General features: G+C 37.6%; 2 protein-coding genes and 1 long non-coding RNA gene across 21 annotated transcripts; all 3 read right to left on the bottom strand.

The window, feature by feature from the left end:
- Window positions 1-28,072: 28,072 nt before the first annotated feature.
- eef1a2 (eukaryotic translation elongation factor 1 alpha 2) lies at window positions 28,073-77,679 on the bottom strand. 15 transcript variants are annotated; one of them, XM_087305500.1, is made up of 14 exons: window positions 77,283-77,604; window positions 76,211-76,241; window positions 75,783-75,997; window positions 62,572-62,632; window positions 56,690-56,876; window positions 56,482-56,568; window positions 55,898-56,027; window positions 49,567-49,758; window positions 39,382-39,561; window positions 38,404-38,700; window positions 38,131-38,281; window positions 31,357-31,613; window positions 31,042-31,276; window positions 28,073-28,693 (listed from the first exon to the last, which is right to left on the bottom strand). In XM_087305500.1, the coding sequence occupies exons 8-14, from the start codon at window positions 49,708-49,710 to the stop codon at window positions 28,566-28,568; spliced, it is 1,392 nt and encodes a 463-aa protein (XP_087161626.1). In that variant the 5' UTR covers window positions 49,711-49,758; window positions 55,898-56,027; window positions 56,482-56,568; window positions 56,690-56,876; window positions 62,572-62,632; window positions 75,783-75,997; window positions 76,211-76,241; window positions 77,283-77,604; the 3' UTR covers window positions 28,073-28,565. The 15 variants fall into 15 exon arrangements, with proteins under 15 accessions (XP_087161626.1, XP_087161620.1, XP_087161625.1 ...); XM_087305494.1 differs by having other exon boundaries at window positions 55,898-56,051; XM_087305499.1 differs by lacking the exon at window positions 62,572-62,632 and having other exon boundaries at window positions 77,283-77,553.
- mrgbp (MRG/MORF4L binding protein) lies at window positions 76,920-93,528 on the bottom strand. 5 transcript variants are annotated; one of them, XM_087305396.1, is made up of 6 exons: window positions 93,371-93,528; window positions 92,730-92,851; window positions 88,909-88,990; window positions 88,755-88,829; window positions 88,502-88,538; window positions 76,920-77,746 (listed from the first exon to the last, which is right to left on the bottom strand). In XM_087305396.1, the coding sequence occupies exons 1-6, from the start codon at window positions 93,504-93,506 to the stop codon at window positions 77,548-77,550; spliced, it is 651 nt and encodes a 216-aa protein (XP_087161522.1). In that variant the 5' UTR covers window positions 93,507-93,528; the 3' UTR covers window positions 76,920-77,547.
- Window positions 93,529-138,586: 45,058 nt separating this feature from the next.
- Window positions 138,587-141,045, bottom strand: LOC137489107 (uncharacterized). The gene is made up of 5 exons (XR_015524208.1): window positions 140,939-141,045; window positions 139,875-139,967; window positions 139,615-139,700; window positions 139,227-139,269; window positions 138,587-139,129 (listed from the first exon to the last, which is right to left on the bottom strand). It is a non-coding gene; the product is annotated as an uncharacterized LOC137489107 (long non-coding RNA).
- Window positions 141,046-144,179: the final 3,134 nt, after the last annotated feature.

Genomic DNA, 144,179 nt, shown 5'->3' on the forward strand with positions numbered 1-144,179 from the left:
TAATCATATTTCTGTTTTATGGTGTAGCCTAAATAGATTACAGCTGCTGATACGCCATCAATATAGCATCATTTTTGTAACACCAAAACAATAATAAATATTTTTACAGTACTGATGGTTGGGTTTAGGGTTTGGGAAGATGTTAATGAAATACAATAAATGGGAAATTGAATGAATAATATAACAAATCTTTGATACCTTCTGTCCACAACTATGTCTGATCTAGCAATAACCATTTTAATACCAAAACAAGACATATTTATTCACAAAGTGTTTATTCGGATGTCAGACCAATGTTGAAACAAAACGAAACAAGAACAAAGCATTACCAACTGGTATTAAAGCATTTCAAAATAGCTGTGTCAGCTTCGAACCCACTATCCCACATGGAAGTCAGAAACCTTAACTGCTCCACTAAATCTCTTGAATATATACTGTACTTTTACAAAGTGGGGTTTAATACCTCAATTTGCTAAAATGTTCTTGCTGAAGCTGTTTCGATGCAATACATTAAAAAATGACCACTAGGTGTCACTGTAGAGTGGGGCTTCGAAATGTTTCGAAGCTTCGACTCATTTGCTTAGATTGTTTCAGTGTTTCATGAAGCCTCACTTTGCCCACCACTATTTATAAGTTGCTCTCAGATTCTCATTTACACTGTACTCTATTTGTAGCTTTCGAGAACCGTTTAGTAAACCATAGTAGACCTCATACATTTATTTAAAAAAACAACAAAAAAAACAAAAGTTCTTGATTTTGATAAGGAAGGCAGGACTGAAATGATTAAATGGATGGAAGAAAGAAAGAGAATAAGAGACAGCAAGACATTCTTGATATTTCTGATTTTTTGTGCTTTTTATTTATTTATTTATTTAATTTCTATCATTTACTGTTATTCAACAAAAACTGCAATGGGAACAGTGGGAACTAATGCCAAGTTTAGACTGCATGATTTTCAAAGATGTTTTAAAACTGCATGACTATCTGGGCTAGGGCTTTGTCGATGCTTTTTTTACACTGCAAGATGGATTTACAATAGGAAACTTTGTCCAATCTATGTAGTATATCTTTTGTTTTTAACTACATAAAGAGAAAGAAGCCTTTAATGGAGTAGAAAATGTTGTTCTGGGTTTGAAGGAAATTAGCAATTTATCTCAAACTTTTTTCATTTTTGACCCAGTTGTGGTTTTGCTCAAATGTCGTCTATGTTATTTTCAGTCAAAACTCATTTCACACAGCATAATTTGAATCGTAGACAGTGCCAGATATTAAGCATGCCAAATATCTCTTGGGCATTGGCAACTTATTGATGATTCTCTAAGATCGCGTCTTTAATAGTTCACATTGTGTGATTGTTACTCGCACGAACGAGCACCAATTTGCCTGTAAAATCATGCAGTCTGAACTCGGCATCATTGTTTGCAATGACAAAGGTGAGAGAGAGTGAGTGAGAATGACACTTATATAGGTGCCGTAGCAGTAAATGACTAAAGATAAGAACTGCTCTTTGGAACAAATAAGCACACAGGTAAGGAACTCCATATAGGGGCCATAATTGCCACCAACTTGCCACCATGGGTGGAAAAGTACCTGCGAAGCCATCCAGTACTAGAGAGTGTTTCCCATTTGAAGCCGGTCTTCTGAATGAGGCTTTGTCTCAACTGCTACAGTCAATGCTTCGCTTTCACTTTTCCACATCAGTAACTCAATGTCAGAAAGGTCTCACTGGGGAGGAAATGTCTCTTTCGGCATCTGTTAAGAGAAGAGTTAAGAAGCAAGACAACCTCTGACAAGCCTCGAAATAAGAAAGTTTCCTTAACTGGGTAAACTGGATGATTTTCAGAATTTGCAACATAACTGTTACACTTCAGTCATTTAATCAGTCAGTCAAATTTAGAATTTATGTCCCACTTTTCTAAATAAACAAATGCAGTTCAAAGTGCCAAATACAAAACAAGAACGATTGGATTCACCAAATACCAAGGCTATCTCACACAGATTTCTAACTTTTTGATTCAGTGGCTAATTTGCATTAATTTGTATGAACTCATTCTTACATTTTTGTACAATTTGCTCATCTGATTGATGGTTGGGTTCAGGGTTAGTGTTTGGTGCCACGTCACCTTTTAAAAATCCTATATTTTCATACAACTGTACTCAACGTACATGTAATGAACTACAAATTAGCCACTAAACTGACAAAACGTTAAATTGTTACGTTTCCTTCTGAGATCAGGCTGCAAATACATTACATTACATGTATACTCTTTAAAAATACACAAATTATAAAAAATGTTGGGCTTAAATATGAAGTTTAAAATAAAACATAAAAATTAAGGAAAAACACAAGACATATTAAATAAAAAATAATAATTTACAGCAGCATTGTCACATTTATTTAGTTGTATGACACACTTATTAAATTATTTATTAAATAAACTAAATTCATGAATCCAAGTACTTCAAGCATTAAAAAAAAAAAAAAGTCTGTAGCAAACATGCGCAATGCCTTACAAATATTGTCAGCAAACAATTTTGTGTTAATAGATGTCTAATAGACATCTAAACTAAGCTTGGCTAAAACTGGCTAAAAAGTCTATAGTTTTGGCCTATTCTTAGATGTCTATTAGATTTTCACTGACAGCCCAAATTTAGCCTTGTTTTAGCCAAGAGGACTGTTTAGACATCTATTAGACATCTATCAGACATCCTTTAAAAACAAAAAATGCTTGCTAGGTAAAAGCTTACTCTGTTTTGTTTGTGTGTGTGTGTGTGTGTGTGTGTGTGCGTGTGTGTGTGTGTGTGTGTGTGTGTGTGTGTGTGTGTGTGTGTGTGTTGTGTGTGTGTGTGATGTTGATCTCTATAATTAGAAATACGTGTCCTTGCACTTTTCAAACTCTAATCGAACTAAGACGAAGTTAATAATTTTTTCTTATTTGGTCTGGAGCAAACAAGCCACGTGAACATGTAAACACACCAAAAGTTGCAGTTACATTATGTAATTAACATTTTGTACAAATTGATGAACAACAAACTTATTGGCCTATCAACATTTGAGAATAAACGTGAACACATATTCATCATTTTATAGTTTTCACATTGGTCATCTGCCATATTAGAATGGTCAAAGGTTGTTGGTGTATATTCAAATCAAGATGACTATAGTAATATGCATGCCATGAATATGTAAATCAGCAATTGATTTTAGTAGACGAATGCGCTAAACTAAGACAACACAAAGGAGTTAGATAACACAACATAAAAAAGTACAGATTTCTCAGAAGAAGAAAAAATCTATGGTATGCGACGAGATATTTGTGCATATCGTGTTTATTGGTTTCATATTAGATTATAGTCAGTACCAAAACCAAAACTGAAACTATTCTAACAAAACAATTTAAGATTGTGGTGAAAAAAACAAGCATACCCGATGAAAGCGTTTGATAAAACACACAATAAAACATTACTTTGTTCATTACTACTACCTGTTTTAGTTTAACGGTGGCTACTACACTGCACATCATGTATACATCTAAACAAAATATCTTTTCTGCTTTTTTTTTTTTTTTTGTAAAAGTTGTTAAAAATTTTAAGCTGCAAAAGTAGCCAAGCAACATCAGTATACAATTATATCCAACAACACTGCTAGAAAAGTTTCCCTGTGTGTCATCACCTGGACACAAAACTGCATACGCCTGCTAAGAACAACAGCTGTCATACTCGTTCATATACTCTAAAACATAATGTTGTAGGCATTTTAGCCTATAAATGTCTTCAATTTAACACTTTCATTTTGTCCAAAACATATTTCAGTTTTTTTCCATTGATAAAATGAAAAAAAAAATAAAAATAAAAATGTTGTCTTGGCAGTATGCTTTGAAGAAAATAATTATTTATTCTTCAATCACTGGCACAGATTTGGCTTCATTGAATTGCAATTGGTGGAGTGAATGTTTTTGTCAGCCTAATTGTTGCTAAAACTTAACATGTGACATGAAACATGTACTTACCCATTCATTAATCAGAGTCTCTTGTTAGTTAACAAAATAAATAGATTGTTATTATTGCTTTAACTAATGAGGGAACATTATACGTAACCATATAACAGTATGTTGTCCTCTGATTTACCTGCAGTTAATCATTAGTGAACATATAATAACATCCATGAAGTGTGCACTTTTTTAATATAGTCTTATTTTCAAATGAAACAAAGTCTAAAGAAAAAGGGTGTTAATGCAGCAAGTGGATGACAGCACTATGATCAGTCATTGTGAGCGCTGCTGCCTCACAAAGACCTCTGACATTTGTCATAATTGCTTTATATTGATCTGCTGTTTTGCAGTCACATTTTCCCTCTCAGGCTATTAAGCTATTTTTTTTTTCATTCAGCTCACATCCAGACTGCCAGAAGAACAAAATCAGACAAGGATCAGAACTTTAAAACAACAAAAAGTATTGTTTAAGCCTCAAATCCAGGCTCATTTTATTTTAAATCAGTGGCAATCATTTTAGTATAAATCACAAAACCTCTTCTCTAAAACAAAAGGAAAGTTTGTGTATGGTTTAATCCTTTCCTATGACCATTTCTAGCTAATTTAATTGCTCAGCTTGTGAGATATAAATATGAACAAGATTCCCTTGCTTAATCTGACTAAGAAAACAGCATATTATTATCAACAAAATTCTAAATAATGAGGTTCTCAACCTAAAGTTCAGAATAGGCTCAGCAAAAATCAGTATACAATACAGCATGGCTGTAAGAAAACATGGTGCCTTCATTTATGATTTATCGTTGATGAAAGTGATTTTCATTTAATTGAATGCCGCATTTCCGTCAGAAATTTACGATGAAACATCAGTGATCAAGAGAGAGAAGTCATGCTGAATTAATTTTCCCAAATTGCCTGTTGAAGTAATTGAAGCTGTGGGGTACAACCGTGATTACAGCAGAGGAAATGAAACCAAAATATCTACCTATTTTTATCAAATCTGGCAAGCACTTTTATGACTCATTATAAGGTATAAACAGTGGTGTAGTCCTAAAAAAAGGTGGTGTATTACCAACACAATCCATATTTTAAATAAAAGTAGTCAAAGAAACGATGAAAGTCAATGTTTCTTTGATTTGTTAGCAATATATATTTATTTAACACCAGTTACCTGTAGCTATTAACTTCTACAGAAGGAAAATCAAATATTATGGAAGTCAATGGTTACAGGTTTCCAGCATTCTTCAAAAAATGTCCTTTTGTGTTCAATTTAAAAAGGAAAAATATTTAAACAAGTGTGTAGATTTTAAAGCGAGATGCTAATAGTCTAAGGATTTATGCTTAGTTGATAGTGCCCCCAACAGACCGGGAGATTGGCTGACTATATTAAGCTGGTGGTAAAGTGGTAATATCCAACTGTTTAACTCTAGGGGACTTGTAAAATGTTTCTACTTCAAAAAAAAAAAAAAAAGTTTTAATTTATTTTAATACTGTACAAAAAATTGTGCTTCAAGACTATATCAAGCATTGTATGTTTTTAACTTAAACTGCAAATTTTAAAGGAAAAAAATTGAAAAACAAAAGCAAAACACTTGTTCATAACTTAAAATACTAAGTACATTATTTCCATGTATTAAAAAAAAACAAAAAAAAAAACCACAAATACTTTGTCTGCTGCCATTTTGATATCAAAATTAAAGGGGACTGAGGGGATAATGTAGTGTAGAGTTCATGAGCAAATCGCAAAAATTTAAGGGGCTGAATAGAAATATATAGGGGCTTAAGTGATGCCCATGCTGTTTTATAATTTTACCTGAATGTTTCAGCAAGACATCATTCAGTTGACTTGTCCTCATCTTCAAAAAACTTTCACAAAATTTTCTCACAGCTGCTTTGGTCGTCAGGGGGTGGGAAATGGTGCAAGTAAAAACAAAAATTCACCAATTGCAACAAATTAAGATGCGAGTTAAAAAAGCATTTGGTATACAGTTAAAGGGGACACGAATACACATAAATTAGGGAAGTCTAATCAGCAAAACAAGTAAGTATACCGAGGGTATATGCAATTATTGATCCTCAGAAGTCGTAATACTCAAACAGCTCATGGAAAAAAGTAGGTATATGAAGTATATGTGCGTATGTGCGTAGTGACTACACCCCTGGGTATATGGATATATTCATTTATTCTTTCATTTTATTTTCAGCTTAGTCCCTTTATTAATCCAGGGTCGCCACAGCAGAATGAATCGCCAACTTATCCAGCACGTTTTTACGCAGTGGATGCCCTTCCGCATGTCTTTGGACTGTGGGGGAAACCGGAGCACCCGGAGGAAACCCACGTGAACCCAGGGAGAACATGAAAACTCCACACAGAAACGCCAACTGACACAGCTGAGGCTCAAACCAGCGACCTTCTTGCTGTGAGGCGACAGCACTACCTACTGCGCCACTGCATCGCCTTTTATGAATATATTGACAAGATATCATGTGCCAGAAAATATCTTGTAATCCTGCATGCACCTCCACGTCAGCAGATGGAAGCAGTCTTTATTCATTTTACAGAATGTAGGACTGTGGAAAATACTAACTTTGAATATAAATTACCTCAATCTCTTTCTTTCTTAAATATGGCCATGATCACATGAAACTATTTAAGCATTGGAATGTTCAGGTAAGATGAAAGTTTGTGTGTGCACAGTTTACTTACTTTCATTTTAATCATTTACTAATTCACTAAGCTGAACTGCCAATCACTAACATTGATGACTCCAATGAGGGTGCTTTTACATCTGTGAATCGATTAAGTTGTTCCGAAACAGGGATTAAAATTGTTACATTGTTGCTCTTTGCTCTTGGTGCGGTTCGCTTTTACACTGCAAAGTTTCTAATTGGACCAAAAGAGCTAAAAGAAGCCACGTGTGAGTAAACTCCTCACATTGGTCAGAGTGCAGAGTCCCGCTCAGCTGTCAGGAGAGGTGGTGGTTTGGTGGTGTTTAACAAAGTGCGCGCGACGTATCTAAAGAGTGAGGAGAGATGCTGTGGGGAGGGGTAAGAAGCGTCCGCGACGTAGCCTATTTGAGCACCGGGAGGGAGACGCGAGATTACCGGGAGATTATCACTCGTTTGCGGGCATCCGGAGACTTGCAAAACATCCTGCCCTACTCATAAATCTCTCTTCATATAGTCGTATGCCTATTCCATATTCATAAAACACTGTGATATAACCACGCTCGGACCGTATCGTTTTCTCACTGCAATCGATCGCTCCAGAGTTTGTTTCAATCGAGCCGAGACCACCTCATTCAAGCGATCTCGGAGCAATTGATTTGGCGTGGATCCGAGAGTGATTAGTGGTTTCACATATGCCAAAAGAACCGTGCTAACTGAGCAAACGAGACAGGTTCCGAAACAAAAGTGTAGGTGTGAAAGCACCCTGAGATTCTAATACTAAATCATTCAAAAAAATTAGCAACATGGTTCAAATGGTTTCCAATAGACAGAACATACTGCAGAAACGAAACAGATGAAGATGCCTTTCTGTTGGCCAGCACGGAAAATCCATGTGACCATTTTCACTCATAAGTCATGTTTCCACTGTCACTTCTGGGGCCTAATCAAGCCAAAGCGGGGTTTTCTTTGGGCCAGTGGCCGGCTTTTTTCGGCCCGCCGAATACCTTGGGCCAAACAGGGCTAGCTGGGACTGTCACGGTTGGTGTTAGGGAAAAAGGAGCGAGGACTCAGGTGCAGCAAATAATGGGTGTTTATTAACAATAAAATAAAAACAAAAAGGCAAAACAAACAACCCCGAGGGGGGAAAACTCTAATAAAACAAATAAACGAACAAACAAACTTGACTGGACTGGCAGGACAAGGCAGGGCTGGACACAACAGGACAGGGAACTATCCACGACGAACTGGCAAAGGACTGAAAACATGAGGGGGATTATAAAGCAAAAAGTAAATAGACACACAGGTGAACATGACAAACTAATAATGAGTTCACAAGGAGGGTGGGACTAGACAATAGACGAGAGAGTGCATGACACAGAGAGACAACACAAGCCATGCGCTCACATAAAACAGGACAAGAACATGCAGCCAATGAGAGAAATCATTAACCGCATGTTCATGACAAGACAAGCACAACACTGAAGCACACGACAAAAGCACGTGACCACGATGTAAACACATAGCCACGTGCTTTAACAATAGACCCAAGACACAAGCACACGATGAATGAAAACACTCACCGTGCGCTCACACACGCAGCGTGCATGCTTTATCCCAGCGCCGACCAAAACCGAAACCAACTAGACTGAGATGCTGGGAATGAAACACCACGCTGCAGACAGACAAAAACATAAACATGAGTACAAGAGCGCGCGCGCGCGCGTCGGAGGGACGCAGAGCCCGCACGGCCGCATCAAGCGGGAGCATGCACGCTCTGCGCACACCCACGAAGGCGTGCGCACACACAGAGACACACACAATGACAGAAACAAGTGCTCGACCCAAGAAAACTTGAGCCGAGGACAACAGGACAAGAATAGACATGACTAGTGTCCGGATTCTGCCACCAAAACAAAAATTTACATGACTAGAGTGGCAGAACCCTAACAGGGACTTCGTGGCGGAATGAAAGGAGAGGCGGACACTAGTTTTCCGATCGCACACGAGTACATGCGCAAAACAAATAAAAAAATAAATAAATAGAGGAAGGAAAACATCTAGCCTTATAGGCTGTGTGCTTTTTGCGTAAAATCACCATTATGTTTCTGTTTTAAATATAAGGCTGTTGCATAAAATAATAAAGTTTTAATTTCTAAGTGACTTTGCTGCATCCTCCTTGATGTATCAATAACGCATAATAATATTTAAACCATATTAATAACACAGCAAACAGTAAAGGTTTGTCGAGAGTTTTTGTCAAGTTTAAAAGGTGTGTTTGTCCGCGTTTAGATGCATGTATGTGAATGTGAGACAAACCAAAAAAGAGCTCCCTTCACAGCTCTGTTGATGCTGCGAGCAACTTCTGTTTTTACTTATTTAAGAGATAATACACAATATGAATGCAACAGAAATACATAAAACTTTACAAATTTTGTGTCCACTTTTGTAGACTCAACACAAGTGTCATATCTTTATAAAATAGCCTAAGCTATATAGAAATAATTTAAATAATTACAAATTTCGGATATAATAAAATTACATAAAAAATAAACCAATATAAAACAAATAAAATCTAGCTATAATAATTTAGGTAGCCTATAAAAATACATAAATCAAACCATTTTAAAGCCATTTTAAACTTTCATTTTACAAAGGCCTACCTGAAAAAATTTTTTTTAGATATTTTCTAAAAACAGTAAGCACTGGAGAAGGTTTGAAATATTATTTAAAGTATTTGGATACAATGGTGTTAATCAAATTGTGCAAACAGAGCATTTATGCGTGAGTGAAAGCAGAAACTAGGCTGCCTACTAGAAACTGGCTCCCGTGATGCCCTGGGGCATTCGTTCAAATAGAAAAAACCCTAGAAGACATAAAAACGTGGTTTTCTCTTTATCCTCCTCGGTCATGGTATCTGATCATATCCACTTCTTAAATCCAGAACAGAAAACCATTTACTTCTTACCAAGCAGTCCAACGCATCCTCTACCCTAGGAGTGACAAACTGATAAAGAATTGTCCGGCTATTTAGGGTACGGTAGTCCACACACACATCCCCATTTTTCTTTTCTGCAATCACTATGGGTGAGGCGTATGGACTCCGAGAGTCCTTAACAATCCCTGCTGCCATCAAGTTTTTAAGTGACATCGAACATCCTCAAGGTCAGCTGGATCTAGCCTTCGAGAACACTCACAGAATTGGTTGTCATCACGCAGCCTTATGTGATGCTCAACTACCTTTGCTAAACCCACATCACAGTCAGAGAGTGAAAACACATTAACTCTCTGTGACAACTTCTGCCTTAACCGGACTTTCCATTCTGGCGGTACTGGAGAATTACCAAAATCAAATAACTCGAAGTCAATTTCCTTTACAGCATTTTTGGCCTCTCTAACGGTGTTGGTGGCATAGACTCTAGCAAGCATGGTACCCGTTGGTATAAACTTTTCTTTCAATGTGTCATCTCACTAGTATACGAAAATGGTTAGCATCAATGGCGAAAAAAGGTACAACCACTGGAGGAACTAGCACACCTGCTGAGAGAACATTATCCTCTGGAGCTTCTACTAAATAAATATCTTTGCCCAAAGAATCTTGCTCAACCAACTGACCAGATACGCATGTCTCAGTCTGCGGGGGACTAGTAAGAGGATTGGGGTCTACCCACTTCACTTCTCCAACCGGCCTGTCTTCAGTTAACCAACAAGTAGGTGGAGAAGCTCCTCCCTCCATCACAATTGAGTCTGAATCTGAATTCTCATTGCATGAGTGAACTGAGCACTAAAATTTTCCTGTCAGATACCGGCCAGTCACTGGAAAAGGCTGGCATTAGTTCTAATTATTACCGGTACCTGCTCTGGTCCCTTGGGTTCAGGACATACCAAAGCAAGTACGGAGATGGTCTCTGGAACAACCATAAGAGAAACGGGAAACTCCATATCCACTACAATATAACCCCTGTAAGGGTAACTAGATTGACTTAAACCCCAAATAGCTATAGGCTGCAGTGGAACCTGAGGTAGATAGGTCAAATACCACTTTTTAAATCCAATGGTTACTTGGGACCCACTATCCATCAGGGCAACACACGATGTCCATTTACCGTTACATTTAATGTAAGAGAGGGACTTACAAGCCATTTGGGTAAGTAACTTGACTCTGAAGATTCAACTTGACTTTTCTAAGAGAAACATTCTTCTTTCTCTATGTGACCAGTGTTGGGGTTCAGTGTAGGGGGTGTATCTGTTGGTTTTAGGACCAGCTTGAGTAATTTCTGGATCACAAGAACATGATTTTCTGCTGATCTACCTTTGGGAGCAATATGCTCATCTTCCTCACAGTGATAGCAGAAAAACCCTTCACTGCTCTTGCCCTGTGGTCCGCCTGTAGCCAGAGAAAGAGATTCGGTTATTGGATGGATATTCTTTCCCACTAGAGACATAGGGGCCTACCCTCAACGAAGACAACTGCTCTTGTAGTTATAGCACCTCGGCTCTCAAAGCTTTTACTTCTGAAGTTAAAGGTAATGCAGTTCCCTTTTACACACACTCCTTCTGAAAGTCACGTTGGTTTTTGTTCCCCTGACTGAAGTCTCAATTCCTTTACACCAACTTTTGAGGTTTCACGGCTAACTTGACTGCTTTTTAATCAATCTTTTGAGTGGGCCTCCCTTACATTAACTGTAAATCTACGTCTAATGGCCTCAGTCTCCTCCTCTTCTCTAATTTCATTTAAGAGCCTCAGAAAAGTAGGTGGATTGTCTTTTTTTTCACGTAGCCGCAATTTTAAAATCATTATATCGCACTCCACCGCACTCCTCAACAGTTGCTCAATTCGAAATCTGTCAGGGGGAAGGGGGAGTACGCATATGAATATGAGATGGTTAGAGGTGAGGGAAGACACAGGTCCGCCTGTGAGGGGACACTGGACCGTGGCTGAATAAGCATATGGGATCACCAGTGGGGATCGCACATAGCGGGCACCTATACCCAAAATGTGGGCTGACCAGCAGGCAGACCTGCAATGCAACGGGTCAGCGACTGACTTCTCCGCTGAGTCAGATAACCAGTAAAATTCACAGCAATATGGAAAGGCGCCACCTAAAATCCTGAAAGTGGTACGGCATGGTTCAGTTTAGTATGCTTTTATGGCTGTTTCCACTGTCAAATAATACCAAAAAGCGAACCGTACTAGAACGCGTTTTTGGTTACTCTTTTGAGAGGGTACCTAGCACAAGAAGCTGAACAGCTGAACACTATTGATTTACAGATGCGTCACTAGCTCGTGCACAAGCCAGGAAAATGAAAACAAAGGAATCGCTATTTTTAAATACACAATCAGGACATTACATCATTGTAATATATACATATAATAACGAGCCATGGTCGACCCAAGCTCAAACAAACCTTGTCGTCATCTTGATGAGCAGCATAAGCAGAAAGACCATAATCTACCCTGTGCCTCGTAGTTGTTTAAAAGGCCGCCTAAAGCACGAGTGGTTTTTACTTTCTCGAGACATGTCTATATTTGAAATAACGAACTTCTTGAGCTGATAATAATAATGTGTGTTTGATTATTAAAGTGCTTCTGACATCCGATCTTTTCAGAAACAAACACGAGAGAACCCATTAACCCATATAAGACTTAACTGTATGCTGTGTGTAGTTTTTCTGTAATTGGTGATATATCAGAGACTGTAAGTGTCAGTATGTATTCATATATGTTGCATTTAATTTATTATTTCATATAATCCCAGAAGTTACAGTAGGCTATCATTGATTTGCAGTTATAAACATCAAATCATGTTCATAGAAAAATTAGTAATGAACATTTATTACCCCTCAGTTATACTACCCCTCTTAGACCAGAACCTGAATCAGAGTTTCTGATATGTGAGGCAAACGTGCTAACAAGAACACTTAAGACCATGGCTTCTAGTGATACCATTATGACCTTTCAGATTTTATTTGCCTTTCTGGGGCTGGACTTGAACCAGTCTTTCTAGCATGGATAGCAGGGGGACACATTACAGTTTTTCTTATTTGTTAACACACAATTACTTGTACTTCAGACACAATGACAACAACATGTAGCTGATGCACCAACCCCCTGAACCAATTCTACTAAACTACAAGCACAATTCCTGCTTTACACTCAAGTTGAAGACTGCTGACTACAGATTACAGACTGCTATAATGTCAAGCATGATGTTGTGCCCCTTTTGAGGCCTGGGGAGTGAGATTTACTCACACAACTGCTAATTGCTGGTCATCAGTAAACTCACCCCTCTAAATTTCACTCTCATCCGGTCATGGCACCAATGTGACACATTGTACTGTATCCCCCCACTTGGATCAGGATTTGATACTGTGTATTTGGCATGGGAGAAAACACACTGTCTATGTACAACCAAACAATCAATTTGTAATAGGATTTGTATGATTCAATCATATCGATAAGACATTCATGTATTCACATAAATCAATCCAACTGAGCTCAATCCAAATTACATTTCAAACTGTATGGGGTAGTTTATTCCATTTGTAATCTGATCCAACAATAAAAATGACCATGTAAACACTTCTTAATCGTACTCTGAAGTCTCTGGGGCAGTGCTCAGTGAAATGTGGACATTAATTTTTGGGGATAAATGTAAAAATATACATTTAAAAATATTATAAAAATGATGTCAGTTCAAAAGATGACGACTACTGCTGCTGGTTTTTTAAAGTCATAAACAGTATAGGAAGGCACTCCTTTTTAACCCTAAACCCAACCTCAAAATGATTTATTGCACGGATAGCCTATTTGTCTATTTTTAAACATTGTATAAACTTTTATTTTATGGCTCTGTTGGTGCACTGTAAAAATTGTAAGCCAGTACAACAAAAACATCATTCTTATTTTCTTTTTTGTGTACTCAACTTTTGAAAACAAAAGGGTTAACATACAATTATTAGTTTTCTGGAGAGGTGAACTAGGGCGAGACAGTGGCGCAGTAGGTAGTGCTGTCGCCTCACAGCAAGAAGGTCGCTGGTTCAAACCTCGGCTCAGTTGGCGTTTCTGTGTGGAGTTTGCATGTTCTCCCTGCCTTCACGTGGATTTCCTCCGGGTGCTCTGGTTTCCCCCAAAGACATGCGGTAAATTGTCCATAGTTTGTGTGAATGTGTGTGAGATGGGTTGCGGCTGGAAGGGCATCTGCTGTGTAAAAACTTGCTGGATAAGTTGGTGGTTCATTCTGCTGTGGCAACCCCAGATTAATAAAGGGACTAAGCCGACAAGGAAGTGAATTAATGAATAAATGGAGAGGTGAACTATTCTGTAACAAAACGTTTTAAGTTGTGCCAACTGAATTTTTTTGCCTGAAGTTGAGAGAACAAGAAAAAAATTTATTAAAAACTTATTTCCTTTTATTTTTTCTTGTTTAACTTTTGAAAACATCAGCTGCACTGACCTAAAATGTCTGAAATTGAGTGAACAAAAAAGTCTTTTGGAAATAGTAGAAATAATACATTATCAGAACAAACAAACATAGTTCAATTGAAAAAAAAAAAACTAAAACAGACACAAATGTTAACAAAACAATTATTAGACACAGAATTAGAAACAGGACAGGAGGTAATACAACACAACGATAAACAAAACAAGGATCAAGATGTGGCAGGGCAAACAGGGAAAATGCTTTTTATAATGCTTCACAGGGAAAAACAAGACTTAGTAAAGAGTCTGTGTGAATGAGCTGTCTTTATAGTCCTCTGAAATCAGTCTATCATGAGTTTCCAGCCAGTGTATGTGTGAAAACCAGAAACTAGTTTCTCCATTTGAATTATAGTTTCAGTATTTGATTTTTCATTAAATTATTACAGGATTTTACTGAGTTGTTCATGAAAATTAAATATTAACTACATTTGATATCTCTTTTGAGAAAGTATTTCGATTTATGACTTGATCGTTTGAGCATTTGATAATTCGATTTATTATTTGATTTTTTAGGCATTTGAGGTTTCATTTTAATTTTGTTAGGAAAAAACTTCCATACATACATACATAATTTAGGGGTGTAGCGGTTCACAAAAATCATGGTTCGGTTCCATATGACAAAGGGGTGTCACGGTTTGGTACGTTTTCGATACAGAAAAAAAAAGAAAAAAGCCACAGGACTTCTCTGAATTTCATTTTTTTAATGTATTAAAACTAACATCATAAAAGTTTGATCCTGTTTTTTTTCTTTTACTTTAAACAGTGATAGAGCTATACTTCCGGGCTTTCTGCTAGCAAATAAAACAAATCTTTCTTTATACTCAAAACCAAAAAGCTTCCTATAAAAAATAAATGTAATAATGTAGCAGTAAAACAAATTAAAATAAAAGAACAATTTAGTTTTTCCATGGAATTTCAATTTTTAAGTTTTTTTTTTTTTTTTCAGAAAAATGAGTGTCCACATTTTCTTCAGACAGCACAGATCTGCTGGATTTGACTGTCATCTGCCATTTTAGTGGACAAAAAAGTGTCCTAAATCAAATCAGCAGGATGCCTGACTATAACTGCAGTTCGGCAGTTTTACTTTAACTCATGAACATTTCATTTATGCCCATGTGACATTAGGTATTAAACGCAAATAAAGAGGAAGGACAGGTGAGAGTGAGAAGTTTACTAACGCACGCTAATTAAAATAAATTTCCGCATTTTGCAATGCGTGTGTGTGTGTGTGTGTGTGTGTGTGTGCTCTGTCTATTACTGACAGCCGTGTGTGTGGATCTTGTCTGAAAATATGGCTAAGTCCTACATGACGGTAATAGTTTTATTGCTGTGTTTACTTTAATAATGCCACTAATATCTGCATACTCCACATCTTAATTCTATTTTTGTTTAGTTCAGTTATGACTTTAGTCAGATTAAGGTGATCAAAAATCGCTGTTGCAAGCTTATGTAGGCCTACAGTTCAAATTCATGTTTAACTGAATAAATAGTTAGTAAACACAAGTATATATTATTGATGAACAAAATTTATTTTCATCTCCAATTATCCTAGTAGAACAGTTTCTCAAGCAGTTTGTAATGCATTTTGGAAACAGGAGATTAGCCCCTGGTCTAATGCGCCACCTGGCCTGAGAAACCAGCTCTCAAAGACTTATTATTTGGGTAGCACAAATATTCTGAATGCCTTCGACATAATTCAAATGAGCCATATTAATCTAGATTAATCTAGATTAATTCCAAGATTACCAAGAGATTAATCTAGTTAAAATAAATCTATGCCCACCTATAATATATATAACGGTTAAATACAAATTAACAGTCTACATGTGCTAAGAATTTCTTTTTGAAGAGCGAACTAGTTAAATGTGAGATGAAAATTTACATTAAAAACATACATAAAATACATAAAAAACTTGCAAAGTTTTGCTCACAAAACTAATCTTTTTAACTTGATGAAGAAAATTTTGATTTACGTTAATGAACGTCTTAAATTGTACAGACTTTTTTCAAGTTGGAATTTTTACAGTGTGTCACGTCTACGCAGAATGTGTGGGCAAAGGTTTTAATCATAACGTGTATAGAAGACACATATAAACAAATATCTGGTTTAGAGCACATGTAAACAGATCTGCGATTAAATTCAATTCAATTGGATTTATAATTATTTTGTATATGTAAAAGAAAAAATGCTAACCTCTCGTAGCAAGCAGATTTAGGTTTACTCATATCGTTGCCTCTAGATGACCTGCATTACATATAATCTGCATAGAGAGTTTATTTGCTTTGGTAAAATTACTAATAATTTGAAGGATAGTCTTTGTGTCAGAACATCCAAACTGTACAGGAAGAATTATTTTTTCATTGACAGGAAACCGGCATGGGTCTCAAAGCTCAGCGCTGACCTGTAACTCCAGATCCATCGAGCCTCTGTCATCCGTCGCTATTCTTAGTAGACTGAGTGATGACCACTGTGTTATTGTAACTGGGCTGAAAACTAGGCTAGCTCCAATACGACTTCCTCAACTCCACCGGAGGCTCACGGCACATTCATTTCTGACCTCTTCATAGTTAGGACAACATAAAGATGACAAGTTCTTGCAAAAGTTGTAGGCAGAATGAGGAACATCAAATGTAGGAGGAAAAGAAAAAGTTTTGCCACTTTAAGGATTTCTTCTAACATATGCAAATGAGATCTGTCATTGAGCAGAAAGGCCAGAATGTGTCCTGCCAAATATCCCTGTGCCTCTACAGGCACAAATTCAGGCCCTCTTTTTCTCTTACTAAACATTTATCTCTTTTACATCCACTCGCCAAAACCATCCTAGCAACCAGACTTTAACATGTCTGCTAAATTATTCAAAGCTTATGCTCAATTATGTATCAGTCTGGTATATTTGGATCGTCTGTTAAAAGTCTGCTGGATGGGATAGTGGGCCATACATGAACTCCATGCAGAAGATGCAAGTCTGTAGCTCTTCAGACTAGCCTTTCTAAGAAATTGTTTACACAAATAATATGCTGGCACAGGACTTGGCACAAAGCTCTGCCACCCTTAACAAAGCGATAGCTTTTAGCTCCCAGTTAGAGATTTGCACGCTCGCCTCAATCTATTTCACTGATTTAGAAGAAAAAAACATCTGCAGATTCCATCTGCGAGCAAATAGACTGTGTAACACTGTCGATTCTGGCTGCAAGTCAGGCTGAGCTGTGACAGTGCATATCCATTAGCGATAATGCAAGTTTTCACCTCTTCGATGCAACTGTCCATGTGTGATGAATCTAATAATGGAGTCAGATAGTTAGTATATACGCCACCTAGTTTATGGGAAAATGTGTCCTGATGAAATTAATCACACAAAATGAGGCTAAAGAGCTGATCTTAGAGGCTTTTTTGGAGCTGTTCACATATTTACCAAGCAGAAGGCTCTTGTTATAGGTTGTTCTCTCTGGCCTCCCCGAGGACAAAGTGTGTCCACAAAAGCGAAGGATTCTTTAGGTCAACAAGGTCTCTGTGCTCCCCACAGCCAATTACTTCCTGTAAATGTCAGTGCCAAGCAGAAGACCACTGAATACTGATAAGGTCACAGGCTCCGTTATCAGATTCCCTCACTGTAAGTGTGTAAACACACACCTGAGATTGGCATATAGTCTTAATCGTACATCTACTTATTATGTGTTCCTTTAAGCCAAAAGTTTGTCGTTTTTTGTGCATTCAATAAAGTCTTAAAGGGATAGTTCAGCCAAAAATGGAAATCCTACATTGTTTACTCACCCTAAAATGGTCCCAATCCAAACTTTCTTCAGTTTATTAGAAAGTAAAAATCTTAAAATGTGTTGATAAAAATATATACTATGAATGTCATTGGCTACTGGTTTCCAGCCTTCTTCCTAAATCTTGTTTCGTGTTCAACAGTAAAAGAAACTCAAACATGTTTGAAGCAAGAGGAGAGTAAATGAGGCCTTGAGACGAAGAACCATATCATAATTTAGAGTGATAAGATTATTTTATTTGGATCTTACACATTATATTATATATTTTTATTTTACTTGAATATAGACAACAAAAGCTTCTCAATTCTAAAGAGATAATATTTTTCAGTGTCAGTTTTAAAAATCAAAAGTTATTTTGATTTATATTTTTTTATAACCACCAGAGATTTGATTCCTAGTTTTAGAATCAGAAAGAGCTTTATTTTATAGGAAAAAAACAGAAATATATTTTTAAAAATAGTATTGAATGCAAATAGACAAATTGACAAGTGTATGTACAGGTATATCACTTTATACAACGTTATGATGACAAGATGGCTGCGCGTACACATCGCAAGGCTTGGCGTCTCTCCAGTTTCTGCAGTTTGGCAGTATTATTCCTGCTCATTTCAAGTCTGTTCGTGCAGAATAGTAGTGCCTTAACATCATTCACCCGACAGGAGATCTTGGATATTGGTTTGTGCATTCTGGACAGTTTTATTAGCAATCTTCGACTCATCCTAGAGTTCGCCAGAACACCCTGTCCGGCCGTTCAGAAGTGCTCGAAGGCAGCATTGAGACCGTAAATAAAGACGGGGGAAGCGCGGCGGGCTAAGAGCTAAAGGTAACACCACACCTGCTCTCTTTACCCAGCATCTTTCTCACCAATGTACAGTTACTGATGAACAAATGGATAAGATTCGACTGCGCATCAACCACAGCAGAAGATTATGAAACTGTAATGTCAAGATTTTCACAAAAACATGGCTAAACAGCGGGATACCAGACAATGCTGTAACTTTAACTGAGCATGACACATTCCGAGTGGCGGAATGGCAGATGACTCTGGTAAGACCAGAGACAGAGGATTATGTATTTATATTAACAAAGCTTGGTGCACAAAGTCTATCATCGTTGGGAAACATTGCTCTGTTAACCTGGAATTTCTAATGGTTAAATGTAGACCGTTTTATCTGCCAAGGAAGTTCACCTCCACCATGATAACTGCTGCTTATATTCCTCCCTATGCTGATGCCAAGCTTGCTAAGAATGAACTTCATGCACCCATCAGCAAACAACAGACTGCTCACCTGGAGGCTGCTTTTATTGTTGCAGGGGATTTTAATCACTCAAACTTAAAGACAGTGCTTCATAAATTCCATCAAAACATTTTCTGCCTCACAAGGGGAAACAAAACCTCAGACCATGTTTACACAAACATGGCTGAAGCATACTATGTGACCCCCTCCTCCACTTGGGTCAATCAGATCACTTTTATTTGTTCCTCACCATAGATATATAAATTAGATGTCACCTATCCTGTTGTTGTCTAAGGAATGTGTCAGTTGAGCCGCCATTTTGGAACAGGGTAGCGCTCCATTGAAATGAATGCGGGACCAAGGTACAGTGGGGGACTGTGGCCATCCAAAGCCAGATATATACACATATACACATATATCTGTGATCAGGAGTTTTCCTGGATGTTAGAATTCAAATTTTTTTTTAATTACAAAAATTATAATTTTACATCACTTTTCCACATTGATGGATCAGTGATTGCACAGTGAAACTTTGCAGCCTGTGTTGACTCATATTTAACATTCCCTGTCTTTTTTTTTTCTGGTTAAATGCTGAGTTACAGACCAACGTAAAGGTATATACTGCCAACTACGATCATGATGTGTGTAAAATCATGGCTTAGCAAGAGCTGTTTGCGTCCACATGTTGATTATTTTGGGTCAATCCGTGTCAGAAATTAACGGATAAAGTCTAATTTAGTTTCAATTAGATAATTTAGTCTTATTTAAAATAATATAGTTTAAGTCTAAATTATTAGCCCCCCTTTTACTTCTTTTTTTCTCTTAGAAATATTTCCCAAATAATGTTTAACTGAGCAAGGAAATTTTCACTGTATATCTGATATTTTTCTTCTGGAGAAAGTCTTATTTGTTTTATTATGGCTGGAATAAAAGCAGTTTTTAATTTATTATGAACCATTTTAGAGTCAAAATTATTAGCACCTTTAGGGCTAAAATAGTAAACAACCAGCTAAGGCCAATCTGACCAGCTTGAACCATTTAAGACTAGCTAAAAACCAGCTAAGACCAGCATGACTATCTTAAACCAGCTAAGAATTGCTAAAAACCCCCAAGGGGCCGATCACATCGAATGCGATTTTTTCGTTGAGAGGAGCCTTTTTTGAATGATTTACTAACGGTAGTGAGCATTTTGCATGCTGCTAATGCACCCTGCGCGACTCACTTTTTTGTCCTTGCACACTGTGCGCTCGCAGTTGTAAAAAGTCAACTCTGAGCGGAAAAAGCACGTCATGTCACTCGTGTCTTTTTCATTCTCCAATCACATGAAAGCAAAGGCGGGGTTTCTGTTGAGGCACCTGCAGTGTTTATGTTGTCATGACAACAACAGAAACTTTTGACAAAGACTATGGCTGCGTCCGAAACCGCCTACAACTCAGTATGTACTGCATTTCAATTTAAACGTACTACACGGCCGTTAGAAAAGTACGCTCTATACAGTATGAATGTGAAAAGTATGAATGGAATTCGGACGTACTACATCCGCCATTTTGTCATGGTCACATGACCTACCTGCATCAGTTGCATCGCTTTACTTCCATTCACGAATTCGCTCGCGGGGCATCATGGGATAGTGCAGCATGCATGGGATGCGCACTCCGGAATCTCGCCGGAAGTAGTAAGTCATCCGGGTACTTCTCGCATACTGATTTTTGAATTCTATGAATTCGGACATACTACTAGGCTCGCATACTGATTTTGGCGTACTATATAGTATGGAAGTATGCGATTTCGGACGCAGCCTATAGAATACACAAGACTTATCACTTGTATACTTTTGAATGGGAAACGTGTAACTGTCAATATGGCAAATTAAGCTCCGCCTTCTAGTACAGGAGCCAATCAGCGGTCGCTATATGGCGATTAAAGTCCGCCTTCTACTACAGGAGCTTATCAGCAATTGCTATAGACCTTTTTCTTGGAATGCAAAATTACCCATTATGCTTTGCGTGTATGCATGTATTTTACCTGCTTTTATCCTCTTTGAACTAATACTGTTGTCCATCAGCACAATTCCCTGGACTAATCATTTAAAGAAATGCGATCTAATAGGAAGGAAAACAGCTGCTGTGAGGCATTTTCCCCTCGTTGTCAGACGGCATCTTCTGCAGTTTAAATGAAGCCTTGTCATCGCTAAAGTCAACATTTTCTCTTTATTTCAAATATATAACCAGCCCAAACAAATGTAATTCACCAAAATGTTTGACACACACACGTAGCCTGTACTGTGCCACTGACACACTGATTTAAAAACTGTGACAAAGTGAAAATATAGGCTAGTGTCATTTCGAAATGACAGAAAAACACAAACCGTGGTAAAAACAACACACAAAATAAAACACAAACGGCTCGTGATTAGAATGAACAGCAAATCAGCCAGCAGAGTATCAATAACAGACTTTTATTGGTCGTTTTTGTAAATTGCACGACTTTCATACCTGTTAAGTTTTATGCCAGTACTCTGGTTTGCTCTCTCTCTCTGTGTGTGTGTGTGTGCATGCGTGTGTGTGTGTGTTTGTGTTAAGGAGCCGCTGAGCTAACAGCTGACAGGCCGGGAACGCACACACACACTGTATTTCTGACGGCAGACATGTGAACTAGGAGAATGTTTTTCAAGTATTTCTGACACGCTTGAACCACATGTGACAGATTATAACGGCTTTAACAGACACATTTCTAAGTTGTGTGTTACAAAAACACTCTGTTATCCATTAAAAACGTAATTGAAACCCATTTTTCGGAGAGCAAATTACCAGTTGTACACACTGTAAACTGAAGTTTTTTAGCATTCTACCGGAAGACGCTGGTCGCTATGGCGTCCTCCGTGCAGCAGCCATGAAAAAGGTCTATAGAATGACAGTTTTCCGGGGGAGGGGCTCGGATCAGATGTGAGTTTCTGCATATTTTGTGTGACATGAACATTTAAAAATTAAACTAAATAGACAGTTGTTGTTTTAATTTATTAATTATTCGTAATATGAAATGTAATCATAAGCTTGGCAAGTAATTTTGGAGAATTTGATGTTTCCCCATTCAGACGGAATGCCCAAGCATACTGCTTGAGAGGCGTTTCAAAGATGGCCGCCGAGTAAAATGACTTGCCTCAAAGGGACTTTGCTTTTAAAGATGGAGGAGAGACTTGTGGTTTCTGTTTTGCTCTATCCAGAGATATATGACTTCACAAATCTTGAATATCACAATATGATTAAATCTAAAATTTATATTAATATCAACAGCAACAGCAAGGCACAATAACCAGCTGATTTAGTCGTTGCCTAGTGACATATAAAAGCACACCATGTTCTTTTTTTCTTGTCAACAAAAAATCAGTTTGGTGCGCCTTGCGTTTTTGGAACATAAATGCGCGTTCGATGTGATCGGCTCCTAAGACCAGCTTGACAAGTTTGACCAGCTCAAACCAACTTAGACCAGCTTGATCCACTTAAACTATCTACAGCCTCATTTACACTACGAGGGACTCACAGCAGGAAAGTGACCAGCGTCCGTTCATATCAACGGAGAGTGAGCAACTTTCAGCTACCTCCGTCTACGTGAGTGACTGTTGGCGACAGGGTGGTCGTGTCGAGCGATGTGACAAAGTTAAGAATCCTTCAACTTTATGCAAATAAAGACAGACTTTCTTGAGCGACAGCCAATAAGCACACCAGTGGAGCTCACGTGATCTTTTCTAGGTTGTATTCTCTGTGCTGTAGACCTACACAGACCTGTGTTTGCAGCAGGTCGATAGACATCTACAAAGTCCCTGCTAGTGTTAATGAGGCATCAGAACAACTTAACCAGCCAATACTAACTAAAGCAGACTTATCAGCTAAAAAGTGGTCAAAACACCTTTAAAACCAGCTATAACCCTTTGTAGGTTATCATGAGGACATCCATTTCTTAATCCCTTAAAATATTGTCTTGCTAGGCACCTAATTGTAGCCAATGAAATAGAGTGTATTTACTCATCAGCCACTTAATCAGACAAATATAACAGTATAACATGACATGTCACAGCTCATATCATGTCAGACTGGTTTCTTGAACATGACACTAAGTTCACTAAACCAAAATGATCTCCACTATCAGCAAATCTAAGCTAATAAAATTGAGATGTGATGAAAAAAGATTAACATTTAGGATATGCATTCACCAAATCTAATACAAGATGCTATGATATTAACATTGGTCAAACTTTCTGGGGAATGTAGTCAAATCTTGACTACGCCACAAAGGATTTTAACCCAAATATGAGCAAAGGTACCTAATAAACTAGCCAGCGAGTGTTGAAGTTAGTTAGTATTCCAGTCATTTCCAAAGTCTGTTTTTGTGGACACAACAGGGGTATGATTCATGTCCCTCGGCTGAAAGGCTTGACAAAAAGGCCTGACGATTTAATTTATCGGACCAAACACAACACCCTGACCCCAAGGCCTTTCTGCGGGCATTTCTACTCACTCACCGTAATTATTTCACTTATCATTTCAAAAGACTGCTTCTGGCCTCCATCACCATTCATACCACAACAGGGGAAAAGAGCCAACTGCCATTAACTGCTGTGATTCAGCCTCCGATTCATTTAAAACTCCATTTAGCAGTGAGTGGAATTCTGAAGAAGCAATGGTGACACGAAAAAGAGGAGAGAGTGCTTTCATTGCATAAAACCCTGTCACTAAAATCATTATGCTGCACTCTGTGATTTTCTCCAAACAACCTGCCACTCGAAAGTGTAGTTTTGCTTATTATAAGTGTTTTTTCTCCAAAGTTTTATCGCATTGGACTTATTTAACCGAGAAGTTAAGAGACAACAATTTGTAGGAGGGAGAAAGGTAAAGAAATCATGTCAATAGATCTCGGGTCACCTTCAGGCAAGTACACTAGTGACCTCTTGTGGTTATGCTGAGATATGCAACAAACTATCCGACTGACACAAAGTGAAACATTTTAATATTATGACTATATCTCAATTGAAATCTTTTATAAGAAATCTACTCATTTTACATCAACCTTATAACTAAAAACAAGGCATGTCTTGATGATCTTATGATGTACTCAAAATGTAGAAATGTGAATTCTTCTGATGAAGCTATAATTAATACTAGCCTATATTGATGTCAATGGCTATCCAACATTCTTCGAAATATCTTTTTTTTTTTTTTTTTTGGGGGGGGGGGGGGTGGTGGGGGATGGGGGGACCTCATAAATGCTTGGAATGACTTTAGGTTGAGTAAACTATATCAATAAACTTTTCTTTTAAAAACCAAGAGACCAAAATAAGTATCGGCAGCCTACACAGATTTTTAAAGGACTTTTCCTCCAACTTGTGTAATCACTGTAAAGCCACACATATAACAAACTTCTCTATAACTAATGATACATTTTACCTCTGCATTTGTTGTATTCAAGAGTTTAAAATACTGGAGTAGTTTTGATGACTTCAAAAGACTATTCCTTGCTGGGGAAAAAAGAGCTTAAACAAGCCTAGGTTGACTGGTATTAACTGGTTGACCAAGTAGGCTTTCAGGCTGATCTTAGCTAGTCAGGCATGGTATATATATATATATATATATATATATATATATATATATATATATATATATATATATATATATATATATATATATATATATACAGTTGAAGTCTAAATTATATCTAAATAATTAGCCCCCCTTTGATTTTTTTTCCTTTTTGAAATATTTCCCAAATTACATTTAACTGAGCAAGAAAATTTTCATAGTATGTCTGATAATATTTTTCTTCTGGAGAAAGTCTTATTTGTTTTATTATGGCTAGAATGAAAGCAGTTTTTAATTTATTATGAACCATTTTAGGGTCAAATTATTAGCCCCTTTAAGCTATTTATTTTTAGATAGTCTGCAAAATATACCATCTTTATGCAATTGCCTAATTACCCTAACCTGCCTAGTTAACCTAATTAACCTTAAGCTTTAAATGTCGCTTTAAACTGTATAGAAAAGTCTTGAAAAATATCTAGTAAAATAATATTTATTGTCATCATGGCAAAGATAAAATAAATTAGTTAGATGAGTTAATTCAAAATTTATTTAAGATAAAAATCAAATAAAAAAATCAAAGGGGGGCTAATAATTCTGACTTCAACTCAACTATTTCCCAAATTATGTTTAACACAGCAAGGAAATTTACACAGTATGTCACATATTATTTATTTATTTTTTCTTGTGGAGAAAGTCTTATTTGCTTTATTTTGGCTAGAATAAAAGCAGTTATTATTTTTTTAAACACCATTTTAAAGACAAAATGATTAGCCCCTTTAATCTAAGTTAACTTAATTACCACTCTTCGCTGGACCACTCTTCGCTGAGGCCAGCTTCCAGCCTCCACCGCAGAGACTCTGCACAAGACTTTTGGCCAGCGGAGAAATTTAAATGGTCGTGCCAAACTGAGCCTGGTTTCTCTCAAGGTTTTTTTTTCTTCATTCTCCTATCGTTGAAGTTTTTTTCCCTCTCCGCTGTCGCCACTGGCTTGCATGGTTCAGGATCGGTAGAGCTACTCATCTATGAATTTGCTCTTCAGTATTTGGACTCTCAGTAATGATTTTAAACCACACTGAACTGAGCTAAATTGAACTGAACTTGAACACTAAAAACTGAACTACCCTGATCCAGTTACTATGACCATTTATGTAAAGCTGCTTTGATACAATCGACATTGTAAAAGCGCTATAAAAATAAAGCTGAATTGAATAAACAAAAAAAAATAAAAATTAAATCAAAAAATAAAAATTTTAGAGTGTGGTCCACAACTGGGTCAGAGGCTTTGTTTGTATCGCTTTTCAGTGTCTGGGCTAGATATGGGCCATATAAAACACAAAGTCATTTTACAGGGTCTTGGCTAAAACTGGGCCAGAGTTTACAGTTTGTGCCTATTTTCAGTGTAACGGCCAGTTTTGGCCCGGGGACCCAACCAGAAGTAACCCAGCCGGGGACCCAGCCAGAAGTAAGCCCAGAGGTGGGCCAGACAGATTTTGCTATCTATGGATGCGCATACATTTTGAAAATGCACATAAAAACATGCACATAAATGAGTAGGATAAACTTTATTCCATAAGAAAAGATGAGCATGAACTACAATAGAAACACTTTTATCGGACAAATTCTAGTATGCACAATAAAAAAGTCAAGTGATTTTGTTATAAGAGATCATATGATAATAAAAATGTGTGTGAATGGACAAACCAGCAGGCTAAGCACATTGTAAAACATCTGAAATGTTGTTTTGGTCATTCTAAAACACCTTAACCATTTCAGTATACTCATATTATTAATGACCTCCAGAAATGTCAAGAGCATCTGTGCTCCAAGTCTCAAGCCTTCAAACATCATTGCATCTTCTGAGGTGCATGTAAGCCTTTATTTTTTCTTAAATAAGTAAAAGATTCATGCAGCATCTCCTACCGCAGCAAATTCCATTTTTACTGTTGATATTTGGTGCCAGTTAATCAAGTGACAATTTTGTTCTATTTGACTACTTATATTATACATGTACTAGGCTGAAACTAGCAAAAGAAAACCAGCAATGAGTTGATTTGGCTTGAGATGACTCATTTAAAGTAAGTTTTTTTTTTAAGTGTAGTGTGTAATTTCAGATGCAGACATAATCTATATTTCAAGAGTTCACACTTAGCTGATGATTGATTATAAAGCTCATTGGCATGCTGTCCCGGGAGAGAGCCCTGAGCTAATAAGCTCTTAGAGCCCGGGGCTCCCGCCCATTTGCATGGCGTGAGGGGAGTTTGAGCTCAGGTAGATCTCCAGAACTCCCCTGCTGTAGTAGTTAATGAACAGATAGTGATTGCTCTAAGTAGATAACTACTTACTAGGAGAATGTGTGTGGTGCTGATTTGGATTGGGATCTGGATGAGGAGAACGTGTAAACTCCACTCAGAAACGTTGGCTGGCTTGGTAAGGACAAGAACCAGTGACGTCCTTGCTGTGAGGCAACAGTGCAATATGAATGAGGCCTCTCTGGTGTACACTAGCTCTCTTTGCTTTTGCGTGCTCTCGCTCTCCCTGTGAATAGCTGTTTCCATCCAAAAATACAAATTAACTTTATGTGCAAAACTGGATTATCACATAAAAGATGTGCAAATAGAGCAGCGTTTCCATCCAACGAGTCAAAGCGTACAAAATTGTCACTTCCTGATTATCTGCCATCAAATATCAACAGTAACAAAATTTGCTGCGATAAGAGAAGCTGCGTCAATCTTTTCTTAATTTAGTAAATGACTTGCACCTGAGAAGACAATCCTGACACGCAGTGAATGCGCAGTTTGAAGGCGTGAGATGCGGAGCATAGATGCTCTTGATTCTGGAGGTCATTAATAATATAACAACACTAATACTAAGATGATTAAGGCAATTTAGAATGAGCAAAATAACATTTCAGCTGTTTTACAATACGATGAGCCTGCTGGTTTGTCCATTCCACAATTTTTTTTATCACATGATCTCTTACAACAAAGTCACGTGACCTTTTTTGATGGAAAACATTAATTTTAAATTAACAGGAGAGCAAAAAAATGTCTCCAACTGCATCTGTTAAAGTCTACAGGTGCGAAAATGTGCCTTTATGTACATTAATGCTAAAAATATGTTATCCTACTACGATACAAAGTTACTTCTCAAATAAAGTAACATGAAAGACTGTTTCAAGTTAAAGTTATTTAATTATTTTGTTTATGAAAACTGCAGAGTGATGCATGAAAAAAATGGCTGAATAATTGTTTAAGTAGTGTGTGATCTATGTTAAAGTGTGCCACTGGATCTAACATTAAATTAAATTTGTCTTTCCCTCAGAAGCAATAAAAACACCTTCAATTTGTAAACTCGTGGTTTTGGACAACAGTTTCTTTATTTGTCACAGGTTTGAGCAGCAAGGGTCCGAAAGGAGACAAATGGTGCTTTGGATCGAATAGCCTTTCATCATCAGTGCTCATTTATAAATCATACAAAATTATCATCAGCAGTTTGCTTTCCAGTTTGGTCAAAGTGCAGTTTCTTCTTTCAACATGCGCGCACACACGCACGCACGCACGCACGCACGCACACACACAGCAATACCAGCTACATTCATTTAACAGATGTCGTGCAAACATCCATGCAACGTGTGTACCGGTCTGCTATTAAAAGTGAATATACAGTGCAACCAGTCAAAATGTGATAATGCTAGTTTTTCAATATTTTCCTTCAGTCTATCAAACTCCAGTTGGTTCGAGTATATATTTCAAGCACACAGGGAAGGAACTGACTGAGCATGCCTAAATGAGAGAGGCATGTAAGCTGGGACAGGGCCTAAGGTGACTGTCTTGGAGATTCAGATTCATTTGCTAGATTTTTGAGCTTTCTGAGCTGATTTGGTCACTCTCCCGCTGCCGCCAATCTTCTTCTCCACATTTTTGATCACACCGACTGCAACGGTCTGTCTCATATCTCGGACAGCAAAGCGTCCTAGGAAACACACATAAACATATTTGCCGTATATTTGCCTTTCTAGGTATACTTAAATTTCCAGTTGGAAGTTGTTAAGTTGAAGCTAAACTGAGCAGGACACCACCAGTACCGAGTTTGGACATCCTGGCTTAGAGCGAGCTTCCTGAAATGTTAAACCCATTCAGATTCATTTGTCAGAATTATCCCTTACAGAAACAGAACTTTCTTGATGAAAACCAATTTGATTTTATATGAAAGCGTAATGAGAACAAGATGCAATAAAAATGATATGTTGTAGTCAGTCAGGGGGTCAAATATGATGAGAAATGGCTAAATGAAACAGTCCTAATAAGCATTTTCATCGAATTAGCAATCAAGAGGAATATAAAAATGTGCAGGTTGACATCTCTGATGAGTCCAACCTTTAACCTGACAACGACTGCAGTAAAAATCTAATTAATCATAAGACCGGGTGACCAACGGAAATGTAAGCCTGAGACGCCAATTAGAAATAAGGATGGCAAACCGAACTATGGGTTGCTTGGTTCTTGTAATTTGACAACAAACATGAATCATCATGTCTTTAGCCACTGTTACTGTTTAAGAGAACATAAATATCTCAAAAATATTAAGTAACTAATTAGCAAAGCTTTGAACAAGGTTTCATTATATCTCCTTCTGATTACGTGTGGGCTTGACACAAATTGCTACAGCCATTTTAAGTGATTTCTTTTTATTCTCTTCCTTTTAATGGCTTTTATTTTTTACCTGTTAGATGAATCTGTTCATTTCTATGTTAACAAAAAACAAATAAAACATAACAATATAACCAGACAAGCAAATATAAACACACAAAATAAAGAAAAACCAAGCATAAGAAGAAACAAGCCCAAACTGTAAAAGCAACAAAGAACTCAGCCAAACAAAACATAAAAAAGCAAGGTGAAAGAAAACATAAAGACATAAAATAAAGTAAAACATTAAAAAAGCAAAGTAAAACAAGTGAATGAAAATCCAAGTTAAAAGGCAACAAAACAAAAGTTACAACTGAAACTTAAAAGAAACCGAAAAAAAAAACTTAAAGGAAAGCAAAACAACCTAAAGAAAATAAAGCAAAGCATCAGAGCAAATCAAAGTGAAAACAAATTCAAGCTAACTAAAGGCAGTGAAAAGGTACTTTATTTAAAATAATTTATATGAAAAACACAAAACAAAAAAGAAAGCAGCTAAATGAGATATAGACTGTTTCTCAATTACAAAAACGCAGAGAACGGACTTGCGTTCTTGTAGAGATGAAAACGTATCCTGTGAAAAATGAGATGCTGCGTTCTTCCTGGTGGTCACGTGACCTTCACGTGTTTTTAATGGAATATTATTTAAACATTGCATTCAAACAACAATTTACTGTTTACTGCAAAATATATACTATGCATAAAAACATTATAAATATACGTTGCACAATACAAATAAAATAGATTTTTATACGAATTTCAGCAAACAAACGAGAGAAGAGCATCTCTGAACAAACAACACATCCAACCTTAAGTCAGATGGGCTACAGTAGCAGAAGACCATACCGGGTGACACTCCTGTCAGCTAAGGACAGGAGGCAAAACTGGACAATAGAAGATTAGAAAAATGTTACCTGGTCTGATAAGTCTTGATTTTTGCTGCAACATTCGGATGGTAGGGTCAGAATTTGGCGTCAACAACAAGACAGCATGGATCCATTCTGACTTTACAGTATCAACAGTTCAGGCTGCTGCTGGTGGTGTAATGGTGTGGGGGGATATTATCTTGGCACAGTTTGGGCCCATTAGTACCAATTGAGCATTGTGTCAACACAACAGCCTACCTGAGTATTGTTGCAGACCATGTCCAGCCCTTTATGCCCACAGTGTACCCATCTTCTGATGGCTACTTAATCTCAGACTGGTTTCTTGCACATAACAATGAGTTCACTGTACTTAAATTGCTTCCACAGTCATCAGATCTCAATCCAATATAGCACCTTTGGGATGGGGTGGAATGGGAAGTTTGCATCATGGATGTGCAGCTGAAAAATCAGCAGCAACTCCATGATTCTATCATGTCAATGTGAACCGAAATATTTTTAGTACCTTGATAAATCTATGACGAAGTATTAAGGCAGTTCTGAAAGCAAAAGGGAATAAAACCCAGTACTTGTAAGGTGTACTTAATAAAGTGGCCGGTGAGAGTAGGTAAGCAAAAAAAAAAAAAAGCCAACAAAAATTTAACGCAAAGCTAAAAAGAAAAGAAAGCAAAAAAAAAAAAAACACAAAAGAAAATCTATGTGAAAATACCAAAAAAAAAAAAAGAATTATTCATGGAAGATGGACACATACCCAGTGGAGGATACTGAGAGAAGCTCTCCACACACATTGGTTTTCCTGGGATCATGTCCACTATGGCGGCATCTCCAGACTTCAGGCTTTTGGGATTGTCTTCTAGCTTCTTGCCTGAGCGGCGATCAATCTTCTCCTTGAGTTCAGCAAACTTGCAGGCGATATGAGCAGTGTGACAGTCTATGACAGGAGAGTAACCTGAACTGATCTGTCCTGGGTGATTCAAAATGATGACCTGATAACAAAAAAAAAAACATAAAACAAAAATCCTGATAGGGGTTGATGTAAGATAATGCAATAAGCTAGCTGTCCCACCTGTGCTGTAAACCCTGATGCTTCCTGAGGCGGGTCGGACTTACTGTCTCCACAAACGTTACCTCTTCGAATGTCTTTTACGGACACGTTCTTCACATTAAAGCCCACATTGTCTCCTGGAAGAGCTTCACTTAGAGACTCGTGATGCATCTCCACGGACTTCACTTCTGTAGTGATGTTGACTGGGGCAAAGGTCACCACCATACTGGGCCGGAGAACACCCGTCTCTACCCTGCCCACTGGCACAGTCCCGATTCCTTTTTTGTGAACAAATAATTTTATTAATGAACAGTCAGTTCAACATAGAAAATATACAACATTTTCAGTTATATTGCAGCTATACTTCAGTATCAACAACGTCATCACAACAATACATCATATGGCTTAAATAGTTGTCAAGAACCAATAGACCAATTACCAACCTACGTCACACATGACGTCACACGGGTCCCTGGTTGCAAAAAACAGACAGGCTGCAATGGGAAAGATATCCTGTTTTGCAGTAGGATGCCGATTTTGAGTCCAAAAATAGAAAACTTAACTTTTACCATACACCACACACTGCTTTAATACCGACTGCAGACTTCTTTGGCTAAATGGGAGCTGAATGAAGTAAGGAGCTAATTAGAAATGCTGGACTCTGCAGTTCTCATGTCATGTCAGGTAAGTTCACGCTATGCTGAATCATACACATCACTCGTTTTTGATTGCATAAATGATTTCAGCAAAAAAAGTTACATGTGGTTAATTAAACTGCTGACACTGAATGCTAAGAATGAAACATGAAAGTTACGTTTGTTAAGGTAAACTTAGTTTTATATTCACAAATTCATTCAGTGACAACTTGTGACACACTCCCTATATTGTTTACCACGGCACTTTGAATACTCGGTCTGAAATAACCTGCAAGTGTGACTTGAAAACAACATTAACACTGTTTACTTGACTGTGAACAATGTTGTATATTGAGTCATTGGCTGCTGCTAATATGATTTCGCTATTTAGAGTTTGCAAATAATATTTTTATGAAATTATATTATTAAGGAGAAAGTCCGAATGTGCAAATATAAAACCAACTTTACCTCTATGTGTAGGTTCTCCCTGCTGTACAGGTGCAGTTCAGTGTCAGAATGCAGTTGTTTTGCGTGTTGATGATTAATTACCCAGGCCTTGTATAACGTTAGCTCCGTCTTGTTTCTTTGTCTTTGGCTAGGTGGAATCTCGGTGTTTAGCTCTTGAATCTGGTCATCATGGAGCATTATTTCTTGCACATGACCACAAAGAACAAAATTGTTGGCATCTAAAGAATTGTAGACCTTTAGCTTCTCTCTTGTAAATTCATTCGGAGCTTCTAAGAGATTGTATATTTCGGGCTGGATGCTTGGTCACTTCGTCTTATCGAATATCCATTGGGAGGGAGCTATCGCAAATGGAGCTGTCAGATGAACGCCGTTCACTTTAACGTTAATTTTGCTGAATCACTGTGCTTGTCACTGGGTGACGAGCTGTTATAATGTGCTGTAAGCATTATGTAAATAATTTATATAACATGTAAGTATTATATCTTATTTCTAAGACAACAACAAACTCTGCACCGCATCTGATGTCATTCCCTCGCTGTAAATGCTAGGGCTCCCGGTTGCTTTCTGCCACCTCCCTGCGCGCGCATCCTGAATGTTTACAAACATGGTAATTGGTCAATAAATAGCCAGACCGACACCCAGATTATTACAAACACACATTATCCCAATACAACACATCACCTTCCCCCTTAAGATGATCATTACATAAAGCAAACATCAGAAAAATACAATTCAACATTACTTTGTTTCAACTTATTCTCTGAAATGTTGTGGTAATTTAATAGTTCGTTTAGACCGACGTGGTCCCACTGGGCTTGTAGCCCCAGATACAGGGGGTTCAGCTGAAAGTCCAGTCTCTCCACACCACCGCCAGTGTGCAGCATCCACTTGGATGATGCGACGGCAGCCACAGGACAACGGCGCCAGTGCGCTCACCACACACCAGCTATTGGTGGAGTAGAAAGTGATAGAGCCAATTCAGTAGAAGGGGATGATTGGGAGGCCATGATCGTAAGGGCAGATAGAGGGACTTTGGTCAGGACACCGGGGTTACACCCCTGCTCTTTCATGAGAAGTGCCATGGGATTTTTAAGGACCACAGAGAGTCAGGACCTCGGTTTAACGTCTCATCCGAAAGACGGCGCCCACGGACAGTGTAGTGTCCCCTTCACATTTACTGGGGCATTAGGACTCACGCAGACCACAGGTTGAGCGCCCCCTGCTGGCCTCATTAACACCACTTCCAACAGTAACCTAGTGTTCCCTAGTGGTCTCCTATCCAGGTACTGACCAGGCTCAGCCCTGCTTAGCTTCATTGAGTAACTGGTCTTGGGCTGCAGGGTGATATGGCTGTGGCTGCAATCACCTCAGTCTGGTAATTGTAGCTTAAGATGTAATGTGTGACATTCGGAAGACTTCTAACCACATTGAATAAGCATCCACTACAATCATAAACATATTGTTCAGGAAAGGGCCAACAAAATCTATGTGCAGACGTTTCCAAGACTCACCCAGAAACTCACATGGATGAAGAGGAACTTGACTGGGCACTCGTTGTTCTTGTTGACAAATTTCACACTCTTTGCAACATCTTTCCACATCCATATTAATTTTTGGCCACCACACATACTTGCGAGCCAGGGCTTTCATTTTAACAATGCCAGGGTGTGCTGCATGAAGTTCATACAACACTGATTTCCAAAGTTTAAAAGGTACAATCACCCTTGTTCCCCATAGCACACAACTCTGTTCCATTGATAACTCATCTCTTTTAGTCTGAAACACCTCCAACTCTTCTGCCACTTCATTTGACAACCATTCTGTTACATACTGGGCAACTTCAGACAGATGTTGATCTCTTCTAGTTGCTCTAGAAATATGTGATGCATTTATAGGGGCCTCATGTAGATGATTAGTTAGCAGGGTATTAATATGTGCTGACATGGCTTCTGTGCCAACTAGGGATGTAACGGTATCAGAATTTCACGGTAAGATAATACCTCGGTATGAATGACATGGTACGGTATTTATTGAATAATTTACAGGAAAAACATAACTAATGAAAAGACTCGAAAAAAGTGCCAAAAGTGTTTATTTACCTTAGTACTGAACATATCAATGACATACAAATTAGCCATCTATCTGTAAGTTTCGAAGCAGGAACTTTAATTTTTCAATTTTAATAACAAAAAACTATAAAACCATATTAAAAAAAATAAAGTTTCAATTTAGTATTGTTGAAAACTCATCACATTCAACATTTAATCATTCACTCACTTAGATAGAGATGTTTTTTTTTTAAAGGAAAATAATCATATAACTAATCTGGTAAAAGCTGGGATCTCTGGGCATGTCCCCTGCAACAGAAAAAAAATATTTAAAAAAAACTCTCATTTGGGACTGAGGTTTCTGGAACAGAGAGATATGATTTAGCCAAGGTTGACAGCAGTGGGTAACGTTGCGCATTGTCTTTCCACCACTTGAGAGGACAAGCCATGAGTGAGATAGAGGTCTCTTTGCAGTACAAGTCAATGTCTGCATCAATCTAACAAGTGTGCTGTGCTAATAAGTGTGCTGTGTTCTGCAGTCCCCATTACTGTTTTTAGTCGTATTCCCCGACTTATATTTCACCACAGTCTGGCAGAGCCGCAATACTGTTTTTTTTTCTTTTCTTTGTCTGTCACCTTTTCTCCTTTTTCGTATCTTTTTAGAAAGAAACCGAAATGCTTCCACACATCTGATTTAAAACTCGCTTTAGGTTCGATCATTTCCAGCTCTTTTTCTTCCCCGCTACAGGCAACACACTCCATTTCCGCATTACTGGATCTGTAGTGACAACAGACTGCAAATGATGATGGCCACGCCAAGGCTGATGGGAATTGTAGTTCCCGCTACCTACCGTTCGTTTCATTCGCCTAAGCAAACTTTTCTCAGAAATATAGTTTTATTGAGTCATGCGCCTACGGTAATATGGAAAAAAAAATTACTATTGTGGTATGACAGTATTTACAATATTGTTACATCCCTAGTGCCTACATCTGTAATTTCAGACAATGGAACTCGTGACAATCCATCAGCATTTCCATGCATCTCTGCCTTGCGGTAACAAATGTGATAATCATAGGCTGCTAAAATTATTGCCCACCTTTGGATATGGACAGCAGCCATCATTGGGAAGTGTTTATGCTCCCGAAATAAAGTCATAAGAGGTCTGTGATCAGTCATCAACTTAAATGATTATCCTCACAGATATTGATAAAAAAAAAATTTACTCCAAAAATAATGCTCAATGCTTCTTTCTCAATCTGAGAATATTTCTTATCTGCAGGTGACAAAGTATGTGAAGCATAAGCAATAGGGCGTTCCTCACCATTTAGCATTGTATGCTGCAACACTGCTCCGATTCCATAAGCTGAAGCATCACATGCTAGTGTCACAGGTAACTCTGGATTATAGTGTACAAACACTTTATCGCTAGTCAACAGCTCTTTGCACTTCTCAAATGCATTTTGTTCTTTCTTCCCCCAATACCAGACCACTTGCTCTTTTAAAAGTCTATACATACAGTGCTCCGATTTGGTACAAAACGTCCATAATAATTAATCAAGCCTAAAAAAGCTCGCAATTCTTTTACATTTAAAGGTGCTGGAGCATCCTGGACAGCCTTCACCTTGTCCTTCGTTGGATACACTCCTTCATCCGTCACATGACCCAGGTATTCAATTTGAGTCTGGCCCCACTCACATTAATAATTTTTTACTCGTAATCCAGAGTCTTGTAACCGCTGGAGAACTTGGCAAAGAATTCACTTTTATTCCTTTTTTCCTTTTATATCCTTTATATGACCAAATTTTCCACACTGATGGCATTTAGAACTCTTAAAATAGCATTCCTGTGCAATATGATTGCTACATTTAAATCGATAACTTGCATACTGAGAGCAATTTCAAATGCTCGTGCAAACGTAAGCGCATCCTCTGAAAGCAATCTTCGTTGGCATGCATCGCTCTGTATTCCGCTAACAAAACGGTAACAAAACGCTTCATCCAGACTTGCACCAAAATCATTTTGACGCACATTGTTTGAGTTCGGCAACAAACTAAGACACAGTTTCATGAGGCTTTTATATGCAGTGCTAAAATCAGAAGCGCTCAGCTAATATTAGTGGTTTGGGTTCAAAGTGTGGTTGCAGGATCTCAACAGTTTCTCTAAATGTCTTATCCTTTGGCTTTAAAGGTTGAACCACGTTTCGCAATAGCCCATAAGTGGAAGCACCAACAGCACTTAGTAATGTCACCACTTTCTTTGTATTATCCACATCATTAGCAATCATGAATAACTCCACTCGCTCAATATATGCTGACCAGGACTCATTTTCTGGTTTATACACATCTAATCTTCCGATTTGGGCCATATCCACACAATTTTCCTCGTTGCCAGTTTGTTATATACTTACGAGGCAAATACCAAGAAATACCATCAAGCGTGCTTTACTTCAGTATCAACAACGTCATCACAACAACACATCACATGGCTTGAATAGATGTCAAGAACCAATGAATAGCCAGACCGACACCCAAATTATTACAAACACACATTCAAGAGTTCCCACTTAGATATGCTTAGCATTTATAGCAGGTTTGGCATGCTGTCCAGGAAGAGAACCCTGAGCTCAGAGATATTTGAGCCCAGGGGTCCTGGCCGGTCAATAAGCATTTCAGGGGATCCGAGATCAGGTAGGTCTCGACAGCTCCCCTTTTAGAAAAGACAGGAAAAGGAGGAGATGGGGTGGAAGAGGGGATTCTTCTAACACAAAGATAGAGCAGTAAGGAGAAAATGATCCATAAGCTAGGATCACTCTGATTGAACTATTACTGATTACAGATGAGTGGCCAGCAGTGCTCAATCCTATCACGTGCTCCTCTCGAAATTAGTTTATGAAACTTCACTTATCTCAATACACAACAGAGACCAAGCTAAAGGAAAATGAATGATTGAATGTAATTGTCTTCCAAATTTAGACAGAAAATAAGGTTGGTATACATCTTCAAACCACAAATTGACACATTTTAGATTAAATCTGAGAGCCCTCTCAGATCATGTTTTTGGTTCCTTATCTGGACTTTGAACTTCTTGAGACCATTGCTGTCTTTGGAGGGTAAGAGAGCTCTTGGATTTCATCCAAAACAGTGTTTCTCATCCGCGTTACCGGACGACCTCCAGCTCTGAACATTTTTCCATGGCTGTTTTAATATATGTTCTTCAGCATTTTTGCGTCCTTGTGTTCTCGTGTAAAATCATCAACTGTAAAAGTTCAGTTCTAAAACTCAAGACCGTAAGAACAGAGGAAGCGGTAAAGTTGTCTGATGTGTTCTTAATATCAAAGATGTGTGGATGCGGACTTTAGCTCAAAACTCGCTCAAAAAGTCTCAGAAATCATTGCAGCTGAATAAAGGAGAATTGATTTGGTTGTAAGGAGAAATTTTCTCTTCAAATTTGGTCAGAAAAATAAATTAACATGTTTTAAATGAAATTTGAGAGCTCTCTTAGTTTGTTTTGGTTGAGACCACTTGAATTTTATCTAAAATATATTTGTGTTCGGAAGATGAACAAAAGGTAATAACAATATGAGGGTGAGTAATTATTAACAAATTTTGGGTGAACTAATTCTTTAAATAACATTAGATCTCACCTCCAATCTTGTAGACATCTTGTAGTGGAAGACGTAAGGGTTTATCAGTGGGCCGTGTTGGAGGCATGATGGTATCAAGAGCTTCCAATAGAGTAACACCACCGGCATGGTGCTCCTTCCTGTCCAGCTTCCAGCCTTTAAACCATGGCATCTACCAAGCGCAAGTGAGACCATAGTATTAATCAAAACTGCCAACTCTTTAATTAGAAACTGGTAAATGGTATGAGGTCATTGCAAAAAATAAACAACCAGACAAACCCCAAGGAGACTCACATTGGAAGACGGTTCCAGCATGTTGTCGCCATGCCAGCCTGAAATAGGGACAAAGGGTACGGAAGCTGGACTATAACCAATCTTTTTGATGTAGGCGCTCACTTCTTTGACGATCTCATCATAGCGTTTCTCACTGTAGGAAGGCTCGGTGGAGTCCATCTTGTTGACGGCTACGATCAGTTGCTTGACACCAAGTGTGTAGGCCAGCAGGGCGTGTTCCCTTGTTTGGCCATTTTTGGAAATGCCTGCCTCAAATTCACCCACTCCAGCCGCTACAATTAAGACAGCACAATCCGCCTGGGAGATAAAGGAGGAAAGTAATATTGTATACCTACAAATGAAAATGTTGTTTTTAAGTCAAGTGCCATCATTGTTTTTTGTTTGGAATTTAAAAAAATATTTGACAAATATATAAGGCTGTTATGGTTGCTCTATACCACGATGTCCATCCGTGTTCGTGGAGATCTACCTTGCAGCAGAGTTTAGTTGCAACCTTGATCAAACACACCTGTCATTAATTACCAAGTGCACTTTCAGATCCTTCTTAGTGAGGGTGAACTCTGACCTGAAGGGTCCCTCTGAAGGGATAAGGGCATAAGAATGAGCCCTTCTGAACTGAGTGCACTGTGTGATACCAAACAACTTCCTTGCTCAAAGGTACCATCAGAACGTGTCCATCAGTTGTATTTTTTAAACTCCATCCCAAAGGGCCCTTCGAAGTGGCCAGTTTATAAGACTTCGGTTTAGAATGACACTTCAATATGGCGGCCATGACTGTTTTACTCTAATGTGCCCTCCAGAGAGCAATATATCTTGTTTGGAATGTACCGTTAGTTTAGTTGTGCTTGATCAGGGTTGGAGCTGAAGTCTAAAAGAATGTAGATCTCCAGGAACAGGGTAAAGCACACCTGCGTTATACCAGTCTCCCAGGCACAAGTTTTTGTACATTTTTATATTAAGTTTTTTAAAAGTCATTACCTGAGATGTCCCAGTGATCATGTTTTTGATAAAGTCTCTATGTCCTGGAGCATCTATTATGGTTATGTAGTATTTAGTGGTCTCAAACTTCCAGAGTGAGATGTCTATGGTGATGCCTCTCTCCCTCTCAGCCTTCAACTTATCCAGGACCCAGGCATACTTAAAAGAACCTTTTCCCATCTGCCAAAAAAAAATGGTGTCAGTGTATAAAAGTAAATGCCTTAAAGGGATTGTTCACGCAAAAATAAAGGTGCTGCTAGATTCATAGGTAAGAGTAAGGCAAAAGCAAATCTATGCCCTTTATTTATAGGACCGGGCCTACCTAGAATCTCTAGCGGAATTCCTCTCAATTGGTCATTCTATCTCTATAAAAGCACTATGGGAACTTTAGGCTTTTCATACTGTTCTTTATCTCACTTTTAACCTCAAGCAGAGAAACATATCACACAAGAGTGAGAACTATAGAACTACTATAAAATATAAATAGTAACAACTATAGAAGAGGGCTAAAATCTCTTTCTACCAGGGTTATAAAACACTGATTTAGATTAATTCCACACTGTGGTGCTAGATATGTACAGTGTGGAACAATGCGATGAAAAATTTGCTAATACAGAACCATGAGCTGGTAATTGGAAGTTAAAATCAGATAAATCAAGTTTAGACCCATGTGGTGTATCCAAAATCACATACTTCCCTACTATATAGTATGTGAAAACAATATGTGAGCAGAGTAATATGTACAAATTCTTAGTGTTCGAAAAATGTAGGTAAGAATTACCTGGATGACCTACTACTTTCTGCAAGATTCTGAAGTGCGCATCCACTGGACGCTACCCTATCCCACACCAGAGAGTTCATAAATGGGAGTAAAGCGATGCAACTAATGTGGGTAGGTCATGTGGTAATGACACAACATGGTGGACTTAGTATGTTCAAATTCTATTTATACTTCTCACATTCATACTGTAGAAAACAAACTGTTCTAATGGTTATGAAGTACGTTCTAATACAAATGTAGTACTTACTCAAGTAGTATGCAATATCGAACACAGCTATTGTACACAGGGGCATGTTTAGCATTTCGGGGGCCCTAAGAAAATCTTTCAGTTGAGTCATCTCTGGAGAAATCACTTTCAGAGGCTTCTTTATCTCTGCAGACAACTTATTTTGGTGTCCCCCTTACCAGAAATCACTTCAACATAAAGAATGCCCTCCTGGGGCCTGTTTCAGAAAGGAGGTTAAGTAAAAACTCAGAGTATTTTAACCCTGAAATGAGAGAAACTCTGGGTTTTCCATTTCAAAATGGCAGGTTTGTTAAACTCGAGAAAGTAAGGGTAAGTCAAGCCTGTTTCTAAAAGAAAGGTAACTTTAACTCAGAGTCAGTTACTGTGGTAACTTACCCTGTGAACCTAACCTGGGGCCTGTTTCAGAAAGGAGGTTAAGTAAAAACTCAGAGTATTTTAACCCTGAAATGAGAGAAACTCTGGGTTTTCCATTTCAAAATGGCAGGTTTGTTAAACTCGAGAAAGTAAGGGTAAGTCAAGCCTGTTTCTAAAAGAAAGGTAACTTTAACTCAGAGTCAGTTACTGTGGTAACTTACTCTGTGAATCTAACCTGGTCCGGAGCAGGTTTTATTCTCTAAACTCTGAGTTTCTGTTGGTCTCCTCCCCTTTTTTTAAAGATGAAGCGTATTTCTCGCATTAGCTTACATTTCCACACACCTTTTAGAGCTCATTTTGGAGATGCCCATAAAAACGATTGATGGAAACGTCATGATTCACATAACTTTTGAAAATATGCATAATAAAACATGTGCATAACAGAGTAGGTTAAACTTTTATTTGATAAGAAAAGATGTGCATAAAGTGCACTTAACAAATTACAGTATGTACATTAAAAAATGGTTTGTTAGAGATGATGATGAAAATGTGTGTGAATGGACAAACCAGCAGACTGAGCAAACTGTAGAACATCTTAAATGTTGTTTAAGTCATTCTAAAATGCCTGAACTGTTTCAGTATTAGTGTATATTATTAATTACCTCCGAGCGTCTGGAGCGTGTCAAAAGGTCAAGAGTCTCCGCGTCTGGCTTCAAACGCCCCCACGTGTTCATTGTGTGTCAATTGTCTTCTGAGGCGCAAGTATTAAATAAAAAAGTCATTGACGCAGCTTGTTCTACTGCAGTAAATTGTTTTTACTGTTATATTTGGCGCAAGTTAATCAGGAAGTGACCATTGTGTTCTCTTTGACTCGTTGGATAAAAACGCTGCTTTATTCACATCTTTTAGGCGTTATTCCAGTTTTGCACAAATTTATGTAATAGCCTGTATTTTGATGGAAACACAGCTATAGCCTACATTTTTGTCACACATGGAACAAAGTCACGTACGAGGCTTGTCCTTTTTTCCATAAATATTTAGCTTAACCTTCGACATGAACTGTTACTAGATTAATGGGATTAATCGTAAGCACTGCTTACGTTCTTAATGTTATATCAACCTCTATTACTTGATCAGTAAAAAGGCAGACACAAGTGCACTGTTAAATCTATTAAAACTGATAAACGTGTTTAAAAGTTTAGAAAAAAGTATAAACGTCACACATTTCATTACTTATTTTATTATACTTAAATGTTTAAATACTTTAAATTAAACATTACGCATTAACTTGAGCAGCTGTTTTCCCATGCTGTCTCTGTTTCACTGATGGTTGCTTCTCAAATATATACACTCATATTTGCTATTACTTTGCATGAGCACATCAAGTTCAGCTGGAGAAAGAAATGCTGATCTGTTTTTTTAAGATGTTGCCATAGTCACTAATAATATCTGCGCTCCATTGATAATGCCTTTTTATAGTCACGGTGTGCGCGCTTAACTCTGAGTTGGTCTACTCAAAGTTGATTGACCCAACTCAGATCAGCTATTCTCAGAGTTTTTAATCTCTCTGTAAATCAACTCAGAGTTCAAGTTTCAACTCCGAGTTGTTTGAACCTCCTTACTGAAACAGGCCCCTGGTCAGGAGCAATTTTTATTCTCTAAACTCAGTTTCTGTCGGTCTCCTCCCCTTTTTTAAAGACTAAGCGGTATTTCTCGTCTTAGCCTTATGTTTCCACCCACCTATTTTAATGCTCATTTTGGATATGTGCATACAAACGATTGATAGAAATGTCATGATGCACATAACTTTTTAAAATATGCATAAAAAACATGCGCATAACTGAGTAGGATAAACATTTATTTGATAGAAAATGTGCGCATAAACTATGATGGAAACACTTTTACTGAACAAATTACAGTATGTACATTAAAAAAAGGTCAGGCTGAGCACACTGTAACATGTCTTAAATATTGTTTTAGCCATTCTAAAATGCCTTAACTGTTTCAGTATTAGTGTATATTATTAATTACCTCCGAGCATCTGGAGCGTGTCAAGAGTTTCCGCGTCTCATGGCTTCAAACGCCCCCGCGTGTTCATTGTGTTTCAGCATTGTCTTCTGACATGGAGGCGCAGGTACAGTAATTAAATAAAGAAATAATTGACGCAGCTTCTTCTACTCTCTGTTTCACTAATGGCTGCTTCTTTTCAAATATATACGCTCATATTTGCCATTACTTTGCATGAACACATCAAGTTCAGCTGGAGAAAGAAATGGTGATCTGTTTTATAAGATATTGCCATAGTCACTCGTAATATCTGCGCTCCATTGATAATGCCTTTTTACAGTCACGGTGTGTGTGCTTAACTCTGAGTTGGTCTACTCAAAGTTGATTGACCCAACTCAGATCAGCTGTTCTGAAACCGAAAACTCAAGAGTTTTTAATCTCTCGGTAAATCAACTCTAAGTTCAAGTTTAAACTCAAAGTTGGTTGAACCTCCTTACTGAAACAGGCCCCTGGACAATTTTTACAACAGAAGGTTGTGGGCTCAAATCCTTTATGCCTAGATTCAGACTACAGGGCTGTTAGCCTGATATGAACCTGGTATGCAAGTTATGGCAAGTTCAGACTGCATGATTTTTCATGCAGATCTGCATGACTATCTGGGTTAGCGTTCTGTCAGTGCTGTTTACACTGTAGGATGGATCGGCGACAGGAGAATTCATACTGCAAGACTTTAAAATAGGAAGAATCACAGACAACTTTGTCCAAACTATGTTTCACAACCAAACAAACGTCACATAATATATATCTTTCGTTATTTACTACATGATGGAAAAAAGACTTTTGCTTTAGAAACTTGTTGCTCACCTGGCTTTTGAAGAAAATGAACAATCTTTGCTCAATTTTTTTACTTTTCTACCTGATTGTGATATTGATCAGATGACACGTCAAACAGACACAGTGCTCCTGCCAAATTTACACTAGTTTTTCCTCCATTTATTGGGTCCAAATGAACTGAAAATGAGCGCTTTTAACTTCTCCCCCAGCCTCCCACTGGCTTGCAGGTACCCGTACTAGTGAATGCTTCTCTCTCATTGGCTGTAGGTGATCGCGGATGTTATTTTCAATCAGAACTCATTTCACACAGCACGATTTGAATCGCAGAGAGCTCCAAATATTTAACATGCCAAATATGCTATATATTTTTTATTAGTACAGATAGTATCAACAAAATATGTTTAACCAGTGCTCGTAAAGGCTGTTCCAGTCCTTTGGTCCAAACTTGATGTTTCATCAGAGCAATTCCTTGAGGAACTCAGAGTTCTTGTTGGTGGGTATTTGACAGGGAATTTCCCACTTGGACTCTGAAGTTTCTTCAAGTGAGAAAGTTTGAAATGAAGATAGGAAGTCTTCCTCTAAATCCCATTTGGTGAAGATCTTTTAAAATTCCATTTCTCCATGTTGTATCATATGCTTTTTCTAAACCAAAGAAAACAGCAACAACATGTTCTTTTCTGATGAATCGATCTCTGATATAAGTTTCCAGTCGGATTAACTGATCCAATGTATTCTTTCCACGTATAAGTCCACAATGGTAGTCAGTTAGTTGGCTCCGGGGATTCCCTCGCAAGTTAAGAAATCATCATATTAAAGGAGAAGTGTCGATTTTGTTTTACAGATGGGTAACAACACACAAAATGGCATTTACTCTGACAGAAATGTGTTGAACATGTACTTTTTATGTTTTTATGCACTATGTATGCGTGAGCATTTAGAAAACCATTCTTGAAAAGAAGTCAATAGCAATGCAGTTAAGCTAGATACACAAACGACCATGAATGAACCACAAAAGATTAAAATTGCCACTCCATTCTAAAGTAATTAACTTAACAATATATTTACAATTGTTTTTCCTTAGAAAAAAGTCAGCAAAATGCCAACATTGAGGTAGTTTGACTTACCAGTTGCTGTTCTAAAACTCAGATGGAAAACGGCGTCTGGAAAATTCTTCAGTGACAGGGGCTGCATGAATTCCCGGATGTTGGAAATAACACCACCAAGTGTTGGATAGATATCTCCTTGATTTTACACTGAATCAAATCAGTTCTAACTCTTATTATATCTATTTATCAAAATCTAACTCTATAATGTCAACACTTTACTCTGAAATGCTTCAACACCGAGATTAATTTGCTTTATACAGCCAGTGAGAGAGAAGGGTTGCTTCCGAAACTACTAAAGTAGGTACTACACATAAATTTTCTACGTGAAGTATATTCTATGTAGTATGTATGTTATGAATGGAATTTATACTACAGCAGGGCTATTTAATTGGCAGCCTGCAGGCCGAATCCGGCCCCCGAGGCTCTTTGTTCCGGCCCTCCAAATAGACATATTTGTATATTCAATAGTCATAGTGTGACAAAGACATTAAAAATAAATTTAGTTCAGTCGACAAACGGCCGCTATAGTTATGAAGTGACGCGTGTCTGTTCAATAACAGCAAGAGCTGCAGTTAAAGGCTGCACAGAGCGAGAGTCATCATAAGCTAGTGGTGCGGGCAGCCAAAAACATGTTTGTAGAAATTAAAGACTATTTGTACAATGCACTGATATTGTTGATAGGGATGCAATGATTAGCCGATTTCACTATCAACTGCGCTTTAATTCGTCCCAGTTTATTAATTGTAAAGTCTTCTCTAAGCCGAATCTCTGTTGCACGGAACGAAACGAAACCGCTGCAAAATGCCAAGTTGCCTGGGCACTAGTTTTAAGTACACCGAGGCTAATACGCACACACACAGGATTAACTATGGCAGCGGCCGTTCCCATATCACGTCTTTTCCGCCAGCAAGTTTGTTATTTCTAATGTGACAATATGCGGGCACCAGCTGAGCGATTCGCTTGCATCTTTCTGGCCGCATGCAGTAGAAAACATCTGACGGTCAGAGTTGTGAGTGCCTTTTATCATTCATTTTCTTGTTGGCTTAGTCCCTTTATTAATTTGGGGTTGCCACAGCGGAATGAACCGCCAACTTATCCAGCAAGTGTTTACGCAGCGGATGCCTTTCCAGCCGCAACCCATCTCTGGGAAACATCCACACACACACATACTCATACACTACGGACAATTTAGCCTACCCAATTCACCTGTACCGCATGTCTTTGGACTGTGGGGGAAACCGGAGCACCCGGAGGAAACCCACGCGAAGGCAGGGAGAACATGCAAACTCCACACAGAAACGCCGACTGAGCCGAGGTTCTAACCAGCGACCCAGCAACCTTCTTGCTGTGAGGCGACAGTACTACCTACTGCGCCACTGCCTCGTTGCGTGCCTTTTAGTGCAATGTAAACAAAAGATATGTTATACGAATTAATATTAAAATGATTATGCATGCATGAATACAGATGGCATCAACAGTTAATCTAAATAGCTGTTTACCTATTATAAAGCTTGAATTTAAATTAGACGTAATAACAGTGAAACCATGACTATTCTTCAGACAATATAATTGTACAACCAAAATCTATAATTGTTGTGCAGTTCAAAACATAACATATGAATGTGTCTGAATGTAGAAGAAGCCTACTTCAGCAATGCACTGCTTTTGTTGTGCTCCGAAATACAACATTTGAATGTTTGTAAAAAAAATAAAATAAAAAAAGTCTATTGTACAATGCACTGATATTATGTAGTTTCAAAATACAATATATTAACATTTTAATGTAGAAAAAGCCAACGTGGGTGTCTTAAGTAGCAAAAATATACAGCATATGGGCTCTTATGTGCTGTTTTGTCATCACTCATATAGCAAGTCATATCTCTCCGGCCCTTCATTTGGGATGCTTTTCATGAACCGGCCCCATGACAAACTAATAGAATAGCCCTGTACTACATAATCTAGCATGTAGGTAGGTAGGTAATAGGTAAAGTAGTAGGTAATTCAGGAACTTCTTGCGCACTGTTTCTCAAATACTATTAATTTGGACATACTACTCGGCTTACATTCTGTTTTTCACACATTATAAACTAAGTATGCACTTTTGGACGCAGCCCAAGTCATAGGCTGTTTCTCAATTCCAAGAACGCAGAGAACGGACTTGCGTTCTTGTGGAGACCGGTCTTGCCAGGTGTCCTCGGAAGAACGAACTCGGGAGACCGCGAGGGCAGAGAACGCATCCTGTGCGAAATGAGATGCTGCGTTCTTCCTGATGGTCACATGACCTAAATGTGTTTTTAATGGAAAATTATTTAAACATTACAGCTTTCATACAACAATTTATTGTTTCTCCTCTTTTCAAAATATATACTATGCATAAAACATAAATACATGTTGCACAATATAAATAAAACAGATTTTAATACGAATTTCAGCAAATAATTATGTGTTTATTCCTTTATTAAGATGTTCATGGTAATGTTGTTTATATTCACCGTTTCATTTAGGGAAATTCCTGAGATAAATAAGTGATATCTCCAAACTTTAATAATAAATCTAAATAAAATGCTGTGCTTCCCACCTCCAGCCACAATGACTTCTGGGACTTCCAGAGCAAGTTCGGTGCTCAAGTCATACTCCTCGATTTTAAGAACACATCCGGGAAGTTTCACACATCCACTGTTCTTGCGGTCTTGAGTATTGGAACTGAATTTTGTCAGCTGATGATGACGTTATACGAGAACACGAGGAGGCAAGACTGCTGAAGAACGCATATTGAGAAACAGCCATAGGCTGACTAGTTATTATGTACACACCTATTACAGAAATGTCTGTGATTGGCCAGATTGATAGATGCACTCACTTTACCCTGAGTTTATATGAACACAAGATTATATAAAAGCCACATCTATCAGCTGAACTGTGCAGATATATGAGCAATTGATCAGATCAGCTGATCGACTATGCTTTTAGAGAGATTTCAAATGCGTGTCAATGACATCATCATCACACATGCACAAATGTTGGCTGCACACTGAACATTTCAATTGCTGTGGTTTAAGGGTTGGACAGAGATGTTGTATCATGTTGTGCAGGGGTATAAAAAAGACAGTTCCTAAAGGGCTGCAGCCCTGCCAAGTTACTTTTCAACCATACTTCAATAAACTTACCTGTGGGTTTTAAACAAGTCTGAAGGACTTAATTAGTTTGATTAGGTGTGTTTAGTTAGGATTGGAACAAAGCTGTACAGAGCTACAGCCCTTCAGGAATTGAGTTTGGCACCTATGATGTAGTTTGTTTTCAAACATGTACATGTTTGTTTTCTCTTGAGGATTATTTACATAAGGGGTGTCAAACTTGGTTCCTAGAGGGCAGTAGCCTTGGACAGTTTAGTTTCAACCCTGCTACAACATTTACCTGCAGGTTTCAAACAAGCTTGAAGGACTCTATTTTGATCAGGTGTGTTTAATTTGGGTTGGAAGTAAAATATGCAGGCCTGCGGCCCTCCAAGAACTGAGTTTGACGCCCCTTTACATAGTGTTGCATAGTGTGAAATACCACAACAGTTTAAAGACACAAAATCATATAATGTCGTCTGAACGCCACAGTGATATTTAAACTAGGCTTGATGTGTAAACTAGGTTTTCAGAGTCCATACATTACATGCTTCAAATCAACCCAGTTGATTATTTTAGTAATATGGCTTTTAACAATTTTACAATAAGAAAGATGTTGGTTCAAGACCATAAGATTCCACTATACTATGCCTCAACTTTTCGCCAACTGTGTAAATCTTTAGAATTAATCTCTTCTTAACTAAAACAATTATTTTGTCACCCGAAAATTAGTTTGGAGACTAAACAAATTATCTGAAAACAGTTTTCAGATTGAAAGCATGTAAGATCAAATCCCAAAATAGTATACCTTGTGCAACTTCATCCATATCCCATGTTTACGAATTGCTTAACAGCAATCCAACATAGTCCTTCTCTGGCTAAGTTTCTTGTATATCATAGATAGGCAACCTTTCTTGGTGGGCACTGTTCTGAAGAGTTCAGAACTATTCAGACGCAACTGCTTGCAATTTTTAAGTCTAACCTAAAGACACAGACAGGGCCTTTATTACTGGTTTACAATGCAAGTCCAATTAGAACCACTTATTTGATAAACAAAACTACAGCAGCTGTACTTCCACTAAAAGGCTTAAAATATTACTTTAAAAATTGTATTGTACATACATTGTTTAAACATCTGAATAATATTCAATAAGACAACTGACCTTAATATAAAAAACTGAAAAATATATACATTTACACACATTTACATATGCAAATAAAAATAATGTTTCATCCAAGTTACTGAAGTACCTAACCCAACAGCCCCAAGAGCCTTGTTTTTACACTGTTTTACCACAATTTTGCTACATGAAGAACAAGCTACCCTCAAAGACAGAGCTGCAAGACCCATTGGGATTAGACTTATTCACTTGGGTCTCTGTTTCCCAGTTTAGAGAAGGTCAAGGAGACAGAAGTGCAGGGCCCGACTAATGGTTCAGTCTATTCTAGAAATCCATTTATCTTTCCTTTCATCTCCAATATGGCATCTTCCTAAGAGTAAATGTCTCAATGTAATTACTCTCCAGTTCATGAGCGGAGATGAAGGTGTAGTGTGGTGCGCAATGAGACTTACACAAATATGCCACACTGTAAGTGGGTTGAAATTACCCATACTTTAATAGAGACCACGATTCTCAGAACGCATTAAGAAAATTTACAATACCAATGATGAGGTCACTCGAATTCAAAATGGAAGATGCAAGTGAACTCATAGAAACTCAGCCAAAAATCATATTTACCTACCTCAGCTGCCTCTTTCTCAAACTTCTCAATGGTTCTTTTATCAATTCCTCCACATTTGTAGATGAGATGCCCAGTGGTGGTTGATTTCCCAGAATCAACATGGCCGATCACCACAATGTTGATGTGGATCTTCTCTTTCCCCATGTTGACTCGGGGCGGCAAGAGAGAACAGTAAGAGGTGCTTTCTTCTGTCTGCAAAAAAAAGGCAAAAGTAAGGCAAATAACATTAGTACATATAGAGGCTGTTTACACCTGGTCACTTCATAATTTTATATAGCTATCTGATTATGAAATGGGCATGCCCGCAGAAAGTCATTTAAGAAGTATTTTAATCTAAACGCTAAAACCACTTCAGGAGGTGGTCTGGGACTGCTTCCAGATGAAACTGTGGAGGTCTAAATGCATCTGGTTGTTGAAATCACATGTAGTGGTAGTGGCTTCATTTCATTTCATTTTCTTGTCGACTTGGTCTCTTTATTAATCCGGGGTCGCCACAGCGGAATAAACCGCCAACTTATCAAGCAAGTTTTTACGCAGCAGATGCCCTTCCAGCCGCAACCCATCTCTGGCAATGTAGTGGTATCTTCCTTCTTCCAAAATGTAAAAAAATACATGAATAAACATGTGAGAGCATAAACACACGTACAAATAGCCTACATACATTACGAAATCATTCGTATGCCAAATAAGACATATACAGGGTATTTTAGATATCAAATTCCCACATTTTTCCCTGACTAAAAAGCTTAATTTCCATGATTTATAATGAAGGAAAAATCAGAATGCTGTTGTGCTTTGCATAAGTTTAAAAATGTTTAGCTTGAAAATCCTTTTGAAGGAGTTTAATAGCCACTATGAGAACAACAATAAATAATTTACTTCTGTTTTTAAGAAAATAAATAAAATAGCTTCGAACTGCTCCCTCTCCCATATTTGATGGCTTAATAATAGTTTTACGAACTCTACATTTAGTTTGTATTTCATCTACTTTTTAAAACCCAGTCTCTGATGTGGTAATTTTAAAGCCAAAACTCAAAAATATATATTATCCTGACATGTTTGCCTTACTTAACAGGTACGATCCGGTGATTGCGGTTGACGGAACTGACTGCCAGTTAGAATGAATTAGAATAAGAATGAAAAAAAAAACAAATAAAATGGAGTTTAAAAGTATCATGATCGTAAACATTTTGTTTTTAAAAATATATACTCAAAACTTTGTTCAAACTACTTATTTAAAATACCTTGAAACAACAATTTCTTTAAATTTTACTGGGACAACCTAAGTGTATTATGTTAAATCCACTTAAATTAGTAAAAACTAATTTTCTTAAAGGAATTAAGTTAACTTAATTCCTTCATATTGTCGCAACACAAATCAATTGTGAAACCCAGCAGTTTTTACTGTGTGCTATAGACAAAATTCCATGCACTGCTGGAGCTCTGTATTTAGCTTTTCTGTAACAAATAATGATAAATAAATTAAATGTGGTGTATCTGATGCTTTAGTTTAAGTAACTTGCCTAGTTAAGTTTGCATAGTGCAGGATTTGAAATTCTGATTTACAGTTAGTCAGAATTATTAGCCCCCCTTTGAATTTTTCTTTCTTTTTTAAATATTTCCCAAATTATGTTTAACAGAGCAAGGAAATTTTCACTGTATGTTTGATCTTGTTTTTACTTATGGAGTAAGTCTTATTTTTTTGCTTTAATTGGGCTAGAATAAAAGTACTGTTTAATTTTTTAAAAGCCATTTTAAGGTCAAAAATGTTAACCCGTTTACGCTATTTTTTTCTTTGACAGTGAACAGAACAAACCATCGTTATACAATAATTTGCCTAATTACTCTAACCTGCCTAGTTAACCTAATTAACCTAGTTAAGCCTTTAAATTGCCCTTTAGGCTGTATAGAAGTGTTTTGAAAAATATCTAGCAAAATATTGTTTACTGTCATCATGGCAAAAGCGCCTTTCACACAGTGATACTGGTAAATATCTGGATAATTTTCGGAACAACTTTACCGGTAAATTCCAAAAAAGCGCTGTTCACACAGGCGAGGCGTTACGGAATTTTTCCAGAAAACACCGTTCACACATCCATTCCAAAATACCGGTAAATTCTGACATCATTCCCCACAAATGAGCTTTAAACGCCTGCGCTTGTATTTGTAAACATTTGACTACATTACAAACTCTGTGGATGATCAGTATTGTGAACAACTTTGATGAAGACATATGGAGGATCACTTTCGCATGTCGAGATGTTCATAATATGTGTGTGCTGGCGTTCACGGCTGTTTCACGAGCACACGCTAAGCTTGAAGGTAAACAAACAATGGTTTATCATAAGCATCTTATCGATGATTATTTACACAGTTGGCATTAAGAAGAACATATAAACGTTATCTAACTAACTTATAGCAGCTAAATGCGTCGTGGAAAATATTCAAAGGCTTTTATTCTCATAAACCGCGCAAACATGAATGCGTCTCACTGTTCGGATTGGTTAAAGCAGACGTCTCACGTCAGCACGTTCTAGATGTGCACATGCTCTTTCCGGCAATCTTCCTTCTGCAATTACACAGCGCTGCATTCCGGCAAATTACAACTTCTCTTTCCGGAAAATAGTCAGAACGAATTTACCGGTATTTTCAAAAAGGACCTGTTCACACATACAACCTTTCCGGAAAATTGTCGGTAATTTTACGGAAAGGTCTGTATGTGTAAAAGGGGCTAAAGATAAATATTAATCAGTTATTACAGATGAGTTATTAAAACTATTGTGTTTAGAAATGTACTCAAAAAAATCTTCTCTCCATTAAACAGAAATTGGGGAAAAAATAAACAGGGGCTAATAAATCAGGGGGGGCTACTAATTCTGATTTCAACTGCATATTTAATCAGCAGAGACACATTTATGTGGCCAAACGTAAATGAAACCATTTTCACAAAAAAAGATACTGTCCAATCAGAGAAAATGTAATACATAACCAGGTGTAAACAGGCCCACAAACATAAACTTAAACATTCAGTATTAGGGTATGTTCACTTGTAGTATTGTATTCTTGGTTTGGACTAAGAAAATTGGGGAAGAAAATCATGATACATTTAATCCTTGTTCGGTTACCATTCACACTATCATTTGTAAAAATGAAATTAAACATAACAAAAAGAATATACTTTTAAGGCATTGAGAACTTGAGAAAACTGTCGTAAAGGAGTCAAAAGCTCACCAGGGGTCTGTTCTTCGTAGCCCGCTTAAATGATCTAAGATGATTTTTACTGATCATGGATCTGTTCATCTTGATAACTGATTTCTGGCTAATTTGGTTCTTCAAACAAGTTTGTGAATCAGATTAGAATGTCAGGTTGGACTGATCTGAGATCGCTGTGTGTGTTGTTAAGGACTGATCTATCGATCCTCGAAATCATGATCAGCTATGCAACGATTGGCTGATGGCACAGAGGCAAAATGACATCATCTGATTAATATCCAATTATCCATGTGAGCTAAATTACATAAAATTCGGTTTGTTAAATATGATATGCAATAACTTTACACCTTGTTGTGGGCTGCATGCTTGGCCCTTTCATGCATCAAGAGCAGTTTATTTAGTTTTACAGTTAGAGCGGATTTTCCTTATCATAGTAGTATTACAGTAGCCAGTTTTTTAATTGGTGTAAAGAATACCTGGATGTTTACAAAAACATTTTGGTATTGGTAAAGGCGTCAGCAACTTTTATGAAGCATCAAATCACTGTCATATTAGCTGTCAAAACATGTTTATGACTGCATAAATGTATTATTGCTTTTAAAAAAAGTCACATACTGTGCATTTCTATTATCATACACAGATTGTACTAAAGCGATGTAAAAAGTTCATATCAATCGGTTTTGTCTTTGCAGTCTTTGTACTTTCATTTCGTTGGTGCAGATTGCATTTTATATATATATATATATATATATATATATATATATATATATATATATATATATATATATATATATATATATATATAAATATCAGATATCGGTACTTTCTGTATTATCTTTGCTTGAACTGAGCTGATCTAATTCTGTTTATATGGATTGAACCTGCTTCCGACCAAGTTTAAGCTACCAGAACTGTTATGACAACAACTCTCGGATCAGTTTGTAATACATAACCAATCCTGGATCATGTCAAATTGTCAATAACCAAATCCAGCTAACAGAGTAAATCACGAACGAAGAACAGACCCCAGGAATTCCTCTGTCTCGCAAAACAAAGAAATAGCAACATCTTTTACATTTTTTTAGAATTTGTTTTAATTTGTTTAGATTTAACTTCTACTTTATATTGATTTTATATTGCAGTCCAATCACAACCGGGTTTATTTCAAAATAAACAGAGACCAATCTTTTTTACTGGTCCTAGTCCACTTGTTTGGTGACTACAAGAATTATGAATGGCATCGCTTTGACTTGATCATACTAACCGGACTAACAGAATTATCACAACAACTTAACTTTATTAAACCAAACCTGTGAATGCACCCAGATATGGCAGGAATAGGCTGGAAGACTGTTGGAGTTCAAGGCTGTACACTTTGTATGAGAATTAGCAGGAATAAATGTGGGAAATAACAGGAATTCATGGAAATAAATTATCCTTAAATATGGTACTTAATTGTAATTGAAAAAAAAAATCTTGCTGTATAATTTGAATTTAAACAACCAAACTCGGTGCATTTCTCTACCCTGCATATTTCTCAAATCACATGCAGTGGATAGTATAAAAAAATATAATATAATATATATATATACACATATATATACACACACGGTTTAAATAGTAGCTATAGATAGCCAGTAAATTAGATTTTATAAAAGTAAGCTAGTTAGCACTACTTCATTGACAATTTGTAAGGCTAGACATCATGTAGCTCAATAACAGCTAGCTCAAACTGTACTGCTGTTCTTCTACCTTTTGCTAGTCAGTTTTGTTGTCATACAGAAGTAAAGTACTGGTAAAAAGTTTAGACACATATAATCTAAAAGAAATTTTAAATTCTCATATACTCATAAAAGCTGCTTCAAAACAGTTCTAAACAGTAATATTGGGAAATTGTATTACCATTTAACATAATGGTAAAAGTATGATGTGATTCTTTGATGCAAATGTGAGTTTTCATCGCCATTGTTCCAGTCTTCAGTGTCCTGATCCTTCCATAACTATTAAAATATGCTAATTTATATTTGGTTATTTGGAATTTAGTCTATTATATTATAATTACTTGGAAACAGTTTTCAGTCTTATTTATAGGAAATTAATACTTTTATTCAGAAAGGATGTCAAATTAATACAATAAACAACAAAGAGATGTATTACATAATATATATATATATATATATATATATATATATATATATATATATATATATATATATATATATATATATATATATATATATATATGTTTTGAATAAATTCTGAATCAATATTTCCAAAACTCCAGGGTTTCCATGGAAATTTTCCAGAAATGTTTAATCCCTTTGCAACCATAGACATGACAGAGCAATTTTCAAAAACATTTTTAAAGCATTAATGTAAAAGGGAAGCTGAATACTGTATATCAGTTACACAATTATAATATAGCTGTCTTGACCAATACATGATTTAGACTTGGTTAATTTAACATGATTATTTATCATTAATATTATTATTGTTATTAATATTGTTATTATTAGAACAATCCTACAATACATCTATCATCCTCACAATTTGTTCAAAATTCTTTACTTAAAAGATGATCTATGAGTAGACAATAATATTGTCATTTTTTTCTCCCCATCTCCTCTTTATTTTGCTTCTTAGTGTACTTAAGAAGCATGAATTTGAATTAATTCCACAAGACAAACTGTGAAGAATAATTCTGTTCCATATACATAAACCCTTGGTTATCCAACCATCATTTACTGTATGTTGATTCTTTTTATTCTCGAGTCACTTAGCTGAACATCAACATAATTTCTACATAGTGGACGCAAACAAAAAATGTGCACAACATGCAGAAAGAAAAACAACTTGCAGAACAAAGATATTCAATAGTAGCTTCACAGCTCAGGACGAACCACACAATTGTAGTCAAACTTTCAAGTTCATTGATGCAAATTTACACAAAATATACTAATTTGGATTTTAATTTGTCTAGTGGATCACATGTAAACACCAAGTAAATGTGTCTGATAGCTTTATCAGGCCAATACTGTGAAGCACAACAGAACTGAGCTTTTATTAGTAACAAACATAGCTAAAGTCTCTCCGCAAGAGGATGTTTGTGGCCTCTTACCTGCAGCAGACAGGCAGACCCTGCTTTCCGCTCAGCAAACAGACACTATGAAATCCTTCAAAGCTGGCGGAAGAGTCCAGGTCTGTGTGTGTGTGATGAACTCTCCCCGGTTTGATACAGCAATGCGGCACTGAAAGTGTAGGGTGGGGGGGAACTGCAGTGAGACAGCAGCAGAAGAAACAAGCAGAGATGGAGAACAATCACACAGCAGCGCTCAGTGACTCAGCAGATCATGCTGAAGCATCTCCTGCTGGGGACTGGACGGATCCCTGTCTGGCATGAAATACGACACCTGACATAGCATTATTATTAACAATGTTTATCTGGACTTTTTTTTTTTCTTTCAAAGTGTATTAAGTTATTCTGAGTCTATAAATTATTTTTGTTGTAGTTGTTTGATAAAATAAAACCTGTCAATCTATAGGACAACCACAATGTTTACAACCACAAATTAGAAAAAGTTGGGACAGTATGGAGAACGTAAATATATATATTTTAAAAAGTCTTTTATTTCATTACAAACAATACAACAAACATTATTTTATGTTCCTCATAATTTTTATTATGAATAAAAAGTCAAATACCCGAATCATCTTTCTTCGCAGCCAGAACTTTGTAATGTGTGCAGAACTTGGTTTGGCTTTTTCTTGTTGAAATATGCATGGGTATCCCTGGAAAAAAAGGCAGCATATTGTGCTCCAACCTCTTTATGTACTTTTCAGCATTAATGGTGCCATCACAGAAGTGCAAGTTATTTTTGCCAAGGGCACTGACACAGACACAAACCCATACCATGACAGATCCTGGCTTTTTGGACTTGATCCTTTTCTTCTTTCATTCGGAACACAGTTACAGTTTTAATTGTCATTTGTAGATGTAACTATGTATTGTGGTACTTGACAAAGGTTTGCCAAAGTTGTCCTGAGCCCATGTGGTGATATCCCTTATAGATGAATGAGGATTCTTGATGCAGTGCCACCTAAGAGATCGAAGATCATGGTTATTCAGCTTAGGCTTGAACTCTTCTCCCTTACGCACTGAAATTCCTCCAGATTCCTTAAATTTTTTAATTTTGTTATGCTTTCTTGATGGTAAAATGTCCAAATGTCTTCCAATCTTTCTTTGAGAAACATTGTTTTTAAACACTTTAATCATTTTCTCACGTATTTGTTGGCAAACTGGCGATCCTCAGCACATCTTTGCTCCTAACGACTAGACCTTTCTTGAATGCTGCTTTTGTACCAAATCATGATTACAATCACCTGTTTTAAATTACAACATTTAACCAATTTACCTGATTACTACCCCTTAATTGCTCCTGTCCCATGTGTTGCATGTCTAAATGACAGGAAAAGGTGTAGATTTACAAATAAAAATGAAGCTTACCAATATTTTGTTCATATTATCTGCAATGGAATACAAGTCAAAGTCAATTTTTAAAATCACTAGTGGTGGAAAAAGTACTGAAAAATCATATTCCAGTAAAAGTACCATTACTTGCTTAAAAATGTAGTGTAAGTAGAGTATGATGCATTTACTTGTAATTTGTGGATGTGTGTAAACATAACATTCTGTAGGCAGCGGTTCCCAACAGTGGGGTTGTGGCCCACAATGGGGCCTCAGCGAGCTTTGTGGGGGTCGCGTCATATTTAAAAAAAATCTTAGCAGTGGACAATTAGGAGAATGATCATGTTGCCTTTTATCATTCATTATTTCAGATTTGTTTATTTTAGGAGTCTGAACAATCTTTTATTTTGGAAAGTCTTTTATTTTGAAAAACGACTGTATTTTCTCGGCTTACATCTTGGTCACTTTAGCGCCCAAATTTAACACAAAAGCTGCAAAATAAGTAAGAAATAGAGGTCTTTACAAAGTTTCTTTGCTAAGGAGGAAAAACCAAGTAAAGGACCGGCGAACTGCCAAGGAATAGATCAACCCACTTGTCAACAAATCAGGTCAATCCCTCATGGTTGTGCAAGGAGATCAATTGATGGAAATTGCAAATAACAGCGGCCTTTTAGGGGCCGTTTGCATATCGCGTATTTCTAGAGTTTGCACAAGTTTGTTGTTTCCATTGGAAGTGCGCGGCTTGTGCGCTCAAGCGGCGTAACATACTTGCATCAATGACACCCGGGCCACAAGCGCACCGCAAGTCATGTGACAAGAATTGACCCATCAGCTTCAGCTTGTATGGAATTTTGGTAAGACTAATTTACTCAGATAAACACAGAGCACACAAACACTGCAGTGCTTTGTACTTATCTCCATAAATAAAACTTGTATCAGAGAGTGACAGCAATGTTTTGTCAGCCTGTCATGAGAAAACAGTTGATGGTCGCATAGCAACCTCCGAAACACCCCCAACCCCCCGCAGTAAAATGATCAAGTGCATGGTGCATGGTACATGGTGATAAAAAGGTTGAGGACCACTGCCCTAGCTGATCAAAAATGGACAAATTTGTAATCCATCCTCCACAGAGTCTCACTATCTCAACTCACAGCAATCCTCACTCTAATTGATAGAGCATAAAAAATAACATGCAAGTAGTACATTGTAATAGCCTATATTCTTTTTTCCCCATAAACACCTGTGTGAATACTGATAATTTTGTAACTGAAATTCAAATCGGATCAATTAAAAGGCAAAATGCTTCAGCTTTTCAGTTACAAATGGCCTACTGATGTTTTGCTTTTATATTTTACATTAGGCTATTATTCATTCATTCATTCATTTTCTTTTCGGCTTAGTCCTTTTATTAATCTGGGGTCACCACAGCGGAATGAACTGCCAACTCATCCAGCAGGTTTTATGCAGCGGATGCCCTTCCAGCTGCAACCCATCTCTGGGAAACAGGCTATTTTTTCTGCATAAACATATCTAGATATAGAAATAAACATACCGTTTGTTTGAAAACAACATTTTTTGTTATCAATACTGCAAACTTATATGAGTGATCAAATCATTAAATTTGGAGGGGGCCTTACAATATTTTCTGGTCGAAAAAGAGGTCTCAGGCAAAAAAAGGTTGGCAACAACTGCTGTAATGCATTTCGTGATTGCCCAGCAGGCACACAACATCATACACTCAAAAAAATGGATCATGGCTTTAGTTGGTTCAAAGAGTGTAACTATGTTTAAATTAAACAATTCACTTATGTTTGTCAATTAAAACCAAAAGAGTTGTGTTGGAAAAAATAGAAAAAGTATGTTTTCAATTTTAAACAGCTCGGTTAATTAAGATGAATAAAAGGGAGTTGTGTTGCTTCTGCAGTACCACATTTTGGTCAATAGGTTAGTTGTTGTTTCAAAACAACAGAGGAAGGAAGATTTAAACCACAACAATCATTATATGGGAATCAAAAGAGGAAGATTACAGTAAAAATGTTGAAAATCACTGTGCACTGTTCAATGCACTGAAAAAATATGGGTGATTTTAACAGTAAAAGTCTGTACAGTCCACAGTGGAAATCTGTTCAATAATTAGCAGCTCATTTCTATACAAAATATGCAAAATAACTGTAACAGATCAAACCTTTGTTTTCCAGAATGTAATCAGAGTGTCTGAAATCTCGCCATACACCCTCATTCACTAGTCCCTAAACTAGTCGATTAGTTTATTCCACTAGAGTGAATGACCACAATGAATGAATTCAGACACTGATGAACAGCTGTTGTAGATAAGCACAATCACTGAAGGAAAGAACAAGACGTAAACGTACAGACACCGCCTCACACCAAACCAACTGAATTAAAACAGAGGATTAAACATCTCCATTAAACAACAGCATTAGCAGCTTCACTGATTACAGTTTGAACACATTTCTGTCATATCTGCAGGAATATTTGATAATTAACAGAGGTTTATATATTTTTCAAACATGTTTTTTCATTTGACCTCACAATCATGGAGATCAGAGGCTGCTTTAGTTGGGCTATTGATCCTTCATGCTTCCATCTTAATGTTTCTCTGGCTGTTATAACTGTGTGTCTGAAACTCATAAGATATAGCAAGAAAGGCAATGAGAAAATATACTGTACTGAATTATAACAGATATAATTTCTAGTACTTTGTAAGTTAAAACATGTACGAGAGAGAGAGAGAGAGAGAGAGAGAGAGAGAGAGAGAGAGAGAGAGAGAGAGAGAGAGAGAGAGAGAGAGAGAGAGAGAGAGAGAGAGAGATGTACAAAACCTGGAGAACTCCAGAAACACCTTAAGACACGTAGACATCAAGAATCAGGATATGAACCTCAACCATGGTTCCTAAAAAAAAAGCTGCATAATTCATTCATGCTGCAATGCATGCTGTGTGCCAGCATAGTACAAAACTCCCAGCATGCATTGCAGCATGAATATATTATGCAGCTTAAAGTTCTTACAATCTCTTTCTCTGCCTTTAGTTTATTTTGTTTTTGGGAGGTAATATTTCAGTAGAGAGTTTGGTATAGTTCTGCGTTGTTTTTATTAGATTTTTATTTTTTGTTTGTTACCATTGTTGAGATTTAAAGACTAATTGTTGATGTCTGTGTGTTTTTAAGTTCTGCCATGGATCAAATATTCTCATTGTGAATGGTGTATTTAGACCTGAATCTTCAGTTATTTCATTTACATATTTTGTTCATGTCTTACACCAAGCTAACAAGATATTCAATAAATAGACAAGCAGGTGAGGGAGGATACAATCATAGTTAATCTCATCAGACTGATTCTTATGTATTTTTTGGCTTTTCATGCTATACAGATAGTGTGACGAATACAATTAATTATAGCAACCAAATAAAAACTAGTGTTGAAATAAGCAGCTGAAGAGCCCAACTAAAGCAAAGGCTGACCTCCATCATGGTGACTTTAAATGAATAGAAATTTCATGAAGAGCTTTTGTCCACATGAAACAAATAAAGTAGGAGCCCAGTAATGAGTGAAGCTCCTGATGTTAGTGGAGTTTAATGATCTCTGCTGAGATCTTCATTTTTATTGTGTAATTATTTTGATTATTATTATTTTATTTAGAGTTTTATTCTCAGTTAATTTCATCTTCGGTTTCGGCTGTAATTTGTGATTTTCTTTCCTTCAGTGATTCTGCTTGTTAACAGTTGTTCATCAATTCATCCTTTAATTAGACTCTTAATTATCTGATTAACTTCATCACTGCCTGAGTGTTCAACCCTCTGCAGTAAGGACACTAGTGAGGAGTTTGCTCAGGGATTTAAGGGGTCAAATGTGTTTGATGAAAATACAGACTGGAATGTATTTGATGTATATGGATTTACAAATGTACAGTAGATTACTGGCAACGGCTGCCAGTATTTTTCCGTAAATTTAACGGATGTAAATGAACAGTGTAAATAAATCAAAGCTAAGTTATAAATGTTGTGTTGATTGAACTAAACATTACCTTTATGTAACTAACTTAAGTTCACTCAAATAAATATTTTTTCTTTAAGGTAACTTAACTGGGTTACGTGGAACCTGTTGACATAAACTTAATTAGAGCCAACATATTATTTTTTTGAGTGCACCATTGTGGAGGATAGTAGCATCTTTGTGCAAGTCCAACATGAACTAAGGATAGCTGATGTTGTGCTGAATCTTCTTTTATTTAAAGGTAACTGTATAGTTACTAATGCAGTGAAAATCTGTTTGCTAATCGTACACACATGAACACATTAGTGCATTGAATGACTTTACATTTTTTTGAAAGCTAAACTAGGTTTTTGTAAAATGAGCATAGTATCAGATGATGGAATACGGTTATTTTCTGTAAATTTAAACAGTCCTATAAAACTTCCGTATTTTTACAGAAAATTTACTGCCGGTATTTAACGATTTTTTTAACAGTGTAAATTAAAGCTAATTTATAAATGTTGCGTTGATTGAACTAAACAACATTACATTACCTTTATGTAACTAACTTAAGTTTACTTAAATTAATATTCTTTCTTTAAGGTAACTTAACTCGGTTACGTGGAACCTGTTGACATTAAAAAGTTAATTAAAGCCAACATATAATCTTTTTGTAAGACGTTAGGTTAGATTTAGGTTGTGATGTAAGGTGACTAAAATTCAATGTTTAGCCAGCATTTAAGGACAATATTTTAATGTCCAAAAAGACATCAAATGACGTTGATACTTGGTTGACTGTAGGTTGTGTTGTAAAGTGACCAAAATTCATTGTTGAGTAAATATCCTAAACCAACATCATATTGATGTCAAATAATGACATTTGATCGTCAGTAATGGCAACCAAAATCCAATGTCTGATAGATGTCATAGTGGTAACAACCACACAATGTCAAGCTGTAACATCGTTAGATGTGGATATTTGGTTGGTTTTAGGTTGGACATTGACTTAGGCCTGACGTTGAGTTCTGACGTCAACCTGATTTTCATTTCCAAACAAAATGCAGCATACACATGACATTAGGCTACAACGTCAAGCTTCCATTTTGGTCATCTTTCTTTCTTGCTTGCTTGCTTGTTTGTTTGCTCGCTTACACACACACACACACACACACACACACACACACACACACACACACACACACACATATATATATATATATATATATATATATATATATATATATATATATATATATATATATATATATATATATATATATATATATATATTAGGGATGCAACAATACAGTTAGCCCACGGTTCAATACATACCTTAGTTTTTTAACATGGTTTTCGGTTCGGTTCTCATGGCTTGACACTTTATTTTTTTATTCTATAGGCAATAGAAGCAGTAAGAGGTTTAGGAGAAAAAAAAATTAAAACGATTCATTACAATACTCATTTTGTTTTACTTAAAAGCCAAGAAAAGTACACTAGTTCCTAGTGTATTGTATAAAAAAATTAACACTGAAATCTCACAGCTGCTGGTAGCCCATGTACAAACTGGGGAACACATAAAATCTTGAATTTAAACATACATGTGAAGTTAATAAAGATAAATTGGCCATTTCAAATAAACATATTTGTACTTAAGTCAACATAAACAAACCATCTTAATTATCCCGGTGCTGAAAAAATGAGACTGTGGTCCAGGGCTATTCAATTGGCGGCCCGTGGCCCGAACCCCTGCCCCAGAGGCAATTTGTTTTAGCCCTGCAAATAGTGACCAAAACATAAAAATAAATTTAGTTCAGTCAAAAACGGCCGCTATAGCTATGAAGTGATGGTCGTCTGTTCAATTCAGTATGTGCTGCAGAGGCTGCGCAGAGCGTGAGTCACCATAAGCAAGTGGTGTGGACAGATGAAAACATTTGGATATGTTTTGAAGAAAATGCCTTTTGTACAATGCACTATAATCATTAATAGGGATGCAACGATTAGCTGATTTCACTATTAACTGCGCGTTAATTCATCACAGTTAATTAATCATAAAGGCTTCTCTAAGCCGCATTTCTGTTGCACGGAAAGTTGCCAACTGTGCGCTACGCACGCACACCAGATTAACTACAGCAGTGGCCGTTCTCATATCACGTCTTTTATGCTTGCAAGTTTGTTATTTCTAACGTAAGAATGACAATATGCACGCACAAGTGGAGCAACACGATTGTCTCTGTCCGGGCGCACGCAGTAGAAAACATCTCATGGTAAGAATTGTGCTTGCCTTTCATTGCAATGTCAAGCGCCCTCTAACTTTAGAGCATAGTGATTGGATATTTACTCGCAGGGAGGAGTTTCCTCATCACAGCTCATAGACTTAAAGGCACACACAGTCAGTTCGGGAGGATATAAAACGCACATAAATTATTTTAACACAAAACTGAGAAAACTGCAATTCACAAGCGCGTACTGAACCATGGAGGACGTACCGAATAGTTTAATATTATATTGAGAACCGTGACATCCCTAATATGCATGTATGTATATATATATATATATATATATATATATTTTTTACTTCCTGTTGTAGTGGACGTGTTCAACATGCAAAGAAATATGGATAAGACCAAGGAAGCACTTTTTGAAGGCAAGTTTCTGTATAAAACAATTATGTCGCATCACCAGGCTCTCCACCGTTTCATGCAATTTCAGGTGTTTCATTTTTAACTTTTGACTTCTGTTTTAAAGAGCCCATATTATGGGTTTTTGAAAATTCCCCTCCATGTAGTGTGTAACACAGCTCTAAGTGAAGTGAAGTATCCAGCTAAGGCTTAAATCTGTAAGAATACAGTGTTTAAAACTGTTGATTCATCTATAAAAGAGTCGAATCATAGTGCTTCAAACGAGTCGCCTTGATACCGACTCATTAGGTGTTTCGCCATGACGTACGAACGAAACAAAGTTTTTCACGTGCACGCGCAAACCCGGGAGATTTCAAACCTGAGGCCCCGCCCTCTGACGCAGTAACCCAGACACACACACACACACACCCACAAACACACGCACACCCACAAACATGCCGGTCGATTGAAGTCACAATGCAGATGGATATATTGAGTCTCTACCCAAAGATGAAACCTCAGCATTATAACCAAGCAGTTGGAAACTTCTGGAAGCTACATGCTACAAAGAATACTTCATCTGAGTTTGTTAAAGGAAGGATCAGTAAAGAGTAACTGATGGACGTCAGGATGGGTTTCTTCCTACATTTCTCAAGTGTAAGTACGTGCGGTTAAAGTTGTTGCCTCGTTGACTCTAGCTTGCAAATGTATTTAGTTGTGATTTGTTACTTGTAACCGCGTGTACTGTATCAGGTTAACTGGATATATTATCTTATCGCGTGCAAAGTCACGTTAAAAACGCGACGCGTGCTGTTTGTTTATGGAGCTCCGTGCTAGAGTTCTGCTCCCGCGATTTATTCGGAAATGTATTCCCGCGCCGCAGAAATCTGGCGCGGGGAGAGAGAGGGAGAGAGAGAGAGAGAGCGAGAGAGAGAGAGCGAACGAACGAACGAGCTTTGTGTACTTTGTGCTGTGTGTGTGTTAGTGCAGACAGCTTGGCTGTCTGGACTGTATACTGGGTGATATTTGGTTGTGTTCTCCGCTCTAGCGGGACCGGGCGCGGCGGGCAGAAAACGGAGCGGGTTCTCAGGCTAAAACCTGGCGGGTGCGGGCTGAAGCGGGAGCGTTGTCATCCGGAGGTGTGTGTGTGTTTTTGTGTGTGTGTGGTATGGCGAGTACACGACTGTCTCCTTCGTTCGGTTATCCGTGGCACTACCCACTCGCCATAGTGTGGCAGCTAAAGTCCACGCCTACACTATCGAGCGTGTATGAACTGTGATTACTTTTTAAATTGCTGATTAGCTATTGGCCATTTCCCTCTCTGACTGAAGGCAGTCGACCAATCGCGACAGACTGTCATCGGCCCAATCAGCGCAGATTAGCTTCGCGCTAAGGAGGGGTTTGGGAACAAATGAATCACTGGACGATTCATACAGGAGTCGCTGGGATAATTAGATAAAAATAAATGCAGATTATAAGACCATGAAAGTGTTTTTTGACCTTGCATGCATATTAGACTGTTGTTGGAGACCCTTACAACCAAGATATGACCTTATTTCATGTATAATATGGGCTCTTTAATGTAATTTGATCTTGCATGTTGAACGAAAAAAAAAACCTCCGCATTTCGTGACTCAGTTTTTCTTTGAGGTAATCAAATCGCTGCTTACACGGTAGACTTTTAATAAGAGTATTATCTTAATCATATTAAAACCGAATTATTGGTGTGTTATGTAAATTGACGTGTTTCCTTGTTGTGTCAGAATCCTTGTGAAATTCAGGGGACGAGGATTAAGTGGCGCCAAATAAATGAAAGCAATATAACAAAAACCCCAAATCTAACTAATATTTACCCTCTAAACTGTCTAATACAAAATAAACAAACAAAACATCTTCAGCATTTACACGCTATAACTAAACTATTCTACTAACCAAAAATACGGAGAAAACTTACAGCGGGTGGCACTCACTTCTAAACTAGTGTGTTTAGACAGTTAAGTTCTCTGCGTGATGCAAAGTGTATGTCAGGTGACATCTAAACTCCTCGAATGCAAGGGAAAGGCTGACGCCAGACGTCAGGGGATTGCCACATATACACATCCAAGACGTTAACATCGATCAACACAAGAACAAGACCAAAATCAAAACTAAGTTCACGTCAACATCACAGAACATAACAACAAGCCAAAAAACACATACAAAAGCAAGCAAAGACAGCAAGTAAGTCAGAGCAAAAGCAGAACGAGCTTCCCCGATCGTGTCCCTTTAAACTGTGAGCTCCTATGCTGATCGGTTGTGAAGGTGATGAGGTCATAAGGTGGAATTGAAATTGACGTCTTCACGGACGAATGGCATACTGGAATGGGCGTATCTGATAATTGACAGAGAGGGAGGGAGGGAGGGAGCGAGCGAGCAAGAGAGGGAGAGAGAGAGAGAGGAGAGAGAGCGCACACACACAAGCAAAACAAACAGGCATATACATATGACTGTAACACCCTGACCCTCAAGAACAAACCCTTTTGTTAAAATAAACCAGAGACAGAGAGAAAAAAAAATTAAACTCTAGACAGGGCATCCGCCATAACATTATCAATGCCTTTTTTATGACGAATATCCAAATTATAATTCTGGACTGGCAGAGACAATCTCATCAGTCGTTGGTTATGATTGTACATCCTGGATAGCAATAAAAGAGGATTGTGTTCCGTATATACAATCACAGGTAAACAGCTGGAACCAACTAAAACTCAAAGTGTTGCAAAGCAAACAACAGAGCTGATATTTCTTAAACTTACGAGAGAAATAGCTCACAGGATGGTCAATACCAGTTTCATCCTCCTGAAGAAGTACGGCACCAGAACCCACAGCACTTGCATCAATCTCAAGCTTAAATGGTGATGCACAATCAGGAGCGGCAAGAACAGGTGCATTACATAAAAGTGCTTTTACATTATCAAAGGCACTTTGACAAGCATCAGACCTCACATATGATGTAGAAGGGCTAAGCAAGGATGTTAAGGGGTTAACCACAGTAGAAAAGTTTTTGCAAAAACTTCTGTAATAACCAGCCATACCCAAGAAGCTCTGTAGTTCTCGGCAATTGGTGGGGACTGGAAACTGCGAAATAGCGGTTACTTTCGCATCTACAGGGTGAACTTGACCTTGTCCAACTTCCTTGCCCAGGTTATGACAGTCGCTTGGCCGAACTCACATTTAGCTAAATTTAGTGTCAGAGATGCGTTAGAAAGTCGTATAAATATTTCTCTTAACGAATGCACATGATCACGCCAAGCTCATGGAGTAAACTACTACATCCTCGAGATACGCGCTACAGTTTGGTATGTCTGCCAACACTGTATTTACTAGACGTTGAAACGTTGCGGGTGTGTTTCTAAGACCGGAAGCCATCGAATCGTATTGCATAAATGAATCTGGAGTGACGAATGCGGAGATGTCAGAAGCTCTATCAGTGAGTGGAATTTGCCAATATCCCTTCAGCGTGTCTAATTTAGAGACAAAACACGCAGAACCGAAATTGTCAATGCAGTCTTCCATGCATGGTAAAGGATAGCTGTCTGGGACAGTGACTGCGTTAACCTTTCAGTAATCAGTACAGAATCTGTACGTTCCATCTGGTTTTGGCACCAGCCAGCATGGTGAACTCCAAGGGCTACTGCTAGGTTTTGCCAATTTATTTTCAAGCAAGTAGTTCACTTCTTGAAGCATAATAGATCTTTTAGCCATATTCAAATGATATGCGTGCTGCTTTAATGGACGTGTGCCATCCACATTAATAACGTGTTTTAACACGTTTGTTTGGGTTAGAACATCACCAAACAAACAGTTAAAATCAGATATTAACTTAATGATATCCGTTTTCTGATCAGCAGGCAAATGTTTGAGACAGGAATTTAGAACACTCAAAATTTTTGAATTGACTAACCTCACAGATAATTGGGGAAGGTCACGAAGAATTACACCGTCATCAACATCTGACATCACAGCAGAAGTCTGTTCCGCAACTGCAACAACAGTGGAAACAATGGATTCTGGCTTTGACAGGGCACATCCTTACCTGTCTCTTTGGAATGGTATGCTTTAAGCATATTAATATGACATACACGGGTTTGGTGTTTTCTATCGGGTGTGTGAATCATATAATCCGTCTCACCTATTTTTTTTTTTTATTTCGTACGGACCGGCGGAACAAGCAGAAAGTAAAGAATCGAGTACTGGTAAAAGTACGAGAACTATCTCCAATAGCGAATGAGCGCGCAACAGCCTTTCTGTCTAATCTAATATGTTAGTTTTCTTACTGGTCTTAACAGACAACATGCGTTCTTTTAGTACTTTTAACGGACCTCTAATTTTGTGAGAAAATACGAGCTGAGCTGGGCTAAATCCAAGCGATTCTTGAATTGTTTCTCTCGCAGCAAATAAAACCATCTGTACTCAGGCAGTATTTGTGAAGCATGGACTTGAGTGTCTGATGAAAGCGTTCAAGCGCACCCTGTCTCTCAGGATATGCGCTTGAAACACGATGGGTGATGTCGAGTGATTGTAAAATTTTCTTAAAAAGCTTCGATAGAAAATTTGTACCTTGATCGCTTTGAATGATTTTGGGCAGGCCAAATGTAGAGAGAATTTTATCAGAGCTTTAACAATCACAGGTGCTGTAATTTTTCTCAGGGGAACAGCCTCTGCAAACCTAGTCGCTGCACACATTATTAGTAAGCAAAAACTGATTACCAGATTTTGTTTTGGGGAGCGGCCCCACACAGTCCACAATTATGTGTTCAAAAGGATCGTGAATAACAGGTATGGGAGTCAAGGGTGCAGGCGGAATCACTTGGTTTGGCTTTCCTACTATCTGACATGTATGGCAAACACGACAGTATTTAACCACATCTTTTGTAAACCTGGCCAAAAGAAATGCTTCAAAATTCGGTTGTATGTCTTTATAATTCCTAGATGGCCAGGAAGCTGATGGTCATGCGCCAGATATAGTACATGTTGACGATAAGGAGATGGAACAACTATTTGATAAACGGCATCTCAATCAAAATCACTTTCCGGATTTGAACACCATTTCCTTAACAGTAACTCATTGTCAATGAAAAATCCACTTTTCATTTCTCTTATCACATCTGTTGTGACAGCAAAATTGACAATAGGTGCAAGAGATTTATCCTTTTTTTGAGCAACCATTATTTTCTCTCGTGATACAGGTACCTTTAACGTTTCAGTATCAGTCACTACATCAACATTTTCTGTGTTTTGTTTTTCCCTGGATGTCTCAGAATCAGGAATTTTCTCACAGGAGAGGAGAGAAAAATTAATCAGCCAACTCAATTACCTTACCCAACTTGCGTGTCTGTGCACACATTACTGCGCATGCAGGGAAAACATCGGGGTAAGCGTCAGTCAAATGCGATTGAGCAAACAAATCTGTTTTTTCTGTTACTTCTAACAACAGCATTACTTTTCCTCCTGCCAGATCATTTCCAAGAATAACATCTATGCCATTTACAGGAAGTGACGGGCGCACAGCCACCCTTACAAATCCTGTACACAGATCACTCTTCAAGTGTATATGATGTAGCAGCGCTTTGATGCAATTCATCTCAATGCCCTGAACAATCACACTGGAGCCACAGAAAGTGTCATCCGACAACTTTAATTTCTCTGCAACAATAAAAGATTGCAAACAACCAGTGTCCCTAAGGATTTTTACCTTAACCTGATCCTCACCATTTTCAGACAACGAAATAAATCCTTCCAGAGTAAAAGGTTTATAATTGTCATCAATTTTGTCATCATCAGATGCACTTTTCACTTGAGGCTGTTGTCTCCGTTTTAAAACCAAACAATCAGCTATGACATGACCCTTTTTGTGACAATAATAGCACTCACGTTCTTCACGAGTTGTGCTAGATTTTGGTCTACTGGTTTGTGAAGAATTAGGCTGGGATTTTTCAAAATGTGCAGGTGCAAAAACATTCTTGCGAGTTAAAATGAACTTGTCTGCTAGAACAGCTGCTTGCGACAATGAAGTCACCTTCTGTTCATTTAGATAGACAACAACTCGCTCAGGCAAACAATTTTTAAATTCTTCCATTAACATCAGTTCCCGCAGTGAGTTAAAATCAGCCACCTTACTAGCGCTGCACCACTTATCAAACAAGATTCCTTTCTCTCTTGCGAATTCAACAAAAGTCTGTGCAAATGTTTTCTTACATGCTCTAAATCGCTGTCTATAGGCTTCCGGAACAAGTTCATAAACTCGCAAAATTGCAGTCTTGACATTTTCATATTTCAAGCTATCCTCAACTGACAGAGTAAAGCAAACCTCTTGAGCTTTACCAAACAACTTGCACAGCAGCAATACTGACCAAACCAATTTAGGCCAACGTAAAGAAATGGCTATCCACTCAAAAGCACAAAAATAAGAATTTACTACTGATTCTCTAAATGGTGGGACTAATGCAATGTTTACCTATGTCAAATGCGGTTAGAGCTGGATCAGTAGGCGGGGCCACATCAGAGAACACAGAGGCAGTAACCGAATTGGGTTGCGCAGCTGAGCCAGAAGAAATCTTCATCGCCTCCAGATCTAGCTGTCGCAGCTTGATCTCTTTTTCAGCCTCAATTTGTAGCTTGCTTATTTCTAACCGCACGTTTATTTCAGCCTGATGTGCATGCGCTTTTTCTTGTGCCTCGTACTGCAGACGGGCTAAGCAGACTTTCAGTCGCGCATCATCTCTGTAGCCAAAGGACATAGGGGAGAATGATCAAACACTGGCAAGCTGACCTTCGCCTCCGCGCCAACATCAACTTGACCATTAGGATCATCCTCAGCACCCGGACTGAGATGCCACAGCAACGTCATCCTGGCTAATATTTTCACCAGTCTCCTCCACAACATTTGACAGAGGAAGAACATTTTTCTCATGTAACTTTAACAGTGTCTTAACTTTTTTTTCTGCCTTGCGACTCTGCTTGTTAACAACAATCTGATAATTATCAGCAATCATTAAAATAATAAATATAATAAATCCTGCTTCCTACAAACATTAATCTGCTCTATGGTTGGTTTTGTAACAAATTTCTCCAAACTTAAAACCTCCATGATACAGGCCCCGTTTACACTAGTGCGTTTTAGTTTTAAAACGGCGTTTTAGATCAAAAACGATCTGCGTCCACACTAGCGTTTTACCTAGTGTCTCTGAACATATCGCCGTCCACACTATGCCACTAAAAACCTAAATCACATGATCATTCGCGCACACTGGGCATGTACGTTCTAGTATAAACAGAAAGCATGCGTCTCACTCGGCATTTGGTTATTGTTAGTCAACGAATGCCAATTGAACATTAAACGCGATGGCAAAGAAAGCAAGAGAGGTATTTTTGTGAACAGACGACAAGGTCGAGTTACTAAACGCAACAAATGAATAACTGCACAATGGCGCCTAAAACAGACAATAGTGCAAACAACGCTCCCATTTCTGTGCCCATGTGGTTGTTTACAGTACTGTCTTCCGGTAGCGTTAAAGCCATGTGTTATAGTCATGTGATAGAGCCTTGGCGGATAAGGGAAGGATACAGTGACGAAGGCAATGACACAAAAGCCTCAATCAGGTAGCGAATCTCAGCAGTCCCACCTCCGTTTTCAGATGTCTCCATTTTTCCTCATCCACACTAAGACAGAGCAGCAGCGTTTCAGAATGAAAACAGCCTCTCCAGCATTTCCAAAACGCTTCGTTTTCGGCGCTCGAGAACTCCGGCGTAGTGTGGACGGATGGCGTAACTGTAGCAAAACTTATGCGTTTTAAAACAAAAATGCATTAGTGTAAACGGGGCCACAGACTACACGAAAAAAACAGCAAGATACCCTTCCGCATACATCTGTTATATGCAATATACAAACTTAACACCAATTGCCACCAACAAACACAAAAATTATCACAATTTCAGGTTTCTTTTATAAAAAAGAGATTCCGGACGAGCCCCCATATAAATGTTACAACTTTTAAGTTTTGTCTCGAGTTGGTGGCAAAATATCAGACCGACAACTGCAAATAAAAAGTGAATTTATTTACAATAGTGAAAGGAAGTCAAAAAGTAATAAAGTATTATTTACAAGATCTCACAACATAAAATAAACCAAACAATGTAGATTAAGGATGGGGGGGAGGAAATGAGAATTAAGTGGCGCCAAATAAATCAAAGCAAAATAACAAAAACCCCAAATCTAACTAATATTTACCCTCTAAACTGTCTAATACAAAATAACCAAACAAAACATCTTCAGCATTTACACGCTATAACTAAACTACTCTTCTAACCAAAGATACGGAAAAAACTAACAGCGGGTGTCACTCACTTCTTAACGAGTGTGTTCAGACAGTGGAGTTATCTGCGTGATAAAAAGTGTAAAAAAAAACACATACAAAAGCAAGCAAAGACAGCAAGTAAGTCAGAGCAAAATCAGAACGAGCTTCCCCGCTCGCGTCCCTTTAGACTGTGAGCTCCTATGCTGATTGGTTGTGAAGGTGATGACATCACAAGGTGGAATTGAGATTGACGTCTTCATGGACGAATGGCATACTGCGACAGAGAGAGAGAGGGAGGGAGCAAGCGAGCGAGAGAGGGAGAGAGAAAAAGAAGGAGAGAGAGCGCACACACACAAGCAAAACAAACAGGCATATACATATGACTGTAACAGAGTCGCTCCAGCACATTGTGTGTGTCTGTCTGTGTGTGTCTGTGTCAGGCCCGTTGAGGGGTGTCAGGGGATGAGTGAGCGACGTATCTGAGTAGGAGCGTGTGTACACGAGACGTACCTGAAGAGTGTTGGGGGTAAGTTGCGCGTGACGTACCTGAAGAGCGGTGAGGGCGAGTTGCACACCACGTACCTGAAGAGCGGGTGTGCAACGTATTTAAGGACCAGGCGGGAGACGCGTGATTTTCAGGAGATTATCATTCATTTGCGGGCATCCAGGAGTCTCTGTGCATTTGTGGGATACTCCTAGTCTTAGCAACTGGATGAATGTAAAGGAGGACTGAGCAAAATTGTTTCTACTTAATAATTAATGTTCTCAACTCACAGCAATACAACTTTACAATAAGTGCAACTATTTGTATTCAATAATTTATTATTATTATTATTATTATTTTCCAATTTTCATATCTTCAATGCCTGTATTTTGGCATTTTTTTGCACTCCACTTAGAATCCAACTTGGAAATAATTGGTATTGATTGTTTTGAAATTCAAAGGGCACTAACATGCCTATTTTAATTTCTGTAATAAACCTGTCTGTCAAGCCAGGATCTTTTAATAAACGATAAAATGTTGAATTTAAATAGTTTTTGTCTTGCGTTTACATTAATTTTACATTTAAATAGCCAAAATTACAAGTTTCAGTATTTTAAATGCGATTAATTTTTAAAAAAAAGGTGCGATTAATTATTTAATTTTTTTTATCGATTGACAGCATTAATATATATATATATATATATATATATATATATATATATATATATATATATATATATATATATATATACACATACACACACACACACGCACACACACGTGTATATCTGTGTATATATTTATGTGTGTGTGTATATATAGTGCTGTCAATCGATTAAATTTTTTTTTTTTTGAAAATTAAATCGCGATTAATCGCATTTAAAATACTAAAACTTGTAATTTTGGCTATTTAAATGTAAAATTAATGTCAATGCAAGACAAAAACTATGTAAATTCAAAATATAATTGTTTATTAAAATTTGTTTAACTTGTAACACAGATTTCGTCATGTAAACAACATGCACAATAAACCATCAAGATCCTGACTTGATAGCCATATTTATTACAGAAATTGAAACATAGGCATATTAATGCTATTTGAATTTTAAAACAATCAATGCCAATAAAGAAAAAAAATTGATTTCCAAGTTGGATTCTAAGTGCACTGCAAAAAATAAAAATAAATAAAATAAAAAAAGCCAAAATACTGTCGTTGCAGACATGGAAATAGGAAAATTAATAATAATATTACTAAAACTATCGAATACAAACAGTTCCACTCATTGTATTTGTATTGCTGTGAGTTGAGAACATTAATTATAAAGTAGAAACAATTTTGCTTAGTCCTCCTTTACATTTATCCAGTTGCTAAGACTAGGAGTATGCCGCAAATGCACAGAGACTCCCGGATGCCCGCAAATGAATGATAATCTCCCAGAAATCGCACATCTCCCGCCCGGTCCATGAATACGTTGCACACCCCTCTCCACCGCATCCCTCCTAGCTCTTCAGGTACGCAACTCACCCCCACCGCTCTTCAGGTACGTCCAGCAGGCACATGCCCCTACTCAGATATGTCATTCACTCAACCCCTGATACCTCTCAACAGGCCTGAGACAGACACACACACACAACACATTGGAGCGACTCCCTTAAGATTCAACACGCATGATCGCGTTCATCAAATTTGCTTAAACTAAGCGTTCTAAAGTATGGCTGTATTTCACAAGGATTCTGACACAACAACACGAAGCATATGCTTTCGTTGCGTTTAATGAGGAAACACACTAAACTTGACTTATGCTGAAAGGCAGAGCAATGCGCTGTCTTTGACAGCTCACGACTTCACTAGAGACTTTCTGAGTACATTTACATGAGACACCAATACTCCAATTTTAATATGATTAAGATAGTACTCTTATTAAAAGTCTATCGTGTAAGCAGCAATTTAATTATCTTAAAGGACCACTGAGTCACGAAATGCAGAGGTTTTTCTTTCCGTTCGCCATGCGGTATCAAATTACATTAAAACAGAAGTCGAAAGTTAAAAATGAAACACCTGAAATTGCATGAAACTGGAGAGCCTAGTGATGCGACTAATTGTTTTATACTGAAACTTGCCTTCAAAAAGTGCTTCCTTGGTCTTATCCATATTTCTTGCATGTTGAACACGTCCACCACAACAGGAAGTAAAAAAAAGAAAAACCCTGCAACTGCGTAAATCTTTTTTAACGTATTAATTATTTCAAATTAATTGCATGCGTTAACGCACTAATTTTGACAGCACTAATTTATATTTATGTATATATATTTATGTATATATATTTATGTATATATATATATATATATATATATATATATATATATATATATATATATATATATATATATATATATATATATATAGATAGATAGATAGATAGATATAGATACACATACACACATTGTATTAACAGACTGAACAGACACTGGACAGCCTGTTTGAACCCAATGCATATAAACAATAGCCCCTTTCACACATACAGACCCAGAAGGTTGTATGTGTGAACAGGTCCTTTTTGAAAATACCGGTAAATTCGTTCTGGCTATTTTCCGGAAAGAGAAGTTGTAACATTACCGGCAATTTGCCGGAATGCTGCGCTGTGTGAATGCAGAAGGAATATTGCCGTAATAAGCGCGTGCATGTCTAGAACGTGCTGACGTGAGACGTCTGCTTTAGCCAATCACAACAGTCAGACGCATTTACGTCCGCGCGGTTTATGAGAATAAAAGCCTTTGAATATTTTACCAGACACATTTAGCTGCTAGAAGTTAGTCAGATCACGTTTATATGTTCTTCTTAATGCCAACTGTGTAAATAATCATCGATGAGATGCTTATGATAAGCCGTTGTTTGTTTACCTTCAAGCTTTGCGTGTGCCCCCATAGCGCCAGCACACACACATATCATGAACATCTCTACATGCGAAAGTGTTCCTCTATATGTTTTCATAGGAGTTGTACTCAATACTGATCCATCCAAAGAGTTTGTAATGTAGTCAAATGTTTACAAACACAAGCGCAGCCGTTTAAAGGACATTTCTGGTTAATGATGTCAGAATTTACCGTCATTTTGCGATGGATGTGTGAATGCTCTTTTCCGGAAAAATTCCGTAACGTCCTCGCCTGTGTGAACAGCGCTTTTTTGAATATACCGGTAAAGTCGTTCCGGAAATTTTCCGGATATTTACCGGTATCACTGTGTGAAAGGGGCTATTGGGTCTCCGTATTCAGTCCTTTACTTCCACAGTGTCTGTACAGCTGAAGTAACTGAACCAGCCCTGTGACATAAGACACAGCAATATTTCAAGATGGCAGTGCCCTATGTCTATAACTTATAGTTAAACATGCAGTTTTCTTATAAATGGTTACATTAATCAAGTTTGTAATGTATATTTCAATTAAAGTGGAAACCAATGTACAAAATAATGTAAAGTTGACCGAGTACAACACAATTCAAATCCAGTTGAATTGAGTAGCCTAATATACTTTACCTTTTACTTTCTCTTTTCTTCAGCATATTTCCTATTAAAAAAAATGTAATAGTTTTAATTAATTATATATAAAATATATTTTTATAAATTTGAAATAGCCTATCATCTAAACTTTCAGGTATTAAATTTGAGGTGCCTGGCTGTAGCACTTAATAAGTGACAAACAAACCAATGATTTGCAGAGGATAACAACAAATATGCGTCCTGGCTTTATTTATAATGTACATAGACCGCACGTGGTCAAGACATGCCATTGAGAGAGCAAAAGAAGTGTGCACAGCCCCGCACGCATTTAAAGCAATTTCATGAGCAGCGGCTTCCTCACACGCACACATTATAGAACTACACAATATCATTATACACAACAGCCTAGGTAGGTCTACAATTACATCTATGAGAGATGTCTGGAATTAAACAGTTGCTGCTGCTCCTTGTGCACATTGAGGAACACTAAAGGGGCAAACCATCAGGTCATCTGATTTGATGACGATAGACCTCGCGATAGCCCCCCTCCTCAAATAAAAACAAAAAAAAAAACTGCGGATTTGTGCAAGTCACAAATCAGACGAAAATACGGAAATCCATAAACGGAAGAATCACATCCCTGTGTATTGTAGCCGTGGCCGGAATAAATTTTACGCCATAGAAGAATGAATGTAGCAGAAACCACATACATATATATACATAATAAAATCAAATCAGTCCAGCATTGTTCTCAAAGATTGTTTAATCAGGGTTTAACTCCTGATGTATTCAGTACACAACTGGTCCAATCATTCAAACAATCATTAACCCAGAAACAGTGAAAAAAAAATCTTCATCGTTTCCTAAACGTTTGCTTAATGACCGTCTAATAGTTACAGTTAATAACAAACAACAAGCTCAGCTTATTTGCAGTGTAAGTCCTAATAAAATCACACAACAAACTAGTTGATCTTCTGGTCCTTTTCAAGAATGCTGGCTCGGATACAAATAAAATCGAGCTACCACTTAAAATCCCCAGTTTTCACTTAAAAACAAAAAAAGGTTGCAGTGTTGTCTCAAACTCAGTGTAGGAAAGCATATTACTTACTTTTCCCAGAAGTGTAGTCTGATCCTACACAACCAGCAAAGACTTTCCTTCCACTATATTTCTGCAGTCTCTGTCTGTGAACAGCTCAGAATGCTCCAAGCACAAGACCGTCTCTTTGTGAACCTCAGACTGCAGAAAACACGCGCACACACACATTTCACCTTCGTGCCGGCTCTAGTGTGCCCAATATCAGCTACACCTTTCTCTGTCAGTCTTTTTTTTCTTCCCTGTCTGATGTCCTGTGTCCTTGTGCAGCCGGCTAAGGTTACGTCCTGCGGCGTTTGGCTCCTCCGGGACTGGAGGGGTTGCTGGAGTTCATCACCTTCTCCACGGCTCGGCTCCTCTTCCTTTTTTCCCCAGTCGATTCCTTCATCCCGCTGCCCGACTCACCTGAGGCCCCCTTCTCGGCCCGCTCTTTCTCTCGGCCGCTGCTCGATCTCTCCGACGTCTTCACGGAGGAATTGCTGCCTGACAAAGGGAGAAGGAGAAAGAAAACAAAGAACACAAGCAATTAATAACATGATTTTAAAAACATGCATAAAAAAATTCTCAAAGTGACAATTCCATCATTTACTTAACACTATTTCCAAACATGTTTCTGTTGAACACCAAAAAATATATTTTGAAGAATGTTAAAAAACCAATTCCACTGACATTCATAGTAGGAAAACTAAATTAGGGTATATACAGAACTTCTTGAGTTGAATTTAATACCTTTTGCAACCTTTTTTAATACCTTCAAAAAAAAATTACTACCAGCACAACTTGCAACTGTAGTGGCGTAAATGTAATATATTTTCTAAATTGAATTTTGCAGATAACATACCTTGATTGCTCCCTCTGCTTTACCTAAATGTGTCAGTGGGCCTTTATCCATAATTTATAATCACTGTCTTATACGTCAATAGCAGCTCTTCTAAGAACAGTTCGGTAGGGTTACGGTTGTTTCTTCACTGAGCAGCAAATGTACAAAAATGTAGTAGCACCCACCAAAAAGGAGCACCACTGCAAATTGTATATTATTGGGTTTATTGCACTTGAAAACAACATCAATAAGGACTGACAAAAGCCAGAAACAACTATCTAACTAATTCTGTGATGACTTAATATTTATGCAATAACTCCAAAACAAAGGTCTAATAATTATAAAATATTAATGATGAAGATAATTACAATAATACTAACAATCAATTGCATTTCTCTTATTATGCTGCCTTGAATGTGCTTGAATGTAAATTATCTGCTATAAAAAGTCTGACTATTACATTATGAGAAATAAATTTATGGTTTGCATCAAACAAAAATGATGCATTGCAGTAAGAAATATTTATTTTGTGCTGCTGTTTTTATATGCATGTCAATATAATATATAATATTTCTGCTACAAAACAAACTAAATATTAAAAAAATCATTCAATTCAAGGCTGAAAGCAGTCATCAGATATTAAATAGAAAAATAATATACATCTCAAGAAAGAATGGACAAAAGGAAGTCTCACTTTTATCACTCTTTAAAAGTTTTGTTTGGGTTTGTGTCATTATAAATGCTGTCTCGTTATGCGCTCATTTACAGTTTTCTGTGTTTGTGGAAAAACAGCAGGCGAGTCAGGAAACCGGGTTTACGAGGATTCTCGCCGCAACACCGCTCTTTGTTATGAGCCACATCAGTTTAAACTCAGTAAAAGCGAGCTTCTTTGGCGATGATGTGTCTTGTTAGATTATACATTTTTAGCAGACATTTGCGCTAAACAAGCAGTGAATAACGCATCAAGATTCAGGCAATTTCTTTGAAAACACTCGATTGATCTCGGCTGGCGGATTAACATTCACAACATAATCGCTGTCATCGGTACTTTTCACACTTCCCCCGTTTGCATTTCCCACATTCTCCACATAAGCTCCCTGTCATCTGGCAGCGGAAAGCAGTGATTGACAGCTGATATAGCACCAATTTAATCGTGTTCTTGCAGGCGTGGCTATAAGCCTCGCGGCGGTTGCCAACTAGAGGCCTAGGCCAGTCTTTAAATCTTGCGTCCTCCAACCTGAGGTCCGAAAACTTGCATTTCTCAATGTTTTAACTTAATTAATGAATCAGAGGCGAGCTCGCCTATATGGTTGGCAGCAAGCCAGCCGGTTACCCTGCGGTTTGTTTCAGTGCGTGCGCAAACTCCACCTCACGTGACCGCGCTCAGGTCCTACTCTCAACTTATAAATAAATCCATGCAAAATTTAGAATAAAGGCCTTCACTTGACACAAATTGAAAATGTATCTAAAAAAACTATGCTTTACTTTAAAATGGCCTTAACTTTGGCTAATTTTATTTAATACCTTTTACAACCCCGCAGACACCCTGTAAATGCTACGAAAGTCAATGTTCAATGCTTTCCAACATTTTAACATATTTTCTTTGATGTTCAAAACAAAAAACAAAACACTACTAAATGTTTGTAACCACTTGAGGGTGAATATTTTTTTAATTATTTTTGGGCTTAACCATCTCTTTTAAATGTTTATTTTAAAACATCTGACCACAATGTTAAGTTCTACATCACAAGCAGATACAGGCAGATTAACTCTATGGTAAACAGAGAAGAAAAAAAAGTGGAAAACATAAGCATTAATTACTTTTTTTTTTAAAGGGGAGATGAAGCACTCAGTCAAGTGTACATTATTATGTACACTTTAATTGAAATATAATAAACAAATTCGATTAATGTAACCATTTAGCTGAAAACTGCATGTTTTACTATAGCATTTAAACCTAGGGTGCCACCATCTTGGAATATCGCCATGTCTGACTTCACGGGGTTGGTTCTGTTCCCTCAGCTGAACAGATACAGCCGAAGTAAAGCACTGAACACCGAGACTGTAAAGCCTAATTTAACCCAATGCGTGAAATTGTGGACGTAGAGCTGGTGCAAATACAAGCATCAGATGTGTGTCTAATATAAAAATATGTTCATTCTATTCTTCTTTTTTCCCTTTTTAATTATAGAGTGTTTGATGCGCTTTGGTTCACACTCCGTATTATGCTGCCTGACTGGGTTTCAAACATGGATTCAACAAGGTCCGGTGCTGACTTAATGGGAGTGGGTACTTTGACTTTTCACTACTACAGCCCCTCACCCCTTTTCGTATTCAAACCAAACTAAGATTGGCTCGGTTTTTTACACGGCAGGTTTTTTGTCCTTCATACATTTTGAGAGATCGAGTTGATCAACTTGAAAAAGTAATGTCTTGACATAATCCACACAGATGTGATTTAGTAAAGTGTGAAGTGTTGCGTTTCAAATGTTGCAGTAGTCTGAATAAAAACCCCTCGTCAGGCAGCGCTGGAGCAGCGTGAGAGAGTGGACCAAGTCACATCAAACCAAAGGTATTAAAAAAGAAAAATACACAACTTAAGACAACTTAAATGCTTGTATTTGCACCATCTCTGCAATGCACGTCCACAACTTCATGCATTGGGTTCAATCAGGCTGTCCAGTGTCTGTGTTCAGTCCGGTACTACTATGTATCCCCCCAACTTTGTCCAGTTTCACACATGCTCCCACTTCACCAAGCCAAAATGCGCAAACATGCGGTACATGTGAAAACATCATTAACATATTACTTGCTGCGTTTAAAGTGCTTAACTTATTTAGTGTGATGGCTGAGCCTGTTTCTGTGAGGAAAACGCGGTTGGATTCTTGACAGGATTAACCGTAAATCATCTTCCACTGTCAATAAGTGTGAGCCATAGCATACTTGCTTTTGATGTATAATGCTGCTTCGCAAATCAAGTTCGCAGAGCCCCGATGGTGTGGTTGAATTGAACATTGAGTACGTTTACATGGACACCAACACTTTAATAGGAATTGCTAAAATTAAGACAATACTTTGACTAAAGAGTCACCACATAAACAGCGATTTTTGCTAACCTTAATCTCACTAAACTCATACTGAACTAAACAGAAATGGAATTAAGACTTGGAATGTGCATATATTAGTGACATTTTTAAAGTAGACACCGCAATCAAACTATTACCGTCATTTAGGACTTTTCTGATAAGTTCTGCACAAGCGACTGTCAGTAATAGCCAATGCACACACATCGCAAAATGCGGAGGTTTTTTCTTTTCATTTGACTTTAGTTATTAAATTCCATAACCCTCTTTCACCGGTCCTTACTCATATGCGTGTAATACCCTGGTTTGTAAAGGGGGCATGAATGAAATGTTCATGAGCAAAAGTGAACTGTCGAACAACAGTTAAAGTCACCCAATATTATGGTTGGGTATCGTTTGGGTTTTTTCGATACCGGTGCTAAATTAAAATTAAAACATCAATTCATATTTTATACATTTGAATTGCATTAATATATTTGTTTTTATCATTTGTTTTGTTAGCATAAATGCAAGATTTGCATTATGCTATTAACATTACATTAGCTTACTACTAACCTGTAAAAAGGCTGTCATCAAAATCACCTTTTTTTCTGGGTTTGGGGCTTGTGACTTTTACATGGACATTGTTGATCTAATGATTTGCCTTAATCTGAATAAGACAATAATATGATTCAGGTGTTTACATGAGTTGCTTTTTGAATGTTACATTCATGATTCCCAATTACGTTACAGCACATAGATCACTAACATCACTGTGTCACCTGCATAATGTTTACTCTGCAGTTTGTGTCGGTGGCCCCTTTAAGATAATCAAACATCACGGTTTATGTAGTAGACTCATGATCAGAGTATTGTCTTAATCATATTAAAATCAGAGTATTGGTGTCCATGTAAACAAACTCAAATAATGTGTCAGATGATGTCACAAGCTGTCAAAGACAGTCCTTTAAGTTGATTCCATGAGCCCTTACATTTCATGAGTTTGACATGTTTCTCTCTTACACGCAACTTTTGTAAAACATCTACTGCATGTTGGTGTGTCAGAATCCTTGCTTTTAAAATATAACCATACTGTAGAATGCTTAGTTTAAGCAAATTAGATAAATGCGATCATGCGTGTTAATGAAGTGAGTCGCTCGCAGCATGCGCCGTACTGCACGCTTTGCCTTTTATAAGCTACAATAACAAACGCTTGACATTGCAGATAATCGTATCCCTAAAAGCTGTTTAGAATTAAACATTTAGAGATAGTGTGACACATCGCTTACTTACGTGTGCCTTTAACGCACTCTTTTGTGCTTCTTAAGGGCGTCAGCGGATGGGCCGTTCAGAGCCGCGGCACGGCATGCACATGACCACACCAGACCACACCAGACGTGCATTCGCATATTATTTAAAATGAAACTATTCAGATGGCACTCTGTGGCATGGCAGAAATATGAACAGTCATGAGTTGTGCCTGGGCATCGCGGACAGCCGCTGACTTGCGAATTTATGGCGCTGTCGCCGAGCGGCGCTTCTGGAGCGCGACCTGCTTTACGTTCTTCTTGCAGCACTGAAATTAGGCACTGAAATTGATATGCTGATTTGATCCGGTGCATACCAGTTCCAAAGGTACCGGTGCCATAATAACACCGGGTTTCGGTACCCAACTTACCCAAAATTACAGGAAACTCTTACATGAAAGCACTTCACATAAACACCTTAATTATATTATTGTCTATTAAGGCAAATAACTAGATTACAGGTGTCCATGTAAGCATAGTCAGTAGTGTCTCCAAAGTTAGTGTAAGTTCCAGAAGGGCATCCTGCTGATTTGATTCAGAAGGGCACTTTGTTGTCAGACGATTCACCGGTTTTACTTTCATTCACAGTCATTCATTTAAAAATTAAAATAAAATAAATAAATAAAAAATAAAAAAACATAAATAAATCACCCGGTCCATTTTATTTGTATATGTATTACTCGAACGCATTAACTCAACAGGTGCCTGATAGTTAGATGTGGAGCTAACATTAATTACACAACAAACTAGTTGATCTTCTGGTTCATTTCAAGAATGCTGGCTCGGATACAAATAAAATAGATCTACCACTTAAAATCCCCAGTTTTCAATTTAAAAACAAAAAAGGTTGCAGAATCAGATTTATTCTAGTGAAAGCATAAAAACCGTCATCATAATTTACCCTAGGTCTAAATGCTTCCGAAAAACATGCAGGTTTTTTTTTCTAAATAGTTACATTAATCGAGTTTGTTTAATCTATTTTCATTCAACTGAAAACCAAATGTACAAAATAATGTAAACTTGACTGAGTGCCTCATTTCCCCTTTAACCCTTTTATGCACTACATGGGTCTAAAGTGACCCGTCTAAGTTTATTTTTTATATTTATTTTATAGCTTGTGCATCAAAGGGTAATAACCTTCCTGCATAAATCAGCAGCAACCTTGATCAAACACAGGTGTATTTAATTATCAAGTGCAGCTTTAGACACTTCAAAGTTGGTTTAGTTGTGTTTGATAAAGTTTGGGGCTAAACTCTGCAGAGGGTTGAGCACCCCTGGTCTACAAATTATTTAGATAGTTTCCTTCATGCTGAATTCAGACTGCATGATTTTAGCCCTGATTTTGACTCGCTGACAGGTTTTGAGAAATTGCAGATGAATGCCTGAAATCACAGGCAAATCGGTGAACTATCAAAGATGCGATCTGAGAGAATCACATGAATCGCATTTTATGAGTCGTCGACACCCATTAAATATTAGTGGGTGGCGGTTTTGGGTGTGGCTTAGTGAAGGGTCAATTGTCTCATACAATTTTCATTTCAGTTTTAGTCATAAATAATTGTAGGCTTGACATTTATAAATAGGGTTTACAGTAAAATTCAACTACAATTTGTTTAACTTATTGTTTTTTCTTTACCTTTTCTTTTCTACAATTAAATTGAATATGACTTTAAAGCTTGTAAACACTAATTTATATAGCATATTTTACATTAAATCTGATTAAAAATGAAAAGGGCGCTTTCACACCTGCCTCAGTTAGATCGGTTGAATCGCACTAGAGCTTGTTTTGCTGTTTGGTGCCGTTACTTTGTGCAGTGGACCTAATGTGGACCAAACACTAAAGTGGTTTATTTGTGGTGAGAACACGATCTGAACTCAAATTACTCATTGCATTTTTGTGCTACACCAGCTATTGTGTTTAGCTGTGCTATACGTTAAAAGATGAGGGTAAGTATTTGTTTTAAGAACAGCTGGTACCTTGCAGACAAACTTCTAAAGTAACTTGTGATGCAGTTTCGCCATTTGCAGTGCATTAAAACACTCTTTTCAAGCTGCATCCATGCTTCATTCACAAAATTTATAGTTTGTATGAAGTGATGCACACAAATTACATACTGTACTTTTGGGATTATTTGTGCGTTAATTCTAACCAATCGAAAAGCAGTTTAGAAAAAGCGCTCGATGACTAATCTAGCCAACAAGTACAACTGTCACATGACTGCATTTTGGTTTGTTTCAACTGGTTAGGACCAGAACAGTGTGGTGTGAAAAGAAACCAAAACCACAGAAAATAAGATTTATTTATAGCCCTTTGTCCAAAACAAATTAACTAAACCAATAAAAGGCAGAAATAAAAAAAAAAAACTCTTCAATACAAACATCACTTCAAGTCTACCTCAGAATTTTTTCAAAAAATGCTTTATGATCGGCATGGATCACTGCAAGCAGAGGGAGGAGTGGGAGTGGCCACCAGAGCAGGGGAAAAGAGGGGCACTTGTACGAATATAGGCGGTGTCTGAATAGTGACAAACTCAACTGATAAAAGACAAAGTCCGCCATTCTCCATTTCTCGTACAGCTCTCCCAACAATATTGCTTGCTTCAAACCAACAGCGTGGCTGTATCTGTCGTGACAGCACCGCAGGGAAAAATATGCAATAAACCCCATGGATAATGGAAACAAACACATACAACCTGTGCCATGCGCAGATGCGGACCCAGTCATTCATTGGGTCTCACAGATTGGCACGTCTGCCTTGCCTTCGAGCACATGCTCTCATGAATAATTTAGAAGCAGAGTCTTCACATAGGATAAGAAAACTCTGCAATAAATAATAATGAGAAACCGAAGCGTCATCACTTCACTAGCAGATTCGCGATACGTCACCGATTTTAATTCTGCCTCTAAAATTATTTTAAACCAGGAGATGAAATTTGTTCAATTTTTTAAAAAGTACTCCAGGGTGTCTTAAATCTTTGGTAATGTAATATTGATGCAATGCAACACAATCAGTCCTACTTTTCAGGAAAATGCAGGTCCACGCAAACATTAAAGACAGTGTTCACCCAAAGGAAAATATACTCAAGAATGTTGGGGAAAAATTTGTTTGCAGCAACTTTGGATGTCAATGGCTGTTTTTTTTTCCTGCACTTTTCAGAATATCTTGTTTTGTGTTTAAAAGAAGAAAAAAACAGTTTAAAGCACAGGTGTAAAGCTTAGTTCCTAGAGGGCCGCAACTCTGCACAGTTTAGTTCCAACCCAAATTAAACACATCTGAACAAACTAATTGAGACCTTCTGGGTTGTTTGATATATTACAATTGTAACAGCATAAACAGCAACACTTGCACAATCAATACCCAGCTGATTCAGTCGTTTCATAGCGAGATAAAAAAAAAAAAAGAGCACCGCGCTTCTTTTTTCCTTGTCAATATAAAAGGCAGTGAGGTGCGCCTCACATTTTTGAAACGGAAAATCACGTTTGCTGTGATCGGCCCCTTAAAGGGTCACGAAACACCAAAACACATTTTTTGATATTGTATATGTGTCCTACACTGCTAAAAACACTATAAGGACACCTATATTTCACTAAAAAGTGTAAATTGGTTGTTTTTGCGTTATTTCAAGCAAATTCGTACTTCCGGTTTGAAACTAATTTTTGAAGCTGCGTCACGGTCATGACATAATAGCGTTGTATTCCAGCGTGCAGATTGGACATCTGTGCCAGAGTGTGTCTTATTACGTCTTACAGTGTGCTGCATTAATGCATGAGTAAGGCTTGGATCAAACCAATCAGCGAGCTCTATTGTGCAACTTCATTAATATTCATTACTGTCATAGTGTTTAGACGAAAGAGACGCCACGTTGTGTTGGCAAAACAAGCGTGAAGTGTTGCTTTTATAGTTTGCTGCCGTTAAGTTTTGTTTTCATTTTCTCTCTGTGAGAGCTCAGCTGGAGTCACGTGTGGATTAACAGTGTACACGACGCTCGACAACAATAACTTGCATGTCTAAGGAGGATTATTGTTTACCTGAGAGTTGTTCTCATCTGCAAACGCTGGGATCCGGATTCGCTTTAGTCTCCTCTTAATAAAGACGCGGCTCTAGTTGCTGGTGATTGTCCTGTCTTTACAGATTTGGTAAGTGAGCGACCAGTGCTCTTTGTTTATTCAGTTTGTTCGTATCGAACCAAGTTAAGTATTGCACAGAGTGTAAACATGTTAGCACTACAACCAAACTTTAACCTCGTGTAGGATTTTCACTGCATTTAGTGACCGGAATAACACACGCGGCTTTCTGACGCTACCTGCCGAGTGCATTTAAGTTTCCGGGAAATGCGGAGGTTTTTTTTCTCTCATTCGCCGTGCGGTATCAAACATTGCATGAAAAATACATGCTTAGAGCAGTTCCTTGAATCAAATATTTTGTTTGTCGCAAGGGACATGAATGAATTCCCTGAATGAAAGAGCCAAACTGCAGTTAAAGTCCACCATTTATTAATTTGGCAAATAATTTGACTACAGATGTCCATGCAAACACAGTCACTTTGTCCCCTGTGTGTGTGGGTGGGTGTGTGTGTGTGTGTTTTGACTCTGAAAGTCACCCCACCCAAACAGACACTCCTCCGACACTCCCCCCTAAACAAAGCTGGACACGGCCACTTTTCTGACTTTTTCCAAAGTAGAGGTGTGAAAACACCCTGCTGAAACGAGGGGGCTTCATGGCCCTTTAATGTGCAACTGCAACACATTATTTGTTACTCGCGGGACAATAACGTATGACGACACGTGCCTACAGACATATTTGCCAAAGAAGCTAAATGGAAGAAGAATATTGCTGTTTGATACCGACGAATTGATGTCAATCCAGCGCTGATGCTGATAGCCTCCTGGATTTGCATCATAACAAAACAAATTGGCTTTAGCTTTCATTTTACAGCTTATAAAGCATGTATGCAAATCAATGCAATATCATATTTAAACAACAAAACGGTTTACAAAAAGTCAACATATGTGCGCGTTGACATTGTCTTTTCATCATGCAGCGCACGCACTTGAACCGCGAGTGAAAAGGGAAAATATAGACTATATAAAATACATAATCTTTAAAATAATGAATTCTATTTAAAATGTAAAAAGGTTTTGTGATATAAAAATGGCGGGGCATTATATAAATGCGTATTTTTTGTGGAGCGAGCAATTTGAGAAAGACTGCTATTTTTATTTGTTGGAAGACAAAAACATATGATTGGAAAAAAAAGCCTATGCCTGTTTTTAAAAAGGATTCAGTCAATGTTTTCATTTTGTAATCTAAATTAATAAATTAAGTAAAAAATTATTTAGGGCATGCCTATTTATTTTATACATTTTATTCAGTTTATTTTGTTTTTCTATGGTGTTGGAAACACTGCAGGTGCGTGAAGATGCTCTGTTGTTATGTTTTGTTATTAATATGCTACCATGTTAAAATAAATTAGTATTTTAAAATGCAATATTTAATGTGTCAGACACAAAATAGACATGTAATTTTTTTTCTATTTAATAACAATGTAATATTTATCTGACCAGTTAACCGTTAATATCCTATTAATGTGCGGTGGTTGTCGGTTAGCAAAATTAACTGAAATGAGCACCACTAATTTGATGCCTAAAATTATGTCAACAAAATGAATAATCACGTTCTACTCTAAAGTTTCAAACTAAAGGTCAAAGCCATGTGTGCTATTTCCCTCAACCTTGCTACATTTTTGAAAAACTGTTGAACCATTTTGAAACACCATTATCATATAAAGCTGTTGCTTAACAAACCCGTCAAAACATGCCAACATGCTTCCCACCACACATACAGAGAATAACAGACTAGGGTGCACATAAAAAAAAGACAAAAGAGAAAGAGAAAGGAGGACAGCGAGAGAAAGACGGAGAGAAAGACGCACATGGTCAGAGGTCTCTGAAGGCTGTCTACAGAGGCCTCTGGTAATGAGCTGGCCTGTACTGAGCTCAAGCTGGAGTTTTGGAACAGAGCAAAACGTTTTCTTCTGTCCATACCTCGCAAAATCCTGGCCAGCCATACTGGGACCCAGACCTTTGAAAATGAGACAGAAATGACCAGTGTGAGCTTCACTGAGCTTCACGCCAACGAGAGAACGATCCAGAAAAAAAAAGTAGTAGTAGTGATGCAATGACGCAGATTTTAATAGACGGTTTACTTAAAAAAAAAAAAAGAGAGAGAGAGAGAAAGGGGGCAAGCAAAAAGAAAAGGGTGACTAGATGAGAGAATAAAGAGAGTGAAGGAGAGAACCTTCTTCATGGGTTGCAGGAGGGTCGCTCTCTTCTTTGAACTCCTCTTTCACGTCATCTTCAGATCCCACTTTACCTACAACAAGATTTGAATGATCACTAAAAACAAATATGTCAGCTGGGAGTTAAAACACTGAAAACTAAGAGGAGCCCACCTTCCTTGACGTCCTGTATGATCTCTTCTGGAAGCACAAAGCTCTTTTCAGAGTTTGGAAATGGAAGTATTTCTGATTCATGCTGTGGCAACAAAATTAAATTTGCTGATTAAATTTGAGTGTTGGATAAAATAATTGCAGCAAACAAATAAAAAAGTAGACAATTGACCCTTCGCTAAGCCACACCCAACAACCGCCACCCACCAATCGTGGCTTAGCAACTGTAGCTACTTGCAGGGGCTCTGTCAAGCTTTCGAGCGAGTATATATGGATTGTGCAAATCTGATACCCGGTATCCTTAAAAGTTTGGACGGGATGGTGGAAATTTTTCCCTTTTCAAAACCTAAAACCCAAGGGGAGAAATGCCAGCGTAGATCAAGCTGTGTGAGGGACGCTAAAGGAGCGGAGCTAAGTCGCTTTTGTTTTGATACTCCTGACACATTCAGTCATAGATGGACGGCAAAAACTCACACACCTTTAACCCTACACAGATCTAAACTGTACTAAAATACAAAGCAGGTTATGTTTCACAGCTGTCTTATTCCTTTTTTTTTTTTTTGCTCAATATTTTGAGTAATGCTCCGTTTAAGCCTTCGCTATAATGTTAGTAACTTAATCATACTAATAGTGAATAGGTCATAATGACACGAGTTATTGATCCGGAAAATACTAATCTGCAAAATCTGTTTACTGAACTTCATATTTCCATCTTATTTCAAGCTAAATCAACAAAACAAACAGAGATATTATCACAAACTGAGCACTTGCAATCAATATACTTTACCAGCAATTATTCTACCATTTGGAACAAATCCATCAGTTTCCCCTTTCTGGTTGTTCTTTCTATGAATGAACTATGTAAAAGCACTGTCGTGCGTGTTTCCTCGCCAGTTAGTAACGCTATATTTCATTGCACAACAATTAATCTATCAGGGTTTTTGGCTAAAAAATAGAGAAATCACGGTTTTTAGTTGTTATTATTAGATTATTTTAAAATTTCACCTCTCCTGAGGCGGCTAGGCTAAGCTACCTTCAATTTTGATTGAATTATTCTCTAATTGGTTGCCTATTATGCCGTGAATATAACCCTGTATTGCATACGGCAGTCCTTTTTTGTCTGGCTCTCTCGGATATCTCACTTGTTCGCCAAAAATGACATTAAATCCCTGGCAATGTTTGACACTGGCGCACACACATTGAAAAAGCTGTGCCAGGCACGAAAGCTTGACAGGCGTAGCAACAGTAACTAAGGAGGGCGGGGCTTAGTGAAGGGTCCATTGACATGGATTGTGTGATAGGGATGGGAGGATAACCAGTTTCAAAGTTTACCACGGTTCAGAAAAAATAAATAAATAAATCAAGGTTTTAGAACCACAAAAATGTTCTGTTATACCATTCCTAAGGTGTATGTAAGATTTTAATCTTAATGTGTTTTTTATGTTTGTAAAGAAATCTTTGTTTTTGAAACTAATAAACACAAAATATTACAAATGTTGCAAATAAAGTAAAATATAGTGTTCAATGGGGAAAAAGGTTGTCATTTTTTTACCCAGACATTTAAAAAGAAATTATTTTAGAGCAGTAATCACAATACCGTGAAATTTTTATCCAAGGTTATCATGCCGTCAGAAACTTATACCAACCCATGCCTATTGTGTGATATCTGAGACTCCTGTTAAACTTGTGCATGTTAACCCTAAAAAGATATTTATTTTGTGATATTTTCAGCTGACGGCGACACAGTGGCGCAGTAGGTAGTGCTGTCGTCTCACAGCAAGAAGGTCACTGGTTCGAGCCTCGGCTGGGTCAGTTGGCATTTCTGTGTGGAGTTTGCATGTTCTCCCTGCGTTCACGTGGGTTTCCTTTGGGTGCTCCGGTTTCCCCCACAGTCCTAATACATGCGGTACAGGTGAATTGAGTAAGCTAAAATTGTCTGTAGTGTGTCATTGTGAAATAGTGTGTGTGGATGTTTCCCAGAGATGGGTTGCGGCTGAAAAAACATGCTGGATAAGTTGGTAGTTCATTTGATATATATATATATATATATATATATATATATATATATATATATATATATATATATATAATATATATATCAAAATACATGCTTGTGTGTTTTCCAAATTATATACAGTTGGCAAAATAAGTATTGAACACATCAACTTTTTCTCAGAGAACATATTTCTAAAGGTGCCATTGACTTGATGCGATTTCGGCTTCTAGCGATCATGAAAAACCATTATTCGAGATAAACGATTATTCCATTATTTACCGCCCCCTTTCCAGTTGTAAACATTTGTTGCTCTTAAAAGCGCGAACTAAACCACATGCTCCTGTGTGTGATTGCGGCGCGCACACACAGTCACATGCAATCGGTCAGCATTCGCACACTGTGACGAGCAGAGTGCACACACATCTAAAGTCATTAACGCAAGTGTTTTATGTTCAAATAGGTGGCAAAACGCTGTGTTTAGTGATTATTCCTATTAATCCTCCTTTGTGTAATAAACAAATGAGATGAGGATCAAAAGACATGTGAAAGCGAAACCATTTAAGTGACAGCGTGCAATTTCTACTGCCGTCTGTTTCGATCAGTATTAATCAAATCAGACTGAAGGACCTTTGTAGCTAAAGTGTTTTTCTTACAGTGAAGATGCTTAAAGCACAGTTTGTTTCATATATTTATTCTATTGTATTTATTTTTCTTTCCTTTGCAGGGAGGAAAATAACTATATATACAGTTGAAGTCAGAATTATTAGTTCTCCTGAATATTACCCTTTTCCTCCCCAATTTCTTTTTAATGGAAAGAAGATTTTTTTCAACACATTTCTAAACATAATAGTTTAAATAACTCATTTCTAATACCTGATTTATTTTATCTTTGCTATGATGACAGCACATAATATTTGACAAGATATTTTTCAAAATACAAACATTCAAATTCAAAGTGCCATTCAAAGGCTTAATTAGAGTCATTGTAAAGTCACTGTATAACAGTAGTTTCTTCTGCAGACAATCAAAAATATATATTCTCTAAAGGGGCTAATGATATTGAGCTTAAAATAGGTTTCAAAATATTTAAACCTGCTTTTATTCTAACCAAAATAAAACAAATAAGCCTTTCTCCAGACGAAAAAAAATTATAAGAAATGTTGTTAAAATTCCTTGCTTTGTTAAACATCATTTAGGAAATATTTATAAAAAAATAAATTCTATGGAGCGCTAATAATTTTGACTTCAACAGTAATCGTTTTGAATCATCGTGATTACAATTATGACCAAAATAATTGTGATTATGATTTTTTATCAATAGACAACTGTATTTCTTGTAATAACTAATATTAAAAAACCTAGCAAATGTAGCTAAACATACTGCTGAAAACTAATGTTAAGATATTAATCAATATAACGAGATCTTACTGTAAAGCATTACCTATTATTATGCAGATAGTATAGTTTTATAGCACTTGATAGCAAAAAAATAGGTAAATCTGGTTTTATATTCGCACATATAATGTTTACCACAACACTTTAAATATTCGGTCTAAAATCACATGTAAATTTGACTTAAAAATAACATTAGCACTATTTATTTGACTGTGAACAATGTTAATAATAATATTTGATAGTCATTGGCTCCAAATATGATTTCTTTATTTAGAGTTTACTGAAAATGTATTCTTAAGGGTATGTGTAAATATGAAACCAACTTTACCTCAATCAAAAAAAAAAAAGACTATTGGAAAGTGAGACCAAATCTTAATGTACATTGCATGAAATGAATCAATTGCACTAAATAAAACGGAAGCATTGGTCTTACCAGAGCCTGCATGTCATACATAGTACTCAGGTGATCCCAGATGACTTTAGATGACACCTGTCTGCCGATATTTTGACTGAACTTATCACGAATACAGATCATGTGGAAATGACGATTCACCCCTACAAATGAGAAACAGATCCACACTCCTTACAGCACAGAAAACCCCTTTGTGTTTTTGCAAAGTTAGCCTAGCCGTGATGCTAGCCGGCTAGTTAGCAGACGTGCTAATGTTTGCTAACATCACAAACAAACCGCTATACCCCAGCCATAATCACATTAATAATATATTAATAAAGTGTAAAAAATGTAAAAGTTCACAATAAATCTCAAATCTGTAATGTAAGTTACATGTTATGTTAAGCTATGTTAAGTTAGTTACTTTGTCATTTAGCAATTGGTACTCAATTAAGCTCACTAAAGCATAAATAAAATCGCTTTAGTTACATTAATTATAACGTAATTCAGTATTGTAAAGTATGATATGTATCATTTAATTGAAAGTATTACTATTTTTAGATCAGTAAAAAGCAAACGGAGCAAATGTTTCTGTTTATGATGCTGTATTGTTTCACGTGTGGAGTCATACATGGAGATAATGGCCTATTAATTCACATCATTCAAGCATGAATTCATCTTACCTACGGGTTTGTGACCGAGCATGGCGTGAAAAAGACACACTTCGACTTCCTGACTCCATACAATCGATTCTTCGGCTGTACAGACGCCAGTTTCTGCGGGTTTTTCGTCTGATGGCACAGTCTCCGCTTCCCCCATGTTTCTGCAGTCTCGCACACACACTGGTGCTAACGTTAACCCAGTTCATCACAGGAACCAGCATCACCAAACGAGAACGAACACACAAACACACGCACGCGCACACACACACACTTTGTGCAGTCTCGTATTGACCTATTTGCTAAATTAATAAACGACAACAATAAATATAATACATTTGAATACATAAATAAAACTATCATTATTATGATAATGATTTTAGCTTCCCTACAGTCTTTTGTTTAAAAAGGTTTGACATTTGTATGTTATTATTTATTATTTTATTTATTTTTATAATGTTTATATATTTTTTATTTATTAAATTAATAAAACAAATTGTTTGTTATTTAAAGCTATATTTGTTCGATAATAATATCAAGGTTTGCTCATCTAGTTTTGTTTTATTTATTTTGTATGTCTCTTTTGCTTCCAGTTAATCTTCTGTTATCGTTAAAGGTGCTGTGTAAGTTTTGACTCCTAAAACATAAAAATACCACATGTTTGCAGATATAACATGCTAAATGAATTCTTGTTTATCTGAAAAACAATGCTGAAGTCGATATTCTACTTTAAAAATATGTTTTCCGTGCCAGTGTTGTATCGAAATCTTATATAAAGCTTTATATATGCACACGTGATACCCTCTATACATATGCGCACATGATACACTCTATACATATACATACATGATATACTCCATACATGTGCACACACTATACAGTACATACTCTACACTAAAATTATACACTCCATAGATATACACACATGATCCACAGATGAATAAGCCATGTCAGGGTCTGGGATAGAACCCAGGTCTTTGGCATTAGAGGTGAGGCACGTAACCACTGAGCTACTGGGAGCGGATAAGCCATAAATATGCACACATGATACACTCCATATATATGCACACATAATACACATGCACACATGATACAGTCTATACATTTAAACACAGGATACACTGCATATAAATGCGCACATGATACACTCTATGCATATACAAACATCAGTGACTACATACACTCCATACATAAGCACACATGATACACTATACATATGCATACATGATACACTCAGATGATACACTCAATACATACACACACTCCATACATATGCACAGTTGATACATTCTATACATATACACACATGATACACTCCAAACATATGCACACCATACAATTACACATGATACACTCCATATATATGCACACATAATACACATGCACACATGATACAGTCTATACATATAAACACAGGATACACTGCATATAAATGCACACATGATACACTCTATACATAAACAAACATCAGTGACTACATACACTCCATACATAAGCACACATGATACACTATACATATGCATACATGATACACTCAGATGATACACTCAATACATACACACACTCCATACATATGCACACTTGACACATTCTATACATATACACACATGATACACTCTATACATATGCACACCATACAATTACACATGATACACTTCATACATATGCACACATGATACATACCGTACCCTCCATGCATAAGCACACATGATATACAGATGATACACTCCTTTCAGAGACTGGGATCTCCGGGACCGTGTCTCTGGCGTGAGGAGTGAGGCATGTAATGTATAGAGTGTACACAAAAAAAACTCTATACATATGCACACATGATACAGTCCATATAAAAGCACACGTGACACACTCCATATATATGCACACAATACACTCTATAGATATACACACATGATACACTCCATATATATACACATGACACACTCTATACATATACACAGATGATACACTTCTGCCAGGATCTGTGATAGAACCCGGGTCTCTGGCGTGAGAGGGAAGGTATGTAACCACTTTGTGTTGACTACTGGGAGTTGATAAACCCAAACGTGATAAATGCAAACATGATACACTCCACACATATGCACACATGATACACTCTATACATATACACACTATACATATGCACACGTTACACTATAAATATAAACACTCCATACATATGCACAAATGATACACTCTATACCCATACACACATGATACACTCTATACATATTCACACCTACACTCCATACATAAACATGCATGATACACTTCATACATATAATACATTTAAATGCACACATGATACACTCTTTATATGCACACACGATACACTATACAAATGCACACATGATACACTCCATATACATGCACACGTTACACTCTAAACATATGCACACAATACACTATATACATATATATATATATATATATATATATATATATATATATATATATATATATATATATATATATATATATATATATATATATATATATATTAAGGGTGGAGCCGAATACGGTATTCGGAAAGGCACGAATAGCGTGTTTTTACGAATACTTATTTCGAACAAATACTTGAAAAATTATTTGTATTCGGGAGCAAGAAAAACATTATATCAAAAAGCAGCGTTTCCTCATGAGACCACAGTGCATGCCCGCGTGAGTGAGTGAGAGAGAGAGAGAGAGAGAGACGCTCAGTCAGAAGTCGGAGGGCAGGGCGGAGGTAAAAGGTGTCTGGCACAAGCTTCTCCACAGCAACAGACAGAGAAGGCTCGGCTGAGCGAAAAAAATACTTCACTGCATCACTATTTTTGTTAAATAGATTTTTGTACCTTAATTGGGTTCCAGATGCAGTTTATAAACTTGTAGTTTGATCGGGATATTCCATTACGCTGCAAGGGTGGAGCCGAATACGGTATTCGGAAAGGCACGAATAGCGTGTTTTTACGAATACTTATTTCGAACAAATACTTGAAAAATTATTTGTATTCGGGAGCAAGAAAAACATTATATCAAAAAGCAGCGTTTCCTCATGAGACCACAGTGCATGCCCGCGTGAGTGAGTGAGAGAGAGAGAGAGAGAGAGACGCTCAGTCAGAAGTCGGAGGGCAGGGCGGAGGTAAAAGGTGTCTGGCACAAGCTTCTCCACAGCAACAGACAGAGAAGGCTCGGCTGAGCGAAAAAAATACTTCACTGCATCACTATTTTTGTTAAATAGATTTTTGTACCTTAATTGGGTTCCAGATGCAGTTTATAAACTTGTAGTTTGATCGGGATATTCCATTACGCTGCATTTTTGAAGTTTGCAATCGGGTGCTCTCTGTTTACATAACGTTAGCTCTGTTAGCGTGGTAATTTAAACAATAGACTGTTGACAAAGTATCGTTAACGTTCGTTTATAAAGGTTAAAACTATGCTTGTGCAGTTGTGTCGAATAGTATGCACTTATGGGAGTTATATGGTACGTCTATATTACTGTCTTTTGCAGACAGCAAGATATATGCTATAGGCTAGTTAACCTTAGCATAGCTTCCCGTCACTTTTTATTAACTTGAAACTCCTCAAATACATTTGGGCACCCAGAAAAAGAGTGAAAAAGAGTGAGACTGCTGCTGAGCCATTTCTTGGTCCTCCACCAGTCAAAAAAAAAAAACTTCATGTTCTTTGTGGAAGAATTTTACAGTCAGTGGAGCTGCAGATAAAACAAACTGATACTGTATAATGTGTGCAAAAGTGAAATTAGCAGAGGCAGAGATATTAAACATCTGTCAACATCTTCTATGCATAATCATTCATTCATTTCTTTTCGGCTAAGTCCCTTTATCAATCTAAGGTTGCCACAGTGGAATGAACCACCAATTTATCCAGCATATGTTTTACGCAGTGGCTGCCCTTCCAGCTGCTACCCAGCACTGGGAAACATCCATACACTCTCTTTCACACACATACACTAGGGACAATTTAGCTTACCCAATTCACCTGTATTGCATGTGTTTGGACTGTGGGGGAAACCGGAGCACCCGGAAAAAACCCACGCCAACATGGGGAGAACCCAGTCGGGGCTCGAACCAGCAACCTTCTTGCTGTGAGACGACAGTGCTACTCACTGTGCCACCGCGCAACCTTCTATGTAATGTATTATGCACTAAAAGCATCCTCTCCTAATACTGTCTTTGAAACCCCCACAAGCATCAATCCCCTCAATCAGCACAGCTTTGTTCTGCTAAATCCTTCACAAGCACCAAATCATCAACACAGCCACATTCTGCCCCAGCAAGTCAGTTTCAAACATAAAAAAAAAAAAAAACTTTGTGTCTGTTTTGTGGCAGGCAGATGACAATAGCAGGGCTGTATCTTTTAGTATTATATAGAATACTTTTTTTTCTGCCAGATCTCCCAGGCAGGGTTTTATTTAGATTTATTTAGTTAATTTTAGTTTTTGGAATTCTGTGCATTGGAAAGAAGTTCTTTCAGATGAAGAACAGTTTTTTGAAGTATTATTTGTTTTTATTCTGTCTATTCAGTGTCCTTCAACGCGAACGGTAGAGGTGGTGGGGTTCATAATATTCACAATGGTATTTTATTAGTTGGTGGTTTAACTATGGATGAGATTATGGCTTCTATGTTATTTTCTTTTCAATGACATTTCTTGTCACATGTTCAAAAACAACAACCAATATTGCATATCTATAATTTATATAATGGGTATAATTAAACAATACTTTCACTATAACGTAAATTAGAAGTGTAATAGAAAAAATATATATTTTTGCGCCATTTTGAATTTTACTCGAATACAAATACAAATACTTTTCCTCCCTCAACAAATACAGATACAAATACCGGCTTCTCCGCACATCCCTAATATATATATATATATATATATATATATATATATATATATATATATATATATATATATATATATATATATACATGATACATAATATAATATATATGCTGTTTTGGGTTGGTGATTGATTCTTTTTGTTTCTTGGGGGCTGTTCCAGAAAGCAGGTTATGTGACATACTCAGGTAACTTTGAGAGTAAGTCGGTGGATAACCTCAGCTTTGGTTCGAAAATCGGAGGTAACTTCTGGGTATGTTAAGTAGCCATAGCAACTTACTCTTTGAAGATAACCTGCTCTGGAGACACCAGCTTGCTGAGCAAAGCCTTTAGGAGGCGAATCTCAAGTCTGGCCTTGGTTTGCTGCAGTTTGGTCAGAGTCAGTTGTTCCTCTACCAGATGAAGCTGTGCTTCTGCTCTTTCAGTCTCTTTTTGCAATTGTTGAAGGTGATTTCAAAAATCAGTGATTGCCATTATTTGCATTTTTTTTTGGTTATTCTGTAATCATTGCATGCATCACTAATAAATATTCTAAAAACAAAAATATTTTCCATTGTGATGAATATATATATATATCAATAATTGACAGAATAAAATGTATTGTTTTTGGTCAATTTTGACAGCTGTTTGGGGGATTGTTTTATGAGGCCAAGCTATTTCTACTTTGCTGTAGGCCTATACTGAAAGGCTGAATACGTTAAAGCCAATAATAACTATAGCCTGACAGATGAACAAATAAATTTAAAACTTTACGAATAAATAGTATATCTCGTAAGATCCAAAAATAAAATTATTTAATACATTTTTTAAGTTTTCATAAAATTTTGGGCATGAAATCCACACTAAATCCACCCTTCTGATGGGATCAGTTTAATCCATGTTTTTTGGATCAAAGTGATCCAAATCCTACAAAAAAGGTCTGAAAAACCCAGAGTAAAGGTTTGATCCAGATCAAAACCAAGATTAAATTACGTGATCTAATCTGATAATGTAATCCATTTTTTCTTTTGAAGAACCCATTTTCAAAATTTGATCCAATCTCTTATCCAAAATCCTAGTGGATTACTTTTGAAAAACCAGGCCCAGGAGGTTGATTTAAATAACTCTTATCACCTGTTTTGGAACCAACATACTCGTGGTAAGCAGGTTTTGGGTAAATCAACCGACAGTTCAGGGTTTAGCAGATGGTAAGTTAATGCAGCTTTCTGGAAACCCCCCCTGGTTTTTGCTTTCTGTTTCTAAACAGGTGACTCGTTATTATACAGCAGGTGCGGCTAATCTTAGGCTTTATAAAAGGAGCTTCCAAATTGTGTTTGACAGACTGCTTTGGAGGATTGGTTTTCGTTTTACTTCCTTTGGCTTCCCATCGCTTATATTATTATGTTTATTTGAATTTTGCTCCTATGTAAATTGTTGTTTTGAACGTTATGTTAGACATTTAATTTGTTGTTTTCTGGTTTTTACTTTCTTTTTCTTTAAGCTGCGGTCACACTAGTGTTTGTATGTGTGAAATTCGTAAGGCTCTGCGAAAAAGGGCGGGATTAAACAAGATTATTAGACATTAAAAAAGCAAGCGATTGCTCCATGCTTTAAATTTCTGTAAGGAGAGGTCATGTTTTGATCTTCGATTGGTCTCATGCAGTCAAGTGATGCAATTTCGCAGGTCAGAGTTCACCAAGCTTGAACTTTGCACCGCAGCAAACTGTGAAACTTAACGCATGACCCCGCGTTTCCAGTCTGAAGGATTCATGTGCGTATGAATGGAAGTCTATTGGGAAAAAAGTCAAGTGTGGCCGCAGCTCAATAGGTGACTCGTTTGGTGCAGCATGGTGCAACTAATCTTCGGGCTTATTTAAGGAGCTTCCAAGATATGTTTAGAGACTGCTTTGGAGAATAATTTTTTGGTTTAACTTCCTTTGGCTTACCCACGGCTAATGAAGTGCCTGAGCATGCTGTTGATACGAATGGGCTGGCCTGCCTTAAGAGAGGTGAGCTCCTCTGGAAAGCTGCTTGCTCGGGATGCTCTTATAAATGTGAGTTAAGCTGTGCAGTAGATATTGCTTGGCTGAGTATGATCGGGCTCTCCTGTACCCTGACATTGGAGGTGGACAGCCTTGACCAGGTCCTTCCATGATGTGAACTGACTTGCATCTGGCACACTGTCCTGCTGTTGTACCGATGCTAAGTTGCACAGTGGTATATTTCTCAGTTCATCTGACTGGAGTAGTGGAGCAGTATGTGGTTTCTCTGGCCACCTGTCAAGAGCTTGCAACAAAAAGGATGGCCCTTTTACTCCACCTGTTGGTGGTAGCTAGCTCTAGAAGTTTCTTCCCTCTTGTCAAGTCATCCACTGGATTACTCAGCGTATCCACATAACGCCAGGCTCGCAGATCTGTAAGTTCTTGTATCTCTGATACACGAGCACCAATGAATACCTTAATTCTGCATGACTCTGATTGCAACTGCTCCAGAACTGTTGTGGAATCTGTCCACAGTGTAGTCTGCTGCAGTGTGACTGACAATTCTGACTGGATCAGATTGGCAAGCTGCGCTCCTGCCAGCGCTGCACACAACTCCAGTCGTGGCATAGTCTGTTGTTGTTTGAGGGCAACCTTTGATCTGGCTATGACAAATGATACATTGATAGTACCACCTTGTGTGGAAGAGAGGTAGACTACTGCTCCGTAGGCCTTCTCAGAGGCCTCACAGAAAACGTGAAGGTTGATGTTCAATTTTGGGCTGATTCATTCCTTCAGGAAGGTAACTACGAGAGATTGAGATGGCACTGATATTTGGCAATTCGCTCTCCCATTGCTTCCAGGATTCACTGAGATCCAGAGGGAGATCTGGATCATCCCAGTCTCTCCTCTTTGCCCACAGCTGCTGCACAAGAACTTTAGCCCTGGTTAGGTATGGTGTAAGGAACCCTAGCGGGTCTGGCATTAACTGTTAATTTAGGGAGGTGCGCTTATACACATGGGAACAATTGAACACTAGCCGTGCTTTATCATTATGATAAACGAGATGATGTGGCAGATACCAGGACTCCTTTGAGTTTTTAGCTTCCTCTGCAGTAATCTCCTTCACATAGCCATCCTGAATCAGCCTGCTTATTCCTCCCTTTCTCCGACTGATCTCGGAGTCTCCGTTCTGTGTCATGTAGATGAGCTAGTACCGACTCTTGGGGAGCTCTCAGCTTATGAGCTTCCGTTGGGACAATTAAACAATTAACTCATTAAACAATAATCAGCAAGTTTTAGCATCTAGAATCCTGATGAACTCTTGGTCTTGTCTAGACCGAATTACAACCTTTTCGCTGTGGTAAGGTAATGAGTCTAATTGCCACAGTCTTAGCACATCTCTATAAAGTGTGTTGTGCTGCTGAGGTCATGAAGAAATAGCTCTGAGTAATTGTGGTAACTTTGTTTGTGAGGCCTTCTGGGCCTTGAAGAGCCCAGCCCAGCTTTGTATGTACTGCAACTGGTCCCATCTGATTGCTGGCTTGAACTATCTTCCCCGCTGTGATCAGAGTGCTATTATCTGACCCAATCAACAACAAGGGTTGAACATTCTTGAAGGGCTGCAGTGGAAGACTCCTTAAGTGTGCATATTTGCATTGGAGAGCCTTTATAGGGTAGCTCTGCTCCACCAGATCTAAACCAGCAGCAGTAAATGCACTGTGAATCCTATATCTGGTTCCAGAATTGAGCATGGAGGACACATCAAAGGTAACAATTGAACCAGTAAGGAATGTAACATCAGGGCGAATAGTGCATGAGGCTAAGGTTTCTTCCTTACCCTCCGGCTGCAGCTTCTGAGCTGCTGTGGGCAGCTGCATGGTTCGTTCTGCACCATCATCAATTATAGTGAATGTCTCAATAGTCGTGTTCTCCTTATGCAGCAGCACTGGCACCACTTTCAGCAAGACTCGACCTGAGGAATTAGATGGGGTGAGATAGATTCTGCTACTCAGTGCAGTAGTCCGTTTAGCTTTGGATTGCTTCTCTGCAGCTCTATGAAGCACTTGAAGGTGTATTTCTCCACACATACCGCAGGGTTTTCTCAGATTACAGCTCTCTGGGGAATGAGAACGATCACACTTCCAACATCGTTTTCCCTCTACTATCCCCTGCATGAGGTTATCTGCTGACTGCTCCTCAAAATCTGAGCACTGTGTTATGTAGTGATCTTTACTGTGGAAGAACAGACAATGCACTTTGGATTTTTTTTCACTGAGGGGGCTGAGACTCCAGCTTAGGAGCTCTATTGCTTTGGGATTCTATCCCATGACAGACTAAAGTACTCTGACCTCTAGGTCGGGTTAAAGTTTTCCCGTGTGCTTGGGCAATAAACTTTTCCTTCTGATAGCGTTCAACTAACTTATTGGACAGGCGCTGCTGCTGAGCTTTACCTTGAAGCCAACCAGAGAAGTCTCTGAGGTTATATGGGTTGAGACTGGAGACATTCAGCTTGCCTTGTATCTGCAAATATTCAATTAAGTTGTCTCTGAGATACTTTGGGAGTTTGCTAAGGAGCCTGTCTACATGGAAACAACAGCTGAGTTCAATACCTCTGGATTCTTCCAGGAATAACAGCATACTCACAAGAAGGTGAACTCTTAAAGCAAATGACTGGAAGCTGCTAACATCACCGACTTTAACATTTGGAGCATTCAGAAAAGCTGCGATTTCGCTCTGAGCTAACTGGTGAGACTGTCCATAATGTAATTGAAGAGCTTGCATTGCTGATGGATAAAGCCTGGTTTATATTCTGCGTCAAGTGACTGGCGTTACTCACGGCGCAGGCAATGCGAGTAGCTGTGCATTTATACTTCTGCGCGCTGTCTCTGTTGGTCTGCATTAACACTTCCGAAACGCTAGTTGGCAGTGAGGTGTAAATGTTCCTCTGTGTCGAGTTTCTTCGCTGCTGCTTTGCTTTTCCTGAACACTTCCTGGATGTACAAGTGACTCAAACTCGCTCATTTTGAGGCAGAAACCGGCAGACGTGCAACAACTTTAACCATGAGGTAAACACAGAACAAAACTTTCCATCCGGAGCTCATTTACGGGACTCCACACTTGTAAACAATCGCTCACACCGTTCGCGCGGCTCTCGGTCCCGCTCAGACTCGTCAGCGCTACCAAGCCGACCAATCACAGAGCTTACGCTACGCGTTGTTGCGACGTGTAGTTACATTTTTTGAGACGTGCACGTCAGTGACGCCGACGGCCACGGCGAAGGGCTATGCGTCAGCGCCGTAGCATACACCGGTGTTTGACGCAGAAGTATAAATCAGCCTTAAGGATGAGCTTCATGTCAGCATGATTGATCGATTATTTGCTTAAGCAGCACATGATACTTATATTTCTCTGATAGTTCAGGATGTGAATGTAGTAGATTGTATAGTGCCAGTTTTACATTGGCAAAATCTCTTTCATTGTCTGCAACGAAATCTGGAATTGAAGGCTTCGGTGCTCCATACAGGGGCATACAGGGGGTGCTGCACAATAGTCAACAGGCTTTGGCCAGACATTTGAGCTCACTGCATATGGCTGGTGATAAGCACTACGGTAATCAGGCTGTGCTGAATAGGCATAATGATCACCTGGATGGGCAACAGAGGGCTGCATGTGAGGCACTGTAATGGATGATTTATGGCCCATTGCTGCTGGGGCAGTCAAGCAGCATCCTCCAGACCTGAGTACTTTCTAAAGGCTAATTTATACTTCTGCGTCAAACACCGCTGCCTTTTTTCATAAAGAGACAATCTGCTTGTGAGCTGTGTGATCTCATTTGATTCCTCCTGCTCCGCTGCGGAGAGGTTCTCCATCAGTTCTCTTAATGAAAGTCCATCCTTTGACTGAATTTGCTCTGATTTACTCATAAGAGTGAGCGTAGATGATGCCATTATATCTCCAACTACATTCACTACAGAATTGTTTGATGGAAGACAACTAGGAAGATTGATATCCAAAATATAGTTTTCCAGATACGCAGGAAGTGTGCGTGGCCTCACTGACCTCTGAATTGCATTGGAAAAGTTTGCTTCAGATACTGACATGTCTGTAGTAGTTAGGATCCGGCTCGAAGGACCACAATTAGGGATTAATTACTGGACCAATGTTTGCTAACAGCCACAGGGTTCTGATTAGAGAACTTGGAGTCAGTAGTAGATTATATATAAAGCTTTATTGATAGCTCAGATGGACAAATACAAGGTTTCTGTTTCACAGAGGAAAACAGATACCGGCACAAATCGAGCATAAATGACCTGTGCTATGGAAGGCCGTTGGGGCCAAAACGCCTGCAACAAACGTTTGCTAACGTTTGCTAGCGTTAACACGTTTTTTTAAACTGGTCTCATTTTTAAAGTGCTATCATTTATTCATTTCTCTATTTAACCTGCTTATTTTAATATGTATAATGTAATTTCACTTAAATCACAATAAATGTTTTGCAGTCAATGATCTGTAGCAAATATTTAGTATTATAAAACAGACATCTTCTGTAATGTTATGTTTGATGGCATAATAATGTATAATAATGTTTGTTTTTCAGCTGCTGAGATTTCTTTGAAATATGTGATGTTTTGTAAACAAATTTCGGGAGGAGCATGCGCAGAAGTTTCAGTATCGAATACGTCATTGACAATTATCCCATCATCAAATCAGTTCTTGAGCAACCCCTATATATACCAAAGCTGTCTTACCTGCAGCATCTCACGACTTTAGCATTGACACATCCAATCGCTGTAGCCTTGTCCAAACAGCAAATTTCCATGAGGATGACACGGCTCCTCTTGCAAACTCCAAGCCGACGTCCAGCGCATCAGCACTCGGCAGAGCATATCAACAGAGTCCGCGGTCTTAACTTAGGCCCGCCACGCCGCTGCTCTTCCAGACACCGGCAACAAACCTGAGCCGCTCCCCAGTTGGAAACCACCGGCCCAGATCAAGCGAGTGCCAGGCCACTGCTCTACAAGTGAAGCACCACCATCGGCCAATTCGATATGACAGCGTGAGCATGTCTCCGCTACGGCCTCGTCCACCGTCCACGCACGGAACATTTCCACTTAGTAGCGCCCACAATGCCTGCTCTTGGCGCGCCAAATTAGGAATAACAAGCCTGTCCGCTCGTGAGTGTGACCTCACGCGAAGCGGCTTCCGGGTCCAAGCGCTCTATTCAACTGCATGGGGAGACCCATGAAATGGTAATTATAACGTTTACAAAGCGATTTATTACTTTCGGAAATCATGATCCCAATATATATGTCTATGCCTCATACATGACACAAGTGATTAATTTTTATAAATTGTTACAATTTTTGGTATTTGTTACACAGCAAGCCCAAAAATGGTTGTGTACAACATGACTTTGTATAAATGTAACTTATTGTGTAATATGTTTAAAATTGATCATAAACAAATAATTTCTCAACTTACTGCATGGGGAGACTCATGAAATGTTAACTATAATGTTTACAAAGCAATTTATTACTTTCGAAATCACTATCACAATACATACGTCCACACAGAAAGTGATTCATTTTTATAATTTGTTAAGTTTTTGGTATTTGTTATGCAGCCAAGCCATGGTTGCGTACACTGATTTTTTATTAAATTAACTTTATTGTGTGATAAGAATTTAAAGTGATCATAAAAGATTCAATTTCTCAACTGAAATGAGTGGCGGCTTGGACCCGGAAACAGTATTACATACGTCACCAACAGGTCACCACTTAACAAGCGGACTCTTCCTTCATGCCGCTTGAAGATTAACCAGGTTTGTTCACGCCCTGATGCAAGTTCCAGCGTGAGGCTGCCTCCGCTGATGTCACCAACTCCGGCAGCCCCTTCTCTCTTCTCTTTTCCTTCCACCTGTGATCCTAGGGCCATCAGTAGCGTGAGCATGCCTCCGCAATCGGCTCTAGCCCCCAACTTTCTTCAGACCCCGACGCAAGTTCCAGCGTGAGGCCGCCTCTGCTGATGTCACTAGCGCCGGTAGCTTTCCTCTCTTCTCTTTTCCTTCCACCTGTGATCCTAGAGTTATCAGTAGCGCGAGCATGCCTCCGCAAACGGCTTTAGTCCCCAACTTTTTGTCAGGCCCCAACGTAAGTGCCAGCGTGAGGCTGCCTCCGCTGACGTCACTAACGCCGGCAGCCCCTCTTCTCTTTTCCCCCCACTTGTGATCCTAGGGTCATCTGTGGCGCGAGCATGCCTCCGCAAACAGCTCTAGTCCCCAATTTTCTGTCAGGCCCCGACGTAAGTGCCAGCATGAGGCTGCCTCCGCTGACGTCACTAACGCCGGCAACCCCTCTCCTCTTTTCCTCCCACCTGTTATCCTAGGGCCATCAGTAGCGCGAGCATGCCTCCGCAAACGGCTCTAGTCCCCAACTTTCTGTCAGGCCCCGACGTAAGTTCCAGCTTGAGGCCGCCTCCGCTGTCGTCACTAATGCCGTCACTAAAGCTCTTTCGCTTCCACCTGTGATTCTGGGCCACAGATAGACTATATTCCTTAGATTCATCGTCTAGGTACTTAACATGTATTAACTTAAATACGTTATTAACGTTTACATAGACAACACGCGTATATAAAATAAATTGCTTAATTAAATTAATTTGATAAGTAATTATGAACGAATAATAACACCAAGCGATAAGCAACTTCAGCTCAGAAATCATCCAGAATCCCGTGACTAGCTTACCCCATCTATTTTCACAGCGATTCAAGTCGTAATTGCACTCAATATAAACCATAAAACTCCATTCAAACTTTGGCTACTACTCAATGCTCCTCACACTACCTTAAGTTTCTCTAATACTATCAATTACGTTTTCCACAGAAATTAAACTGAAAAGTCAGTGGAAATACGCCATCATTGCCCCCTTTTTACTATTTCAACCCCTAAACCTTTCCTAATCCTGGTCATTAACCCCTTCAAGGAGTTCTATTATAAGGTTGCTGCTGCACAGCGACCGCTCCCACTGGGGACGTACACCCTATTACGTACTACTGCAAGCACAGTGGCTGCTTCCACTTTAGACACACGCCTTATTACGCTCCACTGCAAGCGCAGTGACTGCTTCTACGATAGATGTACACATTATTATTGTTATGCACCACTGCTAGCGCAGTGACCGCTCTCACTGGAGACGCACACCTTATTTATCATGCACCACTGCAAGCGCAGTTACCGCTCCTACAGGAGTCACACACCCTATTTTGTATTATTGCAAGTGCAGTGACTGCTCCTACAGGAGTCGCACACCTTATCATTATGGACTACTGCAAGCGCAGTGACCGATTCTACAGGAGATGCACACCTTATTACATACTACTGCTAGTGCAGTGACCTCTCCTACAGGAGACACACACCTTATTATCATGCACCACTACTAGCGCAGTGACCGCTCCTACAGCGGACGCACACATTAACATAATGCTCTACTGCAAGCGCAGTGACCGCTCCTACAAGAGACGCACACCTGATTACACACTGCTGCTAGGGTATTGACTACTCATACGGGAGACACACATCCTATTATTTTGCACCACGGCAAGCGCAGTGACTGCTCCTATGGGAGAAGCACTATTATGCTCCTATTATGTGCCACTGCAAGTGCAGTGACAGCTCCCCCTGAAGACACACCTCATCACGCACCACTGCTAGTGAAGTGACCGCTCCCACGGGGGAAGCCCACTTTATTATTATGCACCACTACAAGTGTAGTGACAGCTCCCACTGGAGACGTACACATATTATGCACCACTGCAAGTGCAGTGACCGCTCCTACGGGAGACACACACTTGATTACACACTACTGCTAGTGCAGTGACCACTCCTAAGGGAGATGCACATCTTATTATGCATCACTGCTAATGCAGTGACCGCTTCTACGGGAGGCGTACACCTCATAATTATGCACCACTGCAAGCGCAGTGACCGCTCCTACAGGAGACGCACACCTTATGACACACTGCCGCTAGGGCAACGACCACTCATACCTCATACAGGAGATACACACTTTATTATTATGCACCACTGTTAGTACAGTGACCCCTCCTACGGGAGATGTACACCTTATAATTATGCACCACTGTAAGCGCAGTTACCGCTCCTACGGGAGACGTACACCTCATAATTATGCACCACTGCAAGCGCAGTGACTGCTCCTATGGGAGATGAACACCTTATAATTATGCACCACTGCAAGCGCAGTGACTGCTCCTACCGGAGACGCACACCTTATTACACACTGCCGCTAGGGCAGCGACCACTCATACCTCATACAAGAGACACACACCTTATTATTATGCACCACTGTTAGTACAGTGACCGCTCCTACGGGAGACGTACACCTTATAAATATGCACCACTGCAAGCGCAGTGACTGCTCCTATGGGAGACATACACCTCATAATTATGCACCACTGCAAGCGCAGTGACTGCTCCTACGGGAGACGCACACCTTATTACACACTGCCACTAGGGCAGTGACCAGTCATACCTCATACAGGAGACACACACCTTATTATTATGCACCACTGTTAGTACAGTGACCGCTCCTACGGGAGACGTACACCTCATAATTATGCACCACTGCAAGTGCAGTGACTGCTCCTACGGGAGATGAACACTTTATTATTATACACCACTGCAAGCGCAGTGACCACTCCTATTAGAGACGCATACCTCATCATACACCACTGTCAGCACAGTGACAGCTATTACGGGGATGCATACTTTAACACACACCATTGCTAATGCAGAGACAACTCCTACGGAAGACACCCGTATCCCGTGGGAGCAGACACTCTTGCTGGAGACATTCATCATGCACCACTATCAACACAGCAAATGCTTCCTCCCGAAACACATACTTTATAACTCAACAGCACCCCTCCAAATTTTTAAGATCAGCAAATTTTGGGGGGCTTGCACATTGTCTGGCTGCTGTCCTGTAACCAAATAGCGTTTTTTGGGGAGCGTTCTGGGGCCGGACTATATACTTCGCTCGAATCCCAACTCCTCTTTGTTTCCTGATAAGGGGAATAACTCGAGTTGGGGTGTCTCCTCGAGCTCAGAGCCCTCCGGGGACAGCACGCCAAATATGCTTTATACTTAAACGAATTCAAGTGTGAACTCGTGAAGTGTCCAGAGAAATCAGAATGAGATTTATTTGACAAGTGTGTGCAAACACACAAGATATGCATTTTTTTTTTCAGGAGCACAGATACATACAGTATATACATACAAATCAACACAAGAACACAGAATGACATAAGCGAATAAAGTAAATAATAAAACATTTTGGTTACAAAATCATAAATAGTAAGAGTTATGTATATGTATGACTAAAAAAACAGGAAGCAACTGATCTAATAATAAAGATCTATAAAGATAAAGATGTGTAGAGATTTGGAGGTTGGGCAGGTGCACAGCAATAATCCTCTCCGCTGTCCTGACAGTCCACTGCAGTCTTATGTCTGATTTGGTGATTTTTAGATGGCACTTGGAGTTTTTTTTTTTTTTATCTTTTTTTTTTATCTTTTAACTTTTTATACATTTATTGTTTGCAAAACTTTACACTATATACTTTTGGTCTCTGTACTGGAAGCTCCAATCACCAAGACAAAACATTATTGTGTGCAAACAATTGACAATAAATAATTGACAAGTTTTGATAAAACTGTAACTAAGCTCCTTTCTGCCTGGTAAGAAAAGCCCAGGTTATAAATACTAAACCAAAATTACAAGACAAAAAGTCGAAATAATGATTTATTCACTCAAAATATGACAAAATAAATCTGTAGAAATTACATTACGACAATATATGGCGACAAATAACCATCTAAATGTGTAACTTAAATCTCTAAAGATGATTAATCTAATAAAACATGTCGTTTTTTTAAAGAGAGTTATTGAATCTTTAACTGAATGTAATTTTTTTCATGCATGCAGTTTTCATAAACAAGCTAATGAAAGAACTTAAACTCAAATTAAAGGTCCATGGTAATTTGACAAGTAACTTTGCAATGTAGTGGGTAACACATGCAGTTTAGGTCAATTCAATATAAAGTGAATTTAAAATAAAATTTTCCCACATTATCTTTGACAAACCAAGGACATGGTATTCACGGTATTATTATGCCACAGTATCCTATAAAAAATAAAAAATTCTTCTGGAGTCATAAGTCTTATTTCTTATAGTTTATATAAGTGATATGGGTCGATCAATTATTACTTAGGCAAACTTTAATAATTAATACTTGCTTTAAAATATTAAGGTGCTGTAAGCAATTTTTATCTTGACAGGCTGGCACAATTCGGCATGTAGACTCTCAAAAAAAAAAAACACATTGTTGTCAGGCATGCACAGAGCATCTTCTTTCTCACAATGAGTTTCTTACTTCTTAATGAGTTTCTTTCTTATCAATGAGTTTCTTTCTCTCACGGTCTTTCAAAGTGATCTGGGAACAAGGTCAGTTCTGCAAATAGCTTGTAAAGCCTGCCCTGGCTCATTTAAAGTGACCACCGCAATGAATGATAACGTCATTAATGATCAAAACTGTTAAAATAAGCTTCTCTAGAACTTTAAATATTATACATAATTTAACAGACTGTGTTAAAGCATACAAGCATATAGTGTACTTGTGCACTTCACATGTTATTCTTTCTTCTTGCTTATTTTGTAGATAACAGACCAACAAAAAATACATTAAAAGAAAGATACAAATTATATCAAATGAGTATCAAAAAGATACATTTTCCAAGAAAGATATATGTGTATATTTTTGTTCCTGCCCATTTTAAGCCCAGGTCTGTTCAACGTCAGTTAATCTTAACCAATAACACCATGAATGGATGATTTATTTTGTTCTGTGGGAAATAGGGGTTTATTTAATGCTCAACTTTAATTAGGTCACAAGCCCCTGTCATATGTTTACTGCATTTTTTATTTGTCATTGTTAAAGATTGTCATAAGCATCTGATTTTTCCTCGTTCTATTGTGCCTTCATTTTCTCCTCACTTGCTGCAGGAGTTTTAAAATCCTAACTGGTAATGAAATCTGGTTACAGCACACACAAACCTTAAATGTGCGCACACTACAAGATACTATTAAGATTGTGCCTGATGGAGCACATCACCTGATTGCAGAATAACTCTGCTTTATGATAGGCTTGCTAACAAATAGTTGACCAACTGCCAGAGCGAACAGCCTGCAGAATGAAAAAAATGCTACTTGAAAAAGACCACATTATGTTCAAACAAATGGCTAATATTATTATGAATAACAATAATAAAAACAAATAAAACTACTATTATTATTATTATCAATTAGAGAGAAGACAAAGGCAGATTAACAGAAAGAATGGCTATTTAATGATACTTTATACAATGTTGAGGTTGTTCAGAAAAGGAATATCACCAATACCAACATAAAGAAAACAAACAAACAGAACTTAACTTCAGGGGTCCGTTCTTCGTACGTGGATTACTCAGTTAGCTGGATTTGGATATTGACGATTTGACACGATCCAGGATCGTTTCGTTCTTCAAAGCTGATCCGAGAGTTGTTGTCATGGCAACAGTTCTGCTAGGTCAAACCTGATCGGGAGCAGATTCAATTCATATAAACAGGATTAGATCGGCTCAGTTCAAGCAAAGATAATACAGAAAGTATGTTCCGAATTCTGATATTTTCTTACAGTAGTAGTTATATACACTTGGGAAAATGGTACATATTTTTTAACTATATATATAAAGTTAAAGTCATTAATAAAATAAATAAAGGTATACATATTAATAAAACTTATGCAATCTGCACCCTCGAAATGAAAGTACAAAGACTACCATCTGGTGCAAAGATAAAACATATTGATATGAACTTTTTAGATCGCTTTAGTACAAATTGTGTATAATAGAAATGCACAATATGTGACTTTTTTTAAAGCAATAATACATTTATGCAGTCATAAACATGTTTTGATAGTTAATATGCCAGTGATTTGATGCTTGACAAAAGTTGCAGACGCCTTTACCAATATGAAAATGCTTTTGTAAACAACCAGTTATTCTTTACACCGATTAAAAAACGGCTACTATAATAAAGAAAATCTTTTCTAAATGTAGAACTAAATACATTGATTTGCATTGAAATACATGATAAATACACTTGACATGAAAGTGGAAACCCTGCAGCTCACAACAAATGTGGAAGGTTATTGCGTGTCATATTTAACAAGCCGTTTACTGCTAATTTGATGTAATTTTGCTCACATGGATAATTGATTATTAATCAGATGATGTCATTACGCTGCTGTGCCGTCAGCCAATCGTTGCATTGCTGATCATGATTTCGAGGATCGATAGATCTGTCCTTCAATACACACGCAGCGATCTCAGATCAGTTCATCCAGACATTCTAATCTGATTCGCAAACTTGTTTGAAGAACCAAATTAGCCAGAGATCAGTTATCAAGATTAAAAGATCCAGGATCTGCCAAATAATCTCAGATCATTTAAGCGAGGTACGAAGAACGGACCCCAGGGGTCCGTTCTTCGTACGTGGATTACTCAGTTAGCTGGATTTGGATATTGACGACTTGACATGATCCAGGATCGTTTCGTTCTTCAAAGCTGATCTAAGAGTTGTTGTCATAGCAACAGTTCTGCTAGCTCAAACCTGATCGGAAGCAGGTTCAATTCATATAAACAGGATTAGATTGGGTCAGTTCAAGCAAAGATAATAGAGAAAGTACCGAATTATGATATTTTCTTATAGTAGTAGTTATATACACTTGGGAAAATTTAAAAAAAATTAACTATATATATAAAGTTATAGTTATTAATAAAATAAATAAAGTTATATTAACAAAACTTATGCAATCTGCACCCTCGAAATGAAAGTACAAAGAGAAAATTTATTGATATGAACTTTTTAGATCGCTTTAGTACAATTTGTGTATGATAATAGAAATGCAGAATATGTGACTTTTTAAAAAAAAAAGAAATAATACATTAATGCAGTCATGAACATGTTTTGACAGTAAATATGCCAGTGATTATGCTTCACAAAAGTTGCAGACACCTTTACCAATATGAAAATGCTTTTGTAAACATCCAGTTATTCCATACAGCGATTAAAAAAACGGCTACTGTAATAAAGAAAATATTTTCTAAATGTAGAACTAAATACATTGATATGCATTGAAATACATGATAAATACTCTTGACACATGAAAGTGTAAAGCCTGCAGTTCACAACATATGAGGAAAGTTATTGTGTGTCATATTTAACAAACCGTCGACTGCTAATTTGATTTAATTTTGCTTACATGGATAATTGAATATTAATCAGATGTTGTCATTACACTGCTGTTTCGTCAGCCAATCGTTGCATTGCTGATCATGATTTCGAGGATCGATAGATCTGTCCTTTACAACACACGCAGCGATCTCAGATCAGTTCATCCAGACATTCTAATCTGATTCACGAACTTGTTTGAAGAACCAAATTAGCCAGAGATCAGTTATCAAGATTAAAAGATCCAGGATCTGCCAAATCATCTTAGATCATTTAAGCGAGGTACGAAAAACGGACCCCAGGGGTTAATATTCAATTATCCATGTAAGCAAAATTACATCAAATTAGAAGTAGACGGCTTGTTAAATATGACACGCAAGAACTTTCCACATTTGTTGTGAGCTGCAGGCTTTCCACTTTCATGTGTCAAGACAAGAGTATTCATCATGTATTTCAATGCAAATCAATGTATTTTGTTCTACATTTAGAAAAGATTTTCTTTATAATAGTAGCCGCTTTTTAATCGGTGTAAAGAATAACTGGTTGTTTACAAAAGCATTTTCATATTGGTAAAGGTGTCTGCAACTTTTGTGAAGCATCAAATCACTGGCATATTAACTATTAAAACATGTTTATGACTGCATAAATGTATTATTGCTTTAAAAAAAAAAAGTCACATATTGTGCATTTCTATTATACACAATTTGTACTAAAGTGATCTGAAAAGTTCATATCAATAAGTTTTCTCCTTGCACCACCAGGTGTCGGTCTTTGTACTTTCATTTCGAGGGTGCAGCTTCCATACATTTTATTAATATGTATAAATTTATTTATTTTATTAATGACTATAACTTTATATACATAGTTTAAAAATATGTACCATTTTCCCAAGTGTATATAACTACTACTGTAAAAAAATATCAGAATTCGGAACATACTTTCTGTATTATCTTTGCTTGAACTGAGCCGATCTAATCCTGTTTATATGAATTGAACCTGCTCCCAATCAGGTTTGACCTAGCAGAACTGTTGCCATGACAACAACTCTCGGATCAGCTTTGAAGAACAAAACGATCCTGGATCGTGTCAAATCGTCAATATCCAAATCCAGCTAACTGAGTAATCCACGTACGAAGAACGGACCCCAGGTTGTAACTGAAACAAGATGATGCCAGTGGAGGTAAACACTGTACAGGATTTACAGGACAAGATAACAGACAGGATGACAAACTGGTGAGCAGGCAGGCTACATCTTCAGGTAAATGCTGTCACGCCAAAGAGAAACAAGTCTGGGTACTAACAAATAAGACCATAAAAAAATAAGTGTTCCAGGCTTACAGGCTTATGTAGTGTGAGCGGTGATGACCAACAGGTGAAGGTGACTAGTGATTGGGGCTGTGCAGGTGCAGTGAATGAATATGACAGTCCAGAAGGATTCCTGACAATTATTATTATAAGCTAATATCATAATACTGGGATGTGCTCTGTAGCTTAGAGTGTGGAAAAATATAATTCACAATGCAACAAAACCCTGGTCTGCAGTTACAGTACTGTCTCTCCCTGGGAATTTTATTTTCTAAACCTTACATTTAAATGTTTAAGCATTTTGTTTCATTGGCTACACATCTGGGTCATAAATACCACACACACAGAATAAAGTGTGGCTAATGGAAAATAAATGATAGTTTAAGCGTATTATAAATTAGCTTATTAATTTATTCATTTGTTTGAAATAGGGCTGTACGATACATAGTTTCAGCATCGAAATCACGATGTGCGCATCCGCGATAGTCACATAGCAGGAGGGTGCGATGCAAAAAAAAAAATATATATATATATAGGCTATATGTATTATGGGTGGAGCAGAACCCGAATACGGTATTCGGATAAGCACCAATAGCGTGTTTTTACCAATACTTATTTCGAACAAATACTTGAAAAATGATTTGTATTCGGGGAACAAGAAAAACATTATATCAAAAAGCTGCGTATCCTCATGAGACCGCAGTGCATGCCCGCATGAGTGAGTGAGTGAGACGTTCAGGAGTCGGAGGCGGGGTGGGGCCGGGGAAAAAAGTTGACTGAAGCATGCTGCTGTTCCACAACAGCAACAGAGAAGGCTTGGCAGAGCGAAAAATACTGCATTACTATTTTTGTTAAATTTTTTTTTTTTCATCATACTAAAATAACACGTGACAGAAGTTCACTCAAAAGTGAAAGTTCTTTCTGTCATTAATTACTAACACTCCCGTCATTACTACTTTCAGAACATAAATTTTGATATTTTACCATACGAAAATGCAATGCAGTTATGAAAATTGTGAAATTAAAGCAATAGTGCAGAGATCTGGTCCCCGCGTCAGGTCAGGGTGCACCTGTATCCTTAAAAACGCAGATGTGGAGGCGCACTAAACTCACACGGGAAAGAACTGGGCATTCAATTCATGTTTTAGTTAAATAATTCTTTAAATACAGCTCTCTTGATCCTCTAAAGGGGAAAAAATGCAAAAGAAATTTTTCGTTAAATTAATTTTAGCAGAGACGCAACTGCCTGTCATTTTCACATTTGTTTTTCGGTTAGGGATTAGGTCTATTAACCTAATAACAATGTTTTGTTGGACACTGTAGTCTACACAATAATCAATATTATAATTTATTATATACATTAAAACTAAACTATACAATTGATAAAACAAAACCCTTTTTATTGTTTAATTGCTTTCATTTTGACACCGCTAACAGTTGTAATAAGAAACATCACATTATGCAGAAGTTAAAAATACCTTTTGAGTTTAAAGATGATCAGCCTGCCAAGTTAAGTTTACAGTGTCATAAATGAAATAGGTAGCATGATTAAAGGGGATTTGCCCAGCACACAACTTCTCGCTGCAGGTAAGCTGAATGATAATCTTTAAAAATTTATATGCAATACAAAACTTTAAACATTTATGTTTTTTTTTTTTAATAAAAAGAAAAGAAATCAGGAGAGTAAAATATAATTTATACCACTGGTCTGGCGCTGATACTTTATTGTTTGTAGCGAGAAGAAGAAAAAAAAAGCAGATGAAAACCTGGCTGGGGAGACGGTGATAACATGGATTATCTGTTCTTCAGAAAAGATCACGACATTGTGAGGCGTTTATCATACAACGCAGTTCGTGTTTATAATCATTAATATTAACTACACTGTTAGACCTTACCAGGCTTTTTTACAGTAGAACACTGGCAACACTGTTGCCAGCTACTCACTGTAAAAGTTTGGTTACGGTAAGTAACTGGCAACAGTGTTGCCAGTTAATTACTGAAACTGAACCATTACAGTGAGTGGCTGGCAACAGTGTTGCCAGTTGTTTACTGTAACCGAACCATTGCAGTGAGTAGCTGGCAACAGTGTTGCCAGTTAATTACTGTAATAGAGCAGTAGTGGTAACTAACTGGAAACTGTGTACAGTTAATTACTGTACTGTAGTGTTACAACTCACAGCATTATACTGCATACACAATAGTATGTCAAGGTGTTACTAAAATTAATTAGTATTCTTACATGTTATTAATTCTTTAATTTAATTGAGTTGTAAATTCTGACAAATTTATTTTATTGTTTTGGCAGCAAACAAATATAAAACAGAAAATGTATAACAAAATTAAGAAATCAGCAGATATAAATATCAGCTTACATATTACTGAGAGCCACAGGTCTGCACAGCAAGGCTGCAGTCAAACTAACGTTTAAGCATGCAAAATTCTGTCATATGGCTCTGCGAAAAGGAGTGGGATTAAACAAAATATTTAGAGATTGAAAAAGCAAGCAATTGGTCCATAATTTTTGTTCAGAGAGGTCATGGTTTGATCTTTGATTAGTCTCAAGCAATCCCATGATGTGATTTCGCAGTTCAGAGTTCTCCAAGTTTGAACTTTCCAATGCTGCAAACTGTAAAATTTGTCGCATGAGTTTGCATTCAGGGTCTGCAGCATTCACATGCGTATGAATGGAAGCCTAAGGGAGAAAAGTGCAGTGTGACTGGGACTTTAAGCTGTAACTCTAATTAAACACACCTGATAAAACTAATTAAGGCTTGTTAGAAATCTACAGGTAATGTTGAAGCAGGGTGGGAACTAAACTCTGCTGCTCTGCAGTTCTCCAGTAACTTGGAGTTTGACCCCCATGGTATATAGCAGGGGTGCTCAATCCTGTTCCTGGAGATTTACGTTCCTGCAGATTTCAGTTGCTACCCATATCAAACACACCTGCCTGTAATTATAACGTGGTGTTCAGGTCCTAATTAATTGGTTTAGGTGTGTTTGATATGGATAGCAACTGAAATCTGCAGGAAGGTAGATCTCCAGGAACAGGATTAAGCACCCCTGGTTTATAGCATACTTTTAAAGCAACTGCTAACATTTATCACAATCACATCTCCAATAAACACACACACGCGTGCATGCACACACACACACACACACACACACACACACACACACACACACACAAAGTGCTGCAGTGAAATGTGTTACTCTCTCCTCAATGCTGACAATGCAAAAAAAAAAAAAAAAAACTGAACAGCAAAAAACACAAAATAATTATTTTAAATTTTAAAGTTTTAAATAATTAAAAGCTCTGTCAAATCTCAAAAAGTTTAAAATAATTATAGAAAACAAAAATAAAGTTGGCAACACCGAAAAACCAAAGGATCCAATCTTTTATTGTTATAATTATCTCATGACAACAAACTTTTTTTATTGTTTCTAATATAAATTCATAGATGGAAACACAGCTCTGAAAAATACTTAGCAACAAACTCACAACCTGGGACTGGACAGGGGAGCTTTTGTGTGTGGATGGCTATGTGTATCATGTTTTTGTGATTCCCTTTGATGATGTGCACATGTTACCTTACTGAGATGATGGAATTTAATTTTGGCTTAGTTGCCAGAAAGATACATACAACTGTTAGCATCTGTACATTATGACAGTATGCAATATCCAATAAATACATATACTTAAACAAAAGTAATGTAAGAAGTTATATGAGGAGAGGCTAACTAGCTAACAATGTAGCTTTCAAGTACACAGTTCAAGATAACAACAATGTAGCTTTCAAGTACACAGTTCAAGATAACAACAAAATAACTTAAAACACAGCCTTATTTTATAAACCCTCAAAAACATTTGAACACATTTTACTTACTCATTTTAGATTCTTATTTAAAGCCTAAAACATATCAGACTCAACATCTGAATTGATAGACAGAGAATAGAGCACACTCAGCAGTAAACAAATCAAACACCTGGCTCTCTTAAAGGGCCAGCATTTTCTGAAAACTCTTTCTAACACCTTTGTGTTTAGAATAAGACGGACAGCCTGTGGGAGTGTATGGTGATGCCTAAATCATTGTTTTTTACAGTATTTACTGCACAATCTACAGAGTAACAGTGCAGTTATACTAATTAAACACACCTGATCAAACTAAATCTAAAGGTAGTGTTTTGAAGCAGGGCTGGAACTAAATTCTACTAGGCTGTGGCCTTCCAGGAGTTTGACACCCCTGGTACATAGCATATTTTCAAAGCAACTGCCTACATTTATCACAGTTATGCACATATTGTTTAATAAAAACAATAAAAATATACTATAATATAAACCTTATCCATAGAAAAAAAATAAATAAATAAATAATCTGATTCTCATGTCGTTCCAAATCTGTAGTGATAATAAAAAACACAACAAATATCATGATTTATACATTTATTTAGGAAAGCCTTGATACTGTTAATGGCACTTTTACTTGCCAGTTTTCCAGACAAATTCATTGAGTCCCTTCAAAAATGTATGTGCGTGTTGTTTAAGATATATATATATATATATATATATATATATATATATATATATATATATATATATATATATATATATATTTTTTTTTTTTTTAAATAACACATTTTTACTAGTTATTTAGCAAAATACTAATATTCAGTTGAAAGTGCAATTTAAAATCTTATCTATAGGTCAAACTAGGCAATTAAATTAGATTAATTATAGAAAAAGTAAACAAAGTTAAAAAATTATTGTGACAATTTCTTTGCTCTGTGTGAATATTTTTGCCTTTAAATGCATTTCGTCCATATCTTACACTTACCTTTTAATAAGCTCTGTGGCATTGGTTGACTCTTGATACTCAATGTTAAAAACATAAAAGGAACCAAAGAAAACACAGAGATAAAATAAATATAAAATAGCAACATAAAGCATCAGAGTAGATGGGGCAGTAATGGTTGAACAGTAATTTACCATTTATTATCACAGTAAATATCTGTAATGGTACATAGAGTAAATTACTGTAATTTATTCTTTGCACTGCAGAATTTCATACAAATCCTGCTCCTTTTACAGTAAAATACTGTTTCTTTTCATTACAGCTAAACACTGGCTATTTTGCAGTTATTTACTTCATAATCTACAGTAAGGGTTAACAGTGTAATATTAATTCTCTCTCTAGACTTTGTTTTAGGGCTTGTTCTTGTTGGCGCAATATAGCCTCGGCTTATTGCACGTACGAATCCGATTGTGAAGAATGATTAAGCGCTTGCATTTTTTATTGCATCCTTTTCGCAAGTTATTTATCTATTTATTTTTTTAAAGTGGTGAGAGCATTATTTACTGGCAAACATGTTCCATGATCTCGTACATCAACAAATAAAGTAGCCTACCTAAATTAATTGACCTTTTATGTAAAAATTAAGGAATAACTTAACTTAATTAAATATTAATAAATAAAACATCCGTATAAACGTAGGCCTACGTGTTTGTTTTTGAACTTTCGTTAATAAAACAAAACTGTTTATAAATATTGTAGTTAAATATTAAATAACTTTAACTGCTTGAAACCGTATAATAATTAAACGTGACATTTTTTAAAGAACTTAGCAAATAGCCTAAATGGCACTTTACTAATCAGTGTAATAATAATATAAATATTAATAATTATAAGTAAAAAGTAAATATTAACCTAGTAACAATATATGTCAGATGTTTAAAAAAAAACAACGTAGGTTCTCTCCACCTTTTGTATTCATATTTTAAATTATTTGCCAGAAAAACTAACATGTTGACTTTGTCCGGTTTAAGTGAAGAATAGGGTTATAATGTTTCCAGCAATACACTGTCAGACGGTGTGCTTGTAGCGAAAATGCACAGACAGGCTACTTTTTCACAACCATGCGATAGGGCTTCTTGTTTTTGTTTCGCAGCCCGCATTACTCGCAACACAGGTTTCTCTACGCTGCGGAGCGGCGCGTTCTTAACTAGTTACCAAATATGTTGCTCCATTTCTCGTCAATGTCGTTCATTTATCACTTTCTCTTTTTTATCTGGCCATATTTTGCAAATGCCTCTGCCATGCCTGGCTGAGCTGGGCTTTTGCATTTAGAAGACAGGAGTTGATTAAGCCTACATGGCTTTTTTCCCTCGCTGTCAATCGCCACTGGCTTGCATGATTCGGGACCCATGGATCTGCGTATCGATGGATTTGCTCTTCAGTGTTTGGACTCTCAGCAGTGAAAATTAAAACACACTTTAACACTTAAAACCCCCCTACAAAAAGCTTAATCTAAATTCACCTTTCTCGGTCGGCATGAATCCAAAATGTTCCCAGATGTAAGATTTTGTTTTCTTACAAGATTCATGGTTGAACTTGAACTTGCTGAATCGCGCCTAATGTTATATTCTAACAGATATGTAATACTTGGCAACATAACAGTAATTTGTGTTTTAAAGTGCGTGACGTCACGTACTACAGCAATGTGTACAGCGGTGGCAATGGACAACGGCGGTGGCAACTGACCACGGCGGTGACGCGGTTGTCTCGGTGACCGTCACAGCCCTAGTCTTAAGTGTGTGTATATATATATATATATATATATATATATATATATATATATATATATATATATATATATATATAATATCGCAATATATATCGCAGGGAAAAAAAATATCGCAATGTCCATTTTTTCCAATATCGTGCAGCCCTAGTTTGAAACCAACACAGTTCCCACCAGCTTTTCTTTTTAGGCTTTCAGGACATTGTCACATCCATGAACAGAATAACTGGCTTTATTAATAGCCTAATTGTTATTATTTGACCAACTCATTATAGGCACAACCTCAAAATAGTTTCAAGCAGTTATAAAAAATAAAAGCATGTAATCAAGGTGTGCTGCAATTGTCTTTCATACATGAAATAAAAGTTTGTTAGTGAGAGAGAAACAGAATTGCGGCTCATACCGTGCGTTTACTTAATTTTATTATAGCCAGTAACAGATATGCAAAATGGAACATAATGACACCTATTTTAAGGTTTTGCTTAGAGTGACAGGTAATCAAAGATTAACATAATAATAATAATTGTTATGATAAATTGCAGACCGTCTGTGTGTTTCCTCAGTAAGCAGGAGCTTCTGGAAGGCAACAAAAACTGATATGTGAATCAAACAGTTTATTGCTCTCTTCTGAAGAAGACTGGGGTATTCCCAGCTTTTATACATCATACTCAAGGTTACATGGGCTGTGAATACGTGCAAATATTCAGCTCAGTTAAGCAGAACAATTTTATCCAGTGCTCAAAAATGTCAAGGTGCAACGTCAAGGCGCCTAGTACAGGGACAACTTACAATAAGATAAGACACAGTTAGAAAACAGAATAATTAAGGAGTGAGTACATGCATATTTCTTTCAATCCCCTCTTCCAGGCTGTTTTTACAAGAGCCTGAATCATACCATATTCTCATAAACCCTATTTGTTAAATGGTTACCCTCAGTTCCATTTATAGCTAAATGTTCATACCCTTTACCTAAGGCATTAACCATCCTATATATTCATTCTATAAAACATCTCAGAAGACATGGACCAAAAATACATACACATAAGAAAATAATTAGTACCGGTACCACCATTGAGACAAATGGAGCCAATGATCCAAACAGGCTTTCTAAAAATCCCCATCCCCAATTATAATTTCTTTCCTTCATTTCATCCTCATGCACCTGTGATGATATCCTTTTCATCTCCCTTACAGCTTGTCCTACTCGTCCAAGATCCTCATCATCCGCGGGAACGTAAGTGCAGCATTGGCTCTCTCCGACCAGGGAGCAGACCCCGCCCTTTTCCGCTAAGAGCATGTCCAGAGCCAGTCTGTTTTGCATAGGCATTAGTCTCAGAGCTTTCATCTCCTCTCTTAGTCCAGAAATGGCATCTGTGGTACTGTTAATAAAAGAGGCCAGTCTATAATGCATGATCTCTTGCTGTTTTAAGGCATCTGCCAACTAAAACTGGGAATCATAGCCTCCCAGAATCTAGTCCAATGTGATCTCATACGGTGTTCGTCGGGAACGTCGTCCAGGGGAACTGACCTCCGTTCCCTTCCGGATTGTCTGGCAAGATGCATGACAGTGACCATGTGTTGTAATTGGATCACAGTACAAAGACCAGTCCAATTAGTGGGGTAAGTGTTGAAGATGGTTTCTCCCCCACAATACCAGTACTAGTCATTGGCCAGGACTGCGTCCTGTCTCGGTCAAGTGGGGACACAAGTTACATTGCTGCGTTGACAGTATGTGTTGTTCAGGCTGTAACATGCCGTGACAGCTGTCTCATTTGTGATATTAGCACATTAAAGTTTGTTCAGTTCACAGGTGCCTGGGATGTAACGGGGACAAACACTTAGTAGAGAACTATATTTTTTATTCTTTCGCCACTGTAAATATATCCCCGAAAATCGATCCCTTTCGCCAATTACTATATTACAATCTTTAGCTCTTAAGGTGGATACATTACCTCCATTTGTCCCATTAAAGCAAAAAGAAAAAGTGAACTCATGGGGTTTTGTCAACAAAATATTCAAACCCATATTTCTAGGTGTAGGTATTACAACAGAATGATTCTTTCTGCTAGTTGATCTGCAAAAGGGCTCCCATGTTTTCTTGTTAGATACACATGTGGGGCGCCACTCATAAATATCTCCCAAAGCATTTGTACAAAAAGCAAGTTTAGTACATGTAAAAGGCAAAGGTTTCAAGGATATAGTCACAGCGGAGGAGAACACTTCTTGGCAGACAACACATGACTCATTGGTTGTCTGTCGTGCAGTCCAGTTGGCATACTGCCAGAATAAGTTGTGCACTTCAGTGTGGGCCTGTGTCAGTCCCAGTAGGATTATCAGTAGAAGTAGTCTGCAAAACAAAAATTATTAATATCGTATCATAGACATTTACTTCAATGGTTTCATTCTGGTGCCATGGATCCACTGTGGAAAAAGATCAGTTAATACAGCAGTGCGTGTAACAGCCAGAACCTCAGCTGGCCCTTTGTATTTGGGGTCAGTTAAATCTTTCTGGGGTTTTATATCTTTTATTAGGTTCTTGTCCCCTATCTGGAAAAGGTGTGCTGCCTCAAGTGGAATTTCAGGGTGTTTCTTTGTTACCCTTTCCCAATACTGATTGAGTTTCTGAATTAGGGCCGCTGAGAATTCTGACATGTGGTTAGAAAGCTCAATACCCACTCCCATAATTCCCCCTTGCCATGGGATAGGGAAAGGTCTTCCCATGACCAACTCATATGGTGATAAATAATCCAAATTTGCTTGTGGTGTCATTCTCAAATCTGCTAGTACTATTGGTCAAATTTTTACCCAATCTTTATGACCGTGTTGTCTTAAGGGCTTCTTCATCTTTGTTTTTAAGGTTCTGTTAGTTCGCGCCACAAATCCAGATGATTTTGGATGATAGGGTATGTGGAAACGCCAATTTATATTTAATTCAGTTGCCAATTGTTGCATTACCTTTGATGTAAAAGGTGTTCCTTTATCTGAATCAATGCATTGTGGGATCCCATATCTAGGTATAATTTCAGTGATCAATTTCTGTGTTACCACTTGTGCATTTTCCCTTGAGCAAGGAAAAGCATCTACCCATTTTGAAAATTTATCCACGCAAACCAGTAGATACTTAAACGGTCCCCTCTTGGGCATATGTGTGAAATCTACTTGCCATTCAGAAAAAGGTGTGATTGGTCTTGGTAAATGTTGGTGCTGTGCCACAGGTTTTGATACATTATAGTGAGCGCATATAAGGCATTTGTCAAGTATGTTATTAATGGTGGTTTCTAGTTTTGGGACACAAAACAAAGATCGCATCATTTCATGTACCCCTCTTCGTCCACGATGAGTGACACTATGAAATTCGTGGACAAAGAATGACAGTGCCAAATGTGGGAGACATAGGCAACCAGTGTTGTCCTGCCATAGACCCATCTTTTCATCAAACTTGGAAGAAAAGGCATCCCAGAAGGACTTATCCTCGTCAGTGGCTCATGCTTGAAACATTGCCAAATCAATGTCAGGGAGCATCCCTGAAGCCGAGGTTGTAGACAACAAGGAAACGTGCATAGAGTCCTCAGGCAAAGGCTGTTGTGCTGCTAATTTAGCATGTCGATCAGCCAGAGCGTTTCCTTTGGCTTCATCAGTGTGTTCCTTCGAATGGCCTTGAGTTTTAACAATGGCCAGTTGCGAGGGAAGATGGCAGGCCGTTATTAAATCAGTTATGAGGGTATGATGGGACACTGCTCTACCATCAGCGGCAATAAATGTCCTAGATTGCCAGATGGCGCCAAAATCATGTGCCACACCAAAGGCATATCTAGAGTCTGTGTAGATTGTAACTGGTTTGTCAGCATTTAATATGCAGGCTCGAGTGAGGGCATACAGTTCAGCCGCTTGTGCTGAATTAAAAGGTAGAGGGCAGGCTTCTATAACTTGATCAGTCAGTGCAAACACAGCATAACCACAGAGGTTGAAGCCATCTTATGGCTTTGAACAAGAGCCATCTACAAGAATGACTTCTCCATGTTGTAGTGGTCTTTCAGCCAAATCAGATCTCATGGAGCAGACAGCATTGATTTCCTCCAAACAGTCATGTTGTTCAACCAACAGTTCATCATCAAATGGTGATAACATGTGATGGAGGGCAGCAGCAATATGGCTATGTCCAGTCAGGCTTTTCACAGTCAGATTGGCAGTAGAAAACAAAACTTGTTCATAACCAGCCCTTCTCTGGGCCGATAAATGCTGTGTATTGAGGTTATTCAATACATGAGTTACCTGATGTGGTGAATGCAAAATCAGGGGATGCGAGAGAACAATTTTCTCTGCATCCTGTACCATGACTGCACAGGCAGCAATAGCTTGTAAGCATCTGGGGAGGCCCCGAGCTACTATTTCTAAAGTCTTTGACAGGTAGGCGACAGGTCACATGCCACCCCCGTGTTGCTGGGCCAACACTCCTGCAATGGTGCTGTCGTCATTATGGGCATACAAATGGAAAGGAAGGTCATAATTTGGTAAGCCTAAAGCTGGGACAGAACAAATAGCCTTCTTTAGAGCATGAAAAGCTGCCCGAGCCTCATCCGTCCAAATGACGGGTGAGGTTAGTGGCTCTTTGTGCTCTACACATGAGCGGAGAATGTGATCATAATGCGAACAATCAGAGATCCAATTGACCAAACCCAGAAACGACAGTAGTTGCTGTCTTGTTTTGGGGACAGGGTGTGTGGCAATAGCTGTAATGTGGTCTGTTGTCAATGATCTCTGTCCTTTTGACAAATGATGACCTAAATATATTACCTTGGCAAAATTGTAGCATTCTTTGGAAACTCGAAACCCACAGTGTGCCAGATGATTTAGCAGAAGCATGGTTGCATGCTTGCACGTATCGTAGTTTTGTGCAGTGACTAAGAGGTCATCAGCATATTGGTGGACAGCAGCCCCTTCAGGCATATGTAATAATTGTAAACAATCATGTACTACTGCAGAAAAGTAGGCTGGACTGTTGACATACGCCTGGGTTAACCTGGTCCAGGTGTATTGGATTCCTCTGTGGGTGAAAGCAAAAAGAGGTTGGGTCTGCTCTTCTACAGGAATGCTAAAAAAAGGCAGAACAGAGGTCAACAACAGAAAAAGTATCATGTGTACAATTGATACTAGACATGATGGTTGGTACATTGGGCACAACAGGTGTTATTGGTATTACGGCCTCATTGATTTTTTGTAAATCTTGTGTGAACCACCAAGAACCATTTGATTTCGGAACGGGGTTAACAGGGGTATTGTAAGGGCTTTGACAGGGTCTGAGGACCCCTTGCTTCAAAAAGGAGGCGATTATTGAATCAATGGCCGAAGCCTTTTCCTCACCTAGTGGATACTGTTTTATGCTGACTTGGACATTATGTTTCAATGTGGCTTCGTATGGAGGACATACCACCGGACCAGTGTCATCCTTATGGGTTGCCCATAGATGAGGAGGTAAACTAGAAAGTGCTTCTTGGTCTGCAACAGTTAAGTTGTCATGCAGAAAGAAGGGCAGGCCATTAAGTGGGCTCAGACAGGGCTTAGCACTATCTGTTGTGTGTACCACCAGCTGGTCATGTTTAAAGGTCATAGTGACACCTAATGCGGACATAAGGTCACGTCACATTAAGTTATATGAACACGAAGGCGTAAATACAAACTGTAGTATAGTCCTTGTGTTTCCAACCTTTACAGGCAGTGGAGGGGTCAGCTAAGTTTTAAAAGGGACCCTATCTATTCCCACAGAATCTATAGTTGAAGCACAAATAGGACCCTCATACTGTCCCCCAAACGGCGTACGAGTTGCCCTAGAGTCCAAAAGAAATGTATACATTTTGCCCTGCACCTCAACTGGAAGGGTGGCTGGTTCTTGGCCCTTCACAGAGATAATAGAAGTAGAGAGCAGTGTTGCGTTTGGGGATTCAGGACTCTGTGGGGACCCCTATTGTGGACCCTGTGTCCCTTGATTGGGCACCTGGGTTGGGGAAAAATTACCCTGTTGGTGAGGGGAGGCTCCTTTCTGCTTATCAGATTGCTTCTTTCTACATTCTCGGGCCCAATGACCCTGTTTTCCATAGTAATGACACTTTCCCTCCCTTCGGGGTCGTGCCCCCCATTAGGTGCCGGCCTAGAGCCTTGGAACCCATCCTCCCATTTGTAGGAGGGCGACATTTAAAGTTTGATGGAACAGACCATCGCCAGTCATCGTTCGAAGCTTTTGCTTGAGCTGTTTTGGAGTCATTTGAGATCGATAAGATAATTGTAATTTAAGTATCTTCTGAACATCTGGAGTACAGTTACTAATAAAAGTGGAAATAAACAGTGGTTGTGGGTGTCTTTCAGGGAGATCAAATCTTCCCAGACGTATCCAACCATTGGAAAAACACTGGAGGAAGGCAGAAACTGTCTCTTTCTTTTCCTGCTTACAGCTGGTCACGTGTGAAAAGTCTCTGTGAGCACAACGAGTGTCCACAAGGTAAGCAGTAAGCTGTCGCTTCAGGATATCTATAGCACCCTTTTCATCCAGCCAGTAAAAGTACGGTACATCTTTTGTGTATTCTTGTTCCTCATAATCCCCTTCTTTAATTTTTACTCTACACATCATTTGCTGGATTTGTAGTTTAACCTCATCATTTTTAGAGCACAAGCAAGGAACAGCATCAATGAGGGCCGTCTCATCATATTGAGACCATTTTGTTCATTAATATAAATTTATAATCAGCTCCTGTAAGCTGTGCATTTCTAGAGACACGTATCATAGTTTCTACAAATTCTACTGGCCTGCTCATATCAGGAAGCAGTGAAATGAAATCCTTGAGCTGTGTTGCGGAGGGGGGGGGGGGGGGGTTACTTTGGCATGTCCCCCTTTCTATGAGACCCATAGGAAAGCCTGATTATCCCCTTGGTCTGGTTTCTCTGTGCGAAGCGCCTCTAATTCTTGTACAGGATACAGTGGCATTCTCTGCTGTGCCTTTCCTTGCCCCTCATAAGGAGGGTGGGAAGAGAGGGTAGGATTAGGAACAGTAACTTTAACTAAGGGAACAGTAACAATGGGGGCTGGAGGCACTTTGGGTGTCTCCTTTCTTTTTACCTCAATCTTTGATGCTGAGCCTTTAAGAGGCTTCGGAATTAATTTTTTTTGACTCTTTTGGAAGGTTAATATTTTGTTTATCATTCCACACACTCATCATCTACATCCAGATTTCATAACCCTTTCTCATATAATCATGGTCCCATTCGGGATCTCCTTCACTTTCATAAATTAATTTGTGAGCCCGTTTTAGCAAATGGGGGTCAAATGACCCGTCTATAGGGTAGGGACACATCGCTTGTGCCTCAGCCCACCCAGCTAGATTATCTAACCATGGATCAGTGTAATATCCCCACCCACATCGATACATCCAATCTTTAGGGCTTTCCCCTATCTTAGGCTTGGGGTATGAACCACACATGTTAGTAAATACTTACTAGACAACACACAGAATGATTGTTATACTTTTGTATAGCGCGCTCTTCTTGGCTTGTCAAGGAAAATCCCAGCCAAGGATTACTCAGTTCAGTAATGAAGCTTATCAGGCAGTCAAAATCAAATTCATGTCTTGCCAGCTTCCTGAACACTCAGTTCAGTGATGAAACTAATCAGGTAGTCAAAACCAAATTCATGTCTTACCTGATCAGCTTTATCACGTCGGGGTCACCAAGTTGTTGGGATAAATGGCAGACCGTCTGTGTGTTTCCTCAGTAAGCAGGAGCTCCAGGAAGGCAACAAAAACTGATATGTGAATCAAACAGTTTATTGCTCTCTTCTGAAGAAGACTGGGGTATTCCCAGCTTTTATACATCATACTCAAGGTTACATGGGCTGTGAATACGTGCAAATATTCAGCTCAATTAAGCAGAACAATTTTATCCAGTGCTCAAAAATGTCAAGACGCAACGTCAAGGCGCCTAGTACAGAGACAAATTACAATAAGATAAGACACAGTTAGAAAACAGAATATTTGAAGAGTATGCATATTTCTTTAAATATGTAAGGTCCGACCCACTGGTCCAACGGCGGCAGAGGTAATTGACTAATACTTTAGATGGCCGTTACCAGCGCTCGTTCTAAAATACTTTAGTTAGTCCCGCTTAGGTGTACACCCTTGAGTTAAGACAATCATCATTTCTAATTAGAGGTTAGGGCATTATTATAAATGTACCCGACTACTGGACTCTATAGTAGCTTTGGTTTTCACCAAGCCCATGGTTTCCCATATGAACTTAATTTAGAATAATATCATCTTCAAACAAAGGTCGGGTACCCAATCTAGGTTAGTCGTGCAACAACTTGTTGACCTAGACGGAAGTTATCGCCCTTTCCACCTAAGTACACATGAATCAATATCAAGAGTCAGTCAGATCGCTAAAACACAATTAGTGTGCCCAATGCTCCATCTCAATTGGATTTTAGTCCGTCTACTGACCTGACGCAAGACATGCGGAAACAAGGATTCAGCGTAATCTACTAAGACTAATAATTACAGAGTGGGCAAAATATGTTCAAACATAACAATTTATTAAACAGGTAAACAAAGGTAATCATTCAAATCCAATTCAAACAACAGACAAAATATAATCTAATCTAAAACAATAAAAATATCATCAAATTAATCAAATCAAATCTGTAAACATAATGAAAAGAGGTTTTAGAAATGTTTACCTGGAGATGAAAACTACACACAGAAGTTGTGCAGGATATCTGCATACAGATTCCCTGACTTCTCTGCCACCTTCTCTTAAATACCCATTTTTGCACCTCAGGGTGTTCCTTTGATATTTACCATTTCAACATCACTCTATTGATATAGAAGTTTCGTGTTCTTTTGTTTTAGTGGGAAGAGGTCTTGGCCGGGGTTCTCGTGATATTAGCATTTGGTTGTTCCTTTGTTTTGGGTAGAAGGGGGTTTGGGCTGTGATGCTTGATTTACAGTTTTATTACTGGTCCTAAGGCGAGTATTTTAACGTTTAAAGGAGTGAGACCTTCTTTGCCAGACCCACCGGAACCTTCAATGTGTTGACATTTGAATATCTTAAGACAGAGATGAAAAGAAGAAATGCATGTCAGTAGATAAGTGTCCGTGAGAGGTTTCGTTCCCACACTGAGGGTGGTGGGTGAGAGTTCTTTGATGTTTATCAGGTGTCTGTTCCTGTTAGAGCCTGAACATTTGATCATTTACAAAGCAGTCTTACAGTAATCATTTCTGAAATCAACCTTACAGTAATCATTTCTGATACCAGCCTTACAAATAATAATAATAACAATAATAATATTTATTATTATCATTATTAGCAGGTTGTTGTTATTCTGTTCATTGCTCTGACAAGGTTCTGTAAGCCTAAAAAGAACAGTTGAAGAGAATCACTTCACTTTTAACAAATAAATAAATATATATAAGCTAATTTATAATAACCTTAAATTATAGTTTTTTACCCACGAGTTTGTGTGTGTGTGTGTGTGTGTGTGTGCGTATATATATATATATATATATATATATATATATATATATATATATATATATATATATATATATATATATATATATATATATATATTTAGTCCCATAGCCTAAACCGAAAAGAGTAGGCTATAGGCAATTAGATTTTTATTTTCAGAAAGAGATAACTGCAGGGCCAGGGTTTTGCATTGTGAATTATATTTTTCAATACTATAGCTAACAATTTTGCTTTTGAACTATATAGACAGTCAAAGCACAGTGTAATAAGTTAAACTGTCCACAATTTAGTTTGGATGCGATAAATTGTAAGGAAAATATACATTAAATACAAAGACTGGTTATTTTACTGGTGATGAGGCACACTACAGTGTAACCTTATATTTTACTCATTATTTTAATTTATATTTTGTTAATTAATACCTAAAAGTAAAAATGTTATTGAATGTACTAAGAAAGATTTTTTATTTACTTTAAAAAACGTCTGGTGCAAAGCTTAATAGCTGTTTGTTGTGAAAGTTATTGATGTGCTCTGACTCCTTTAAGGGAGGTGCACTGGAAAGTAGGTGAGAGAAAAAAAAAGGAAGTGGAGAAAAGTTCGACAGATGCAATGCTGTTGTAATGCTGACTGTGAATGTTATGTTGATGTTCCAGATTAAAGAAAAATAAATGAATTATCACCCTGGTAACCCGCGTTTATTTATGATACCCACATTGGAGAGACTGGTGGATAAACAGCCAGAAATAAGGGTTACAACAGATTTTCAACAAAAACATATTCAATGTCATAACAAGTGCCCTTAAGTACCTAGCCTAGTTGACAGCAAGCATCAAGTGTTTATTGAGATTGTGTCTGTCATCTGTCTTTATGAAGCATTAAACAGAAGCTTGTATGGTGACCGCAGTGATGTTCAGCTGACGAGGCGCATTTTTTTAGTCTGTAACCTACCCTATAGATTTTTTTTTTTTTACATATAATGTTCCATTACTTAAAATTTCATTAAAAAGTATATTTATAGTTTATATATAAAATACAAATATATAAAGGGCCTGGATAAATTATATATTTTATAAAAGGATTGTTTATGGACTAAGTTAACTGAAATTCTCCAAATGGAAAATGACTCAAGTTGAATTTTTCATTACCTGTGTTAGTCTGGGGTTTAATTTCTCACAAAGGTGAAAAACTCTGATGCATACAATCTCAGCATTGTTGAAATGAAAATCAAGCGAAAGGAGAGAGAGACCAAGTGTGTGCGCGAGAGGACTCATATCTCCTTGGTGACCAATCTTCATCGACTGCAGATTCCAGCAGTAAGAGCAGACTGTGAAGGTTTAGTAGCACAGTTTTTCTTAAAATATTGCAATGCACACAACATAATGAGTGACATATCAGAGTTAAAAAAGAGGATAAACTGTTGGTGCACTGTTAGACCTTACCAGGCTTTTTTACAGTAGAACACTGGCAACACTGTTGCCAGCTACTCACTGTAAAAGTTTGGTTACGGTAAGTAACTGGCAACAGTGTTGCCAGTTAATTACTGAAACTGAACCATTACAGTGAGTGGCTGGCAACAGTGTTGCCAGTTGTTTACTGTAACCGAACCATTGCAGTGAGTAGCTGGCAACAGTGTTGCCAGTTAATTACTGTAATAGAGCAGTAGTGGTAACTAACTGGAAACTGTGTACAGTTAATTACTGTACTGTAGTGTTACAACTCACAGCATTATACTGCATACACAATAGTATGTCAAGGTGTTACTAAAATTAATTAGTATTCTTACATGTTATTAATTCTTTAATTTAATTGAGTTGTAAATTCTGACAAATTTATTTTATTGTTTTGGCAGCAAACAAATATAAAACAGAAAATGTATAACAAAATTAAGAAATCAGCAGATATAAATATCAGCTTACATATTACTGAGAGCCACAGGTCTGCACAGCAAGGCTGCAGTCAAACTAACGTTTAAGCATGCAAAATTCTGTCATATGGCTCTGCGAAAAGGAGTGGGATTAAACAAAATATTTAGAGATTGAAAAAGCAAGCAATTGGTCCATAATTTTTGTTCAGAGAGGTCATGGTTTGATCTTTGATTAGTCTCAAGCAATCCCATGATGTGATTTCGCAGTTCAGAGTTCTCCAAGTTTGAACTTTCCAATGCTGCAAACTGTAAAATTTGTCGCATGAGTTTGCATTCAGGGTCTGCAGCATTCACATGCGTATGAATGGAAGCCTAAGGGAGAAAAGTGCAGTGTGACTGGGACTTTAAGCTGTAACTCTAATTAAACACACCTGATAAAACTAATTAAGGCTTGTTAGAAATCTACAGGTAATGTTGAAGCAGGGTGGGAACTAAACTCTGCTGCTCTGCAGTTCTCCAGTAACTTGGAGTTTGACCCCCATGGTATATAGCAGGGGTGCTCAATCCTGTTCCTGGAGATTTACGTTCCTGCAGATTTCAGTTGCTACCCATATCAAACACACCTGCCTGTAATTATAACGTGGTGTTCAGGTCCTAATTAATTGGTTTAGGTGTGTTTGATATGGATAGCAACTGAAATCTGCAGGAAGGTAGATCTCCAGGAACAGGATTAAGCACCCCTGGTTTATAGCATACTTTTAAAGCAACTGCTAACATTTATCACAATCACATCTCCAATAAACACACACACGCGTGCATGCACACACACACACACACACACACACACACACACACACACACACACACACACACAAAGTGCTGCAGTGAAATGTGTTACTCTCTCCTCAATGCTGACAATGCAAAAAAAAAAAAAAAAAACTGAACAGCAAAAAACACAAAATAATTATTTTAAATTTTAAAGTTTTAAATAATTAAAAGCTCTGTCAAATCTCAAAAAGTTTAAAATAATTATAGAAAACAAAAATAAAGTTGGCAACACCGAAAAACCAAAGGATCCAATCTTTTATTGTTATAATTATCTCATGACAACAAACTTTTTTTATTGTTTCTAATATAAATTCATAGATGGAAACACAGCTCTGAAAAATACTTAGCAACAAACTCACAACCTGGGACTGGACAGGGGAGCTTTTGTGTGTGGATGGCTATGTGTATCATGTTTTTGTGATTCCCTTTGATGATGTGCACATGTTACCTTACTGAGATGATGGAATTTAATTTTGGCTTAGTTGCCAGAAAGATACATACAACTGTTAGCATCTGTACATTATGACAGTATGCAATATCCAATAAATACATATACTTAAACAAAAGTAATGTAAGAAGTTATATGAGGAGAGGCTAACTAGCTAACAATGTAGCTTTCAAGTACACAGTTCAAGATAACAACAATGTAGCTTTCAAGTACACAGTTCAAGATAACAACAAAATAACTTAAAACACAGCCTTATTTTATAAACCCTCAAAAACATTTGAACACATTTTACTTACTCATTTTAGATTCTTATTTAAAGCCTAAAACATATCAGACTCAACATCTGAATTGATAGACAGAGAATAGAGCACACTCAGCAGTAAACAAATCAAACACCTGGCTCTCTTAAAGGGCCAGCATTTTCTGAAAACTCTTTCTAACACCTTTGTGTTTAGAATAAGACGGACAGCCTGTGGGAGTGTATGGTGATGCCTAAATCATTGTTTTTTACAGTATTTACTGCACAATCTACAGAGTAACAGTGCAGTTATACTAATTAAACACACCTGATCAAACTAAATCTAAAGGTAGTGTTTTGAAGCAGGGCTGGAACTAAATTCTACTAGGCTGTGGCCTTCCAGGAGTTTGACACCCCTGGTACATAGCATATTTTCAAAGCAACTGCCTACATTTATCACAGTTATGCACATATTGTTTAATAAAAACAATAAAAATATACTATAATATAAACCTTATCCATAGAAAAAAAATAAATAAATAAATAATCTGATTCTCATGTCGTTCCAAATCTGTAGTGATAATAAAAAACACAACAAATATCATGATTTATACATTTATTTAGGAAAGCCTTGATACTGTTAATGGCACTTTTACTTGCCAGTTTTCCAGACAAATTCATTGAGTCCCTTCAAAAATGTATGTGCGTGTTGTTTAAGATATATATATATATATATATATATATATATATATATATATATATATATATATATATATATATATATATTTTTTTTTTTTTTAAATAACACATTTTTACTAGTTATTTAGCAAAATACTAATATTCAGTTGAAAGTGCAATTTAAAATCTTATCTATAGGTCAAACTAGGCAATTAAATTAGATTAATTATAGAAAAAGTAAACAAAGTTAAAAAATTATTGTGACAATTTCTTTGCTCTGTGTGAATATTTTTGCCTTTAAATGCATTTCGTCCATATCTTACACTTACCTTTTAATAAGCTCTGTGGCATTGGTTGACTCTTGATACTCAATGTTAAAAACATAAAAGGAACCAAAGAAAACACAGAGATAAAATAAATATAAAATAGCAACATAAAGCATCAGAGTAGATGGGGCAGTAATGGTTGAACAGTAATTTACCATTTATTATCACAGTAAATATCTGTAATGGTACATAGAGTAAATTACTGTAATTTATTCTTTGCACTGCAGAATTTCATACAAATCCTGCTCCTTTTACAGTAAAATACTGTTTCTTTTCATTACAGCTAAACACTGGCTATTTTGCAGTTATTTACTTCATAATCTACAGTAAGGGTTAACAGTGTGCGCATCTCGCTGGCGCATCTGTGACCAAGACAGAACGTGTTTGAGATGATCAAGAGCCACGGTATCAAACCACCAATTGAAAAAGATGAACCACATCCAACAGGAGGAACTGTGGATACCAGAGGAATCTGTCTGAAATGGATGTTTGTGTAGTAAACAAGCATGAATAACATGCAGGTTTTGGAGTATGTGGAATTCCCAGCATCACCTTGCATGTTTTTCATGTTTGTTAACTATTTAATAATATGATTTACCATTAACAAAGCATTTGTTAGTGCAATTATGAACCTTATTGTAGTCTGCACTCCAGCATTATAATGTTACATTTGTTCATTGTTTCTTCTTGTTAGCACGAATGTGTTAACTAATGTATTAATTAACACTGTAATAGACGTTAATAAGAGTTATCTTACATTTCTTTATGTTAAAGGATCACTTTATTTCTATTGTTTATGGGGGACTTTTATTTTGACAAGAAATCGTTTTTTCAGAGCTTAAAAGTAATGATGAGAGAACAGTATGGATAGCAGACATTTCATGATGGTTTAACAGAGCTCGTATTTAAAAGGACGGTTTATAAGTTTATTCCTGTTAATTAATGTATTAATTAATACATTAATTAACAGCATATACTAACAAGTAATTATGGTAGCTGTTATTCACACATGAACTCATGTGACTCATGTTGTAGTTTACGTTAGTTCATGATTACTGCCTGCATTAACTTATCATAAATTCATTAATTCATTTTCTTTTCGGCTTAGTTCTTTTATTAATCTGGGGTCACCACAGTGGAATGAACTGCCAACTTATCTAGCATATGTTCTGCGCAGCAGATGCCCTTCCAGCTGCAATCCATCTCTGGGCAACATCCATTCACACTCATACACTACAGATAATTTAGCCTACCCAATTCACCTATACCACATGTGTTTGGACTGTGGGGGAAACTGCAGCACCCGGAGGAAACCCAACCGAACGCGGGGAGAACATGCACAGAGAACTCTACACAGAAACACCAACTGACCCAGCCGAGGCTCGAACAAGCGACCTTCTTGCTGTGATCGACAGCACTACCTACTGCACCACCTCGTCGCCATCATGAAATTATTATAAAGTAATGTTTAGTTTACATATTAATATATCATAATTAATGTACTGTTGTTGTAAAGTGTTACCAAATCTTTTTAAAAAATATAAATAATGATTTAGCAAAGTCAAAATTATTAGATAGTTACCGGCAAAAGCTTATTTTACGTGTAAGTCTTGCATATTGTGTTGTGCTCCACCCTGCTTTTCTCTCTGTCTCTAACCAGCTTTCAGGTTAATTAGCTCCCAGCTGCTAATCATTATAAACCTGCCTGAGTCAAAATGGTTTGGCTATAAATACAGCCCTCTGAAGCTAGAAAGATAAGGAACACTTCTCCTGAGCTCTTAAGTGGAAAAATGTGTTTTTATTTTATTATTATAAATAATGTATAATATAATATTTTATTCTATTTTCTATTTTATTATTATTATATTTTTCACTTGTGGTTGTAATATTGTTCACTAGGGTTTTTGTAGTTGGATTAAGCCTTAAAGCCAAATTAACGTTGTACCATTATTGTAACATTATTGCGTTTCCATTGCTATTTAATATTTTGTGTACTTTGAGATTTACTTCCAAGTGTGACTAAAGGGTGAGTGCCTTATTTTATTTTGTATATCTTTACACCTGTTTATAGTTGAGAGGAAGCTCAGGGAAGTTTGTAATTGGATTTTCATTTTGGATTGAAGTGTTAACCATTTTTTTTAGTTTTTATTAGTTCTAATTTAATATTATTTTAGAAATTATAGTCTTCTTTGTTACACCTTTTAAACCAAACCCCTAGATTTAGAAGAAGGAAAAAAGTAAACAATTTTAATAACCTCTTCATATAACACCCTTTTAAAATATAAGACTGTTAAAATGTGTTAATTTTACTGGCCACTCAATAGATGAATACACAATGAAGAGATATAGTCTAACTCTAATCTGCATTAAATGATTTCTTTAATCACTTTAAAAAAAACATCTCCAAGACAGGACTTTCTGTATGAGTTTTTATTAAAATGAAAGGGAAACACAAGTCTATAAATGCCTCATTTAGAGGTAAATACGTTGACAGAGAAGCTTATTTAGACTAGATCAAACGCTGTAGCTGTCAAACATTGTTTACTTCATTTAGTCAGCGTAATTGTGAAGGACCATATATGCCTATTGGTTCAAGGTTTGCGAAGAAATTTCATGCTTGTTTGTAAAAGTATTTTCAAAATCCATAATATATAGTATTTTATTTTGATATATTTGTGGCTGCTGTATTTTGTAGTTTATAATAATAAACCTAAACGAGCACATGTCACTCCGCTGCTACTCCGTTTGCACTGGCTGCCAGTTGCTGCTCACATCAAATTCAAAGCTCTGATGTTTGCCTACAAAGTGACTTCTGGCCTTGCTCCTTCTTATCTGCTCTCGCTTCTGCAGATCTATGTGCCCTCCAGAAACTTGCGTTCTGTGAATGAACGTCGCCTCGTGGTTCCATCCCAAAGGGGGAAGAAATCACTTTCGCGAACGCTCACGCTCAATCTGCCCAGTTGGTGGAATGAACTCCCTAACTGCATCAGAACAGCAGAGTCACTCGCTACTTTCAAGAAACGACTAAAAACTCAACTATTTAGTCTCCACTACACAGCAAAATATGGGGACCCAAAACAACTCTATGGGTGTTAATTTCAACACTTTGAAAGTGTCTCATGGGGTCCACTCAAAACAGAGTTAAATCAACACTTTCAAAAGGGTTGGCACATTGACACCGAAGTAAGGGTTAATTTTAACTCTGGGCAGAGTTAAAAAATGTAACTATATTTAACACCGCCTGGTGTAATATATTATTTTATTCAACTCTCTTGAGTGTAAATATGGTAAAAAGGTCAAATAGACTGTAAATTACAAAAGAAAAAACATTTTATTTGAAAACATTCACCACTTCAACAATTCATTCAGTTTTTAAAATGCAACAATGTCATATATGCTTTAAATGTTTTATTAGTACAGAAAGTATCAACAAAATATGTGTGACCAGTGCTCAAAAAGGCTGTTTCAGTCCTTTGGTCCAAACTTGATGTTTCATCAGAGCAATTTGAAAGTTCAATATATCGTCACTCATAGTTTTCTTCTGAACGCATAGTTTTCTTATGAAATCACATTTTAAACAACTTGGCGTGCAAATCTTTCACTTCTGGTGTTTCATTGTTCCTCCATATCAAACACAGCAGTTTAAATGAAGGTATAAATGCTGTAAACTTGTGTGAAAACAAACTGGAGCTAGGAAATCTCATCAAGCATGTCCTGTGAATGAAGTGCTTCCCAGCCACAGGATGACCTTTTTATCCATGACGATGTAGTAGCTGCTGATCGCTCGTCTGGTGGTTCCAGATGCACGGATATAGGGTGATGCTCATCTAAGAACTCTTCAAGACTCCAGCATGGCTAAGAAAAATGTTTGAAAACAAATTGCAATCAAATTCTATGATATATTTAAAAGAACATTTCAAGTAAATAAAACATTCAAGAAATCTAAACTCACCTTTTGAAAATCTTCATGATGATCCACAACTTGACTCTCCCAGCTGGTTGAGGTGACAGGATATGGAAAAGTAGAAAAAACACATACATCACTGTTGGATCTCCAAAAACAATTAGGTTAACCACTATGACTAGAACTGGAAAAACAGGCAGCTGTCTGGCAGAATCCTGAATTTAACACAACACTTGGAGCAAAATTTAGAGGAGCTTAAAATCTTTTATATCATTTAGTGATGCTGACTTCCCCAAAATATTGGCCACAGTGTAAAAAATATTCATAAACTTACAGTTTTCTGTAAGCGTGCATGCGCGTGTGTGTGCGTGTGTGTGTGTGTGTGTGTGTGTGTGTGTGTGTGTGTATGTGTGCGCGTGCGTGCGTGTTTCTTTACCAGATTCAACTTGTTAGACCCTTTCAGGTCCAGTATTGACGCCACCTTTCCTGGAGTCTAGCAGATGTTTCAGGTCCAAATATAATCTAAAATATTAGGATAAGAAGAGGAAAAGTGCAAAGCAAAGAGCAAAACATTATTTAAGTAACAGTTCACCCACAATACAAAACTTATCACCTTCATGTCATTTGTTATTCTCTAATGCTCTAATACCCTCTCAGGTTATTGTGAAAATAAATACAGAACTTTATCAAACATACCTTCATTATTATCACCACAAAAATAAAAATACACCATCCGTCTCTAATCAGCCACCGTCACAGGGTCTTGTGTTATTGTATAGAGAACTGTGGCTGTTAAAAAAAACAACACATTAGTATCTAACACATATGCATAGCCTTCAGATAAAAAAAGAGAGATGAACATCACAAAGTATGCCTTACACTTTTTCAGATATCTTTTGATTCAGAAGTTGATTATTGATAATAAATCTACAAATCAAACCTGTATCATCATTAGGCTGCTCAAATATGAATCAGTTGATTAATTTTACAGACAGGTGGCTGTTTACAACGCACTAAAAAATGGAAATGTTGTGTACAGTACATGCTAAGTTTAGCCTATAGTTTTAAGCACAATATCATGCTGGAGAAAAAGCTTGACTAAGATGTTCCTGACTACAGAAATAGCCTAACTTACTAACGTCAGACATCCCGAGTTGGGAAAAGTCATTTTCGTTGATTTGCGGGAGGTAGCGGGAGAGATGAGAACCTGAAGAGCAATGGGATGAGTTGCGCGCGACGTACCTAAAGAGCGGTGTGGGTGACTTGCGCGCGACGTACCTGAAGAGCGGTGGGGGTGTCTTGCGCGCGACGTACCTAAAGAGCTGGGAGGGATGCGGTGGAGAGGGGTGTGCAAAGTGTTTAATGACCAGGCGGGAGACGCGCGATTTCCGGGAGATTATCATTCATTTGCGGGCATCTACTTGGGCACCTGGGAGTCTCGGTGCATTTGCGGGATAACGTTAACGTTAGTCCCGCAACTTCCGGGAGACTTCTGTAACGTTAAATGTCTGAGAAAGTGCAAACGCGGTCATTTAAAGACATTAATGTTAACATTACGACTTGGTTGTCAACACTTAAACTAATTCAAGCGTACGTTATCACGCGAGTCTATGGACTAACAGTATATGGACGGCCACGAATGAACCAGTTTAAAAGGACCGCGGTGTTTAAAATAACTAAATTAACATACACGAATAACAAACAATCATATGTTTTAGTCAGGAAGCCTTTTACAAGTAAGAATATGTTCATTTACTCACCAGATATGTTTTAGAAACTCTCCAGAGCTTATGGAAACCGTCCTGTGTTGCCGTTAGCATCCGGGCAGAGTAGGCTAGGCGCTCCGGGGATTCCCTCGCTAGTTTGCTTCGAATTAAAGGAGAAGTGTCGATTTTATTTTACAGATGTGTAACAACGCACAAAATGGCATTAAGCGTGACAGAAATGTGTTGAACATGTACATTTGATGTTTTTATGCACTATGTATGCGTGAGCATATATAACGTTAAAATCATTCTTGAAAAGAAGTCAATAGTAATGCAGTTAAGCTAGATACACAAACGACCATGAATGAACCGCAGAAGTTTAAAATTGTCACTCCATTCTAAAGTTATTAACTTAACAATATGTTTACAACTGTATTTCCTTAAAGAAAGTCAGCAAAATACCAACATTTAGGTAGTTTGACTCACCAAATGGCGTCTGGAAAATTCTTCAGTGACTGGGGCTGCATGAATTCCCGGATGTTGGAAATAACACCACCAAGTGTTGAAAAGATAACTCCTTGATTTCGCACTGAATAAAATCAATTCTAACTCTAATTATATTCATTTATCAAAATCTAACTCTTTAACGTCAACACTTTACTCTGAAATGCTTCAACACAGAGAATTTAACTCTGATGAATTTGCTGTGTACACTTCCTAATCTGTAATTGCCTCTCTGAATATCACACTAACTGTACAAAAAAAAAAAAAAAAAAAAATACTAATACTACTAATACTTCCCTTCTTAGACTTTACAGACCTGAAACTTGCTTATAGCACTTATTCATTGTTGCTCTTGGTTGTGTAAATTGCTTCCTTGTCCTCATTTGTAAGTCGCTTTGGATAAAAGCGTCTGCTAAATGACTAAATGTAAATGTAAACGTAAAATGAATGGATTTGGGATTTTATTTAGTGCGGTTCAGTGTATTTTTGCCCATCTCTGCTCCCCGTGTTGGCTTGTGTTATCTCCGGGTACCCTGGTTTCCCCCACAAGTTTAAAAAAAGTGTGTGTCCGCTGTGCATCCGCTGTGTAAAACACAAGCTGCATAAGTTGGTGCTTCATTCTGGTGTTGTGAACCCAAATTAACAAAAGAACTAAGCTAAAAAAAGAAAATGAATGAATGGATATTGGAAAAAATTACCCCTTAGTCTCTCTTTCTCTATAATTACAAGTATGTATATGAATGTTCAAATATGTAATACATTTTAACTATATCATGTTTTATTATATAAAAGTCCAATTTTTCCCATAATTTTCAGTTAATGATTCAATAACTCTCATAAAAATTCATCTTTTATTAGATTACTCATCTTTTATAGGATTACACATTTAGATGGTTGTTTGTCACCACCTATTGTCGTAACGTCATTTCTACAGAATTATTTAGTCATAATTTAGAGTTATGAGTTATTAAATCATAATTTTGACTATCTTGTACTTTTAATTTAGTAAATCATAATTTTGGCTTTTCTTACCTCAGTCGTTTTCACAAAGGAATGTTTTGTCTTGGTGATTGGAGCTTTCAATACAAAGACAAAAAGTATCTAGTGTAATGTTCTGCAAACAAATATATATTACATGCATAAATGTATATTATAAAGAAAACAGTATTGCTATAAAATACTAGTTTTACAATATGTAAATTATTTGCAGACATAAACCTCACAAAGATAGGCTACTCTGCATTAAATCATTAATATTTAGTAATTTATGACAGGTTATATACAGTATGAGAATGTAGAATCTGCAGCCACTTCATCTGACAAAACATCAATTACTGTCTGGTTATGATTAGCCACCAATTTAGACATAAGAAGACTGCAGCGGACTCTCAGGACAGCGGAGAGGATTATTTCTGTGCACTTGCCCAACCTCTCTACACATCTTTATCTTTATCGATCTTTAAAATTAGATCAGTTGCTACCTGTTTTTATAGTCATAAATATACACAACACTTACTGTTTATGATTTTGTAACCAAAATGTTGTATTTTTTCCTTTATGTCCACTTATGTCATTCTGTGTTCTTGTGTTTTGCATGTATGTACTGAATGTATCCTGTGCTCCTAAAAAAAAAAACATTTCTTTTGTGTTTGCACACACTTGTCAAATAAAGCTCATTCTGATTTCTCTGGACACATTTTTTAAAGAAATATCAGTAGCTGTATAATAAACATAATTATGTCCTAGGCTATCAAACAAAACATTACAGAAGATGTCTGGCCTTTTATAATACAAAATATCTGCTACAGATCATTGACTGCAAAACATTTATTGTGATTTAAGTGAAAAGACATTTTAAAATAAGTACAATGGAGAATGAATAAATGACAGCACTTTAAAAATTAGACTAGTTTAAAAAAACGTGTTTCAATTACGCGTTAACACGTTTGTTGCAGACGTTTTGGCCCCAACGGCCTTCCATACTGTGCTGTTTTGTAGTCATTTGCGCAACATGGGGTGGAAAGTGACGTCACACGGTCAAAAAAATGCTCATTATCTCAGACCCCAAACCAGCACAAACGTTCGTTTTTGCAGCACAAATCAGCACAAACGTAGCACAAACGAATGGCATAGTTTTGGGGATTATTTGCCAACTTCACGGAGGTGAACAATTCACGTGCAATGTGATAACAAACACATTTAAACTGCTAAACAGTGTTTGCTGTTGATTCAATCATCACATAACAGTATATAAGCAAATAACATTAAACCTACATTGTCTATCACTCATACAATGTCCCAATAATGCGTGCAATCGAGCGAACTTTTCAGATGAAATGGCAGATGCAACACTAAAGCACGATGCTTGTAATCTGATCACTAAATGTTCATATGTGATCGAACGGTGCCACCTTGTGGCGTATTTAGTGTAGTGCGTGTACAAACTCTGACAGGCATACATGGAGAATTCGTGCTCATAGCACGATATGGGGCGATGAGAATGATGGGAATAGATTAGTTATCGAGGAATTATTGGAGATCAAAGAAATTGTATGTTTAATGTAAGATCAGGAAAAGAAACTGCCATTGACGCTTGTTTCAAATTCCTTAGCAGGAATATTCTTATAGGATATGTTTAGGGAAACAACGAAGTGACCACTACCCAATAGTAGTTGAAATAAGGGTAAGTATAAAAGATTGTCATTAAAGAGAAACAGAAAGATGTTGTTTTGAAAAAGCTTACTAGGAGACATTTAGTGAGAAAAATGTATAAATATTGAAGTTGATGAAA

This window comes from Danio rerio, chromosome 23 (assembly GCF_052040795.2).
Source record: "Danio rerio strain M-AB ecotype USA chromosome 23, GRCz13ab, whole genome shotgun sequence".
NCBI classification, from domain to species: Eukaryota; Metazoa; Chordata; class Actinopteri; order Cypriniformes; family Danionidae; genus Danio; species Danio rerio.

Excerpts from the sequence above, each read along its gene's own strand:
- mrgbp (XM_087305396.1), bottom strand. The coding sequence starts at position 93,506 with ATGGGGGAAGCGGAGACTGTGCCATCAGACGAAAAACCCGCAGAAACT. Across the intron at positions 88,991-92,729 it reads TGTATGACATGCAGGCTCTG|CATGAATCAGAAATACTTCC; the intron begins GTAAGACCAATG and ends TTGTTGCCACAG. Across the intron at positions 77,747-88,501 it reads GCTGGCCAGGATTTTGCGAG|CAATTCCTCCGTGAAGACGT; the intron begins GTATGGACAGAA and ends TTTGTCAGGCAG.
- eef1a2 (XM_087305496.1), bottom strand. The coding sequence starts at position 49,710 with ATGGGGAAAGAGAAGATCCACATCAACATTGTGGTGATCGGCCATGTT. Across the intron at positions 38,701-39,381 it reads TGATCACTGGGACATCTCAG|GCGGATTGTGCTGTCTTAAT; the intron begins GTAATGACTTTT and ends TTTATCTCCCAG. Across the intron at positions 31,277-31,356 it reads CATCAGGGTTTACAGCACAG|GTCATCATTTTGAATCACCC; the intron begins GTGGGACAGCTA and ends TTTTGTTATCAG.